We start from the raw sequence: 139,861 nt of genomic DNA, 5'->3' as shown, positions 1-139,861 counted from the left end.
AGGACAATTGTAACTTAATTAAAAGTCCACAGAAAGGGCCGGAAGTCTGTAGATCCGGCAACCTTGCTTACTGGACCCATGTTTAATCATCAGCACCCCACATGGTCCCTTAAATACCGGCAGGAATAAGCCCTAAGCACTATTGAATAGGGCCATAAAAACCCAAAACAAAACAAAAAAACACTAGGGCTGGAGAAAGCACAGCGGGAAAGGCATGCAGCTGACCATCCCCAGCACCTCCATATGGGCCCCCAGTTCTCTCCTTGAGCATAGAGCCAGTGGTAAGTAAGTCCTGAGCATTGCCTGGTGTAGCTCATTGTCACTGTCACTGTCATCCCGCTGTTCATCAATTTACTCAAGCGGGCACCAGTAACGTGTCTTTCGTCCCAGCCCTGAAATTTTAGCAGCCTCTCCTTACTCGTCTTTCCCAACGCTGCCCTTTTGGGGGCTCTTTCAGGTCAGGGGAATGAGGCCCGTTATTGTTACTGTTTTTGGCATATCGAATACGCCACGGGTAGCTTGCCAGGCTCTGCCATGCGTTGTAGCTCAAAAAAACAATTAAGGAAAAAAGGAAAAAAGATTGTTCTGGATGGGAACAGTAAAGGAGATAAGGTTCTCGCCTTGCACACAGCAGAACCTGGTACAAGCCCCAGAAGCTCCCCAGAGTCCCACTCCTGGTGGTCCCTGAATGCAGAGCCAAGAATAATCCGTAAGCACTTCCACTACAACGAATCGAATCATGACCATCCTGTTATTCGTCGATTGCCTCGAGCAGGCCCCAATAACGTCTCTTTCATCCTAGCCCTGAGATTATATTCAAGGCTCTTTAGGAGAATGAGACCCATCATTGTTATTGGTATTTGGCATATTGGGTACACCACAGGGAGTTTGCCAGACTCTGCCGTGTGGGCAGGCTACATTCGGTAGCCTGCCAGTTTGTCCAAAGTAGGAATGAGATAATAAGATATCATAATATATATAATATCATAATAAGCACTTCCAGTAGGCCCAAAACCAAGAAGGGGAATTCTGGGAGCAATGGTACAGCAGGGAGGTAGTTTGCTTTACATGTTGCCAACAGGGGTTCCATCCTCGGCACTCCATAGGATCCCCCTAACACCACGAAGAATACTTCCTGAGTGCAGAGACAGGAGTAACCCCTGAGCATCACCAGGTTTGACCCAAAAAGCAAAAAAAAAAAAAAAAAAAAAAAAAAAAAAACAAGAAAGAAAAAAGAAAAAGTTCTGGGTATACTTAGTCTTAGGCATTTTCTTTCTTTCTTTTTTTTTTCTTTTAGGGTATACCAGCTCCTACTCAGGAGTCATTGCATTGATTGGGGGTCACTCCCTGAGGTGCTCAGGGAATAATGTGCTGCCAGGGATGGATCCCAGGCCTCTGGCATGCCACCCTCTGAGCTATTTCCCCAGTCCCCAAGAGTTCTTTTTCTTTAAAAAAAATATATTTATTTTATTTTAATTTTTGCTTTTTGGGTCACATTTAGCAATGCAGAGGGGTTACTCCTAACTTTGCACTCAGAAATTACTCCTGGTGGTGCTCGGGGGACCATATGGAATGCTGGGAATCGAACCTGGGTCGGCTGCATGCAAGGCAAAAGCCCTCGCCGCTGTACTATTGCTTCAGCCCCCCAAGAGTTCTTAATAAGACTTGGAACCATAGTACTGTGGATAGGATGCTTGCTGTGCACATGCCTGATCTGGGTTCGATCTCAGGCATCCCATACAGGATGAACCCTCTCCCAACCTTCTCCAGGAATGAACCCCAAGTGGAGAGCCAGCAGTAAGCCCTGAGCACAGCCGGGTGTGGCCCCGAAACAAACCAACCAAAAAAAGCTTCTTTATAATATATGGGGGTGGGGGGGAAGGCAAGTTAAAAAGGAAGAAATGAGAAGCTGAAAACAAAACAAATATTTGCAAATCCTAGCTCTGGCACAGAGCCTGGCAGTCTCTCTTGGTAACAAATTGGAAAGAAAAGAAGAGCAGTCCGCGTGGAAATGGCCAGTGGAAATGGTAACAGAAGCAGCTTCAACACGACTAACAACGCTGTCTGACTCTTTGGCCACCCCAACTGTGCTCAGGGCTGGTTCTTGGTCCTGCACTCAGGAATCTCTCCCGGCTGGGCTCAAGAAGCCCTCAGTGGTGCCAGTGATCAAACCCCAGGGATCAAAACCCTGTTTGGTGCGTGCAAGGCAAGCACCCTCCCCACTGTACTATCTTTCTAGTCCCGGCGCCTGTTGTTTTTTGGTGTTTTTCCAGAGGTCTGCCAGCATAACGCTTAAGTGCATGCATTCATATTTTGAGCAGGGCGCACCCCTTTCCAATAGCCAAAGAGGAAGGTGTTTGCTTCGCATGCAGCCTACCTGGAGTCAGCAAACAGAACAAACTCGAGCTGGGAACATCCTAGCCATGCTGGACACAGGCACTGCAGCAGGGGCCCTGGTTGGAGGCTGCCCCTCACCCCTACCAGGGGGCTACCTGCAGATTGTAAGAAGCAAGGGTGGTTGTGGGATGGCCAGGGTGCAGGCACGGGCCTCCTTGGCTCCAGAAGCCTTTGGAGCAGCCTGGCTTCCCTTCCGATGTTCCACCCTCTCAGCCCACCTGGGCCAGACCTTCCAGCCCCCACCCCAGCTGCTCTGCCCCAGCCATCTGCAGGGCTGTCTGGTGAGACCCTCGCGCTGCAGCGCCCCCACGCGGTTGCCTTTTTCCACGTTTCATGTCTGTTAGGGCAGCAAAATGAAAGCATCCAACTGCGCAAGGTGCAGTTTGTCTGTTTAATTTTTTTTTTCCAATTGAATACTTGTGAGAGAGTCCATTACAAAGTTGCTCATGATTGGGTTTTAGTTATACAATGATCCAACACCCACCCCTCCACCTGTGTACACTTCCCACCACCAATGTCCAATGTCCCCCCTTTCCCTCCCACCATCCCCCAACACCCCCCCAAGTCTACCTCTATGGCAGGCACTTTTCTTCTCTCTCTTTCTCTCTCTCTCTCTCTCTCTCTCTCTCTCTCTCTCTCTCTCTCTCTCTCTCTCTCTCTCCCCCCTTCCTTCCTTTTATGCATTATGATTTGCAATACAGGCACTAAGAGGTCATTGTGTTTGTTCGGGACGTTCAGTATTTTTATCTGGAAAGTAAGGCTGGAGTAGCTTTTTAACTGAATGGCAACTTTGGGGTGTGGATGCTTCTGGAAGCACAGGGAGATGGGGGCAAATAGCCCATCCTGACCGAAAAAGCCTGGAGACTTCAGTTATAAGGATAGACTTTTTTCTTTTTTCTTTTCGGGTCACACCCGACGATGCTCAGGAGTTATTCCTGGCTCTGCACTCAGGAATCACTCCTGGCGGTGCTCGGGGGACCCTATGGGATGCTGGGAATGGAACCTGAGTCGGCCGCATGTAAGGCAAATGCCCTACCCGCTGTGCTATTGCTCCAGCCCCCAAGACTTCAGTCACAAAACCAGCATACCTGAATTTTCAGCAGATTATATCTCGGAGAGGTTTTCCTTAGATGATAGAGTCTGCGGGGATGGGAGCGGGGGGGGGGGGGCGGAACATGGCGGCGATTTGCAATTGTGGGAGCAAGTGACTGCCAGGGACTCTGCTTGGGCAGATGCCAGGCTGATCTGCCCGCCTCTGATTTATCCCGGTCTGTTCAGTTTTTCGCAGATCTGCGATTAACTGAAGCTCTTTGATCTCTTTCAAGATTTATTTGTGGGACTCAGAAGCAAGACAGATAAATGAGCTTGTATAGCTGAGCAGGGGGTGGGGCAGGGGTGGTTTCTGTAATGGTTCCCACATACCTAATTTTTGGCCTTATAATTTCTCGGGGAACTTGGTCCTGAGTTTTTGGGGTCCAACCAGAGGCACAATGGCAATTTGGGGGTTCAGAAAGCCTAAAGGCACCAGGAGGTTGCCAATGCACTTGCCTCACAGGTACAGGTTGATCTGCTGGCTACACTGCACCCCAGGTTTTGATTTGGATACAGTAGGGGCACCTGGGTTCCCCCACCCACCCTGGTATTCTGGGTAGCACTGCAGCACTGTCCTCCCGTTGTTCATCAATTTGCTCAAGCAGGCACCAGTAATGTCTCCATTGTGAGACTTGTTGTTACTGTTTTTGACATATAGAATATGTCATGGGGAGCTTGCCAGGCTCTGCCATGTGGGCAGGATACTCTTGGTAGCTTGCCGGGCTTTCTGAGAGGGACAGAGATCGAACGCGGGTCGAACCGTATGCAAGGCAAATGCCCTCCCTGCTGTGCTATCACTCCAGCCCGATTCTGGGTATTGTTGCTAAATCCTAAGTCACTAAGGTTCATTTCAAAGCATCTTTTTGTTGTGGTGTTTTTTGTGGAGTTTTTTTTTGGGGGGGAGGGAGAAGTGTTTGAACCACACATGAGTTACTCAATGGCTACTCCAGCTCTGTGCTGAGGAGTCATTCCTGGTGGTGCTCCTGGGACCAAGAAGTGTGAATGTGCACATGTGCATATGTGAGTGCATATACATGGATGCATATGTGTGTGCATGAATGAGCAACTATGACTATGCATGTGTGCATGTCAAAAAAGAGAGTCACTTTAAAATTCAAGTGGCTAAACAGCCCCTTTGGCTTTGGTGGTCTGAGAATGGGAAAGTGTCTGGGTGAGGCACAAGGCCCTGAGCCACCCCAGCAACTGCGGGCAACACCAGTCCAGTGAAATATAACTAGTCATCGACCATGATCCAGAGTCACATGTCCTTCTCTACTGGGAGGGAGCATAATACGATACATACCATAACCATGCCGCTGGACCCTGCACCAGGCTATTTCACTTGGGGTGCCCCAGAGCGGGGGGCGAGTGAGTCCTTTCCCACCCCAAAGGAACCAGCCCTGGCAGCCGAAAACCTCCAGAACTCAGCTGCCACCATACTCACAGTCACTCTCCACATACTCAGGCCAAGCCTCACCCACGAACAAACTTGTTCCTGGATTTCGTGGCCTCATTCGTGGCCGCACGACAACTCATACCTCATACCACCCATACTCCAAGAGTATTGCACCGCATATAATGGGGATTTAAAGCAGAAGGCAACCAATCTTGGAGAGAAATATTTTATTTATGTGTGTGTGTATATATATATATGTATATATATATATATATAAGCACACAAGGCTCAACCTTTATTATCTTTCTTTTTTTTCAGTTATTGTCTTTTTAATTTTTTTTTTTTGGGTCACACCTGGCGATGCACAGGGTTAATCCTGGATCATACACTCAGGAATTACTCCTGGCAGTGCTCAGGGGACCGTATGGGATGCAGAGAATCAAACTCGGGTTGGCTGTGTGCAAGGCAAATGCCCTACCTGCTGTGCTATAGCTCCAGCCCCGGTCCAGGAATATGTTTACTCATATATGAGGCTGGGACAACAGCGAAATCAGTCAGGCAAAACCGTCGATTGAATATGATGTGGTCTATTTCGTTGTGGAATCGTCCACCGGGAGACTCCCATGTCCATCGTTTAGATTCTGCCTTCTGGAACTGTGAGTTACCATGAATGGTCTTGGTCGACATGATGAACTCAGACAGTCTCTCACCCTGTTCGTTTCATTCTAGGCCATGGGTCCCGATGTGAAGTTCTTCATCTGATCTTCTCGGTCCTATCTTGGCATTAAAATCACCCACAATGATCTTGTAGAAGGTGTGGTCTTCTTTATAGAACTTCTCTAGCTCCATGTAGAACTTCTCGATTTCTCTTTCATCATAATGAGATGTTGGTGCGTAATTCTTCGTGCAAAATTCTACTTCACAGAGCGGGGAGAAAGGTCTGCAAAGTTCAAAAAGAGAACTCCCAGAATGACCACCAACTGGGAACTCTTTGGTACTATTGCGGCAACATGGGAAGATGCCATTGTTGACAACATTGACGAGGAATACGATCGACTGGTTCAGCACCTCCATGAATGTGCGAGGAACGCCAAGAGAGAGATAGCCACAAAAAATCGCCTATCTTCGAAAACTCTTGAGCTAATTCACCAGCGTGGTTTGGCGCATGCCTCAGGCAACCGCAAGCTAACGTCCGAGCTCGCAAAGCAGTGCAGAGATGCGATCAAGGAAGACCTCAAAGAGAGAAGAGCAGAAGTACTGGTAGATGCGGCAGAAGCCGGGAAAAGTATTCATAACGCCCGCCTGTCCTTCGCCAACTACAAGACCAAGATGACTGCCCTCCGACGTCCTGATGGATCCATCACATCCTCCAGAACGGCAATGGAGAAGATTATCCATGACTTATACTCAAATCTCTTCGATAGCCATGTCCACTTGCCGACATACCAAATTCCACAGGATGGATATGTCGTTCCCAATGTTCTCCCTTCCGAAATCTGACACGCCATTTCGTCGGTAAAAAAAACAAACAGCACCCGGCCCAGACAAGGTCAGACCTGAACACCTGAAGAACCTGCCATCAGTACTCATCAATACACTGGCTCGGCTCTTCATTCGCTACCTGTCTGAATGCAAGGTTCCGTCCCAATGGAAAACCAGCAGGACCGTACTACTGTTCAAGAAGGGAGACATCCATGACATTGGCAACTATCGCCCGATCTGCCTATTGTCTGTCATCTACAAGTTGTTCACTCGAGTCATCCTAAATAGGATTGGCAGAACACTAGATGAAGGACAACCATGCGAGCAAGCCGGGTTCCGCAAAGGATTCAGCACCATCGACCATATCCACACGATAACCAAGCTCATTGAGGTTTCTTGGGAGTTCAAGATGCCGCTCTGTTTAACGTTCATTGATTTAAAGAAGGCCTTTGATTCTGTTGAGACGGAAGCGGTCATTGAAGCCCTAGCCAATCAGGGCATTCAAGCCCAATACATCAGGATCCTCCATGAGCTGTATTGCGGATTCACTACCAGGATCTCACCATTCTACAAAGAAGTGATCGTTGATGTCAAGAGAGGGGTGCGGCAGGGTGATACCATTTCACCGAAACTCTTCAGTGCCACCCTCGAGAACATCATGCGACGACTAGAATGGGAAGGAATGGGAGTGAAGATAGATGGTCGGCAACTACACCACCTCCGCTTTGCTGATGACATTGTTTTAATAACACCAAACATCAGCCAAGCGGCACAAATGCTGGCCGACTTTGACCGTGAGTGTGGAAAGGTAGGACTACAGCTGAATCTTACTAAGACGATGTTTATGAGAAACAGCCTCGTTCCTGATGCCCCATTCACTCTCAACGGAACAACCATCTCTGAATGCAACAGCTATGTGTACCTAGGTCGAGAAGTCAACATGACAAATGACCTGGCACCTGAGCTGCGCAGGAGGAAGAGAGCGGCTTGGAACGCCTTCAAGAACGTCGAAGAAATAGCTAAGAGGATGAAGAACCTCCGGCTCCGGGCACATCTCTTTGATTCCACTGTTCTTCCTGCATTAACATATGCCTCAGAGACCTGGGCCCTACGCAAACAAGATGAGAACGCTATTCAGGTCTCCCAAAGAAGAATAGAAAGAGCTATGCTTGGAATATCACGTTTCACTCAAATGAGAGAAAGAATCCGGAGTTCTGACATCCGTCGACGATCAAGAATCAGGGACGCTGTCTCATTTGCCAAGGTGTCGAAAATCAGATGGGCTGGTCACGTAATGGGATTTAAAGACGACCGCTGGACTAGAGCTGTTACCGACTGGATTCCACGGGATGTCAAAAGACCGCGTGACCGCCCACCTACCAGATGGTCAGACTTCTTCGTCAAGATCATTGAACGATCGGTTTGAGACCCTTCATGTTCCCGGAGCAAACAGATGCCATTGGGCTACACTAGCATGCGACAGGGACAAATGGAGACGTTACTGGCGCCCGCTTGAACAACATTTAAGTGATATATGAGGCTCACCCAAGCGTGTGGGAGCGACCTTGAGCGTGGCGGTGGTTGGGTTCTGGATGTGTTTGGCTACCAGAGCTGGGCCCCTGGGCTCTCACTCGTCCCCTTCTGGGGTGCCCCGTGTGTAGCCTGGCGCGGAGTCCAGTGGCATAGCTATGGGGACCTCATGTTATGCTCCCTACCGGGAGAAGTAGCCATGTGATGAGACAGTGACTGATGATGATATTATCTCTCCCTTTGAAGATTTAAGGTCGTGCAATCTGTAGGGGGGTATGATGTAGGTAGGTAGATTAAGGAGGCCCCCGCAGAAGAACCTTCAATTTCTCCCATTTGGCCTATTGCAGGTGTGAGTGAGCCCCCTCCCCCCCCACACTGGAAGAACTTCACTCCCTTTGAAACTCCTTTTGGTCCACTACCACCTTCCAATTTAGCCTAAAAGAGGAGGTGCATGCAGAAATGTAGGATCACTCCCCTCTCCGCTCATTACAGGCCCTACAGGTATCCAGGCCCAGCTCCATGCAGGGCTTGGGGCACATCACCAGAGTGAGGGGGAGTCGCTAACCCCCCACCTGTACTCGCCAGGAGACTTGGTCTGGGGCTGGTGACATAAGACTGCCACCCTTTAACCTCCATGGAGAGGCTCTACACCGTAATCCTGACCACACCCACCACTCTGAAGATGGATGGAAGCAAAGTCTGGGTCCACACTTCACACGTGAAAATTGCCTCCCAGTGTGATAGCACAGTGGTAGGGTGTTTGCCTTGCACGCAGCCAACCCAGGTTCGATCCCTGGCATCCCATATGGTCCCCCAGCACTGCCAGGAGTAATTCCTGAGTGCAGAGCCAGGAGAAACCCCTGTGCATCGCTGGGTGTGACCCAAAAAGGAAAAAAAAAAAAGAATGAAAGAAAATTGCCTCCCTCCTTGAAGACAGGATGACACCCGACCAGTGGCGAACCCCTCAGGTAAGACTGGAAAAGTGACTTAAGGGAACCATGGGAGGGGCATGGGTTATTCTCTGCTTCTGCTTGCTCATCGTGACAGCTGTGGAGCAAGCTCCTTATGTGCCCAAGTTTTGGTGCTGGGTCCTTTCTGGTACCCAGACTCGTAGAATTATAGCCAACGCCACTCAGAAAGGGATGGAGGCTCCACAGTTTAACCTTGACCTATGGCCCACGATGGGGCTTGTGTTTGTTCAGGAACCTACTGAGCCTTTTGTAACTACAATGCAGAGTGGCCCCCCACAGGTCAGCTAGCAGAGCACTCAATACTTGGTTTGTTTGCACCTGGCCTAATCCCTTGCTTATCCCCTTTCTACTTTATTCAGTCCAGTCCTCCTGAATTGTGTTTCATGGAAAAGATTGGTCACCCTGGCTCATCGCCCTAATAGCTTCCATGACTGGTCTTGCTATGGCTCCTACTTGCTTTAATGTTGGGCATTTGTGAAAGAAGGCTTCAACACCATCCAGCTCTTGGTTCTTACCTAGTGTAAGAGCGAAACTGACGTCATGACAGGCTGCAGCTAACATTAAGTTTCAACTAGGCCTCAGATTCTTTTTCCCCAAAGAAGAACTTGCAGTTTCTGGTAGACTCCCAGCTGAGTAATTTGCCTAGATAAGAAACTGGTCAGTTGGGTTTGGCCTCCTCGAGAAAATTGCTGACCACTGTTGCAACAGGGCCAATGCTAAAAATAGACGAGTATATAAACCGCTTCTTAACTTTGAAACCTATATAAACTGCTTGTGATTTGGAGTCAGGGTCCTTGTCAAGACTCCACCGCGTTGGATGAGACTTGGACACTAGCTCGAGCTAGCAATAAAGTACCTTTGCTTTTGCCTTATTGTGTGCGGACTTGGTTTTACCGGGACTGGGGATCCAAAACTCCGGCACATTAGGAGTCAATACTCCCCCCTCAACCAGCTCTAGGGTCAAGGTTGACCCTTCTCAACCGTTGCCATATAAGAGAAGGGGGAAACGAAAGAGAGAGAGGCAAGGCCCAGGCAGCGCCATGCTTAGTAAAGAACTCGGCCCATCTAGGCCTAGGTTTCGGTCCCCCCTCCCCATGATAGGCAACAACGAAGCCAGTTCCTGTTATGTAACCTCGACCCTCAGCCAATCAGCAAGTAACAAGTAGCAGAAAGTCCCCTTAGACGATTGCCAACAGGGAAGCTCATTGCTTTGTGTAGTCTTTGGATCCCGGACCCTAATGGCCATAAATACAACCAAAGAGTTTTGCAGATTCCCTCCCTGGCTACCGGGGGTGCAGGAAAGGAGAAGGTGCTAGAGCAGCCGCTTGGGAGTCGGCAATCCCGGCACGCACGGAGGCAGGAAGGAGGGAGCTGCGGGGCAGCCCAAGGCGGGACGCCCGCGTGCATGTTTGTGCGTGACTCTGGAGTGTGGCTGAGAGACTGGAAGAGCCCGGAGTCGCCCAGAGCCCGAGGGTGAGTGCACCAGATGGACCCCCCACCCCCTGCCGGGTCCCTTCTGGGCTGGGAGGGACTGGGCACATCCTGTACCGTATTTCACCGAATGTGGGCGCACCAGGGATTCCCAAGCCCAGTTAAAAATAGAAAAAAAAAAGAAAAATCTTCACTGAAAGGGCCGCAGCCCATTTTTTTCCCTGCAAACGACGACAGGAGCAAAGCATGGGCATACAGTCAGCTACATTATTTTTGGACCACACCCAGCAGTGCTCAAGTCTTACTCTTGGGTCTGCACTTAGAGGTCACTCCTGGAGGATTTGGGGACCATGTACAGGAGGTAGAACCTGGGTTTGGCAGCGTGCAAGGGCAGTGCCCTACCTGCTGTACTATCACTTGTACCCCAAAGTTTATTTTTATAACTTCAGACACCCATCCTGATTTAGAGTATTGTTTTTACAATACTGACTTTACGGTCCGGTCCTCCCGTGTTCATCGATTTGCTCGAGTGAGCCCATTAACGTGTCCGTCATGAGACTTGTTGTTACTGTGTTTGGCATATCGAATACATCAGGGGTAGCTTGCCAGGTTCTGCCGTGCGGGCAAGATACTCTCGGTAGCTTGCCGGGCTCTCCGAGATGGGCGGAGGAATCGAACTCAGGTCGGCCATGTTGGCTGCGTGCAAGGCAAACGCCCTACCGCTGTGCTATTGCTCTAGCCCACTGACTTTACAATACTGTTACTGTTAATTTCATACATATAATAATCCAACAACACTTTTTTTTTCTTTTTGGGTCACACCCGGTGATGCACAGGGGTTACTCCTGGCTCATGCACTCAGGAATTACCCTTGGCAGTTCTCAGGGGCTCAGATGGGATGCTGGGAACCGAACCGCCCTACCCGCTGTGCTATTGCTCCAGCCCCACTTTTTTCTTTTTTTAAAGCTTGGCGGGTTTTAAATAATTTGTTTTTGCTTTTTGGGTCACATCCAGTGATACTCAGGGGTTACTCCTGGCTGTACAATCAGGAATTGCAACTGGCGGTGCTGGGGGACCATATGGGATGCCAGGGATTGAACCTGGGTCAGCCGCGTGCAAGGCAAATGCCCTCCCTGCTGTACTATCGCTCCAGCCCCACTTTTTATCTTTACTTTTTATTTTTTAGTCCTAGGAACAATCTTCAAGCTAGGAACTAGCTCCCCGTGGCATATTCGACATGCCAAAAACAGTAACAACAAGTCTCACAATGGAGACGTTACTGGTGCCTGCTTGAGCAAATCCATGAACAACAGGAGGACAGTGCTGCAGGAACAACCTTATACTGAGAAAAAAGGAAAAAAGAAATGAGGAGCGAGAGCCATGGTACAGCCGGTAGGGCATTTGCCTTGCGTGCTGTGGACCTGGGTTTGATCTCCTGCATCCTTTCTGGTCCCCTGAGCACCACCAGGGGTAATTCCTGAGAGGAGTCACGAGTAAGCTCTGGGCACTGCCAGATGTGGACCCCCAAGCCAAAACAAAACGAAAAGATTAATGTAGAAGAAACCCTCAGGTGGACCCCAAAGTCTTTTTCATCCTTCTCTCTTGGGTTGCTGGAGTGAGGGCCCTGGCAGGGGTGTGACCTGGCACAGCACCAACATATGGTCCCCCTGAGCATCTCCAGGAATGATCCCTCCTGCTGAGCCTGGAATAAACCTTGAGAACTGTTGGGTGTGGGTCAAAGATCAAAGGAGAAAAATATAGAGAATGAGGCTTCCTAATAATGTGCCTCCTGCAGCTCAGGGGGTTCGTCAGCGCTGGGTCTCTGGAGGGACATTACAGTGGAGCAACGGGCAGTGGGCGGAGCGTTTCCCAAGTCCCCGGGCCGGAGGGGGCGTGGCCACGTCATCGACACGCCCGTTAGTGGGCGTGCCCCGGGCCTTTCCCGGCCGTGTCCGCTCCTCTGTCTTCCGCGGGCCTCATCCTGGGGCGTTCTCCGGGTCCCCGGAACTGCAGTTCCTTAGCGTTCGGCTTCGCCGAGGGGAAGGATTTGACGGCTGCCCCTCCCCGCACTACCGGTTCCGGAGTCCTTGGCCGCGTGGACGGGCCCAAGAACAATAGGGAGGCAAGGTAGCGGGGTGGCCTGAAGGGGGCGCCCGGGACTGGGGGTGGGGCGCGATCGGGGGGGTTGGGCCTGGGAAACGGCGGCACGAGGGGCCGCTGGGAGTGTTGCAGGGGCAACCTGCAGTAACCGGCTCGGTGGAATCTGCCTCCAAGGCCAGCCCGAGCCGAGTCTGGGGGCCGGAACGGCAGTCCAGCGGGGAATGTTAGGGCCGACCTAGCTGAAAGAACTGCCAACCCCAGCTTGGGGGACCCGTAAGGGGAGAGGAGGAGGTGACTGACCCTGGAAAAGGAAGCCAGTCCCGAGCTGGCCCGAGGCCCGGCAACAGGAAATCGGTTGCTTGGCAGCCGGGTTTCCGGGTGTGAAAGGGACTCGGAGCCGTGGGGGAGCCCTCTGGGGAGCCTGCCCCCATCCATCAGGTGTTGGGCACGAAATAAAGCTCTGCCGAACTTTCACATTTGTGTTGCACTCGTTCCTTAGATCATGGACCCTAACAGGTAAGGCTGCAGCTGACCCGGGTTTGATCCTGGCACCCCCCCTCCCCCCATCGCCCCCCTGAGACCAGCCAGAAACTCCTGAGTAGAGCCAGGAATCGCCCCGAGCACCACCGGGTGTGGCCCTTAAACCAAACAACGCCCCACACCCCCAGCTACAACCAGCCATTACAGGTCTTCTGTATTATGACTTTAAATTCTGGCCTTTTGGATCACTTCCAGCGATGCTCAGGGGTTGCTCAGGAATGACTCCTGGCCGGTGCTCAGGGGACCACATGGGTTGCCGGGGATCGAACCTGGTTGGCTGTGTGCAAGACAAGCACCCTCCCTGCTGTGCTATCGCTCTGGCCTGTCTACTAATCGCTTTTAAAAATAATAAATAGGTATTTATGTCACAGGAGTATATGTGGGTATATCTCTGCAGGCTACGGCTACAGCAGCTGAAGAAATAGGAGCTTTTTTTTTTTTTTTTTTTTTGCTTTTTGGGTCACAGCTGGCGATGCACAAGGGTTACTCCTGGCTCATGCACTCAGGAATCACTCCTGGCCGCGCTCAGGGAACCATATGGGATGCCGGGAATTGAATTGGGGTTGGCTGCGTGGAAGGCAAATGCCCTACCCACTGTGCGATCTCCAGCCCCAGTAGGGGCTTCTATAGCTGGGCAGGACCCCAGATTGCCATCACTCTTTCCCTCCTCAACACTCTGCTGCCCTTGTCCAGTTACCGAGGCACATAGTACTCACAGCTCCCGCATCTCATTCTCACACCACCACCCACTTCACACAGACCTGGGTTTTAGATGCCCGTAGCCCTGCCCCTTTAATATTATTTCTGCTGTCTTTGGCTCCACGCCAATCAAGTCACGTGTCCGATGGCCAATCACATCACATATGTGTGTTGGATTAACTGACACTCACTTCCTCCCTAGCCCTTAGTTATAACCACCTTGAAGCCCTGGAGAGAACTACTACCCTTGCCTCTGCGTTCTGTATTCTTTTCCCTGGAACTGGATATTAAAACTTCTGATTCGCATCGTCGTTGCTCGTGGAATGAAAGTATGAGGAGTTTCTCCTTCCTTTTTATTGCAGGGGTCGGGACGGATGCTCTGCAGTGCTCAGGGATTCCTGTGGGCTCAGCCTTATCTAGTGGAATCACATTCCTCTGGCATGAATCCTAACTCTGCTGGGCAAAATGGCCATAATTTCTTTTTTTTTTTTTTGCTTTTTTGGTCAGACTCAGAGATGCTCAGGGGTTACTCCTGGCTCTGCACTCAGGAATTATTCCTGGCGATGCTTGGGGTATCATATGGGATGCAGGGGATTGAACCCGGGTTGGCCGTGTGCAAGGCAACCACCTACCCGCTGTACTATTGCTTGAGCCCCTGTTCCATAATTTCTTTTTCCACTTCCTGATGAAATAGGATTCTGGCATTTTGTGTGTTCACACATACCCAAGTATGGGGACATAGTTGGTCACTTCAAGCTAGAATGTGTTGATTTCAAGCCTGGGGATATGAGAGTTAGGACTAGCACTAGGAACGCAGGCTTTGGTTGTTTTTTGTTTGTTTTCACACGTGGCGATATTCAGGGGTTACTCCTCAAGGTGCTCAGGGGGCCATATGGGATATCGGGGATCAAACCTGGGTCAACTGTGCAAAGCAAACACCTTACCAACTGTACTATCGCTCTGGCCCATAGGCTTTGTTTTTCTTAATTTGGGGGCCACACCCTGATGTGCTCAGGCCACGCCCTGGCTCTGTGCTCAGGGATTACTCCTGGTGCTCAGGGGTGCTCAGGGGACCCTATGGGGTACTGAGGGTCCAACCCTGGTCTGCTGTGTGAGAGGCAAGCACTTGATTAGCTGTACTAAGGATTCAGTTCCTCACACCTTGTTAATTTCCCTCCAGGTGTTTTCCCTAAAGAGCCTTTGGGACTTCCTCAGGAGAACACAGAGGCAGACAGGCAGGATGGTGACCACTTGTCCTCAGGTAAGAAGGAAACGGCACCACACATGTCCCCTTATATCCCACCACCTGCCCACATCCTTCTCAGCAGCTCTGACTCCAGTTTCCTTTTTTTTCCCCTTTTTTTGGGGGGGGGGGGAGTGGGAGGTCACACCTGGCGATGCACAGGGGTTATTCCTGGCTCTGCACTCAGGAATTACTCCTGGCAGTGCTCAGGGCACCATATGGGATGCTGGGAATCGTAGCCAGGTTAGTTGCATGCAAGGCAAACACTCTACCTGCTATGCTATTGCTCCAGCCTCCAGACTCCACTTTCCAGATAGAAACAAATTCACCCTGTCCCTGTGATGTTTCTTCCCACGGGGGACCCTGAGGGGTCCCTCGCACCATCTCCATGTTTCTGTCAGTAGCTCCGCTGCTGTCTCTGCTGATGCCTCTTCCTGTTTTATTTTGCTGGCTGTATGACATCATCGAAGATGCAGATGTGCCTTTCTCAAAGAATGTTGTTTAACTTTTTTGTATGTGTATATTTTTCGACTATACCTGGCTCTGAAATTATTGATCCCTCCTGGCTGGGCTCAAGGGACCTTATGGGATGCAAGGGATTAAGCCTGGGCTGACCACGTGCAAGGCAAGCACCCTCCCTGCTGTACTATCACTCTGGTCCGAATCTTTATTTGTTTTGTTTTGGGTCCATACCTGGAGTTACTTGTGTCCATGTTAGGTTCCAGAGTCGACCACCCTGCAAGAGACAGAGAATGCACACGACAAGGCAAGTCACACAGAGAGGTTTATTTCCAGCTAGCTGGGGTCCAAGTATCTGCCCGGAACAGTGGGTTTCTACAAGGACCCCGAGCACTAGATTCATTGAGTTTTTATACTTTCATTTTAGGAAGCATACATTACTCAGCAATTTTCCTTTACCTATAGAGTACATAATTTTGGTCCACAACATCCAGCCCATATCTTGACAGTTAGTTCAGGAGACCTAATCTTAGTCCGGGGCCCTAATCTTTGACAACCATCAGTTTCGACAGCCCGTGACCTCCCCACCTTGTTTACCAGAAGTGAGTTAGTACCTGTTCCTAGAAGAGACCTAGGCTGCCCAGAGGTCACACAGCCTGTCATAGCAGTACTTCAGCTAAGCAGGCCCTAACAGCAGGGTTCAGGGGACCATATGTGGTGTCAGGGCTCAAACCCAGGTTGGCAGCATGCAATACCAGTGCCCTCCTGGCCGTGCTATGGCTCTCACCCCCCAGTCCAGGTGAACTCTGGTAGGGATGCCACTGACCTCAATCCAACATGTGTGTGATGCTTCAGGACATGGTGACCTTCACCGATGTGACTGTGAACTTCACCCAAGAGGAGTGGGCGCTGCTGGACACTTCGCAGAGAAATCTCTACAGGGACGTGATGCTGGAGACGTTCCAGCACCTGAGGACAGTCGGTGAGGACAGCCGTCACTCCTGTTGCCTTTCCTGCGACAGACTAGGGGTGTGCTCACCCTGGATTCCCAAGGGGTGATGTCTCAGAGAAACAGAGGGACTAAGACAGACGCTCTTCCCACCTAAAGTCTTTTCAGCAGGAGTGGGGTCATGGACTGAGCCCTGTGACATAGTCAGAGGTGCAGGTATGCGTTACTCAAAGAATGTTTTTTAATATTTTTGTTTTAGGGTCACACCTGGTGGTGTTCAGGGCTTACTCCTGCTCTGAGTTCAGGAACTATGCCTGGCTGGGTTCAGGGGACTATATAGGGTGCTGGGGTCAGTCTGGGTCAGCCATGTGCAATACATACACCCTCCCTGCAATACTATGGCTTGGTCCCCAGATATCACTTTTTAAATTTTGGATTCACACCCGACACACCCGGCAGTGCTCAGGGGTTACTCCTGGCACTGCACTCAGGAGCAGGAATTACTCCTGGCGGTACTCGGGGGACTATATGGGATGCTGGGGACTGAACCCAAGTTAGCCATGTGCAAGGCAAATGCCCTCCTGTTGTCCAGCCCCTCACACTTAAAAAAAAAAAATCTCATTAAACAAACATGCCCTTCATGTCTTTTCTCATATTTCTTACTCTGCTTTTCTTAGAACGGGAACTACAACTTAGAAACCAGCATTCACCGTTTCCTCAGATGAATTTTGGAAAGAAAACATTCCATAGGTTCCGGATAGAAAAATCAGTAAGTATCAACAGATATTTCTTGTTTTCCATGTTATAGAAATGTTGACATTTTCATTAGATAGAGAATGAACCCAAGAATTCCTTTTTTGATGGGGGGGGGGGGGCAGAGTTTGGGCTCAGGAATTATACCTGGTGGTGCTTGGGGAACCCACTGGGATGCCGGGGATTGAACTCGGGTCAGTTGCCTGCAAGGCCAGCGCCCTCCTCACTGCCCTATCGCTCAGGCCCCTCTTGGCCCAGTTTGAATACTTCTTTATTCTCCAGCAGGAAGGGGGCCAGGATGGGTGGAACGTCAATCGTGATGTGAAACATGAAAAAGACTTCAGGGGAGAGTCCTATACGAATACACCAATCAGCACTCAGCATGAAAGCATCCTTCCTCCGAGTTGCTCCTCCACCAAGAAACCCTCCATGCAGTCAACCAAATCTCGCTCAGGCAGCAGAACGGGGGCTGGAGGGAAGCTCCCTTATCCCAAAGAGTGCAGAAAACACTCGACCAACGGTTTGTCAGGCCTGAGGATGCCCAGGCAAACCTGGAGCAAAGAGAAACCATCTAAATGCAAGGAATGCGGCAAACACTTGAAAAGTTCCGCAGGCCTTCAGGGGAGCCCAGGCGCCCCCCACAGAGAGAAACCTAAGTGTAAGGCGTGTGGGGAGGGCTCTGCCCCCACCCAGGCTTTCACCGCAGAGAATTCTGACCCGGAGCAGCCAGCATCACCTCCACACCCCGCTAAGCCCAGAAGGGCCCGCTCCGGAGCCAAGTCCTCGTGTGACATCTGTGGGAAGTCCTATAAGTCCAGTTGCTACCTCCGCGTGCACGAGCAGACCCACACGGGGCCCAGACCCCACAAGTGCCAGAAGTGTGGCTTGTCCTTCATGACCTTGGCACACCTCAAAAGACACATGCTGACCCACGACCGCAGGAGGCTCTATAAGTGCAAGGAGTGCGGGAAGCGGTTCGGAGCCACGTACATCAAGGAGCACCGGTACACGCACAGCGGGGAGCGGCCCCACGCGTGCGAGGAGTGCGGGAAACGGTTCAGGAAAGCATCGCACCTGCGGGAGCACATCCAGAGCCACCGCGGGGAGCGGACCCACGTGTGTGAGGAGTGTGGGAAAGCCTTCCTTTCGCCTTCCATCCTGAAAAGGCACCTGCGGTCGCACAGCGGAGAAAAACCCTACGGCTGCAGGGACTGTGGCAAATTCTTCACCCGGTCCGCACACCTTTCCCGTCACCAGAAAACCAAAGGCTGTGGCCTGTGAGACGTGAGTCATGTCTCCTTTCTCAGCTGCTTGGATTGCTTTGTGGCTTGTTTGTTTTTGTTTCGGGGTACACCTGATACTCAGGGCCGGCTCCCAGATCCATGCTCAGGGACCTAAGGACACGCCGGGGACGGAGCCCAGATGGACCACGCACCAGGCAAACGTCTTCCCCGCTGGACTGTGGCTGCGGGTCCTCAGATCTTGCTGTATGTGATGGAACCCCTGCCGGAATAAAGCATGTTCTGTGTCACCCATGGTGAATCTGGGGCCTGGTCTTCATATCATGAACAGGGGGTGCATAATGACAAAAACAAATGTGTGTACGTGAGACTGTCTGCAAACTCTCCTTCAATCCCCAAGTGTTTGTAATCTCAGAAATTCATATCAGAGAGGAGATTTTAATTTTTTTAAAAATTTGCAGAGTCTGGCAAACTCCCCGTGGCGTACCCAATATGCCAAATGCCAGTAACAATGAAGGGTCTCATTCTCCTAACTCTGAAAGAGCCTTGAATATGGCACTTTTTAAAAAAAAATCTCAGGGCTAGGATGAAGGAGACGTTACTGGGGCCTGCTCGAGGCAATCGACGAATAACAGGATGGTTGTGATTGTGATTGAATTTTTTAAAATATTTTTATTTATTTATTTTGCTTTTTTGGGTCACACCCAGTTTGCTCAGGGGTTACTCCTGGCTCTGCACTCAGGAATTACTGCTGGTGGTGCCCAAGGGACCATATGGGATGCCAGGGAGCGAACCCAGGTGGGTTGTGTGCAAGGCAAGTGCCCTACCTGCTGAACTATGGCGCTGGCCTCAGAGATATTTTTTTTTAATTTTTATTAGTGAAACACCATGAGGTACAGTTGTAGACCTACAAATTTTTATGCTTGGGTTTTAGTTATACAATGGTCAAGTACCCATCCCTCCACCAGTGCCCATTTTCCACCACCACGGGCCCCAGTATCCCTACCACCCCCCATCTCACTCTGCCTCTGTGGCAGGGCATTCCCTTTTGTTCTCCAGAGAGGAGATTTTTATTGCTGTTTATTTGTTTGGTTGTGGGCCAATACCCCAAAGTGTTCAGGGGCTTAATTATTGCTCTGCACTCAGGAATCATACCTGGTGGAATTTGGGGAACCATATGGGGTGACAGGGATCACATCTGGGTCAGTGGTGTTCAAGGCAAGTGCCTTACCCACTTTGTTATCGCTCTAGTCCCTAAAGGAGGAGCCTTTTATTGATTTACTTGTTTATTTTAGGCCATACCTGGTGGTGCTCAGGGTTTATTCCTGGCTCTGTGCTCAGGGATCACTCCTTCTGGTGCTCAGGGGACTTTGTGGGATGCCAGGGATCAGAACTTGGGTTATTTAATTTATTTAATTTAATTTTTTGGGTCACACTCGGCGGTGCTCAGGGGTTACTCCTGGCTCCGCACCCAGGAATTACTCCTGGTGGTGCTTGGGGGACCATATGGGATGCCGGGGATTCAACCCAGATCGGCTGCATGCAAAGCAAACACCCTACCCACTGTACTCTCACTCCAGCCCTGGCCTAAATATTTTTGTCTTTATTTTTTGCTTGCTTGTTTGGTTAGTTTTTGTCTTGGGCTCACACCTTGTGGTTCTCAGGGCTTATATCTGGTATTAGGCTCAGGGATCACACCTGGCAGGTTCAGGAAACCCTGTAAGGTGCCAGGGATCGAACCAGGGTTGGCCATGTGCTAAGCAAGTACCTTCCTTCTGACCCCTGATTTTTAATTTTTTTCTTCTTAGACTTAGACTCCGCTCCAGGCTGTTTTCACTTGGGGCACCCCAGAGTGGGGCGGGTGAGAGCCCTCCCCACCCCAAGGGACTCAGCCCCAGTAGCCAATCTCCACTAGCCAAACACCACGATGCTCCAGGCCACTTTCCAGATGGCGTGGCCGCTTTGTAGCCACAAGACACATGATAAGACACTTCCTGTAGGGTGACATTGCTTTGTCCTTCCACAAGAAATTTAGGTTTATCTGGTTATACCCATCACAGTGCTCCTGAGGCACTTCCACTCCATTGTGTTTATCTGTAAACAGTCTTCCCTATGCTCTCCTCCCCACCCAGTTAATCAGCTTTCCCCCTATCAGACTCTGTTAATTTGTAAGGTTAGATTTCCCAGAAATCTATGATTTTATATATATGAGTGAAATATTGCCTTTCTCCTCTCCTTATGCCTTATGAACAGTTTACTTTAAAGGAATTCCCTTTTTGTATAGATACAGGAAGACGGTTAACATTATGCTTTGTAACTTAGGATTTGATTGGCTTTGAATATTATTCACTCCCGGGCATCTGCTTTCTCGACTTAAGCCTCAGTTGTCCTTAGTTCCTAACACCCCAAAGCAGGGTCTCGACAAGGGACTGAATGGACCCAGGGCAAGCGGTGAGCTACCCTGGCATCGAAATGGGCCAGGCCAAAGTGCCATGATTCTTAACTATACGTTAAGAGTTTGATCATAGACAAATGCTGTCATGATCCAAAAGTAACAACGAGACTAGGATCCTGCTAGGGGTGGGAAAGACTATCTGGCCTGAGCACTGTAGTCTTAGATCGAGATGGCCCTCGGAGAGCAATTCTATAAGCTTAAGATATTTCTTACTGTCACAATCACAAATCACAAATCATCCTGTTATTCGTCGATTGCCTTGAGCAGGCCCCAGTAACGTCTCCTTCATCCTGGCCCTGAGGTTATATTCAAGGCTCTTTAGGAGAATGAGACCCATCATTGTTACTGGTATTTGGCATATTGGGTAAAACTCCCCGTGGCGTACCCAATATGACGATTTCTTACTGTATCCATACAAAATGATTTATATTATATATTATATGCATGTCGGACAAGGAGAGGAGAAACACACCCTTGGGATTCCGCTCTAGGGTGGGTCGTCCTGCTGAGAAAGGAGGGCTAAGATTTCTACCCCTATTGATTGTGACTGCACCTATGTGTAATTGTTCCCCCAATTCCTCATGGAGAGAGATATAATGAGACTGCAAGAGTGGGCTGGGGGTTCAGAAGGGGATCAGAAGGAAGAAGCAGAGATCAGAAGGAAGAGAAGGAGGAAGAAGGGATGGAGAAGGAGAATGAAGTAGCATGGGGGAGGAAGAAGGAGAGGAGGCAGCAGAGGCAGGCAGAGAAGGGAGACTGGTGTAGATGGAGAGAGGATTAGAATAAACTGCGACTAATACCAACCAGCCTGCCCTCGTTTCCTTCCTCCGCCTGACCATCGCCATAGACCTCCTCGGGGTGGGAGAAGGGTGAGACTACCGAACGCGGGCGGCGGGAGAGATAGAGCCACCGCCGCTGTGTGCCGTGCCCCCTTTGTGTGAGTTTACACAACTTCCTACTCTTTTTTCATAATTACCACACCATGTTTATGGGGTTCAGCCAGTAGGGAATAAATCATAGAGAGAAATATATACATATATGCCTCTCGGAGAGCCCAGCAAGCTACCGAGAGTATCCCGCCCGCGTGGGCAGAACCTGGCAAGCTCCCTATGGCGTATTCAATATGCCAAAACCAGTAACAATAACAGTCTCATTCCCCTGACCCTGAAAGAGCCTCCAATCTTTGGGAAAAGACAAGTAAGAAGAGGCTGCTAAAATCTCAGGGCTGGGAGGAATAGAGACATTACTGGCACCCGCTCAAGTAAATCGATGAACAATGGGATGACAGTGACACAGTGATACAGACTTTGAAGAAGTTATTGTAGTTTTGGTTTGGGGGGGTGCCATATCCTGCTTTGCTCGGGGATCACTCCTGGTCTTGTAATGACAAATAAGCTGTGTATAATGAGAATTATGAAACTCTCGTGAAATTTAATAAAAGATGTTGAGAACTGAGAAACTAAAACTGACCTCTTAAACAAGAGAAGGGAGGGAGAAGCATTTATTTCATGACCCTAATTAACCGCATTAAGGACCTACCAGCCCACCAGATTGATGGGAGCACACTGGTCTCACCAGATTGATGGGAGCACACTGGTCCCACCAGGTTTATGGGAGTGTCCGGGAGATGGCACCGGAAGGCTGCACCATAAATGGGCAAGAGATACTGACACTGACTGTTTTTCTTTGAACACCTGAAGTCCATACCATGTGGGAACGATGCATGGATTGTTTTTCTCTTACTTATTACCTCTGTATCTCCTGTTTCACCCTAAGCATGTATTCAGAGGGGCTGGAGCAATAGCACAGTGGGTAGGGCGTTTGCCTTGCACACGGCAGACCCAGGTTTGAATCCCAGCATCCCATATGGTCCCCTGAGCACCGCCAGGAGTAATTCCTGAATGCAGAGCCAGAAGTAACCCCTGAGCATTGCCGGGTGTGACCCAAAAACGTAAAAAAAAATGTACTTAGATTGTAGCCCACCTTTAGAGGATAAAAGGGAGACCCTCTCAGCAAGCAGGGCTGCAAGTGTCTCTTCTGACTTGGAGTCCTTAGCTCTGAGCCTCTTATAAACTCACTATTCTATCCTAAACTGTCTCTTTCTCTGTTCACTTGCAGCTCATGCCAGCACAAGTCTTGCCGAGGGGACCCTCAGCGCTGCCAAGGCTGGAATGTGAGTCAGCAGAGCGCAAGTCTAGTGCTTTATTCTCAGGCTTTCTCTCTGTCTGGCCTTGAAGAGATGAGCCACACAATAAGCAATGGCAACACCATGACAGGCAGCAAAAATAAGAAAAATCAACAGCGGGTAGGGCGTTTGCCATGCACACGGCCGACCCGGATTCGATTCCCAGCATCCTATATGGTCCCCCGAGTACCGCCAGGAGTAATTCCTGAGTGCAAAGCCAGGAGTAACCCCTGTGCATCCCCGGGTGTGACCCAAAAAGCAAAAAAAAAGAAAACAGAAAAATCAGCTAGACCTCAGGTTCAGTTCCTGGAACTGAAATAGTTTCTGTTTACCCAATATGAAACAATGCGAAATAAGTCAACCAGAAAGTCCTTGGGCCCAACAAATGGGCTCAACCAATCACCATGTGCAGTTTCAGCAATTCCAGTGCCAGTCTTTTGTTAACCACAAAGAATGAGTAGCTTGTGTAACTATATGCTGTATAATGCCCTCTGAAATTAGAGTCGGGGTCCTTTCCCTGAGGCTGCTGTGTTGGTGGGAACTTGCACCCTAGCTCCAGCTAGGAATAAAATTCCTTGCTTTTGCATCACAAGTCCTCCCGTTGTTCATCGATTTGCTCGAGCGGGCCCAGTAACGTCTCCATTGGAGACTTTGTTGTTACTGTGTCTGGCATATCGAATACGTCACGGGGAGCTTGCCAGGCTCTGCCGTGCGGGCGAGATACTCTCGGTAGCTTGCCGGGCTCTCTGAGAGGGGCGGAGGAATCGAACTCGGGTCGGCTGTGTTGGCTGCGTGCAAGGCAAAAGCCCTACCGCTGTGCTATCGCTCTCACAAGAGTGCTCTCCTTATCCTGATTCCTGGCACAACAGCCTCTCCACTTTCACACAGCCCACTGAAAGGAAAATGACTGAAATGGCCCGGAGTGAAGGCTGCTTTGTGTTTGCAAGCCTAAGGTTCAACCCATTTCTTGATGCTCTGAGCACTTCGAGATATGGTGCCACGGAAAACTCGAGTCAGGAGCCTGAGAGATGGTGACAGGGTTAAGGGGGGCCTCCAAAGGGGCAGACCCGGGTTTCATACCAGACTCTGTAAAGTCACCTGATCCCTGAGCACAGAGTTGGAGTAAGCCCTGAGCACCACCCGGTTTGGCTCTAAAACAAAACACGCAATACAGGAACAGTAAAATAAATCTAGTTGGCTGGACCTTTTGCTTGGGGGTTTCTATTTATTTTCCTTTTCTGTTTTGCTCTTGGGGCTATTCCTGGCTCTGCACTGAGGGATCACTCCTGGCGGGCATGGAGCATCGTACGGGGTGCCAGGGACTGAACTTGGGTCAGCCCCATGCAAGGCAAACACACCCCCTCTTCCACTTTCTCTCCAAGCCCCCAGCTGCTCACACCAAACAAGGGGCACTGGAGTTTGGAAACTTGAGTCAGCACTGTAGCCCACAGTGGGCGGGACTCAGGCCCTGGGCCCCGCCCCGGAAGCGGAAATGACTTCCAAACCATGCGACTTTGCCTTAGTGACTTGACCTTGTGGAGCCCATGGACTGAGGAACTGGTAGGTGAGGCTCCGTGCGGGGGTTGCCCTGCGGTAGACAGGGCCTTTGGTTTTATTTATTTTGATGGTGATTGAGCCACACCCCGAGATGCCTGACACTTGGCTCTGTGCTCAGGGGTCACTCCTGGTGGGGCTTGGGAGACCCTGTGGGGTGTCGGGAATCGAACCTGCGCCGGCTGCGAGCAAGGCCAGCGCTCTCGCTGCTGTATTAGGCCGCCCTCCCCAGCCCCCACTTTTTTTTTGGGTGAGTCACACCCGGCGATGCACAGGGGTTAATCCTGGCTCTGCACTCAGGAATTACCCCTGGCGGTGCTCAGGGGACCGTATGGGATGCTGGGAATCGAACCCGGGTCGGCCGCGTGCAAGGCAAACGCCCTACCCGCAGTGCTGTTGCTCCAGCCCCCGCAGTCCCCACTTTTATGTTTTGGTGTTTTGGAGCCATTCTTGGTGCCTCTCTGGATTCTGTGCCCCCGGGTTGCCCCCCCTCCCCCAGTGGGTCCACTGGGTGTTGGGGATAGAACTGTATGCATATTGGCGGGTCCTGTGGCAGGGCTCTGGAGACCCTCTGGGATGTCGGGTATTGAACACATTTCGGTTGAGTGGAAGGCATGATCGCTGCCCACTGTACTGTCTTTCTGGCCCACCCATTCCCGATTGATTAGGCCTCCCTGCAGAGGCACCCCGGCCCCACCCTCTCCTTCCTGGGCCAGCCCGGTATCTGGCTGGAACCTGGCAGGTCTTTGCGGTTCTAATTCTAATCTTCCCACGAAACCGTGACTTTTGTTCAGGAGGAGAGTTTCTGCTTGGATTGTCATGGGGCTTGAGTGCTGTGCACCGCAGGGATCAGGGGACCTGCCCTTCCAGAGTCAAGGGGGCTGGGTGGGGCCGGGCCCCTGGGCTGTTATGCTCAGGCCTCACCCTTGCTCCTTGAATGAGACATTTCAATGGGAAGATAATCAAACTAATTGTGGAGTTTGGTACCTTCTCACTTGTACAAATGCAAGTGGGGAAATACTCAAACTAATCTTGGAGTTTGTATACAGTCTTTTTATACATAGGTTGATTTATATAAAACTAGCCTGCCAAAGAAAGGTCAAAACAGGGGCTGGAGAGACAGTACAGCAGATAGGGCTCCTGGCTTGCATGCAGCTGACCAGTGATTGATCCCCAGCATCCCATAGGTTTTGTGGAGCACCACCAGGAGTGATTCCTGAATACAGAGCCAGGAGTAACCCCTGAGCACTGCTGGGTGTGGGCTTCCCAAAAAAGGTAAAAAGAATTAACTATATCCTTCAATTGGTTTTTCTTTTTTCTTTTCTTTTTTTTTTTTTTTCCTCACACCTGACTGTGCTCAGGGCTTACGCCTGGCTCTGTGCTCAGGGATCACACTTGGTGGGGCTCTGGGGACCATATGGGGCACCAGGAATCAAACCTGGGTCTGCTGCATGCAAGGCAAGAGAGCCCTGCCCAGGCTCTGTCCGTGCAAGATTTGTCATTTTGAACATTTTTACATGTTTTATCTGTGCATAATTGTTTGTGTTTTTTGTTTGATTTTCCTTTTTGAGTCACACCCAGTTGTGCTCAGGGTTTTTTCCTGGCTCAGCCCTCAGGAATTGCTCCTGATGGTGCTCAGAGGGACCATTTTCGATGGGTGTGTTGGGGGGGGGGTTCAAACCTGGATTGAACCCCAGCCGGCTGTATGCAAGGCAAATACCCTACCTGCAGTACTATCATTCCAGCCCCTGCATAGATAATTTTATAGTACTTGATAATAAAAAAAAATTTGAGAGAAATTTCATTTTTGAACTCTTGACAATGCAGAGCTTTTTATTCTGTTTGTTTCCGGGGGCACACCCAGCAGTGCTCAGGACTTGCTCCTGGCTCTGCTCATGAATTACTCCCCCTGGTGCTTGGGTGACCATATGTGGTGCCAGGAGTGGAACGAGGGTTGTGTCTCCGCGCAGCACACAGGCTTGAAGGTCACACAGAAAAAACTGAACGTTTGGGTGTTTCTCATTCAGTTTTAGGGCGATTATGTGTTTCTGCCGTTTCCCGTGTCGGGGGTCTCACCCTTTGTGAAATGGCCGGAGTTGAGTGCTGGGTGTAGAGTCTGGAATCTGCCTCGGGCTGATCCCCTAAATTCCCAGCTTCTGGAACTTACTGATTTATTTACTTATATTTTGGCTTTTTCAGTCACATCCGGTGATGCTTAGGGGTCACTCCTGGCGGTGCTTGGGGGACCGTATGGGATGCCGGGGATCAAACCCTTGTCAGCCCGTGTGCAAAGAAGCTGCCTGCGTGCGCGCCCCTCCCCCCATAACTGGCTGTCATATAACTTAAGCCCCAGGAAGCTCCTTTTTTAATGTGCAAATGTGCATGACTTTTCCGACAAATGTTTGTCACAAGAACAGCTCCGGGGGGCTACAGAGAGGTGGGGGGGGGGCACTTGTCTTGCACACTTGCAGACCTCCTTTCAATCCCAGCATACAGGGTCCCCGGAGCACCACTGGAAGTAATTCCTGAGTGCAGAGCCAGGAGTAAGCCCTGCAGGTGTGGCCCCCAAATAAAAATAGCCCCTGGACCATAGTCCTAGTGGGTGTATACCTTGCAGGCAGGGGACTTGGATTTGATCCCCTGCACTCCATATAGTCCCTTGAGCCCTGAGCACTGTAGGGTGTGGCCCCCAAGTTAAAAAATCAGAAAGCCCCTGGGGCCTGAGAGATAGACCAGCTGCTCGGGCACTTGCCTTAGAGCTCAGCAAGAAGTCCACAGCACTGCTGAGTGTAACCTCAAAATGAAAACAGAAAAATTACTGAGAATCCTAAGGAACAATGTTAGATTGGGGGGGGCAGCGGGTGGCACACTGTGCAGTGCTCAGGGGCTACTCTTGGTCTTGTACTCAGTAATTGCTCCTGGCACCCTATCGGATGCCCGGGATCAAATCTGGGTGGAGGCATTTGACTCAATCCCACATGTGTGTGATGATGTAGGACACGGTGAAATCTTGTGGCTGTGAAATTTACCCAAGTGGAGTGGGCGTGTCTGGACGCCTCTCAGAGGGCCCTCTGCAGGGACATAATGCTGGAGACACCCCAGCACCTCAGGACACTAGGTGAGGCTGCTTTTTCACGAGAGGAAAGACAGTGATTCCGGTGGATAGCGCAGGGGGGGTCAGTCACTTTGTCACAGTGGACAAGAAGCCACTGTCTCTGAAATGATTACAGCTTCTACTGGACTGATAGTGTTTGGACCAGGGGAAGAGCAGAAAGAGCTTCAAACGCCTACAGAAGCCGCTGAGCTTCATGCTTTCCTGAGAGCCACTGGGAGTGACTCTTGAATTCCCGTGGAAGAGGCTCCAATGGTTTACAAAACAAGACTTAACTAGAAGGTTCTTTGTCTTTTAAATGCATGTTTCTACAGATTCACCTTTCCCTGTAGGCGCATGGACTCTTAGGTTGAAACCCACAGTGATCTCTTGGTTGGAACAGGAAGATTGGACAGCTGAGAGGGGAATTCTCCAAGGTGAGTCTGTGAACATCCCTAGTGAATGTGGGGGAGGTGCGGTCAGAATAATAAAGAGATCAGATACAGGTTCTTACTAGGAGCCTCCATTCACTGCTTTCTCTCCAGCCCATAAAGTCTATTTTTATTTTATTTTATTTTTTTTTTTTTGCTTTTTCGGTCACACCCGGCAATGCACAGGGGTCACTCCTGGCTCTGTGCTCAGGAAATTACCCCTGGCGGTGCTCAGGGGACCATATGGGATGCTGGAAATCGAACCCGGGTCGGCTGCATGCAAGGCAAATGCCCTACCCGCTGTGCTATCGCTCCAGCCCCTAAAGTCTATTTTTAAATCAGCACCTGAATGATGTTTATATGTATTCATGGTTCACGGTCCTCCCATTGTTCATCAATTTGCTCAAGCGGGCCCAGTAACGTCTTCATCATGAGACTTTGTTACTGTGTTTGGCATCGATTTGCTCGAGCGGGCCCAGTAACGTCTCCATTGGAGACTTTGTTGTTACTGTGTCTGGCATATCGAATACGTCACGGGGAGCTTGCCAGGCTCTGCCGTGCAGGCGAGATACTCTCGGTAGCTTGCCGGGCTCTCCGAGAGGGGCGGAGGAATCGAACTTGGGTCGGCCATGTTGGCTGCGTGCAAGGCAAACGCCCTACCACTGTGCTATCATTCCAGCCCCTTATCAAAGCTAAAGGGTTTATTTGGGGGTGGGGGCGGGGAGAGGTGTTGGGCCGCACCTGGAAGTGTTCAGTTTCTCCCTGGATTTGTGCTCAGGGATCACTCTTGGCAGAACTTGGCCCCATCTGTGTCAGGGATCAAACTTGTATTGCCATGTGTGAGGCAAGCTCCTTACCTGCTATGTAATCTCTTGGGCTCCTCAAAATGAAGGTTTTATGAAGCCAGGGCAAAAGTACAATGGGTAGGCTATTTGCATTGCACACAGATGACATGGGTTTGATTCCTGGCACCCCAAATTGTCCCCCAAGCAGACCCAGGAGTAGGCCCTGATCCTCACCAAGTGTGGTCCCAAAACAAACCAAAAAAAGCTGAAGTTATTACTTAGATAAATTCAGGTATTTTCTGCTTTTTGGATGTTCACATTCAATTTAGAAACAATATAGATGAATTTTGATGATCTGATGATAGCTGTTGTTATTTCTTTTTTCCTTTTTTTTTTCTTTTTGAGTCACATCGAGCAAAACCTTACATTTCACTTTTTTTTTCCCCCAAAAGTGGAACTGCAGTTTCAAACAGATAAATTTGGAAAAGAACATCCAAGCAGATAAAAGTAAGATGAGTAAGTTGCTTTGTGTTGCAAATAACTTAAGGTTCATGTTTGTTGGACTTGAGCATGATCAGTAACTATTCAATATAAATTTCAGTCGTCCCAGAAGTGTCTATCTCTGTCTCTGGCAAAATATTCTTTCCTTTATATATATATTTTTTCCTTTTTGATCACACCCGGCGATGTACAGGGGTTACTCCTGACTCTTCACTCGGGAATTACTCCTGGCGGTGCTTGGGGAACCATATAGGATGCTGGTAATCGAACCCAGGTTGGCCGTGTGCAAGGCAAACGCCCTACCCACTGTACTATGGCTCCAGCCCCTCTGGCAAGAAATTCTGATAATGGTGGATTTCAGAAATGTCCTAAGCAGAGCTTAAAACTTGAGCTGAGGAAATAGTTCAAAGGGTCCAGGCTCAAGCAATAGTACAGCGGGGAAGGTGTTTTCATTGCATGCAGCTGACCCAGGTTTGATCCCCAGCATTCCATATGGTTCTCCAAGCACTGCCAGGAGTAATACCTGAGTGCAGAGCCAGGAGCCATTGCTGGGTGTGACTCAAAAAATTACCCCCCCGAAAAGAAAGAAAGGGTTCCTGCACGTGCTTTTCATCTAGGGGAGCAGGGACTCTGTCCCTAGCAATATACCAGTAGTAGATACTGAGTCCTGCTGGGTATGGCCAAAAAAAAAGAAACAAAATAAATTTTGTTTGAAATTTTATTTTATTTTTTTATATAGGAGTACTGCTATTTATTCAGCCACTGATTAGCTGATTGAATTGTGCATGAACTCCACCTTACTTTTTTTTTCATTTTTTATAATTTTATTTATTGAATCACTGTGAGAGAAATTACAAAGCTTTCGGGTCTAAGTCTTGGTCATACAATGAAACACCCGTACCTTCACCAGTGCCCGTTCTCCACCACCAAAAACCCCAGTATACCCCCATCCCTCTCCCTCCCCCTACCTCTGGGGCAGATGATTTCCACATTATTCTCTCTCTACTTTGTTCACATTCAATATTTCGACACTAGACCCACCATTTGAGATTTTACCCTAACACTCAGATCTGCTGAAAAGGCAACAGTAGACAATTTGTGTTCTATTGCTGGTTATGAATAGAACATGGCTGCAGTAGGGCCATGTGATTTTGAAATTCAGAAATTTTAACACTTAAATCTGGAAGGATTTCTGCCAAAAGCCACTGGATTTTGAGATTTGCTCCCTTTCCCCCCTGGGGTGGCCCAGCAACAGTAACCTATTGCGGGGTAAGGACGCATTTCTGCCAAAAGCCGCTGGGTTTCAAGATTTGTTTCTGAGTCTCTGGGATCAAGGTCGTTTAGCAGCTTGATCAGGAGCCAGAGAGGCCGTTCGTGGGCGATGATTTGGGGTCTTGTTGGGGTGGGGAGGACAGGCCCGGCTCCACCCCCATCCCATGAGGCCCAAAATGTCTCACCACTGTGGGCCCAAGCCTGACTGTCCAATGGCCTTTGGAGGATGATGGCCACTGAGCCGCCAAGGGGGAGCAGGCAGAGTGACAACACCCTTTCCCCCCTGGGGTGGCCCGGCGACAGTAACCTACTGCGGGGTCCGGACACATTTCTGCCAAAAGCCACTGGGTTTCAAGATTTGTTTCTGAGTCTCTGGGATCATGGCCATTAAGCAGTTCAATCAGGAACCAGAGAGGCCATGCCTCCAATTATATAGCTGAGCCGGAGCTGGTTTGTGGGTGTGTTTCCCACATACCTAATTTTTGGCCATTTACTTTCTTGGTAAACTTTTCCCCAAGTTTTTGGGGTCTGGCCAAAGGCACAGCAGCAATTTTGGGGTATCTGGAAGTCTGAAGGCGTCATCAGATTGCTGATGCACTCGCCTCACAGGTATAGTTTGACCTGCTGGTGGCACCATACCTCCATTGAAATTTTATTTTAACCCCATGATTGAGAATTTTTCGTAGTAGAGTTGTTTCAGGTATTCAGTGAGCAAGCACCAATCACAGCACTGGTATGATATTCTCTCCACCAGTGACTCGGTTACCCACCCATACACCCCCAGCCTGCCACCTTAGCAGGCATCAAAGTCATTGTCAACAGAATAATATTTTGTTTATTTTTGGACGATACCTGGTGGTGCTGAGGAGTTACTCCTGACTCTGTGCTCAGGAATCACTCATAGGGTGATCAGGGGGCCATATAGGGTACTGGGAATTGAACCTGGGTCAGCTGTATGCAAGACAATTGCTCTATCTGCTGTTCTCTTGTTTTGACCTAAAAGAATAAATTTAAAAAACAAAAATAAACTTGTGCTTCAGAATGCTCAGGGGAACTCAGTCCTACGTAGAGAACCAACCATGAATTTATTCTCTTTTCTTTACGGCCAAAGTTGGCGATGCGCAGGGCTTACTCCTGCCTCTCAACCCAGGGATCACCTCTGACAGGACTTGAGGGACTCTAGGGGGTGACGGGACCTCAACCACAGGAGGGTTGCATGTAAAGCAAGCACCCTACCACTGATTGCTTCAGCCGCACAAACAACAGCTTTTACTGAATGACTGATTCCTTAAGATTAAAGATGGTCCGGGGGGCCAGAGTGATAGCACAGTGGGTAGGGCGTTTGCCTTGCACGTGGCTGACCCAAGTTCGATTTTGAGCATCCCATATGGTCCCTTGAGCACCGCCAGGAGTGATTTCTGAGTTCAAAGTCAGGAGTAACCCTTGTGCATCACCGGGTGTGACCCAAAAAGCAATAAATAAATAAAAAATAAAGATGGTCCAGGAAAAGTATACTGTCATTTGATGTGGGAGACTCGTAAGGGGAAGGATTGTGTGACTGAGGTGGTAAAAATCAGTTGTGTTCCCATCTCCCTGCCCCTATGGGACCCTGGATGCCATGCCCACCGAGCTGCCTCTGGCAACTATTTAAGCTCATTAACAGCCATGGCCCAGAGACACACAAAAGAATCTCAGAACCCAGAAGCTCGCTGCAGAGATTTATCCAGACCCTAACTATCTAAAATTTTAGATTTCTAGGAACTCGCTGTCACGTGACATCTTTTGTTATTCATAGCGGGCAATACAAATAAATTATCTAGCATCTGCCTGTTCAGCAGATTTGAGTGGTGGTGGGAAATTCAAGGTAAAGGTGGTGGGACTGGTGTTGAAATATTGCATGTAATCCATTATTGTGAAAATTTTTATTAAAAAAAAGACGAATAAAAATCAAAATGGAGCAAAAAAAAAAATCAGTTGCACTGCCTTCTTTCCAAGTTGATGCTTGCTTTATTCTTCACTAGGGACGTGTCCAGAGTGAGGGAAATATTGGTCACTACACATATCACGAGAGTGTTTTTGGGGCCCTGTCACCTGCAGTTGTCCCCAGGAGTGCTGTGAAGGGGAAGTCTTCTGGCAGGAGCCAGCAGTGGACAAACATCCCTACTGGAAAACCATAATGAAGTCCACTGAACAGGCTGCAGAGACATCTCCCTTGAATGGTGAAGGAGACGGGAGGGGTTCAGCAAGTACCTTGACTTCCCCTAGTCACAACCAATGCCACGCTTCCAAAAACCCTTCGGAATGTCAGGAGCCAGGAGCAACGCATTCCACGCACCCTGATGATGCCCTCCTGGGAAAGGATCCAGACAAAGGTGAGAAATCCTCCCTGGCAACCTCCAACCAGCCCACCCCGAATCCAAAGACCCGTCTCTGTGACCAGTGTGGGAAGTGCTTCCCAAACACTTCACGCCTCAACATGCACATGCTCTCGCACCGTGTCGAGAAGCCCTACAAGTGCCAGGCGTGTGGGAAGGGCTTCAAGCGCTCCTGCCACCTCGTGGAGCACGAGCGCATCCACCAAGGTGTGAAGCCACATAGCTGCAAGGAATGCGGGAAGGACTTTACCTGCCTCTCCAACCTCAAGCGGCACCTGCTGACTCACAGCGGCCAGCGGCCCTTCGAGTGCCCCGAGTGTGGGAAAAGCTTCATCCAGGCCTCAAATCTCAGCTACCACCTGAAGATGCACACGGACCAGAGGCCGCACTGGTGCCCCAAGTGTAGCAGCCGTTTCCGGATCACTGCCCAGCTGAAGGAGCACCTTAGGAAGCACAGCCGTGACAAACCCTACCTGTGTGCGGAGTGCGGGAGAACCTACCATCGGGCCTCCAGCCTCAGCACCCACATGAAAACGCACGATGAAGACAGACTCCAGAACTGAGTGCGGGGAGGCATGAACGGGTGGCACAGGCAGCAGACAGAGCGGGATCCACCCTGTAGAGAGACTGAATGTGGAAAATGCTTCATTCAATCTGCAAATTTTTTTTCTTCCTTTAGCGTACCAATCTTTACACACACGCACACACTTTTCGGGAGCAACTAAATTTGTTTATATGTATTAACAAAAGGGCTGGAGCAATAGCACAGCGGGTAGGGCATTTGCCTTGCATGCAGCCGACCCAGGTTTGATTCCTCCATCCCTCTCAGAGAGCCTGGCAAGCTACTGAGAGTATCCCGCCCACCTGGCAGAGCCTGGCAAACTCCCTGTGGCCTATTTGATATGCCAAAAACAGTAACAACAGGTCTCACAATTGAGACATTACTGGTGCCCGCTCGAGCAAATCTATGAACAACGGGAGGACAGTGCTACAGTATTATCAAAACGGTTTTTTGGGGGGTGGGGTGGGGGAGGGGTATATTGAGCCATACTTGGAAGTGCTGTTTCTCCCTGGCTTTGTGCTCAGGGATCACTCTTGGCAGTGCTTGAGGGCCCATCTGTGCCAGGGATCAAACCCGTATCACCATGTGAGGGAAGCTCCTTACCTGCTGTGTTACTGCTTGTGCCCATCAAAGCTATAGGTTTTATGGGATCAGGGCAATAATACAGCAGGTAGGGCATTTGTATTGCACGTAGCTGACATGATTTTGATTCCTGGCATCCCATATGGTCCCCTGAGTAGAGCCAGGAGTAAACCCTGACCCCAGGATCACCTCTCGTAGGGCTTGAGGGTGTCCCGTCTCACCCAAGTTAGTTCAGTTTCTTGGACTAAGTCCCCATTTCTCATGCCTTTGGCCAAGGAACTGTATTTCTTAATATCCTGCGTAGGAGAGAGATCATTCCAATTATGTTCCTCCTCCTGGCTGGCTTCACTTAGTATGATACTCTCTAGTCAATCCATGGAGAAGCAAATTATGCTTTTTTTTTTTAAAGCTAAGTTGGGTACAGATGCCACAATTTCTTTATCCATTCATTTTGTTTGGGGGCCACACCATCAGTGCTCACGGTTTACTCATGACTATGCACTCAGGGATTACTCCTGAAGGACTCAGGGGACCCAGTGGGGTGCTGGGGATTTAACCTGGGTTGGCTGCATGTAAGGCAAGTGCCCTACCCACTGTCCTATCTCTCTGCCCCCCTCTTCCCATTTTTTTTGATGAGGTTGGTTGAGTTTTACATGTGCTCGTATATATATTTGCTCCTCAAACTCTAGAAATTGAGTTTCTATGTTACCCAGCAATACCACTACTGGGAATATATCCCAGGGATGCAAAAAACCACAGTAAAAATAACATCTGCACTTGTATTTTTATTGCAGCACTATTCACAATAGCCACAATCTGGAAATAACCCAAGTGCCCAAGAACAAATGACTGGTTAAAGAAACTTTGGTACATCTACACAATGGAATATTATGCAGCTGTTAGGAAAGATGAAGTCACAAAATTTGCTTATAAGTGAATGGACATGGAGAGTATCATGCTAAGTGAAATAAGTCAGAAAGACAGGGACAGACATAGAATGACTGCACTCACTTGTAGAATATAAAATAACATATGATACTAAAACCCAAAGACAGAGACAAGGGCCAGGAGGATCACTCCATGTTTTGGAAGCCTGCCTCATCTGCTGGGGAGAAAGTAGTTGGGATGGAGAAGGGACCAGTAAGTCAATGATGGTTGGAGAGATCACTCAGGATGGGAGATATGTGCTGAAAGTAGACTAAGGACCAAACATGATGGCCTCTCAATATCTGTATTGCAAACCGTAGTGCCCAAAGTAGAGAGGAAGGAATGGGGTGGGGGTGGTGGGAGGGATACTGGGAACATTGTTGGTGGAAAATATGCACTGGTGGAGGGAAGGGTGTTTGCATGACTAAAACTCAATCATGAAAGCTTTGTAACTGTCTCATGCTGAGTCAATAAAAAATATTTTTTTAAAAATAAATATTTTTTGCATACTGTTAGTGAGATGAATGGTGGTCAAATATTTTCATCCCGTCTGTGAGGTTTCTTTATTCTACTCAGCAAATAGAAGCAAAAATAAATATACAGGACTATGTCAAATCAAGAAGCTTCTTCACCCCACAAGAAACAAATAGAATAAAAAGACAATCCTCAAGTCTTAATTGCTATGTAAAAAGGCATACTTGAGAGAAACAAAATATTTGCATGAAATGTAGAAAAGACTTTACACACCCTGTTTTTCTTTTCACACCTAAAGAAACAAATGCAAACCCACAATGGAGAGAAGCACTATGAAGGAAAGGAACTTGGAAAAGTTTGCACTTGTCCTCATGCTTTATCTGCCAAGTGAAAATTCACACTGGAGAGAGATACTTTCCGTGGGATAAATATGGAAAAGACTAACATCATATTTCATTGTGCATTTTAGATCTTGTACTAGAGAGAACTTTGTGTGTGACACGTGGAAAGACATTTACTCATTATTGTACATCAAAGATCACAGGGGAGAAAGACCTTGTAATTTCATGAGGGGAAGGCCACATACATACTATACAAGCTAAGAGAAACATGGGAACACTCAATTTGAACAAGGATTTCGAAAATATTCAGCTAGTCCTCAATCCTTAGGAGGAAAACTCACAAGGGGAATATCTCTTTCGTAGGGACAAATGTCAGAGAGGTCTCACATCTAGTAAATTGTGGAACCCACACAGCCTTTTAAAATTTTCTTTTCGGGGAGGTGAGGAATAGAGGGAAGTTGAGCCGCTCCTGGCAAGCTCTGGGGACCCTAAGAGGTTCTAGAGATTGAATCCGGATCTGCCAGTACAAAGCAAGTGCCCTACCCACTGTACTATCTCCAGACTGAGAAAAACCTTTTCAATGTAATGTGTGTGGAAAAACATTTGAGAAGCCTTTATCCATTGTTCATTGTATTCAGAATCAATTTTTATTCAATTTAAAAAAGTATGTGAGGGGCTGGAGCAATAGCACAGCGGGTAGGGTGTTTGCCTTGCACGCAGGCAACCCAGGTTCGATTCCCAGCATCCCATATGGTCCCGAGCACCCCAGGAGTAGTTCCTGAGTGCATGAGCCATGAGTAACCCCTGTGTATCGCCAGGTGTGACCCAAAAAGCAAAAAAAAAAAAGTATGCGAAACTGTGGGAAAGTCTTCATAAATGTATTCATAATGGATAAGATTGTGGGAAAGTCTTAATTCCTCCAGTTTTATATATATATATACATATATATATATATAGTTTTCCTAGTTATATCACTTGATCCCCCGTTATTCATTGATTTACTCGAGTGGGTGCCAGTAACGTCTCCATTCATCCCTGTTGCGTTCTAGCGTAGCCCAATGGCATCTGTTCGTTCTAGGAACATGCAGAGCCTCAAACCGATCATTCAGGGTCTTGACGAAGAAGTCTGACCATCTTGTAGGTGGGCGTCCACGTGATGTTTTGACGTCCCGTGGAATCCAGTCAGTAATGGCTCTAGTCCAGCGGTTGTCTGTAAACCTCATTACGTGTCCAGCCCATCTGATTTTCTGATGCCTTGGCAAATGAGACAGCGTCCCTGATTCTTGAGCGTTGACAGAGATCAGAACTCCGGATTCTATCTCTCATTTGAGTGAATCGTGATATTCCAAGCATAGCTCTTTCGATTCCTCTTTGAGAGACCTGAATAGCGTTCTCATCCCGTTTTCGTAGGGCCCAGGTCTCTGAGGCATATGTTAATGCAGGAAGAACAGTGGAATTGAAGAGATGTGCTCGTAGCTGGAGGTTCTTTGTCCTCTTAGTTATTTCTTCGACGCTCTTGAAGGCATTCCAAGCCGCTCTCTTCCTCCTGCGTAACTCAGGTGCCAGGTCATTCATCGTGTTGATTTCTCAACCTAGGTATATATAAGTGTTGCATTCGGAGATGGCGGTTCCATTGAGAGCGAATGGAGCATCAGGAACGAGGCTGTTTCTCATAAACATTGTCTTCATAAAATTCAGCTGTAGTCCGACTTTTCCACACTCATGGTCAAAGTTGGTCAGCATTTGTGCCACTTGGCTGATGTTTGGTGTTATTAGAACGATGTCATCAGCAAAGCGGAGGTGGTGTAGTTGCCGACCATCTATCTTCACCCCCATTCCTTCCCATTCCAGTCGTCCCATGATATTCTCGAGGGTGGCACTGAAGAGTTTTGGTGAAATGGTATCACCCTGGCGAACCCCTCTCTTGACATGGATGATTACTTCTTTGTAGAATGGTGAGATCCTGGTAGTGAATCCATCATAGAGCTCATGAAGGATCCTGATGTATTGAGTTTGTATGCCCTGATTGGCTAGAGCTTCTATGACCGCTTCCGTCTCAACAGAATCAAAGGCCTTTTTTAAATCAATGAATGTTAGACAGAGCGGCATCTTGAACTCCTGAGAAACCTCAATGAGCTTAGTAATCATGTGGATATGGTCGATGGTACTGAATCCTTTTCAGAATCCGGCTTGTTCACATGGTTGTCCTTCATCTAGTGTTCTGCTAATCCTATTCAGGATGACTCGAGTGAACAGTTTGTAGATGACAGACAATAGGCAGATTGGGCGATAGTTGCCAATGTCGTGGATGTCTCCCTTCTTGTATAGTAGTACAGTCCTGCTGGTTTTCCATTGGGATGGAACCTTGCATTCAGACAGGTAGCATGTGAAGAGCCGAGCCAGTGTATTGATGAGTACTGATGGTAAGTTCTTCAGGTGTTCAGGTCTGATCTTGTCTGGGCCAGGTGTTCTTTGTTTCTTTACCGACGAGATGGCATGTTGGATTTCAGAAGGAAGAACATTGGGAACGACATATCCATCATGCGGAATGTGGTATGTGGGCAAGTGGACGTGGCTACTAAAGAGATCTGAGTAGAAGTCATGAATAATCTTCTCCATTGCCCTTCTGGAAGATGTGATAGATCCATCAGGATGTCAGAGGGCAGTCATCTTGGTCTTATAGTTGGTGAAGGACAGGCGGGCATTACGAATGCTTTTCCTGTTATCTGCTGCATCTACCAGCACCGCTGCTCTCCTGTCTTTGAGGTCATCCTTGATGGCTTCTCTGATTGTTTTGCCAGCTCGGATGTTTGCTTGCGGTTGCCTGCGGCTTGTGCCAAGCCACATTGGCGAATAAGTTCAAGAGTGTTCGAAGAAAGTCAGTTTTTTGTGGTTATCTCTCTCTTGGCATTCCTCACACAATAATGGAGGTGCTGAATCATTTGATTGTATTCCTCATTAATGTTGTCAATGATGGCATCTTCCCATGTTGCTGCAACAGAGCCAAAGAGCTCCCAGTTGGTGGTCGTTCTGGGAGTTCTCTTCTTAAACTTTGCATTCTTTTCTCCTCGTTCTGTGAGGTAGAATTCTAGGCCATGGGTCCCGATGTGGAGTTCATCGGCTGATCTTCTTGGTCCTATCTTGGCATTAAAATCACCGAAAATGATCTTGTAGAAGGTGTGTTCTTTGTAGAACTTCTCCAGCTCCATGTAGAACTTCTCAATTTCTCTTTCACCATAATTGGATATTGGTGTATGGACAACAAAGATAGAAACTGCTGGCAGTGAGCCACATCTATTCAAGTGTAATCATCCGATTTGGGTTGTTAGGCATTCGAATGAATGGCTAAGTTTGTGTTGAGAAGGATACCGACACCACCGATGCCTCTTTTGTCACATGTTCCAAGGAACAGTTCTTCTCCAGTGTTGAAAACCGCGTGATGTGATTGATGTCTTCTCGTTTCGGTCAGACCAATGATGTCATACTTGATCTTTCACGCTTGTACCATCAGGTCCTCGATGGATGCATCAGATGCCAGCATACGTGCATTAAAAGTACAGACAGTCATTTTTGTCTTTCTTCGTTTTGGCAGCCTATTACTGCCTTGGGATTTTGTCAGCGTCTCCTTCCACATCCTTCTCGACTCTGCCGTATTCAGGGTCAGGGGAATGAGATCCATTTTTTTTACTGAATTTGGCATACATATTAGATAGATCACGGATAGCCTCCTAAGCTCTGCCATGTGAGTGGGATATTTAAGGTACCCTGAAAAATTAAATGAATGTAAATAAAAAGTCACGCTATTAAATTACTTTTAATCTTCTGAAAACAATTACTGGCTGGGATAATTTTAAAATTTTATTTAAAATTTATTCTTTTTTTTTAAATTCTTTTTGCGTCACACCTGGCAATGCTCAGGGGTTATTCCTGGCTCATGCACTGAGTAATTACTCCTGGCAGTCCTCAGGAAACCATATGGGATGCTGGGAATGGAATGCGGGTCAACCGCATGCAAGATAAACACTGTGCTATTACTCCAACCCTTAAATTTTATTTTTGAAAGTTCTGCAAGGGTGAAAAATGGCTCAAGTGGGCAGGAAGAGAACTGAGGCACATGTTTTGCACTAGAAAGTTTTGGGTTCAGCCCCAGAGCACTGCGGGGGGCAAAACAAATCGAGTCTGGCAAGTGGGTTAGTACAGTGGGTAAGGGACTTGCCTTGCAGGCAGCTGACTTGGGCACCCCACGTGCTTCATTGAGCACTGCTGGATGTGGCCCTAAAACCAAAACAACGGGGCTGGAGTGATAGCACAGCGGGTAGGGTGTTTGCCTTGCACTCGGCCAACCCAGGTTTCAATTTCCAGCATCCCATATGGTCCAGGAGTAATTCCTGAGTGCAGAGCCAGGAGTAACCCCTGAGCAACACTGGGTGTGACCCAAAAAGCAAAAAAAAAAAAAAAAAAAAAAAAAAAGGTCAACTGAGTCTTGTGTGTGTGTAGCAGAATAATATTTTGTTTCAGATCACACCCATGTGTAGGTCTCTGTTCTGGATCTGTGCTCAGTAATCATTCCTGGAAGGCTCTGTGAACCATATGTGATGCCAGGGATGGACCCAGGCAAGCCACCTGCAAGGCAAATGCCCTACGGATTGAAGTACTATTGATCTGACCCCAAAGCAAGATCACTTGATCACTTGACATCCTGTTACTTGTTGATTTGCTCACCCTGGCGCCAGTAACATCTCCATTCGTCCCTGTTGCATACTCAATGGCATCTGCTCGCTCCAGAAATATGAAGAGCCTCAAACTGATCATTCAGGGTCTTGATGAAGAAATCTGACCATCTCATAGGTGGGCAGCCCCATAATCTATTGACGTTCCATGGAATCCAGTCGGTAATGGCTTTAGTCCAAGGGTCGTCTCCAAATTGCATTACGTGTCCAGCCCATCTGATTTTCGACGCCTCGGAAAACGAGACAGCATCGCTGATTCTTGATCATTGACAGAGGTCGGAACTCCGGATTCTTTTTCTCACTTGAGTGGAGCATGATACTCCAAGCATAGCACTTTTGATTCCTCTTTGGGAGACCCAAAGCGTTCTCATCCTGTTTTTGTAGGGCCCAGGTCTCTGAGGCATATGCAGGAAGAACAGTGGAATTGAAGAGATTGTCCAGAGCCAGAGGTTCTTTGTCCTCTTAGCTATTTCTTTGATGTTCTTGAAGGCGTTCCAAGATATATTATTCCTCCTGCACAACTCAAGTGCCCAGTCATTCGTCATGTTGACTTCGCAACCTAGGTACACATAACTGTTTCATTTGGAGATGTTCGTTCCATTGAGAGCCAATGAAACATCAGGAACGAGACACGTTTCTCATAAACATTGTCTTCGTGGGGTTAGAGTGATAGCACAGCGGGTAGGGCGGTTGCCTTGCACGTGGCCTGATCCGGGTTCGATTCCCAGCATCCCATATTGTCCCCCGAGCATTGCCAGGAGTAATTCCTGAGTGCATGAACCAGGAGTAACCCCTGTGCATCGCTGGGTGTGACCCAAAAAGCAAACAAATAAACAAAATATTTAAAAAACAACAACAACATTGTCTTCGTGAGATTTAGCTGCAGTCCTACCTTTCCATACTCACTGTCAAAATCAGCCAGCATTTGTGCTGCTTGGCTAATGTTTGGTGTTATTAGAACGATGTCATCAGCGAAGCGGAGGTGGTGTAGTTGCCAACCATCTATCTTCACTCCCATTCCTTCCCATTCCAGTCGTCACATGACATTCTCGAGGGTGGCACTGAAGAGTTTTGGTGAAATGGTATCACCCTGGCGAACCCCTCTCTTGACATTGATGATCATTTCCTTGTAGAAGTGATCTTGGTAGTGAATCTGTAATATAGCTCACAGAGGATCCTGATGTATTGAGTTTGAATGCCCTCTTTGGCTAGGGCTTTGATGACCACTTCAGTGTCAACAGAATCAAAGGCCTTTTTTAAATCAATGAATGTTAGACAGAGCGGCATCTTGAACTCCTGAGAAAACTCAATGAGTTTGGTTATCGTGTGAATATGGTCGATCGTGATGAATCCTTTTTGGAACCCGGCTTGTTCGCATGGTTGTCCTTCATCTAGTGTTCTGCTAATCCTATTCAGGATGACTCAAGTGAACAGCTTGTCAACAACAGACAACAGGCAGATCGGGCGATAGCTGCCAATGTTGCGAATGTCTCCCTTCTTGTATAATAGTACAGCCCTGCTGTTTTTCATTTGGAATGGAACCTTGCATTCAGAGAGGTAGCATGTGAAGAGCCAAGCCAGTGTATTGATGAGAACTGACGGCAGGTTCATCAGGTGTTCAGGTCTGACTTTGTCTGGGCCGGGTACTGTGCTGTTCACTTCTTTACCGACGAAATGGTGTGTCGGATTTCAGAAAGGAGAATGTTGGGAACGACACATCCATCCTGCAGAATTTGGTATGTGGGCAGGTGGACGTGGCTATCAAAGAGATCCGAGTAGAAGTCATAGATAATCTTCTCCATTGCCCTTCTGGAAGATGTGACAAATCCATCAGGATAATGGAGGATAGTCATCTTGGTCTTGTAGTTGATGAAGGACAGGTGGGCATTGCGAATGCTTTTCTCAGCTTCTGCCGCATCTGCCAGTACTGCTGCTCTTCTCTCTATGAAGTCTTTCTTTATTCGCTTCTCTGCACTGCATTGCAAGCTTGGACATTCGCTTGTGGTTGTCTGAGGCTTGCACCAAGCCACGTTGGTGACTGAGCTCAAGAGTTTTCGAAGACAGGAGTCTTTTTGTGGCTATCTCTCTCTCAGTGTTCCTTGCACCATCATGGAGGTGCTGAACAGTTGATTGTATTCTTCATCAATGTTGTCAATGACGGCATCTTCCCATGTTGCCACAATAGTGCCAGAGAGCTCCCAGTTGGTGGTCGTTCTGGGAGTTCTCTTCTTAAACTTTGTAGCCCTTTCTCCCTGCTCCATGAAGTAGAATTTTGCACAAAGGAGATGGTGGTCCGATCGCGTTTGGAATTTTGGGACAACCCCGACACAGTCAGGCAAAACCGTCAATTGAATACGATGTGGTCAGTTTTGTTGTGGAACCATCCACTGGGAGACTCCCATGTCCAATGTTTAGATTCGGCCTTCTGGAACTGTGAATTACCATGGATGGTCTTGGTCAACATGATGAACTCAGTCTCTCACCCTGTTCATTCCATTGTAGGCCATGGGTCCCAATGTGGAGTTCTTCAGCTGATCTTTTCGGTCCTATCTTGGCATTAAAATCACTGATAATGATCTTGTAGAAGGTGTGGTCTTCTTTATAGAACTTCTCCAGCACCATGTAGAACTTCTCAATTTCTTCATCATAATTGGATGTTGGTGCGTAGACAACGAAGATAGAAACTGCTGGCAGTGAGCCACATCTATTCAAGTGTAATTGTCCAATTTGGGTTGTTAGGCATTTGAATGAATCAATGCTCATGGCCAAGTTTGTGTTGATAAAGACACCGACACAACCGACACCTCTTTTGTCGCATTTTCCGAGGAACAGTTCTTCTTCAGTGTCGAAAACGGTGTGATGTGGATTGATGCCTTCTCATCTCAGTCAGACCAATGATGTCATACTTGATCTTTCACGCTTGCACCATCAGGTCCTCAATGGATGCATCAGATGCCAGCGTTATGCATTGAAAGTACAGACAGTCATTTTTGTCCTTCTTCGTTTTGGCAGCCTACTTCGGCCTTGAGATTTTATCAGCCTCTCCTTCCTCATCCTTCTTAATGCTGCCGTATTGGTGGCTCTTTCAGGGTCAGGAGAATGAGACCCTTTGTATTTACTGGTTTTGGCATATCAAATATGCCGGGATAGCTTGCCAGGCTCTCTGAGAGGGATAGAGGCTTTTAGGGTGGCCTCTAATTGCCCTTGCAGGTGTTCCTATGGTTCAAACTATATTTGAACCCCATCAAATATGGTGCGGTAATCTTAGAAGATGGGTATTAAGTGTCTTATGATGTGTCCAGAAATTGGCCTGGAGTTTGGCGGCAGCTGGGTAGTGGAGGTAGTGGAGGTCTGCCAATGAGGTATTTATCTGGTACTGGTAGGGTGGTAGGGTATTTATCTGGGCGTAATCCCTGGGTCTCCAGAGATTGGTTGGAGCAGGCAGAGTACCTCTGTTCCTCCTGGGTGCCGTTGAGTCTGGAGTCCAAGGTCACCGAGTTTTACTTACTTGGTTCTGTGGGGCTTCACTCGTGCGTGAGACTTGGCCCAAGCATCCAGAAAGCAGCCTGGAGCGTGGTGTCTCCTGGGTAGTGGAGGTAGTGGAGGTAGATCATTTTTATTAAAAAAGGCGAGAGCAATATTACAGTGGTGTTTGTCTTGCATGCTGCCTACCGGGGTTCTTCCTCATCATCCCATAGTGTCCCCTGAGCACTGCCAGGAGTAATTCCTGAGTGCAGGACCAGGAGTAACCCATGAGCATTTCCGGGTGTGATCCCCCCCCAAAAAAATTATTGAAATTTGTTTAGAAAAAGAGAAGGACGAGAGGGCTTCTCCAGAGTGGAAAAAGCAAAGTGACATAGGATGAAGCAAGCCTTTGAGGATGAACACCAGCTTGAAGAGCAGGCCTGGAAAGTGCCTCCCATAGAGGGAGGCTAGGGGGTGAGGGTTGGGGGATGGTAGGAGGGAAACAGGGAACATTGGTGGTGGAGTTATGTCCCAGGAAGGGAGTTTCACTCACACATAGACCAGACCAGAAGTGAGGATGCAAATGCAAGGCACTCTTTATTGCTAGCTTGAGCAAGGGTTCGAGTCTCATCCAACACAGTAGAGTCTTGACAAGGACCCCTACTCTGAATTCTATGTAGCTTATATAGGGTTTGGTTACATTACAGCATTTTTCCAGGAACCAATAGTATGTTTCCAATTTTGGTCCCAGTCCTGTCCCATGACTCATTTCTGTTAGGACAGGACAGTCTCGGACTGGGCCAAGAACAATGAAGATAGTAAAGTTTCCACTCAGGCCTCCACTGTCTGCTTGTTCCAGGAGGAATGTATGGGCCCCTGAGCTATGACCATATAAGGGTATAATCTAACTTCACAAAAGACCTTGTGGTTGACTAATGAAACAACTGTCACGGGTCCGGGCTTAGCCCTCAGACCTGGAGATCGCATGAAGCCTGGAGCAGGCGCTTATGTAAATTGAGACGTTCAAATCTGCGGTAAGGGCCAGTATTGGCCTACAAATGTTCCCTTCTGAAGAAGCTCGGGGTTTTGCCTAACCCACTGGACCTGCATGTCGGTGGGATGGCTTGACCCTGGCTAGCCAGCTCAATAAACTGCCTGCTTGCTGACTGCATTCCTGCGTGGTCCTCGTCTGCATCAGAGATCCCAAGCCGTGCTCTAACAGTTTTCACTAGCCGCTTCTACCTGGCTGAACACCACTGCCGATATGCTCTATCCTGATAGGCTATTGCCAAGAGTCAGTTTATCTGCCCAGGATGATATCATTTTCTGAGAAGTCAGGACTTTCTGACAGAGGAAACCGAAACTTTGGTCAGCTGAGTTTCCATCTTTATTTTTTTTTCTTTTTGGGTCCCACCGAACGATGCTCAGGGGTTATTTCTGCCTCTGCATTCAGGAATCACTGCTGGCAGTGCTCGGGGGACCTTAGTTCCTGTTTTCCTATTTTCTGCAGGGCTGCTCTTGTCATTGCCTCGGGAGGGGGCCTTCCCTGTCTACCTGCCTACATCACCCTTCCTCCTCTCCTTCCTTTCTTCCCTCCTTCCCTTTCTTCCACCTGCCTGCCATCCCTCCCTCCTCTCCTTCCTCCCTCCCTTCCTTCCACCCTCCCTCCCTCCCTCTCTTCCCCCTCCTTCTTTCCTCCCACCTCCCTCCCTCCCATCCCTCCCTCAGGACAGGTGGCACCCTTTACCGGGAGTTCTAGATCTCCCAAACAAAATCAAGGGCGGGGTGGTCACTTGGAGGGCAGTGAGGACAGCTCAGGGGGCTGATCACTTGCGCATGCAGGTGGCCGCGCTGCCCCAAGTCCCCAGCACGGCGCGCCCCGCAGGCCTCATCTCGTGAGCCCCAGCCGGCGTCCCAGGGCCGTTTCCTTGCGCCCTCCGCGACGCCCGGGTCCAAACCGCTCCAGACCAACCCGCTCGCTCACAGAGCCTCGGGAGGCGCCGGGCCCTGGCGTGGGGCGATGACGTCACCGCCGCAGGCGCCCGGCGCCCGGGAGGGCGGACCCGGTGCTCTCCCGCTGTCAATCAAGCTCCGCCGGGTCGGGTCTGGGCTCCCAGCAGGGACAAGGCGCGGATCTGGCGCACTGTGTCGCGAAGCCTTCACTGCCCTTCCATTGCGTGTACTAATCGGCAGCCCTGTCAATCACCCCTTCATCTAGGCATTGTATTCCCTTCTTTTATTTCCATTTGGGTCACACCTTGAGCGATGCTCAAGGCTTAGTCCAGGCTCTGCGCTCAAGAATCAATCCTGGTGGTACTTGGGACCCTATGGGATGCCAGGGATCAAACTTGGGTAGGCCCTGTGCAAGACAAACGCCCAACCCGCTGTACAATCGCTCCGGCACCAGGCTTGAATTAGTAGCATTGTGATTGCAGTGATTTTTTTCCCCTGCTTCCTTACTAGCAACTATTTGTGTGTTTGTGGGGTATATATATTTGGGGGGGGGGGGGGTGGGATATGTACACCGACAGTTCTCTGGGGTTACTGCTGGCTCAGCACTCAGGAATCCTTCTTGGCAGTTGTCGAGGCACCATATGGCATGCCTGGGATGGAACCTGGGTGGGCTGCATGCAAGGCAAACGCCCTACCCTCTGTGCTATAGCCCCAGGCCCATCTGCTTTGCTTTCCTGCTTTTCCTCGCTCGGGTCTTACCGTATGCTCTCAGATATCTACTAAGCCCTATTCCAAGCGCTGACAGCAGAGGCTCATTGATTCAGGCGTGGGGACTGATGTTTGCTCTGATGAGCAAGTTTGTTGTGAGCGCACTAAATGGAGTTAGTAAAGGTCTTCCCACTCTTGATTTACAAATGTATCTGACCCAAACCTCTTCATGGCACCACTAAATATTTTATACACCTGATATTATGCAGCCAATATTCTGTGGTTCTTAATGCTTTTTCTACGAATGTATAAAATATTTGGCACTGGTCCCGGGAGCCAGTACAGGTATTAAGGCTCTTGCCCTGCATGTGGCTGACTCTGGTTTGACCCAGGGCAGAGTGGGAAGCAGCAATAGAGCATTGGTGGGTGCACTCCCCTCTCCCCCTGGAAAAAAAAAATTACCTGCAGTGCTTTTGGTAATAGACCACTGAACCACAGTGCCGGAGTTGCACTGTGTTGCACTGTGTGCAAGGTGGTTTCTGAGAACTGGCATATTGAAGAAAGTGATATTTAGCCCAGAACCACAACTGGACAGAAACCGCAAATGGGTTGAAAATCTTCGAAAGGGTGTTAAGTTCCCACACTATCCCAGCGTGGTGCTCACACATACATGCTCACAGTAATAGAGTTTGTGTATAGGTTGCTGTGTTCACACATACCTGGTTGTGCTCTGGGAATCATGTGGTCTCATGGTGCGTTGGGGCTGGGGGCGAGGTCTCAGACCACAGACTTGACTGCTGTTACTTCTGGTATATGTGGTGACTTTGGGGGATCAGCTGCATGGCCTCAGGCTTGCCAACAGCTATCTTTTGCCAATCAAACCACCTTTCAGGCCCCCAAATGGATTTTTTGTTTGGCTTTTTGGGTCACACCTGGCAATGTTCAGGGGTTACTTCTGGCTCTGCACTCAGGAATTACTCCTGGAGGTGCACAGAGGGATCATATGGGATGCTGGGGATCGAACCTGGGTGTGCCGTGTGCAAGGCAAATACCCTACCCGTGGTACTATCACTCCAGCCCCCACAAATGGTTTTAAACAAAGAGATTCTCTACCCAGAAAGTTCCATTTGGGAGTTGTTCGTGTGTGTGTGTGTGTGTGTGTGTGTGTGTGTGTGTGTGTGTGTATGTACTGAGACATGCAAAGAGTGGTAAAGATGACTGTCAGCTGGAGGTGACAAAATTATGTATGCATACAGGGACTGGAGCAATAGCACAGCGGGTAGGGTGTTTGCCCAACACACAGCCGACCTAGGTTCGATTCCCAGCATCCCATGTGGACCCCCGAGCACCGCCAGGAGTAATTCCTGGGTGCATAAAGCAGGAGTAACTCCTGTGCATCGCCAGGTGTGACCCAAAAAGAAAAAAAAATATGTCTGCATACACAAGATGTATTTGCTGCAGTTTAGACAAGTTGTTGGAGCCTAAGTGTTTTAGGCTTCATAAGTGAATTGCCCCTTTTCCTCCTCCCTGTGAGGCTTACAGTGCTCTTGTGAGCATCCCTAATCCCGCAAGTTTATATTTAACCTTTACTTTGTATTTTATTTCTCATTGTCACAGTTCCACAAGTGTGTTTCAGTTGCTTATAAGCCTCAACTTTCTGGTAATTCTGGATTTTGTATCTGTAGTGTATTACCTGCTTTTCTATTTCCCCTATGACATTTTCATATTTTACTATAGAAGAATGTCATTCTTTGCTTAAACACAGAAAGACCATTATTGCTGTGCTCCTAATTTTTGGGAGTTGATTGACTCTGAAATAAATCAACTCCTGGGCATCTGTCATAATTACTTTAATAAGACTTCAGTTGTAATTCCTAACACCCCAAAAGGGAGGTTCCGCCATGGGGCAGGGATGGATCCAGGGCACGTGGCAAAGCTACCCCAGCATCAAAATGGCACAATCTAGAAGGCATAAATGCATGGTCCTGATACAAGTTGTTATGACTTAAGAGACAGGACCCCCATGGGAAGGACAAGCTGAACTAGCCGAGGTCGAAGTCTGGGATTTACAGTAAAAGACTTGCTTGCTCTCAGAGCCCCGAGAACTAAGTTTGGGATCTTTATCTCTGTGTTTATCCAAATAACTGCAAGCATTAATAAGAAGTATACTTAATTGTTTGACTTGTTTTATATGTATGACCAGAAGGAAAGAGGGGCCAGAGCAATAGTATAGCAGGTAGGGTAGTTTGCCTTGCATGCAGCCAACCTGGGTTTAATCCCTGTCATCCCATATGGTTCCCCAATACTGCCAGGAGTAGTTCCTGAGTGCAGAGCCAGGAGTAACCCCTGAACATTGCTGGGTGTGACCTAAAAACAAAAAACCAAACAAACAAAAAAACTAGAAAAGCAATATAGATGTTCCTGGGAGACAGAGCATCTCATTGAGTTAATCTCTCCCAGAAAATTGCCTCTGCTGGAAAATTTTTTTTGTTTTTTTTTTTTTATAGGATGCTGTGAATGGTACCAGGTTGGCCGTGTGCAAGGCAAATGCCCTACCTGCTGTGCTAATTAATATTCCAGCCCCTCTGCTGGAATGTTTTATCTCTGTAAACCATCTATCACACGGACATGCACCTCTGACCCCTCCAGATGTTCTATAAGTATGTGAGTGACTCTGCATGAAACGGGCCATTTTCACCATCAGGCTGTGGTCCCCCGTCTGTCACTCTGTCTCTCTGCTGGGGAGGCCTGGGAGGACGGGAGGTGGCTCTTGGCCACGAACGCACATGTCACAGCCCCCACACTTTGTGAAATTACAACACATGACGCGAAAATCTCAAAAATACATCTTTTTTCCCTTTAATATATTCTCTTCAAATATTTTTAAACTCACAAGAAATCCATCAATTTAGTTATCACATATTCCTGCCCCACCACTCCAGGGATTAGAGTTTACAGACCCAGAAAAGTTCTCCAAAGCAGTACATTGCTAGTGTTACAATATTAAGTCAGGACCAGACCTTCTCTGCATTTCCAAGCCCTGCACCCATCTTTGGAGAGGGAAAACAACATGTTTCTGAGTTAAACAGATGACAAGTCAAGTCCAATGACAATTCTGTCACGTGGGCAGATCCCCGTGGCCATTCCCACAACTGAGATACAGAATTCTTTCCTCAGAGAGCCATGGTAATAGTCCAGCAGGGAAGGTGCTGGCCTTGCATGAGGCTGGCTCGGCTTTGATCCCCAGCACCTCATAGAATTCCCTGAGCCCTGGGAGTGATCCTTGAGCACAGAGCCAGGAGTCAGCCCTGAGAACTTTTGGGGGTGACCCCAAAGTAACTTAAAAGAAATGCCTTCATAGTAACTTTTTTTTTTTTTTTTTGCTTTTTTTGGGTCACACCCAGGGATGCACAGGGCTTACTCCTGGCTAATGCACTCAGGGATTATTCCTGGCGGTGCTCAGGGGACCATGCTGGGAATCAAACCTGGGTCAGCCATGTGCAAGGCAAACACCCGACCCCCATGCTTTTGCTCCAGCCCCATAGTAACTTTTTTCCTTCTCTCGTTTTTTAAGCATCGTCCTCAGGAACAATTGCGTAGCAAGAGTGGCCTTTGATAGGACAGTACGGAGAGCGCTTGCCTTGCACACAGCCCACGCGGATTCAATTCCCAGGCGCCTCATAGGATCCCCACACCCACCAGGAGTGATCCCTGAGCGCAGAGCCAAGAGTCAGCCCTGAGTACTGCTGGGTACGGCCCTTCCCCCATCCCCCCCCCCCAAATAAAGTAGGACTTTATTGGCTAAACAAACGCTACCATGGTGAAGGGCATGCAAATTGGCTGGGGTCAGAGAACCGCCTCAAAGAGAGGCACTTGAGGGGGTCTGTTTTCAACCCCAAGTAGAGCCCGAGTGACAAGACATCATGTCCACAGTCGTGTGGCTTGCCAGGAAACGCGTACATATTCGCGGGCCAAAAACAAGCATGCAAGGTTGAGGGACATAAAACGGACATGAGCCTCTGGTCAGGAGAGCGGCCGAGAAATGTCCTCAGGAAGGGATTTAGGATAGCGAGGAAGAGCAAAAAGGCTGGGCGAGGGGGTGCAACTAGGCAGCTGCTGCTGGCCTGTTTAGTGGCCCGGCATGCTGCTCAGTTGAGATTGTGCTCAGGGTCCCCCTCAAGGTACTGCGGAAGCTCCTCCCCAAAAGGTGGTCTCACACACACGCACACACACAAAACCCCCACACCCCCAAACCTCTAAGTTCCAATCCGGCCTGTTTTAGCTTTTCCTCATCCCAGAGGGTCCTCCAAAATTTGAGAGGAGAAAGAGAAGGGAGAGCACTGCACACAGCTTGAACCTGCCTGAGCAGTTTATCCCGCAAAGAATCACAGAGGCCCACACAAGGCAACCTCTGAGGCTGAACAGCCTCCCCGCACTTTATTATTTTGTTGCCAGCTTCTAATGTAGTGAGTGTGCACGTTACATGTACAGTTTTACCTATTTTTTTTCTATTCCTCGATTTTTTAAGTAGAAAAAATAAAGGAAAGAAATCGAGGCTGGAGAGGTAGGGCAATGGGAAGGACGCTGGCCTTGCTCAAGGCCAACCTGGGTTTGATCCCCGGCATCCCATAGGGTCCCTCCTCATCCCCTCCAGGAGTGATCCCTGAGCACTTCCGGGTGCGCACCCCTCCCCCCAAACACAAAATAAAAGACAAAGATGGTGTCTGTAAACCAGGGTCTCTGTACTTCTGGGTCTTTATGAAAGCACAGGAGAGAGGGGAACGCGTGTGCAACAGAATTCTCTTGCGCTATCTGATCTTTGTCTGTCCAGCCTCTAAAGAACCCAGTACGGGTGATTTCCTTGGCACTCAGAGCAGGATGGGACTGGGGAGTTAGTGCCCACCCCTTGGCAAAGTTTGACACAGGCCAAGGAGGGGTGGGGGAACTCAACACCCCCTTCTCCTGATGACCCCCCATAACAACTGGCATGCAGTCCTGACTCAAGCTGCGCTAGAAGTGCCTTAACCCAACACTCAGGCTGGGCTGAGGAGGGGACAGAGTCAGCCACTCCGCTATACCTACCTAGAAGCAATAAAATAATTTCGTGGCAGTAAAAGTTCATGATCACCCTCACCACCACCACCACCACCACCACCACCACCACCGTGAAACTACAAAGAAGAAAAATAAGTTGGTGGAGTAAGAGAGCAGATTCTGGTTTGGGGGACACACGTGGCAGTGCTGATCCTGGGGGGGGGTAACTACTCCCAGCTCTATGCTTGGGGGGGACTGCTCACGGCGCTGCCTGGTGCTGGGGGTCCAAGCCCAGCCTCCTGTGTGCCAGACCTGCGCTCCCTCTCTCGTCCCAAAGAGGAGCTGGTGAACGAGCATTTCTCTTCCTTTTTCTCTTTCCATAAAGCTGCCTAGACCTGGGCCACTTGGGGCTGCCACAGCCAAAGAAAACCCTGGAACGTGCAGGATCATGGCCAGCTGGGCCCCGGGCTTCCTTGTTCCGGATCTGCAGGCCAGGGTGGGTCAAAGGAGCCCCAGGAAAATAGCATTTGCCAAGGGCCGGGCTTTCCAGGAGTTTCCCCCGGAAGTCAGTTCGGGACTGGGCAGAGTTCTGCAACTCAGGGCCACTAAGTTAAGGGTGAAGGACCCTGCATAGGATTTTCGCTTCTGCCACTGCCCCTTGGATCGTGCTTTCCACTGTAAAAGGTTGGGGGAGAGCAAAGCAGAGCAAAGTCAGCTATCTGAGCAATTATCTCAAGAGAGCAGAGAAAGGAGAAAGGAAAGAGAGGGAGGGAAGGAAGAGCAGGTAATACGGGACCAAACCACCTCGTGCCAAGACACTGCCTCCAAGATGCCCCTCTCAGCCTTGCAGTTCCTCATTTTAATAACCCATCAAACAGGACATCCGGGCGAGAGCTTGGATTCCACATCCGGCAAGAACCAAGAATCATCGGTCCAGAAAACTACTGCCTTCCCGCGCTCTGATTTAAGTAAGAGGATACTGAGAAAAAAAAATTCATAGCAAAGGTGGAGCGGGAGGGGGTGTCATCACGTACCCTCCGAGACCTGAAAGAACCTTAAGATTTGTTAGATTTGAGAACTCTAACCCATTGGTTAGAGTTGAGAAAACACAGTCAGGGATGCCAGAGAGTTCAGGGGTCAAGGCCTTGTCACATGGCCAAACCTCAGTTGGACACCCCATCCCCACCTCCAGTAACTTAGGAACTCCCAGCAGATGCAGCTGCAGGTCTGGAATGGGGGGGATCCCTGAGAACCGCCAGGGCAGTGGGACATGGGGTGTTAGACCTCAGGCCCTTGCATTGAACCTCCAGCCCCGGGGATCAACATCCCCCCCCAAAAAAAAACCCCACAAGATTGATGGTCTGAATCCAAACCCAGAGATGCTTCTTCCCTCCACCACTGGACAGGCCCAAGAGTGGGTCAGGTCCTGTGGGGTTTCACCACACATCCTGCCACTTCCCCTCTCCTCATCCATGGCTGCATGAGCCTTACAAACATGGCCCTGGGACAGAAACAGAAAATGGGTGCCCCCCGCCAAGAAAGTCATGTCAGCCAGGCAAAAGGAAACATGGGAAGGGGGTTCTTTCTTCTAAGCACCCCCGGCTCTGTTTCTCACACTCTTGTCTGCTTTGTGGTTGCCATGGCACCCAGGGGTCTTGCTCACCATCCTCAAACACCCCCAGGGGTTGAGGAAGTCCTTAGCCAAGGACTCCAGAGAGGAGTTACTTGGGCTGAGGTCACCCTCCCCAAAGGCACCTTTTTCTCTGACATTGCCCTGGAGAGCTCCAGGTAGGTGGGTGCAGGGCACCCATTGGGGTTCTTACTGCTGGCTAAAAGTGAGACTCCCGCTCACCCTACCCCCACCCCCCTCCCCAGACACAGGAGAACTCGGAGACAGAGAATCAGCAGTTTTGTTGGCACTCAAAATTTGCCCATGTGTCTGTCGCCTTCCCGATTTCCATCTCAGAAAGAACAGTTGGCGGGGCCCACCCCATGGTTTGCTCACTGCTGCTACAACTCCATGCCGCCACCCTACAGCTCAGGTTCTGAGTGTAAGAAGAACTGTGAGAACGGATATTGAGGCAGCCACCAGAGTCTGCCTCCCCCCACCCCCAACCCGGAAGGGTCCCCGAAGATTCCAGAAAAATTCAGAGCCTACAAACTGTCAGCACTGATCCCAGGGTAACTTGGTGGGGGAAAGAAAAACTATACACACTGGGAAAAAACAAGCTAAAAGCCAGAGGACTAGCTTTCTCCCCCATGCATTCCTCAATGATCCCAGAGCCCCAGAATCCAAAGTGGGAAGGAAGCCCCATCTTGAACTCAGCACTCACCTACACAACTACTGCCCACTTACAAACTGGTTCAAGAGCCTAGTGGGGGTGCGGGGGACTGTTGTATACCCTGGAGTATGTGGATGGAGGAGGAGTCAAAGAAGGCCACTCTTACTCAGGGAACAGCACAAAGAACCCACATCTATCTCTCTCAGAACTCAGGAGCATCCCCTACAATCTTAGGAGGCTAGCGCCTCCTACAAGTCCCTTTTATTCACTGTGCTAACCCCTCCCGCGCACACTCCAGTCTTCACCTGTCATTCAAGGTCAGTGTTCATGTGGATGCTCACCACTCGGGGTCTCAATGTCCACCCGGGATTCCTGCCCGTCTTGCAGTAGGCGGGCAGGTAGCGTGTGCAGAGGGGGTGAGGGGGTGAGCCTCGGGTGATATGGGGGTCCTAGGGTCAGAAAAAAACAGAAAGAATGCAATCCAGGAAGGAGCTGCTGCCGGGGCAGACTGGGGAAGCCAACGGCTCAAACCCTAAGGCCTGGAGGCCTCTTGACCCGCTACACACAGCACAACAAACGCTCTGATGGGACCCATCGAGCTACCTGAACTCAAAGTCCTTTTTCCTTGACAATCCCCTAACAACTGGACTCTTAACCTGCACGCAGAGGGTTCCCCTGGGCCCTGGAAAACCAGTTCTACAAAAGCTATGGAGGCACAGACCGTCTGGAGTTACCTCGAGCCTTTTGAAGGGAGGTAGTTGTTGAGTCTCTACTTTTTGGGCCCCGGTTTGTTCTGGAATTGACCACACAACTCAGCTTAGAGTTCCTCACACCTGTTCTGTAAACGAAGCCATTTCCTGCTCAGTGTTCACCAGATAGTCTTTACTGTAATCTAAAGGCAAAGAACTAGACCTCAGACTGGTAGGGGTTGTTTCCCCCTACCCCAGAGGGCTTGGTGCACAGTTCGTGGACACACTGACCAGAGTCTAGTTCTTTTGAGTCGAAGAAAGACTTTGCCAGAAGCATCCATTGGATCCCCCTTTCTCCCCGCGCAACCCCAAGAAATCTGTCATCAAGCCATTTAAGGCCTCTCGTCTGAAATACCTAAGCCCTTGGTTGGAGAGCTGGCACTGAGGAGAAGGCCCTGGCCTTGCATTGTGGTCACCCCAAGCTGACTCACTGGCACCCCATAGAGTCCCCTGGGTCCAGCCTAGAGTAGGGCCTCAAGCAACCTCTGAGTGTGGTCCTAAGACAATCAAAACGACTGGATCTGATTCTCAATCCTCAGCCAAAAAATGTGCCTGAGCGGTAGCAATTTAAGAGACTGTGTACCGGTCACACTGATTTCTCCTGGGTAGAGTCTGATGATGCAGGAAAGTGGCTAGTGAGAGAACATTCTCAAGAATCACTTCACCATTCTACCTTTCTTAATCTGGGGAAATCCTCCTCTTCGAGCAAGTTTGTTGCAAGAAATCTTAGAGGGAAGGGCTGGCTGGCATGCTAGCCAGTGGCCTTGAAAGCTGTCTCTCCTTCTGGAGCAAATATTGGGATCTGTGTCACAAAGCCACAGCAACTATAACATGTGCGGAGGGACTTGAAGATAATTGACAGGAGAAGGAAGCTTTAGAAGGCCTTGCTGTGCTGTAGGGAAGTCACTGACCACCCACTTGATGTACAACATCTGTGAAACTGTGGCAAGCTAATAGTCAAGCTTCTCAAGCTCGTTCAGTTCCTGACAAAGGACTAGAATACCAAGGAAAGCTGGAGTCAATGCTTCTTCCCAAGTCTCATGTCAGAGTGGGGCATCCATTTGGGGATGCAAATTAAAAAAAAAAAAGGCATACGTAAAGAGCTATACAACAGCCCACCAGAAATTGGGCAAGGGGTGAATGTGTAGGTGAGAGCATGGAACGTGGGGTGAGTTGGGGGCTTTTTCAGCCACTAATTTAGGAGGGTAGCGTATCTTTGAAAGAACAACAAAGAAAGATCTTGGAAGAAGGCAAAATGGCAGACAATTTCCTTCAAAGATACGTCTAGATGAGGCGAGCAAAATAGGAACAGCGATGTGTGGAAGGAAGGGGTAAACTAGCCCTGTCAACTAGGGAATTGAAATACTACGTATAGTGAGCAACAAAACCTGGCTTGAGAAGTGACACATAGTCATTCATTCATTCAACAAATACTGATTCAGAACCCACCAGGGATTCCGATGTTGCTAAGTGTTCAAAGAAACCTGTTTCCAGATAGATCAACCGAGAAAAGTGCCAGAAAAGCATTGCACAAGGCGAGAACCTGACAGCTTAATGAAAGGCATGAAGAACTTTAGTTTGTGTTGCAGGCTTGAGGCTCACACCTGGAGGTGAGTAGAGAACCACACAGAGTTGGGGGTGTGAGGGGGAGCACTGAACCGGGGACTCCCTCATGCAAAGCTTGGGTTTCGACCCTGACAGTCCACTTCTTGGCCTGAGGAAATTTATTATCTGATAGAAAGTTCTACAAAAAGGGGGAAAAAGCAACTACAACAGACCCCCAATGAGAAGATAAAAAAATGAAAATGAATGTCCTCCAAAGCAGAAAGAAGACTAGTGGACCAAAGGTAACTTCTTGTCGGTCAGAATCTGGCACCAAGATCAAAAGGATTCAAAAGGAGCCAAAAGAATTTGCATTGATAAATATGGTTATCGAGACCCAACAAAAACCCAGAATCCACCGAATCCATATAAGAATAAGAGCATCACAAGTTTGTTCAAATTCCACAAGACAAGGGACGGCTTGATAAGCCCCGAAAGCTGCGTTGATTCTAAAGTAGCTGAGACCCATAAAAGAAAACCAATCTGCGATGCTCTAGGAGAAGTTTCAAGAAGAAAACCAAAGGCCCTCCAAAGGAGACAGCTAACCAAACTTTGAAAAACTAGAGCATAGGAAGACCTGGATTCACAGAAGAAAAATCCTGGAGGGAAAAAAAAATGAGGACAGCCACTCTAAATAAACACCCCCAGTGCCAACCAGATCCCCAGAAACAGGATGAGGATAACTTCACATTATGAATCCACTGCAAAAGGGGAATGCACCCCATCGAAGGATGTCGCTCACCTTTTTCTCTCCCCCAAATAAAAAACAACAGCAGCTTGCAAGACAATTGCAGGGGCAGCTATTGTGTCTCCAATTCCCGTGATAGAGACTTGAGTTTGTTTTGTCAAAAATGAACTGCACAGTGCACAGTGGAAACAACTTTAGGCTCAGCCAGAGGGAGGTAGAATTTCTACACCTTGATACTAACCTCCCCCCCCCCCAGGAAACACTGAATCACACAACCATCAACCCTTTAAGGGCCTCATTCCCGTTTCTCTCATAGGTTTCCCCTCCAAGCCCCCACAGCCTAGGCAAAAGACCAACCTCCCTCTATGGCTTTGCCTATTCCTTGAGAGAGACACATGCCTAAGGGAGAAGCAAGAAAGAGCAAAGTTTACGGTAATGCTGATGCAGGGTTTGATCAAGGTTGGTTCAACATTAAGACAGGTGTCAGAACATCATCTAGACACCACAACATTTCATTGCATTCATTACTGTCTTGATACTCCTGGATTCTCAGTGTTTTTCCACTTTGGGGTCCTATAAAACATGTCTGTGCGGGCAGGGGCTGAAGAGAGAGAACAGGGGTCAGGAGCTCACCTTGTGTAAAGCTGAACCTAGTACAACAACCTACATCCCCATCACTTCTATTTCCACAGTTCACAAGCGTTTGAGAACTCAATGGAGTCATGGCAATACTTAGTATTCTTGTTTGGGATGACAATTATAGGGGTATAAACATTTGTCAAGTCCCATCCACCTGGAGCTCTGAAATGGCATTTTCTTACTCACTCTGCAAACTGCATTCTTAAGCAAAATGACCCAGTGAATTTTTTTTCAGTGCCGGAACTGAACCCTGAGCTTTCCATTTGGCACCCAAGTGCTCTGCCACCAAGCCACACTCCCCAGTATTGTAGGAGCCCACGCTCCCGGACTATCTGTCTCCACTCTTTGGTAAACTTGTATGACTCAGAGGCCTAAAAGGGGAAGAAAACAATGGGCTGTAGGAATCTGCCTTTCAAATATGAATAAGTAACTGAATTAGTATTTGGGTTTTGTTGCGGGGGGTCACACCCTCAATTCTTAAACCTTTCTCCTGGCTCTGTGCTCAGGGATCACTCCTGGTGGGACTCAGAAGACCACATAGGGGATGCTGGGGATTGAACCTGGATCGTGCAAGGCCAATGCCTACCCACTGTATTATCTCTTTGGTCCCTAGAAGAGGTTTCTTAGAAGGATGCAGAAGTGTGTTTTGAGAAGTGCAGAGAGGATGACGTGTTTGGAACTCCATGCTATTGTCCCAACACAATCAGCCGCAATGCACCAGGCACAAATGGCAGATGGTCTGACAAAGTCAAGGGAACTTACTCACAAGGGATCAAATAGCTGAGAAACTATGGATTACTCCCAAATTAAACGATGGGGAACATTTGGGTATCAAGATCCAGGGGAAGAGAGGGATCATTGAAATCTTCACATTCACTATCCATAGGGCACAGTGAAAGTGACGTGCTGAGTTACCAAACATCTGTGGACATCAAGATGAGATTTCAGACTAAATCAAATAACCCCAAACGGAAGCGGCCTTAGATGACTGCCCCAACCCCCACCCCAGGAATGTGGTCAAAGGAGTATTTAGCAGGGGGACTGATGGCCTTGAATGCTTACATTTGAAAATGCCAACTGAAAAGTCATGAGTTCCTATGTCCAGAGCAAGAACAGCTGACTAAAAGCCACTCCTGGCTGATCACGTGGACACAGCTCCTCTCCCACATGGCCGGAAGTCTGTGGTCCAGCCAGCTGCTTCTTCCTGTGAAAGCTGTTCAGTCAGATTGGGCGCAGCTGGGTGAGTCTGGAGTGTGTTCTCCCATCTCCTAGGGGATGGGTGACTGCGAGGTTTCCCATGGTCAGGAAACGGGTGCATCTTCTCCGCCGAACGTGCCCATGTGTGAACAGCCAGATGAGAGCTCCTATAGTCTGTTCCACGGCCGTACCCTGTTGAACGTCTCCCTAGTATGGCTTTTCATGCAGAATCCAGGGAAACGTCTGGTTAAGGGTTTGGCTATTGACAGCACACGGTTTCTCTCTGATGAGGACAGATTACTACTTCTGATGAAGGCCAATCTGCTGCATACATATATTCCTGTGTATTTCCTCTGTGTGTGTGTGTGTGTGTGTGTGTGTGTGTGTGCATGTGTGCGCGCATGCACACATGCATGCATGCGGGCTCTCCTGGCTGAGAATCTTATCTCACAGTTTCTCCAATGGCTACACACCTAGTTTCTCTCCAGTGTGAGCTTTCTTGTGTCCTAAGGGATTAGTCAGGGCTGGAAGCATTGAAAACAGCAGGCATAAGATCACACACAGGCATCCTAACAACGATGTGGATTGCTCACTACCCCAAATCTTTCTTCTCTTCACAACAGTTCTGTGTAACTTGCCCTGGGCAGAGGTGGGATGGGGATGGGAATCAGGTTAAATTCCTTCTGATAGCATTTCCACTTAGTTAAGAGTCAGGGATTTTCTCTCCATCGTATCTGTTAAGAGAGATATTGTAAAGGTGTGTGGACAAGCAGCACCACACGGAGGACACTCGCCTTGCATGCAGCTGACCCAGGTTCCATTTCTGGCACCCCCCACCCAGAGTTCTCCAGGCCCTGCCAGGAGTGATTCCCTGAGTACAGAGCCAGGACTAAGCCTTGAGCGCCATGAGGTGTGGCCCAAAAACCAAAATAGAAGTAAAAAGAGATGTGTCATGAAAGGTGCTCTCTCTTTTTGTAAGGATTTTAAGTTGAGTCTCCACTAAGTTGTAAATCATTCTAATTTTCAAGCACGTAAAACTGTCAAAATCCTGTCCTGTTTTGAGATCTTTCCGAACAAAGAGGTTCCTCTGCCACGAGGCCCCTCTGTAGCAATATGCTTCGCAAGGTTCCTGGATGCATGGATTTTTTTTTTCTGAGAAATTTTCAAACAAGAATTAAGTTAGGGGGCCTTGGACGCAGATCAGTTGGTGGAACATCTACATACCTTGCAGGTCTGAGGCTATGGGTTTGATCCTCATCACAGCAGGTTAAAAAAATGAATGAGGGCTAGAACAATAGCACAGCAGGCAGGGCGTTTGCCTTGCACGCGGCTGACCCAGGTTCGATTCCCAGCATCCCATATGGTCCCCTGAGCACCACCAGGGTGATTCCTGAGTGCAGAACCAGGAGGAACCCCTGTGCATCGCCGGGTGTGACCCAAAAAGAAAAGAAAAATTAATGAGGCAAAATCAAATCAATATTTCACTGTCAAGGAATGAAACTGTGGGTGAGAGAGGGCAAACCCTGCACTGAGCTTGCATAAGCTCTCGGCTGATCGGAGAAAAAAAAGGGTGATAGGTAATTCCGTAACATCGCAGCAGGATACCTATATTGATATCCTGAACTCTCTGACAAAAGCAGCCGGTCTGTCTTTGAAGGAACAAATAATGCGACATTATCTTGAGAGGGTACATTAAGTATTGGTATTGGTTTAAGCCTTGAAATCGAGAACAGTTCCATTTGAAACTATGAAAAAAAGAGTAGGAAAAGAATTGTGTCATGAGCTTCACAGAAAGGGGACTTGATTCCTGCAGAGGAATGGGGCGTGTATGGCTTAATTACCACCGCCCTGATTCCTTTCCAATCCAACTCCGAGTTGGAAGAGGCTCCTCGGTTTGAGCCTGATCCTCTGTTCCCAGAGAGGATGGTGAGTCTGAATGCAAAATGCACCGTGCGCTTGAGGGTCGCTGAGAGGGGCATCTTGATGGCCAAGGACATGCTTTCCATGCAGGAGGTGAAGGTTTGATCCCAGGCACTGGGGGACCCCCCCAAAACATTGCGGCCAGGAGCAATCCTGGAGTGTGGTGTTGGTGGGATCCCCATAGGATGCAGACTCCAATAATAATCATCATGAAGATAGTAATAATGATGAAAAAAATGCATTTTTTAAAAAACTTAAGTTGTAGGCTGTTGTACAGCTATGAGGGCACTGGCCTTGCACGCAGCTGATCTGGGTTCAATCTCCGGCATCCCGTAGGATCCCCCGAACCCCACCAGGAGTGATTCCTGAGTGCAGAGCCGGGAGTCACCCCTGAGCATCGCCGGGTGTGGCCCAAAAAACAAAACCCAAAAAATTAAACTGTTTGGATATTCACTGTGAGTCAAATCTGTCATGTACTTCACTTGTGAGAACTCTACATGACTAAATCAGTGTCAAAACTGGTTTCAGATTGTCGCCAGATTCATCATACCCAGAGACTCTCTCCAGAGATGGGACTTCTAGTAGACAGAGGAGGTCACCGACTCCAAGGGTCCCCTGTGAATACTGTGTTATCCTGTCCCCTGGGGTCTTCGGCTCCTAGTACAAAGAACCAATAAGATGTCCTCATGAGCTCTTTCCAGCCATGAGGTGGGTTTTCCCGCCTGTTCCACTGTTTTGTAGCAGTCTCTGTCATTTTAAGACTTGGCATCTGAAACAAAGAAGGGTGGGGAAACAATTCTTCAGTTCTTTTATTTACAGGGGCCCACACCTGGAAGTGCTCAGGAAGTTCTGGTTCTGTGCTCTGGGATCACCCCTGGTGGGCTCAGGGGATCATATGGGATGCCAGAGATCAAACTTGGGTCAGCCGCGGTACTATTTCTCCAGTGCCTTATTTCAGTTTTTGGAGAGATCCTTGTCATAGAGACGGACCCCAAACAGGATAAGTCAGTCGTTGGGGTGGTGGGACAAATGATCAGCAGTTAAAAGATGGATTTCATGGGGCTAGAGTGATAGCACAGCGGGTAGGACGTTTACCTTGCACAAGGCCCGACCCGGATTCAATTTCCAGCATTCCATCCCATATGGTCCCCCCAAGCACCGCCAGGCCATGAGTAATCCCTGAGTGCAGAGCCAGGAGTAATCCCTTTGCATCGCTGAGTGTGACCCAAAAAGAAAAAAAAAAAAAGATGGATTTCATAGATTTCAGCGATGTGCAGAATTTATCAGAGAAACTAGAGATCAAAGTGGTAGGTGACTTGTTGAGAAATGATATTATCCTACATAAAAAAAAAAATAAGAATGAGACTCGGGGCTGGAGCGGTAGTACAACAGGGAGGGCATTTACCTTGCATGTAGCCACCTGGGTTCCATCCCCAGCATCCCATAGGGTCCCCTGAGCACCACCAGGACTCATTCCTGAGTGCAGAGCCAGGAGTAACTCCTGAGTATCGCCAGGTGTGACTCAAAAAGCCAAAAAAAGAAAAAAGAAGAATGAGCCTATAGGGGCTGCTGGAGTGATGGCACGGGGTGGGGGGGAGGGAGGAGGGTTCTGACGTTGCATGCAATCAACCTGGGTTCAATCTCCAGAACGACACATGGTCCCCCAAACCCTGCCAGAAGTCATCCCTGAGGGCAGAGCCAGGAGTGAGCCCTAAGCACCACCAGGTGTGACCCACAAACAAACAAAAATAGAAACAGACACTCCTGAGGGGTGAATCGTACAGCAGGGAAGGCACTTGCCTTGTATCCAACCGGGGTTCAATCCCCAGCATCCCATAGGATCCTCTGAACCCACTAGGAGTGATTCCTGGGTGCAGAGCTAGGAATAAGCCCTAGGCATGGCAAATATCTATCTATCTAGAAGAAAACGGGGGGCAAAAAATTTTAAAAATTTAAAAAATTTCATTGTCACTGTCACTGTCCTCCTGTTGTTCATCGATTTGCTCGAGCAGGCCCAGTAAAGTCTCCATTATGACAACTGATACTGTGTTTGGCATATCGAATACCTCACGGGTAGCTTGCCAGGAAAAGAAGAAAATGTGGGAATGAAGCGGAGAGGTGAGCCTTACCCCTGAGCCCAGGTCCTAGGTCATTCATTCTGTCGTCTCTCTACCCAGTTCTCTGAACCGAGTCCTGCAGACCTCACAGATGCTGCCGCGGCCGATGACCTGGGCTAACTTCAGGCTTAGCCACTCTGTCAAGAACATTCAGTGCAATGTCATGGGAGGGCGGGGCGAAGCTGAAAGCACCAAACAACAGGGGATGAGGCTCTACAGGGGCGCCCTCTTCCCGTGTCTCCCCTCCACAGGAACCCTCCATGACTCTGGTTCATCTGCTGCAATTATTGTATGTATTTTTGCTTGGGGGGGCCACACCCTCAGGTGGTGCTCAGGGCTGGCCCCTGGCTCTGGGTTCAGAGGTCACTCCTGGCAGTGCATGGGCAACTCTGTGAGGAGCCAGGAAGCCAATCAGGGTGGACTGAGTACCAGGCAAGGAAGCACCTTGCTGGCTAGCCCTCAGCCATCACTTGACCCATACCCCAAGTTCTCACACTCTATGCCTTTGGCCAGCAGCATCTTAGTTCTCAGATTCTTTCTATTATGTCTGCCCTCTCCTTCCACAGGGCAGGGATTGCTCAGTTTGCCCCAGACTTACCTTTCCTCAAATCCCTCACAGCATGTTGGATATTGCTCAGGAAAATCCAGGCGGTGAAACCTCCCTCCTAAGGGTAAGTAAATCCAATTTCCTGCTACTACTCTTAGGAATGCGAATTGGGGAGGTGTTGTGTTTTCCGCGGGAGAGATGAAATTGCCTTGTAAAGCACAGAGCTGACATTTTCTGAGTTTTTTTTTGGGGGGGGTGATTTTGGGTCACACCCGGCGATGCTCAGGTACTGCTGGCTCTGCACTCAGGAATCACGCCTGGCGGGGCTGGGGGGACCCTAGGGGATGCCAGGGCTCGAACCCTGGTCGGCCTCCTGCAAGGCTAGTGCCCTCTCCGCTGTGCTATCCGCTCCCGCGCCAGAGCTGACGTTTTCGCTTTTCCTATTTCGTTTACTTTCTGCCTTACACTCACCCTACAATCCCGATAAAGCTCTTTTCCTAAGGGAATGGCTGCGTTTTCAAAGAACCTCGTACTCACCAAGTAAAATACAGCAGGTAAAAATCAACCTGTTTAAGAACAGAAAGGGACGCCCCAGCTGTAACTTTCGCTGGCGCCTCTCACCTCGCTCAACCGACGAAATGCCCCCGGCGCGAGGAAGCGGAGCAAGCTCAACGCCTACCCGCCTCCCGAGGCCTCGAGACCACCGGCCTCCGAACTCCCCGCGCCCGACCTCCCCCACCTTAGCGGTCACGGAGGGGCCAGACACGTCCCTGACCTGGCTACGCCACGCCCCCGCTCGCGTCTCCGCCCCCGCTGAAACCACGCCCCGGCCCTGTCCCCGCCCCTCTGAGGCTCCGCCCCATGTCCCCGCCTACGCCGGGGCCCCGCCCCCTGGATCCTGTCTGTCCGCCCCTGCTGAGATTCCGCCCTGTGCCCCGCCCCCTGGGCCGGACCTCTTCACCCCCAAACTCTGTCTCCCCGCCCCCTCTGAGGCTCCGCCCCATGTTCCCGCCTACGTCGAGGCCCCGCCCCCTGAGTCCTGTCTCTCCGCCCCTAGACTCTTTTTCCCCGCCCCCTCTGAGGCTCCGCCCTGTTCTCCGCCCACGCGTGGACTCCGCCCCCGGGGCCCGCCGCCTAGCCCCTCTGAGGCTCCGCCCCCTGGGCAACCGCCCATTGTAGCCGCTGTACTATCCCTCCGGTCCCCGAAGTTCGTGCTTTGCCTGGGGCCCTGGGCCTCGCTTTATATCTTGTAATCAGTATACCTTCTAGACACAATACAATATTCAAATTGTTTTAGTCCTAGTTATTTTGAGTTATGAAAGATGAGGGACATGTTCAGATTTATCACAAACATGAAAGTGTCCCGCAGTTACAGTAGATGCCCCGCGTATTAGCGCAAATACGCGCTCCTCTCTTTCCCCTCTGTGTAGGGGTAGCCAAATGTTAGCAAGTTCGCTGAATTTCGGTTCGGAGACCGACATGATTTACGAGACAACGTCGGTGACGTGCTGTCACCTGCTGGGAAAGGAAGGTACTACATCTGCAGAAACTCGCGTTGTCTTTTTTTTTTCTTTTCTTTTCTTTTTGGGTCACACCCCGCAATGCACAGGGATTACTCCTGGCTCTGCACTCAGGAATTACTCCTGGCGGTGCTCAGGGGACCATATAGGATGCTGGGAATTGAACCCCGGTCGGCCGCGTGCAAGGCAAACGCCCTACCCGCTGTAGTATCATTCCAGCCCCTCGCGTTGTCTTTTTAACCTTCCCTGCCTTTTGAAAACGTTGGATTAAGTCCTTCGCACGGCTGGGTGCGAACCGCCAAAACAAGTATTTTTCCAGGGTTAGAGAGAGAGTGTCTCTGCCCCCGCGCCTGACTGTCCTCGCTCGCCGGGACCCCTTGGAGGGGAGCGGGTTGAGCTTTCCTCCCCGCCCCGACCAGGGCTCCGGCAGCCGAAGACCTCCAGGACCAGCCACCACCATGCTGAGACCACTCTCCGCACACATGAAGGTACTGGCAGAGGGACAAAGTCACGCGGGTTCCGGGGCCAAGATCTCCAAGCCTACCCGGATTTGGGCCGAGCATCCTCCACCCAGATCCTCCAAATTCCAGTAGGCGGGGGTCACACCCACCAACTGGCCCCCTGGCGCCGTATAACTCAGAGACTATAAAAACCAGATCTCTGAACTGCGCGGCTGCATTTGCGGCCGCGCCACATTTTATTATGACATCTTATTATCTCATTCCTACTTTGGACAAACTGGCAGGCTACCAAATGTAGCCTGCCCACACGGCAGAGTCTGGCAAACTCCCTGTGGCGTACCCAATATGCCAAATACCAGTAACAATGATGGGTCTCATTCTCCTAAAGAGCCTTGAATATAATCTCAGGGCTAGGATGAAGGAGACGTTACTGGGGCCTGCTCGAGGCAATCGACGACTAACAGGATGATTTGTGATTTGTGAGAGAGAGAGTAGAGTAAGGTTGTTGCCTTGCCTGTGGCTGACCCGAGTTCAATTTCCAGCACCCTTGTGATCTGGAGCCCTGCTAGGCCAGATCCCCCACCCTACCTCATCAAAGGAGAGAATAAGAGCATTATAGAAATCTGAACCAACTTCCCCCAGGATCCAGAGGGAATCGCTGTGGGGGGAAAAAATGTGTATGATTTTCCAGAATGCTGGTCTGCCAGTAGGACTTTGAACAAAAGTTGGCAATGGAGACGGGGGCTGCCTGGAAGAGGCAGAGGAGACAGCCCAGAGGCCATCTCTGGGTTGCAGCAAATGCTTCTTTCTGCACAGCCACAGGCACTTACAGAAAGTCCCATCATGAAGTCCTGATGCGGCTGGTCAGCCACCACCATCCTCCTTACTGCTTGGCCCTGATACACACACACACACACACACACACACACACACACACGAGTTCCCAAGCACTGATCTTAACACAAACACACACTCCACCACCCCCCAGCTGGGGCCCAGCTGACTTTCAAAGAAAAGGCATGAACTGTTCCGTTCCTTCTTCCAAATGGTTAGCCAAGAATAAAAATGATCTCACTGCTGTGACATGAACACAGGAGAGAACCTGATCTGTGGGGTTCCTCAAAGCCCAAATGGGACCCTGTCCAGCTCCCTGAAGGATTGGGCCCTGCCTTGAGTTTTGGTCTCATTTTGGTATGGGAGCCAGCCCGGCAGTGCTCAGGCTTACTCCTGGCTCTGGTCTCAGGGATCACTCTTGGCGGGCTCGGGGGATTCTTATATGCGAACGTTTATTTGTGAGTTTTCTAGTACTTGCCCTTTAACATGTGAGTTTCCTAGTGCTGCTTCCTTCCTTCTGGAAAGGCTGGGAGAAAAGCAGCAGAGCTTCTGCGAGCAGGGGGAATCAGGGGGTGCTCTGGGGGAAACCACTGATCACAGAAACCCCCACCCAACAGACCTGGGGTTGTTCCTCACTCTTCCTCCCTGCATCCTGACCTGTCCACGCCAAACAAGGCCCCTTCCCATGACTTCTCCAGGACAAATACCCCAAGCTGGACCAACCCAGCTTCCCCCCAGCCCCAGTGGCTCTGGGACAAGGTCACTGGAAGCATGACCTCCATAAGGAGCTGCGTGCTCCTGCAGACGGGGAAGGGACTCCAACCAGGTCTTCCTCCTGGAGAAGAGGTGGGGCCTCCATTCTCGGCCCCTTTCCTTTCTCGGCCCCATCTACCATGAGGTGGAGAGACCAACGGCAATGCACTGGCCAGGAATGTGGCAGTCAGGTTTGATCCCTGATATTGGGGCCCCAAGCACTGCTGGGGGTGACCTCTGAGCACAGAACCAGGACTGACCCAGGCACACTGCTGGGGTGGGGGTGTCTCCCATCCAGAAAAAAGAAAAATATAACAAAGCAACATTTCTCTGGCTGGGGAAGGAGTGTTCAGGACCCACCAGGCCCCTGGCAGCTGTGACTTTCAAGTGGTAGAGACACAGGGGACAGGAAGAGGCTTCGCTGCTCGGTGAACCCCAAATCCCGAGGCACCTGCAAGTCCCCACCCGGCCTCACCCGTCAACCTTCCGATGCCTTCGCTTCCTTTTGATCACCCAGCACGGGTCCTTCTCAGTCCTGGGAAACATCTAGTTCCTTCCCTCCCGGGAGGGGGGGGTGGAGGTGGAGGAAACAACTTGGATTTCTGTTGGTGGTCTAGTGCTTTATGCGGTGCATTTTTCAGCATCTTGCTGGTCCTGACTCTGGGGAACGCCCCCTACCACCACCACCACTAACAGCCTCTGTCCTGTGACCTGGATTAGCTTTCTGGGCTCTGAAATGAACCTGGGCCTGCTTGGGGGCCCCCAACCTAACAAAGAGGGGGTGCTGGAGGAGAACCAGTGAGTAGGGAAACGCAAGTGGCTTTTTGGCAAACAAACAACTTGTGTTTCTTTAATAGAAAAAAATCTGTATTATGAAAAAAAAAACTGGAAAACTTCAGAGTAGAAAAGCGAGAACTGAGAATCTTTAGGAACCTTCTGGTCAGCCATATCCATCCACTTGCCAGGCTGGGAGTGGGCAGGCACACGGCTGGGGTCTCTGTAAAGTCCCCCAGACCTTCTAGGCTCCTCCCCCAATACCTAACCTCACCCTTGAGGCTCCGTTGATCCCACAGGGGGTGACCCTGGCCATGCCTCTTCATGGGGGCTTTTCCAGAGGGGGCTGGAAACTAAAGAGTAAGGCTTGGTAACATAACCACGAGGTAGCCAGTGTCCCCCCTTTCCTGATGCCAGCGGGCAGGTGTCCGAGGCTGACAGTGTTGCCCAGGGTCACCAAGACGTTGGAATCCCTCTTGTCCTCTGCCCCGAGAAGCTTGGGGGGTGGGGGGGTGGGCGGTCTGACTTGGGGGTGCAGTCATATCCACCAGTCCATGGTCTCTTTGGGGCGGGCCCTCACAATGACCATACAGTGGGGCAGCCCCTTACTCAGGATCTTCTCGGCTTCTTGCCCCTCCCAGCCAAGGCCCTGGAGCTCCAGAACCTTCAGCTTGGGCATAGCGAGGCAAGAGGACAGGATCTCTGTGGCGGTGGGCATCTCAGGGGTGACCAGGGGCCCCAGCAGGCACAGGCTCTCCAGCGCTGGCATCCCCTCCAGCACGGCCAGGCCCGAGGCTGAGAGGCCCCCGACGGTCAGCCGGATCTTGCGCACTTCCTGGAGGCGGCGGCTGATGGCCCGCAGGGTGCTGTCGGCAGACAGGGTGCAGCCCAGCACCTCGAGCCACTGCAGGTAGCTCAGCTCCTGCAGGCCCGCATCCAGCCCCGTCTCGGTGATGCGGTAGGTGCCACCCAGCACCAGCGAGCGCAGCGCCCGGAAGCGGGTGAGGCCCTGCAGGTGCTCGTCGTGGAAGGCGGGCACGCGGTCCAGCACGATGCGCTCGAGGTGCGGCAGCACGCTGGGGTCCTGCTCACGCAGCAGCCAGGCCAGGGAGATCTCGCAGCTGTGCAGTTCCAGGGTGCGGAGGGTGGGGGGCAGGCTGGTGATGGGCACCAGCGTCAGGTCGGCCACGTGCAGGCACAGGCGCTGCAGATTGGGGCACTTCTGGCCCAGGGCCCGCAGGAGCGCGGGCGACAGCTGTGGGGCCTTGGAGCCCGAGAACAGGTACCCCCCCATGCGCAGGGAGTGCAGGCGCGAGGCCATGTAGCGGCGGAGGAGGTGCCACATGACCTTGGGGCGCATCTGGAAGAGGTGGAGATGGCGGGAGACCAGTCAGAGGTGAGCGCAGGCAGGCAGCCCCCCACCCAAAGGGGTTCAGTCACTCCCCTGAAAGGCTTCCCTTCCTCACGGACACACTCACCCACTCACAACCCCACTGGGGTTCCGCTGCCCCTGGGGAGTCCCACCTCCTGCTGGGTGTAACCCACAATCAGAGGCTGGCCAAGATAGGGCAGTGGTTAGGACAGGTGCCTGACATTCTCCCAACTGGGTTGATACCCACTACCCCATGGTCCCCTGGATGTGAGCTTCAATCCCCTCCCGCAGGACCGCCCTTCCCTAGTCCCTTGGGATATCCAGAACATACCAAAAAAGGGCTAGCGTGGTAGTACAGCAGGGAGGGCATTGGCCTTGCAGGCAGCCAACCTGGGTTTGATCCCCAGCAACCCATATGGTCCCTCCAGCACCACCAGGAGTAATAATTCCTGAGTGCAGAGCCAGGGGTAACCCCCATCCCACCCCCCAAAAAAGAAAAAGCCAGGGGCCAGGAAGATAGTTCATCAGGCTGGGCCTGGTTCCGCCTTCCTCCCCTGGGCATCACCAGAGTAATCCCTCAACACCACTGTGGGGTGTCCCCAGATTACACCCCCTAAATAAAAAAAAAGGTAAAGAAAAAAAGTTTCTAACAATTCACACAATTTTCTTTTGGGCCACACTGGCAATGCTCAAGGCTAACTCCTGGCACAGTGCTCAAAGCTGACTCCTGGCAGGGCTGCGGGAGCCCTATGTGGTCGCGTGGGTGGATCCCTGCAAGGCCAGCGCCCTCCCTCCATCCCTCCCTCCCCGCACGCTTCCTCCCTGCGCCATCTCTCCCTGCCCTTTATTTCTATTTGAAACAATTCATCCAGACGTGTATCTCTTTCTTTCTTTTTCTGGAAAGTGCTAAGGCCAGAGACGCCAGCGACGCGGCTGGCTGGCCCTGCTGGAGAAATTCACTCGGGAAGTTACTTTGACTCCGTGCGTGGATCTCTCCACGCAGGCGCGACTATCCGGCCCGAGAACGGGGCCCACTGCCCATCGCCCAGCCCCGCGCCCCGCCGCGACGTCCTGGCATCCGAGACGCGGAGGAGACAGCGGCCACCGGGACGGCCCGCGGGGCGATCGGGGCGCCCGGCCCGGCCCGGCCCGGCCCGCCCTACCGTGTAGAGGGTCAGGTCGACGTGTCGCCACAGCCAGCGGTCGTCCACGAGCCTCTTCCAGCGGTGACAGACCCTGCGGGGAGGGGACGCGCCGTTAGGACGAACGGCCAGCGGGCCGGGACCCCTCCCGCCGCTCCTCCCGCACGTACCGGGAGATGCGGATCCGGTCCCGCACCGGCAGGTACGAGAAGATCTCCAGCAGCACTGAGTCCGGCAGGTCGCTCAGAGTGGCCATCACCCCGCCGACACGCATTTCCTCCTGGACGCGCGGGACGTGTCCGAGGGGCGCCCGAGGGGCGGGGGAGCACGGGCCGCGGGGTCGCGGGGTCCGCTTCCGGGGAGCCGGAGAGACACGGCGGTCGTTGGGCCGCTAAAAGGTTCGGAGCGCAGAGTCCAAGAAAGTTCGTTCCGCGACCGGCCCCGGGGAGGAGCCGGCTTATATAGGGGAACCCAGCCCGGAAGGCGGGGCTGGGGCGGTGACGCAGCCGCAGGCGGACCAATCCCGGAAGGCGAGGCTGGGGCGGCCACGCGTCCAAGGGGCGTAGATCGGGGTAGAAAGCCGTTTGGGGGTGGGGCTCTGGAGGCGAACCAATCCCGGGAGGCGAGGCGAGGGCGGTGAGGCACTCAGGGGCGGAGTCAAAGGCCGGCAGGAAAGCGCTTCGGGGCGGGGCTCTGAAGGAGGACCACGCCCGGAAGGCGGGGTTAACGCGGTGACTGGCGGCGGGATTAAGGACTGGGGAGGAGGGCCGGGGTTGTACAGGGGGGCTGTCCTATTAGTCCTTAATAGGCGCGTAGGCGCGCGGCTATTCAGAGGGAGATCGAGTCTCGGGGGGACCTGATTTCAGGCCATGTCCTACTCGGAGAACTCTGTTGAAACTGAAGTGGACGGGAACGAGGATTAGTCTGGGGACGGCCTGACTGGCATAGTGACACCGCCCCTGAGGCGGGATTGAGGTGTGGGATGAGGCTCCGGAGGTGGGGCCCGAGAAAGGGGCCTGAAGCTCAGGGGTGGGGACGAGACTAAACTGAAAGGCCTGATTGGGCGGAACCTTTAGGGGGCGGGGTTATGTCGGGAGCTCAGCCCCGCAGGCCGGCCCGAGGCGTGGGGGCGTTTACTTTGGGGGCCGGGTGAAGGATCAAACTGGAAGGTATGGCTAGAGCGGTGACGCAGCTGGGATCGGATCAAGAGCCGGGAACCGTGTAATCGCTACATTTTTAGTTAATTTCTGTTCTGATTGTTTGGACACAGAAGATAGAAAGGGAACTCCTATGAGTCTGCACGCAGACCAAGAATTCCAGCCACTTGTTTATCGCCCTCGTCCCAATAATACTTTTTGATCCAAAAGCACAAAGGAAATCTTGTCGACATGAAATAGCTTGGTTAAAGGGTAGCTTTAATGTTTCATTTTGATCTGTACTGCCAAATTGTTCACTAAGTACATTGCTCGGGTTGAAAAGCAGTTTAAGGTCAGAGAGCTCAAAGGATTGAGTGGGTTGCGCGTGCAGAAGACCTGGATTCGATCCCGGGCACCCCCTAGATCCCCAAGCTACGAAAGGAGCCACCCCCAAGCACCAAACTGAGATTAGCAGCTGAGCACCTTTGGATGTGGCCCCTAAATAAAAGTAAAATAAAAACAGCACTTTGTAACTGTAGTGAGACTTTATTCAAACATTTCTGTTCTGTTACTACAGTCGGGTGCCCGGGTACGCACTATTGCAGTGAAGCCGTCTTGGAAATCCGCAAATAGAAACCGCGAGCTTCCAACAGTCCTTGCCACAGAGCAGGGGATGGGGTTTGGAGGCAAAGGAAGGTCCACGCTACCCGATACTTATTTCTGGGCTGCTGGAATGATTACTCGCCCCGCCCTAGGTTACGGACCCCCGCAACTTCACTAGCAACCCGGAAGCCAGCGACCGAATGTCGCAGCGCCCCGGCGTGGGGGCGTGTCTTCCGGACGCGCACTTCCGCTTCCGGTTGCCAGAGACGTCTTCAATCGCGTCTTTGCGCTCTGCCGTCGCAATTGTGTTTTCGGCAGGTTCCAGGCGGCTCGAGGTAAGGACGTAGCTCCCCTCCTCTCCCCAAGTCCCCGACGGTGCGACCGGGGGGTGGACTCTGGGGTCCGCGGCCCGCAGACGTGGGACCTGGCGCCCGGGTACACTCGGGCTGGGGGTGGGGGTGGGGGTGGGGAAGGCGAAGGTGAGAATTGGGATCTGGGACGACCCCCCCAAAACCCCCATCCCTGATGTTGCTGCTTCCTCCCCGCTGCGCATAGCACGGGACAGAATGATCGAGGTTGTGTGTAACGACCGTCTGGGCAAAAAAGTCCGTGTTAAGTGCAAGTATCCTCAGCTCGCTGTCCTGTTCCCCGGGAGGGGCCTGGAGTTGGCGTGGAGGTCCCCCCGATGGGTGTGATTTCGGGGGGAGGGGGCGGATGGGGTGTTCCGACCGGGCCTGGAGCCCTTGGTTGGCCTTTGCCTTAACTCCCCGGCGCCCAGCACGGATGACACCATCGGGGACCTCAAGAAGCTGATTGCGGCCCAGACGGGAACCCGTTGGAACAAGATCGTGTTGAAGAAGTGGTGAGTGCGCCCCTCCGCGGGCGGGGAGCTGGGGGGCCGGGAGGGCAGGTGGGGGTTGAGGCCGGCGCTCTGAACACCGCGTCTGCCCCACAGGTACACGATTTTCAAGGACCACGTGTCTCTGGGGGACTGTATCCTTTCTACATGGTGTCTTAAGACCGGGGTCCCCAGTCCCCAGGACAGCGACTTTGTCAGTTCAGGGCCCAGGTGTGTAGAGGTGCTCGCAGTGGCAGTGTTGGGGGCGTGAGAGAGACTGGGTAAATGGTTTTGTCCCCACTTAGGAGACAGACACCCTAGAGATACCTTAAGGTTCAGATATTAGAGTTTGGAGGCTCCCTAAATTCTATTGATGTGCCCCAAACTGCTTCCTTGAGAAGGGGATTTGGGTTAAAGGGTAGAGCACCTTGGGTGGGGCAGAGGGGCACACCTGATAGTGGTCAGGAGCTATTTTGGTTCCTTCGTTTTTGGATCACACCCAGCAATGCTCAGGGATTAGTCCTGGCTCTGCATTCAGGAATGACTCCTGGTGATACTTGGGGGACCAGATGGGGTGCGGGGAATTGAACCCTGCCCAGCTGTGTGCAAGGCATACCCCTTACTATCGCTCGGGGGGGGGGGCTTAGGAACTTTTTTGTTTTGGGCTCAGAAGTGACCCAGGGCAGCGCTCAGGGGACCATATGCAGTGTGGGAAGGCAAGCATCTTGATCGCTGTACTCTTCTTTCTCACCCTTGGGAATGCTTTGACATGGGGAGGTGAACTTGAATCCCTACCATCCCGTGTTCCCCTGGTCCCCTCCAAGGCCCATCCCTGAACGTGGAGCCGGGAGTCAACTGGGAGCCTCACCAGGTGTGGCCCACACCAAAAGCAGCTTCCTTGGATGGAGGAAATTGTGGGTCAGTGCCTGTGCACGTCCTTCCTCGGCTCAGAAGGCCTGTGCTTTGTGCAAGGAAGCTCAGGTACCCCACACCCCCCTGAGCCGGCCTCGAAACATCCAGAATGATTCCTTAACTCTCTGACCCCAGATGAAATCCATGATGGGATGAACTTGGAGCTTTATTATCAGTAGAGCCGAATCGCCCGCCCTTCCCGTCCCCCCTGCCCCCCACTTGCCTTTTCCTACCACCCTGGCCCCCCTCGCTGGTATGGCCGCCTGGCCTCCTGTTTTTAAAAAGAAAAACCCATGGTAATAAAAATGCAAAAGTTGCTCTGTTGTTCTCTTCTTTGAGGGGCACAGGGGTTGAGCGTGTGTGGGCATTGCGCTGTTGGGGCTCAGGGCCGAGTGGATTGATGGGTCTGAAGGCCAGAGGTCAGCCAAGGAGATGGTACATGGGGACCCTCAATAGAGGATGCAGGTGGGCTGACTGGCACCCCTTCCTAAGCCACCAGAGTGCCCCCAGACCAATTAACCCGCATGGTTAGATTTATCTTATTTTGGCCACACCCGAGATGCTCAGGGGTTACTCTTGGCTCTGCACTGAGGAATCACTCCTGATGGTGTGATTAAAGCCTGGGTAATCCTTTCCTTTGTGCCACTGACCCAAACACCTCCCGTTGCCTTTGGAATCTTAATTTCACTTTCCTGCCCAAGCACCCATTTCGGGGGGCCATATGAAATGCCGGGGCTGTGGGGATTGAACCCAGATTGACCATGTGCAAAGTGAGCACCCTCCTGGCTATCCTATGGCTCAGGCCCCGGCTCAGGCAGGTTTTAATTTCATTGCCTTCTCCCGGCTGGGCAAGGAGCTTGTTATTGGTGGGGTGTCATTGCCCATGGGATCAAGGCTGCTTTCAGATGAAACTTGTTTTCCCGACATCAATGAGCCCCTTCCGGCTGCTCTCCTAGTTCCTTGCAGACTTCTTGGTTCTGTGAGTTGGAGTCACAACTGGCTGTGCTCAAGGTTCACTGCTGAAACTCAGGTTCCCGTGAGACTATGCAGTACTGGAGTCAGTGGCACACGTTCGAGACAAGCACCTTAACCTCTGTACTTCCAACCTCTCTGTCCCCGCAACAGCAACCTTCTGCCTGTCTTCCCCCACAGAGCTAGGGAATGTGAGCCTTGACCTGCCCAGATATGTTCAAGACAGTGTCTTTGTTTTGTTTCGGGACCACACCCAGCGATGCTCAGGGGCCACTCCTGGTTCTGCACACAGGAATTACTCCTGGCGGTGCTCGGGAACCATCTGGGATGCTGGAGATCAAATCTGGGTCCACCGCGTGCATGGCCGGGTCACTTGCCTTGCACGCAGCCGACCCAGGCTCATCCCTGACCCTATAGGGGCCATCAGGCCCTACCCCAGAGTGATTCCTGAGCAGTCAGGAGCATGCCCTGAACTCTGCCCCCGCACAAAATAAAGAGCATCATTTATTAAAAGAGACCCAAGTTTGTGTCTGGGGAAGACCCTGCCGTGCCAATGTGTGCTGTCCTATCTCTGTCCCCAACCGAAGATTGTCCCGTTCTGTTACGCCTCCTCACCCCTCTGCTGGCTTCTGTCCTGACTCTCCAAACTGTCTCACACCAGCCAGAGTACAGGGGCGAAGGGGATTGCCTTGCATCTGACCGATCCTATTTAATCCCCAGCACCAAGGAAGGGTCTTCTGAGTACCACTGGGTGTGGCTCAAATCCCCCTCCCCAAGAAAAACTTGTGACCCCACATTTGCACAGCAGGTTCTTCCCCAGACCCAAACTTGGGTCTCTTTCTATAAATGAGGCTTTTTGGGTGGAGGCCACAGGGGGGTGGAGTTCAAGGCATACTCTCTTTTTTTTTTTTTTTCCTTTTGGGTCACACCACCAATGCACAGGGCTAACTCCTGGCTCTGAATTCAGGAATTACTCCTGGCGGTATTAGGGGGAGGGGGTGGATGGGGTGTTGAGGGACCATATGGGATGCTGGGAACTGAACCCAGGTCTGCAGCATGCAAAGCAATCACCCTACCTGATTTGCTATCACTCCAGCCCTCGGGGCATACTCATGACTCATGACTGCTCAGAAATTGCTCCGAAGTTCTCAGGTTCCTGTGAGACCCTATGCAGTATTGGAGTCAACGGCTCATGTTCAAGACAAGCGCCGTATCCCGTGTACTTCTTACCTCTCTGGTCCTCAGCAGCAACCATCTGCCTGCCTTCCCCCAAGGAGCTGGGGAGGTGTGAGTGGGGCTTGAGGGCGCCTGTCTGGGGTGCCGGGATGAGCCTGGGTCGGCTGCATGCAAGACAAGCGTCTGGCGCACTATACTATCCCATCTCCATCCACCCATTGCTTTTCTTCATCATACAAGCTCCCTGCTAGAGACAGGTCTAACAGAGCTCCATCGTGGCCCGGGGGTATCTCGGACTCCAATATCTCCTCCCCACTAGGGCCCCCAACAACTTCATTTCCCGTGAGCTCCAGTGACACCACTTAAGTGGACTGTACCTGAGCCCCTCGTTCTTTCACCCCCGCTTCTTCCCTGGGCCCCATCTGAGTGGCGGAACACAGATCAGAGGCAGGAAAGTGAAATTAGCTTCCAAAGGCAGTGGACAGTGTTTGGGCCAGTGGTACAAGGGAAAGGATTAGTCGTGCTTTAAAAAATGATAATGGAGGCCAGAGCAATAGAACAGCGGGTAGGGTGCTTGCCTTGCACGGGTTTAAACCTTGACACTCCTGAGTCTTCCAGGAGTGAATCCTGAGTGCAGAGCCGGGCATAATCCCTAATTACCACCGGATGTGACCCCCAAATAAATCATTGTTTAAATTAAATCACCGTGAAACAGAGCATTACAAAATTGTTTGTGATTGTGTTTCAGTCATACAATGTTCCAACACCCATCCCTCCACCAGTGTAATTTCCCAGCAGCAGTATCCCCAAGTTTCCCTCCCACCCCTTCAATAATAATTTTTTTTTTCTGATAATGACAAGGAGTGGGTAAGCTTCCGACAACTGCAAGAAATCGGCAGGAAGAGGGAGGATGAGAGAGCCAAATTTGGGCTTCGGGGTTCTTAGCGGCTCATCACCAGGGTAACTGCGTTGCTGCGGCAACGGCAAAGGAAGCTCCGCCTTGCCAAGGACCTCGTCGGCTACCGTTAGCGCCTCACCAGCCAGACGCTTTTGCCTGGGGAGCGTGCGGGCCTCCGAGAAGGCGGGAACTGCAACCGCCGTAGCCAATCGGCGACGGGCTGCAACGAGGGCTCCCCAAGGAGGGGCCGAGACCTCGGAGAGCCTCGCCAAAGGGCGTGGACTAGGGCGGCTCAAATCCCTTCCGCGCCACTCAGGAGCCGCGGAGAGGAAAAAGGCGGGGCCTGCTGAGGCAGAGCGGGGGCGGGGCCCATGTGAACCGAGAGAAGCTCCGCCTACTTTTCTTTTTTGCCCAATCGAAGGCCGAAGGGCTCTTCCGGACAGTTCGACTGTCCAATGAAAGTCGCCTCCAGCCCGCGGGCCGGGACGCGCCGAGCCAATGGGAAGCGGCGGCAGCCAGGCGCGGGCGGCACAGGCGGCGCGGCGGAGGCGGAGCGGGCGCTGCGGCAGGAGGGAAGATGGCGGACGAGGAGAAGCTGCCGCCCGGCTGGGAGAAGCGCATGAGCCGCAGCTCAGGTGCCGCGGGGGTCGGGGCCCGGGCGAGTCCGCGCGGGGGCCACGGGGAACCGGACTCGAGCTCGTCTCTGGGGCGCGACGCGGCGTCGCGGCGCCCGACTCCCTTGAGGGGACTCGGTTCCTCAGCGGCGTCTCCGGGTAACGGCCTCGGCCGCCCTGTGGGGATGTTAACGCCGCAGGAGCGCCGGGACTGGAGGAAACTGAGGCAGGCGGCGGGATGGGGGGCTGCGAGGGGCCCCGGACCGGCGTCTTCCCGCCCCGGGCGCCTGACGCCCCCGGGCCGCCGGGGCCGCCCTGAGGAGGGGCTCCTCGACCCTCCAGCTCGCGCCGGGGTGTCGCCAGGCCCCGGGGTCGCCGCTGATGCCGATCCCACCCCCACCCCCTCCCCCGCCTGCTCGGGGCTCTCTTCCCGGAACGCCCTGCGCGGGGACGGGCGGGAGGCGGCACCCCGTCCTGCGGGGACGGAACCGGGAGGCTCCCGGCTCCCGAGGGCGTCTCCGACCCCAGCCCCGCGTGCCCTTGGCCCCGCAGCCCCGACGCTGGCGCTCCCCGGCCCCGCCCTGCACCCCATCCTCCTGCCCACGTTGTGCCTCTGCCATCTCTGAACGGCGTCTTGATGTCCCTCTGACCTTCACCCCGTTTTGCAGAGAAGGAAGGGGAGGCTTGGGGGTGCCGGAAGCCCATTGCCCAGGTTTTTTGGGGGATGGGTGCAGCCTCCTCACCAAAGCCCTGTCCCCCACTCTCGCCCCAACGTCCTGCCCAGGGCTCGCTCTCCCCCACAGCCTCCCCGTACCGCCTGGAGTGACCCTAATGTGCATCCTCGGGGTTCCCTCCTGCTGTGGGTCCCCATGCAGCCCAGCGCGCTTGGCCGCCCGCAGTGGCACGGGATCCTTTTGGGGGTCCTGCTTCAGGCCTCCGGTCCTCACCTGCTCTGAGCTGGATGGCGTCTCTCCCCTCTGCCCCCGCTGCTCGCCCCTTAGCATTGCAGCCAGTTAAGGGGGAACCTTTAGGTCCGATTCCCAGGGGTGCACCGCATGCCTCCCCCACCTCTGCCCAGAAAGGAGACTTGACTATGGCCTCGCTGTCAGAGATGCAGGAGGTGAGGCCCCAGAAGCAAATGTCACCTGGAAAGTTGTCTCATGAGAAGGGCACTGGCTCTCAGCACCTCGAGCCCCTTCCACCCCCAGTTCCTTGTGTTTTCCAGGGGAGCAGACTGAGGCGGTGAATCAGGGCAGAGCCAGAGAGATGGAAGGTTCTGGTGTGCTCTGAACCACTCCCAGTCAGTCCCCTGGCTTCCCACCAGCCCACCGCACTCGCTTCCGCCTGAGGACCCAGAGAAAACTTGTAGCTGAAGTGCTGGGCCAGTGCCTCTCTCCCCTCACCGAGGATGGCCGACTCCCTTGGGGCTAGTGGGGCACCTGCAACAGCTTCTCTGGCCAAAGCTCTCCCAGGGCTGAGACATGCTCAGCAGGCTGAGATCTTGCTTTGCAGGCGCAAGGCCCAGATTCGATCCCCGACACCGCCTGGGCCTCTCTAAGCAGCCTTTAGCCCTAACCCCTGAGTACCAAGCTGGGAATCTCCCAGCTGCTGCCATGGCCAAGTATTCCCCCCTCCCCCCACTAAACTAAAGGTGTCTCATTGTCCCCTTTTTGGGGGGTGGTGGAGGCCACACCCTGTGGTGCTCAGGGCTGACTCCTTGGTCTGTAGTCGGGATCACTCCTCGGGGGGCCCAGAGGACCTTGGCAGTGGTGGGGATTGAACCCGGGTCGGCCACGTGCAAGGCCAGCGCCTAAACCGTGGTCACAGCTCTCGGGCTCATGCACCTGGCTTGAGCCTAGGGATGGGTCCCCACTCCATCACCTGCTTTCCCGCCTCTGCAGGCCGCGTGTACTACTTCAACCACATCACCAACGCCAGCCAGTGGGAGCGGCCCAGCGGCAGCAGCAGTGGCGGCAGCAGCAGCGGTAGAAATGGACAGGGCGAGCCGTCGCGGGTCCGCTGCTCACACCTTCTCGTCAAGCACAGCCAGTCCCGGCGCCCCTCGTCCTGGCGGCAGGAGAAGATCACCCGGAGCAAGGAGGAGGCCCTGGAGCTGATTAATGGTGAGTGGAGCCTGGGGAGAAAGGGAGACATGGGGGACAGAGGCCTCAGACCCTGTGGTTAGAGCCTCCCTGGGGCCAGATGGATAGGACAGAGGGGAGCGTGCTTACCTTGCACCCTGGGGACCCGGGTTCAATCCCTGGCACCCCACATATTTCCCCCAAGCTCTTCAGGAGTGAGCACAGAGCCAGGAGTCAGCCCTGAGTCCCTCACGGGTATAGCCCAAAGCCGCCCTCGTCCATCTGTTCAGCCCACTTTGTGGTTCCTGTGGCTTTCCACTCCTGTCTCACCTCTGCAGCAGCCATATTGAGGGCGAGCCAGGGAGACCCCCGCCTTGGGCCCTGTCAGCTTCTGGAGTTGGTTTTTCTGGGGGACGGGGGTGGGGCAGTGAGGACCATACCTGGCGATGCTCGGGGCTTCCTCCTGGCTCTGCACGCAGGGATCACTTCTGGCAGGGCGCAGGAGACCCTCTGGGGTGCTGGGGATGGAGCCTGGGTCTGCCACAGGGACGTCCAATGCCTTCCCCCTAGTATTTCTTGGGTATGCTCTATGAGTTGGGGATTGCCTCACCTCCTTTCAAAGCCACCTTCACTCACTCCAAAGGCTTTTGTCCTGGGTCAGCCTGCAGGGCACCCAGGGGACTGCATCGGGCCAGGGTTGGGCATGGGAGGCTGGCCCGGTTCGGGTGTGTTTCCCCCATGCAGAGCAGTAGTGACCCCGCTTTGTTACAGAGTCCCAGTTGGGGGTTGGGGAAGGAGTAAAGGAGAGCAGGCACGCGCGTGTGCATCGAATTCCCTTTCAAATTCCCGGCACCACATACGGTCACTGGGCACCACCAAGGATCAGCCCTGAGCACAGAGCCAGTCAGAACCCTTGAGTATTGCCAGTGTGTCCTAAAAAACAGAAAAAGTTGGAGGGGTGGGGCTCAAATGGGTCAAAACTGTCCCAATTCTGCAGTGACCATAGACCCTGGGAAAACCTACACACAGTCATGTGCCAATAAAACTTTGTAAAGCCCCCAGCTTAGGCCAGGCTCCTCGAATCTTGATTTGTGCCAGCCTGTGGCTGTTACCCTTTAGTCCCTGTCAGGTAGCCCAGCAGTAAAGCCCTGACCTTGCACACAGGAGACCCCAGGGTCTGTCCTCAGCACCACCAGTGCCAGTCAGTGGAAATAGCACCACAGGGCGCTTACACCCTGCGCAGAGCAGGCATGTCCGTCCCGAAGGACAGTGCCAGCTGGGATCTCCCCTGGAGTTTCTGTACTCTCCCCGCCTGCTCCTGTTCACCCATGTCCCCTCATCCCGGCCGGCCAGGGCCAGGCTGTGTGACCTCTTAGCCTGGCTCTTTTGTCTTGGAAAGGGAGGGACATGCTCATAGGACTCATCCTTGGGTGAGTGCGGCCAGGACTAGAGGAAAGGCAGGAGAGCGTGTGGAGGTCCCCACGGTTACAGTCTCGAGCACACGGTCCAAGTCCTTGGCTCAGTGGCACGCACAGACATGGGGCTGACTTTAGGGGTCTCACAGAGACGAGGTGTTCTGGGGTGGAGGAGGGTTTGGGGTCACAGCCAGCAGTGCTCACCAGCTGTTCCTAGCTCTGGGCACGGGACCTGCAGTGCCAGGGATGAGACCAGTATCTGTGGTGTGTAAGCCAGTGCCTGCACCCCTCCCTCTCTCGCCAGAGCCCCCCAAGCGAGTTCCTGAATGGAATCCTGCAGGCAGGGGAAGGAGCTTCTCCTCAGTTCTATTCATGAGAGCTGGAACTGACTCTGTCCCTCTCTGCTGAAGCCCCCATGCATACACGCCCCCACAGTGCATGCCTGCCTACTTCCTAGCAGCGTTTCTTGGACCAGGAGGAAGCTGAGGGTGGGAGGCCCCTCTTGGAAGGACCCGGGGACCCCCAACAGTGTGTGCAGGGGGCCAAGCAGGAGGGGGTGGGAAAAGCTTCATAAGATGACTGTTGTCCTGTCTCCCCCACCCCCCAGCTCGAGTGACCCCGTTCTGAGACTCCAGGCTCCACATGAGTGGGCAGGAGGTAACTGTGGGCACCAACAACCTGGGGCCAGGCTGCAGGACCGCAGGGACAGACCCCGTCCTGGAGGCAGGCAACTGCAAACAGAGCCCCTGGCAGGGACGTGCCTGACCAGAGGGGCTGATGAGGGACCACAGATTGAGAGTATCAGGTGCCCAAGGAGGTCATGGGATTGAACTGGGGGGAGGTGAGAGGGCTGTTGGGGTTCGAGTTAGGGGAGCAGGGGCCAGGGAGCTCCATCAGGACAGACACAGTATCCCCTGGAGTCTAGGAGGATCCTGTCTCACGCTGGGTCTTATGTCTTGAGATGGGCCAGGAGCCCCTGTGCCTCAGGGGTCCCTGGATGACCGGGGACCCATGGTGGCAGTCAGGTGCCCATGTTTGACTCTGCAGTTGCGGTGCTGTGTCCAGAGCGCCAGGGATCAGTCCTGCCCTTATCAACATCACTTTAAGGGTGAGGCCCTGACCTGTGGGCAGCCTACCTCCTCCTTTGCCTTCCTGGGCGCCTCCAGGTCGGAAGAGGTGGGCATTGGGGACCCTAAGGTCTCCTGTCTTTTTTTCCTGTTGTTGCCCAGGCCACAGGGCATCGGGGCCTCCCATGTCCCTGGGTGTGTCTGAGCCTCTTCAGGCCCTCTGGTGTCTATGGAGGTGTTCACGCCCCTTAGTCAGGCCCAGCTCAGGCCTCAGGGAACCTGGGCTCACAGTTGTTTCCTCTTGCCACCTGGTCAAACAGCGGGTGACAGACTGTCACGGCACCGCCTGTCCTGCAGTGGACGAGCTGCTGTCCAGCCCATTTCTCAGATGCCACCAGGGAGGTCCCAGAAGTCACGGTTTCGGGAGGAGCTGGGGCGGAGCTCCCGGTGGGCTTCCCGCTCCTCCGTAGGTCTCATCCCGTGAGCCTCTGACCTTTGGCCTGCAGCAGAGACATGTTCCTCTGCAGTGCATCAGAATGGGGGACTCCCAAACACCCCCAAACTCTGGCAGGCCCTGGCTCCACACGGGCCCTGTGGAAAGGCCGCGGATGCCCCTGTAGGAGATTGGCTGGGTGCCTTCTGGTGGCTGTGGACGGGATGAGGCGGTCAGCCCTTGTCTCCTCCTCCTCAGCTCATGGAACACCCAGCCGCTCCCCCACCGAGCCCTGACCATTTTGGTCACTCAGACCACAGGCAAGTCCGCTCTGTGCCTCCCCAGGACCTCTGCAGGGAAGGCCCCCACAGAAGGGCAGCAAGTAGAGCAGGTCTGAGGGTCCTGGCAGGGACGCCAAGCAGGGGATCACTTCCAGGCATGTGTAAGAGACCCTGGGTTCAAGCTCCAAGACCACAAGAAAGGAGAAGGGGGGGGAGGTGGTTCAGAAGGCTGGAGGGGCCCCAGCACCAGTCACCATCTCCTTCACACACACAAAACACCCCTACACCTGCCTGCAATAACGGTCCTGTATCACACACACACACACACACACACACACACACACACCTCTACACCTATCTGCACTCATGGCTGGCGCGCTCTCTCTCTCTCTCTCTCTCTCTCTCTCTCTCTCTCTCTCTGCCTGCCTGCCTGCCTGCCTGCAATAACGGTCCTTTATCACTTACACACATGTGCATGCGCACACCCCCCCTCCCGACACCTGTATCTCTCTCATGCACACACACACACAGACACACACTCTCCTACACCTGCCTGCACTCTTGGTTCTGTATCACACACGTATACACAGACACACACATCCCTACACCTGCCTGCACCCTTGGTTCTGTATCACACACGCATACACAGACACACACATCCTTACACCTGCCTGCACTCATGGTCCTGCATCACTCAGGCACACATACACTCACCTGCTCCGTGATTAATCCACAGGGATTTTCTCTCCCCCCACCCCATGTGTCCTGTCCGCAGGCTACATCCAGAAGATCAAGTCCGGAGAGGAGGACTTTGAATCCCTGGCCTCACAGTTCAGCGACTGCAGCTCAGCCAAGGCCAGGGGGGACCTGGGGGCTTTCAGCAGAGGTGTGGTGGGGAGGGCCAGCGGCCAGGGGCTGTCAGCAGAGGTGGGGGGGAGGGCTGGGGGCTGCCATCAGAGGCATGGAGAGGAGGGCTGGGCCTCCTGAGCCCCAGGGGGCCCCCACCCCAGCCTAAGGGAGAACCGTGCAGCTGCATGAGCCTTCAGGGCCCACCAGGTGGCAGCCCTGTTCCTGCCTGGGGCTAGCCAGGCGGGCACTTCTTCCTGCCAAGGTTGGGGGGCCATGGGAAAGGAGGACTCAGGACTGGGGGATTGGAGGAGCCAGTCTAGGTTCTGGCTACCCACCAGGCCCCCCTGGAGGCCGGGGCACAGGAGGTCGCAGCCCCAACTCCCAGCTTCCTGGGACCATGCCGCTGTGACGGAGCAGTGGAGGGGGGCTGAGCACAGCGCCCCCACTACAGCCAGCCCTGACGAGCATCCCTCGCCCCCAGGTCAGATGCAGAAACCCTTCGAGGATGCGTCCTTCGCGCTGCGGACAGGGGAGATGAGCGGGCCTGTGTTCACGGACTCGGGGATCCACATCATCCTGCGCACCGAGTGAGGGCGGCCACCCCCCCTCCTGCCCACCCAGTATTTATTGTTCCCCACGGGGCCGGGAGGGCGGCGCATCGGGGTCTCTGCTCCATGTCTGCTCCCTCATAGGGGCGACCTCCCTCGCCCCCTCCATATTTTAGGAGTTGATTTCAGCCGGGGGTGCGGGGGGCTCCAGATCCAGGGGACGCATTCCAGTCCAAGAGAGAAGGGCTGGCCACGGGGGTCCCCACCAGGCTCACACGGGGGTGGGGGGCAGGAAGACCCCAGGGGTTTCTGGTAAGGCCTTGCCCTTCTCCCCAGTTGAAAAAAAAAGCCCAACAGACGTTCAAGTGTGGGGCCTGGCTGTCCTGGGGTGCCCTGTGAATGCAGGGCCTGGGGTGCCCTCTGTGCACCCGCCATTAAACCTCAAGCCGCTGCTGCTGTCTGCGTTTCACTTCCTCCCTGCCTCACTTTTCCTACGGGGCCAGTTGCGTCTCCACCCTGAGAAATGGCCCCAGCCATCCAGGAGTGCCCCCCCCCCCCCCCGGGTCCTTCTTAAACCCCTCGCCCAGTGAACTGACATGCCCTTCAAGATAGCACAGCGGGTAGGGCGTTCGCCTTACAAGCGGCCAACATGGCCGACCCGAGTTCGATTCCTCCGCCCCTCTCGGAGAGCCCGGCAAGCTACCGAGAGTATTTGATATGCCAGACACAGTAACAACAAAGTCTCCAATGGAGACGTTACTGGGCCCGCTCGAGCAAATCGACGGTCAACGGGAGGGCCTTTACCTTTACCAGTACCAGGATCCTGGGACCTGGATGTCAAAGAAGTTTCTGGAATGCAGAGGGCCCATGGAGGGGCAGGGGGATCCTGAGAGAGCCGGGGAGGCAGGAGGTCTCAACCCTGGGTGCCCTGGGCTAGTTCCCCTCTGGCCCAGCTGGGGGGCGTTTCAGTGAGTTTCGTTGTGCCTCGGGAGTGCACTGCTTGCTGCCCTCCAGAATCTTCCTTCACCCGGGGGCCCCCAGACAGTTCTGTGGGCTGGAGGGGGCCCAAGAGATTGCCCCCTTCCTGGAGCCTGGGGAAGGGTCCGGCCCGGAAGGCTCTCATGACCTCTGCAGGGAAGCTCTGGGTACCTGGGGGTGTCCTGGGTCCTCTCCATGGGCCCACCCCCCCTCAGAAGGATCGTGGTGGACAGGTACACCCCCAAGCCCATGCAGACTCAAGGTGACATGTTCCCACTGGAAAGTGACACCCGTGTGTGTGTGTGTGTGTGTGTGTGTGTGAGAGAGAGAGAGAGATGGGAGGGGCTGGGGGAGAACACAGGCACTGCCACGGGCAGGCCACGAGGTGTCCCAGAACCAAGGGTACAAACAGCAGTGGATGCGGAGCACCGGACCTGCATCACTCCTTCACAAACCCTCGGAGATTTGCCCCCCAAATCAATACAGACTGAGGAATTGGAGACACCCCATCCCGTGTTTTGAAGCATTTGTACCCTCTGCCTGGCCAGGAACAGATTGCCTTTGACAGCCGGCTGGTTCATGGAAATGGAGATGAATTGCTCTCCCTGAGGATTTCCTGCGTGCACCAGGCACCCCATGTATTATTCATGGGCTCCGTGGGCAGGGGCCCAGCCTGCCCGGAGATGATTTCATCAGGGGAACTGTTAATTAGAGATGGGGAGGGGGGCTCTTGGCCATGGCAGGCCCCTGGGCGCAAAGTTCCTGTCTGGATTCAGTGGGGCCTTTGGGATGAGCTGGGGAGCTTTTGGGGAGATTTGTTTCCTTCCAGAGCCCATATGGGGTGGGGGGGGAGCCCTTCACTGGATTCCTGAGGCCCTCAAGGGTTGGCTCTGTTCAGGGTCTAAGTTGTCTTCCTAACCATCCTCTACACAAGTTGCCTCTTCCCTGCATGGCCCAGATTCGATCTCTGGCACCTGGTTACCTGACCCCTATGAGAAGTGATCCCCGAGCACTGCCATGTGTGGCCCAAACCCCCCACCCCTCCCAAAAACAAAACTGGGAAAAGTTACTAATGATTCAGAGACAGCGGGATAGGTGATGCCTGGATTCAGGGCTGAGAGCACCAGGGGAGCCCCCAGACTCCCAAATCAATATGTAAATGTAAGCCCTGCGGGTTCCTTTTTTTTTTTTTTGTAGTAGTATTGATATTTATTCAGCCATTGATTAAGCTGATTGAATTGGGCATGAACTCCACCTTCCTGTCCTTTCCTTTGCCCTTCCTAGGATATGAGTTCAGAGCTACTGGTCCTTTCTCAGGGCCTTGGTGGAGGGCATTGTCATCTGAGTCATTTGTCGCTGTTGTGACCAGAAGCCATGACTATTCAGATCAGGTTGCTCTTTTTCTCCACTTACTGTCCCCTATCAGTGCTCAGAGGTTCTGGGAGGGTGGGGGAACCCCTTCGATGTGTGGTTGAGCCCAGAGGTTCTTAGGGGCCACCTTTGGTGGTGGTGGTGGTATTTGTGGGAGGAGGGGGCATGCGGTGCTGGGACTGAACTTGAGTGCCTGTCCATGCAAGCGTGCCCCTGCTCAGCTAGCTCTCCTAGGTGCCCAGAGGACAGCACTTTTACTTTTTTTTTGAGGGGGGAGGGAGGTGCGACATACCTGGTGGTGCTCAAGGCTGACTCCTGGTGCTGCACTCAGTAATTTTTCCTGGTGGGGCTTGGGGTATCATATGGGGTGCCAGGAATTGAGCCTTGTCTGCTGCACTCTCTGGCCCCTCTTAGCACTTCTACAAGCTTTACAACCAGTTGGGGGGTCGGGGTGTCAGTGGTACAGTGGCTGCCTTGCATGCAGCCAAGCCTAGTCCAGGCACTGCATCTGCCGATTCCCCAGCTCAGGAAACTTACCCCCCGGGCACAGCCTGGACAGGGGACATCCACACAGCTCCCTGGGCATCAAATGTCAAAGGTCCCGTTTATTCCGGCAACCCCGGAAAGAAAGTGTAAATAGAAAAAAGAAACAACCATGCACTCAAACTGGGGGGGTGGGGGCAGGGATGGAGAGGTGGGGAGGGGAAGGCTTGAGGTGCAAAGAGGCAGGAGAGAGAGAGACAAACAGGCAGGGCCGAGAAGAGAGCTGGGAAGTGGGATCAATAAAAAAAGTGAGCCGCCCTCCGCCTCCAGGCTGGATGACACAGAGACTCCAAATGAGATCAGTCAAGGTTAAATGCAAAGGGAAGTCGGGGCGGGCGGGGGGTGGGGAAATAGGGCGGGAGGGAAGAGGCGGGAGGGTGTGAGGGAGGACAGAGGGAGGTCGGCTGGAGCAGGCACAGGCAGAGTCGAAAGGGCCTCGCCTCTAGGGGTCTCCGGCGGTGCTGATGACGTGGAAGAGGGTGACGTTGTAGAGCACCTGGTGGCCGTTGTTCCAGGTGTAGAGGGCGCGCTCGCGGGGGTTGTAATCCAGCATGGAGATGTGCGAGTACTGGTTGTGGAAGGGCACGTCCGTGTACTCGTAGCTCGACGTGTTGGTGAAGTAGGCAAAGTAGACCTTGGCGCCGGCCAGGTGCGAGTTGGTGACGTAGAGCACCCCGCAGATCATGAACGCCTCGCCGGCGCTGCGCTTGGGGTAGCCGGTGTCCCACGAGCGCATCACCTCGAGGGTGTGCGGGTCCAGGCGGCTGACGACGATGTTGCCCGCGTTCTGGTTGGTGGTGTACACGGCCCACAGCCCGCTCTCGTCCACCATGAAGTCCATGTCCGAGAAGCCACCCCACGAGTAGGGGAAGGTGTTGTTGTAGCCGGCGCCCGGCAGGCTGCGCTGCAGCAGCACCGAGCGCGAGCGGAAGTGGTACTTGACCACCACGTTGCTCTGGTACTTGTTGTAGAAGAGGGAGCCGTTGTACACCACGTGGCCCGTGCCCGCCCACGGCTGCGGCAGCAGGTGCTGGATAAAGTTCTGACCCTTGATGAAGTCGCCCAGCGTGCGGAACTCCAGGACCCGCCGGCCTTTGTAGTAGCCATCCATGTACCACACCTGGGGGAGAGCCACAGGTCAATGCGGCTGTGTGTGTCTGTGTGTCTGTGTGTAGGGGGTGGTGTACCCAGAGGCCAAGTAACCCGGGTCATTAGGGAGCCATGTCACTACCAAGTTGGCACACAGGAAGGGGCTTCTGGTGGCTGCTCACAACCAATCACAGGGCCTCGCACACGACTTCCGGTGGTCATGACCAATCAGAACTTTGGTGGCCATTCTCAACCAATCATGGGACTTCCAGCGGTTATTCATGTCCAATCACAAGCCTTCTCGTAGTTATTCTCAACCAATCATGGGCCTTCTGGGGGCTATTCTGGCTATTCATTGGTCAGCCTATTTCCCATCGTGATGCGCTCGTGGGACACCGGCTACCCCAAGGAAGCCTTAAAAAGATACCAAGTCAAGGGGGTTGACCCCTTAGAACCAAGGGACACTTCAGTCAGGGCCAGAGCGATACTACCGTGGGGAGGGCGTTTGCTTTGCACACAGCCGACCCAGGTTTTATCCTTGGTACCACTAGCACAGCGGGTAGGGCATTCGCCTTACATGCGGCCAACATGGCCGGCCCGAGTTCGATTCCTCCGCCCCTCTCGGAGAGCCCGGCAAGCTACCGAGAGTATTCGATATGCCAGACACAGTAACAACAAAGTCTCCAATGGAGACGTTACTGGGCCCGCTCGAGCAAATTGACGATCAACGGGAGGGCCTTTACATATATATATATATATATATATATATATATATATATATATATAGTGGGGCTGGAGCGATAGCACAGCGGCAGGGCGTTTGCCTTGCATGCAGCCAACATGGCCGACCCGAGTTCGATTCCTCCGCCCCTCTCGGAGCCCGGCAAGCTACCGAGAGTATCTCGCCCCCACGGCAGAGCCTGGCAAGCTCCCCGTGATGTATTCGATATGCCAAACACAGTAACAACAAAGTCTCCAATGGAGACGTTACTGGGCCCGCTCGAGCAAATCGTCGATCAACGGGAGGGCCTTTACCTTTACCTTTACCACTAGGAGTAATTCCTGAGTACAGAGCCAGGAATGAGCTGCTCCAGGTGACCCACAAAACAAACAAACAAAAATGGAGGACCCTGTAATCCCCAAGGACTCCCAGGCCCTGAGAGCTTACCCTGGTCATTGGCAATATGTGCGACAATGAGTCCCTTGGGTTTATCGCCAATGGTAAGCCCTGGAGCCACAGGGGACCAGGCTGTCAGAGTCTCCACCACCGTCATCATAGTACCTCAGGAGGTTCTTGGGACCTCCCCAGAGTGGACCCTGAGCACTGAGCAAGGAGTAAGCATTGAGCACTGGCCACACAACCCCCACCCCAAAGAAGTGAGTACCACCACTCCAGAATACTTTAGTTTTGGGGGATTTTTTTTTGGCTTTGGGGTCACACCTAGCAATGGCTCAGGGGTTACTCCTGGCTCTGCACTCAGGAATTACTCTTGGCATTGCTTGAGGGGCCCTATGGGATGCCGGGGATCGAACCCTGGGTCGGCAACATGTAAGGCAAATGCCCTACCCACTGTACTATCGCTATGGCCCCTCCAGAATATTCTGAAGACACAGAAAGGGCTGCTCAGAGAGCCTGAGGCGCCTGCCCACAGTTCTTGAGGGAGTAGGATGCAAACTTCAGCCTGACCCCTAACCCCAAGCTCTTGGCCATTGGAGGATGGCTTCCTCCTCCCATGCAAGTCATGGCGAGAGGCCAGCGGCAGGAATGGGGGGAGTGATGCGGGGGGTTCCGACTGATGCTGCCTGGGGCTCGGGATCAGCCTTCTGGGCAGTCCTGAGAGTCAAAAGTGAGGAGCAGACACTGGGAGTTCAAAGGTCATGGGGAGGGCAAGCATGCATCAGTCACAGATGGTCCTTTGGGATCAAAGGTTACTGAGAGCAGATCCAGCATCTCCCTTGAGCCCTTCTGGAATTCTCAGCGTTAGAAGTTTCCAGCCGGCTTGGTGGTCCCTAGAGAGTTGGGGGGTGCCGGGCAGGGGGACGACAGGACACACTGGGGTACAAGAGAGCCACTGGTGTGGCATTGAGCAACTCACCCGGCTGTCGGCACTGGGGGCCATCGTGTCCGTCATCCAGGAGCCGAAGCGAGACCCCATAGCCCGAACGGTGATGGGGTTACTGACCCCCGTCAGCTTCCCGCAGCCTGGGAAGTGGGAAAACGGGTCAGGGTGAGAGCGGGGATGTAGGGAGGAAGCTCAGGGGTTAGGGTCGGTCCAAGATGCAGTGAGGTGGGGGCAGGGGCTGGAGGTGAAAGGTCAGGGCGGGTTCCCTCTCTGGTGGGAAGGGGCTTGGGCAGGGCAATGAAAGGGGTCCAGGTTTAGAGAGGCCCAAACTGCAATCCAGGCGAAGTGCTCGCATGCACAGAAGTCTAGATTCAAGTCCCAGCACAGCGCAAGCAAGACTGGGCATTGAGGGGGCCGCAGCGATAGGACAGCGGGGAGGGCATTGGCCATGCACGGGGCCGACCCGGGTTCGATCCCCTCGGCACCCCATAGGGTGCCCCCCCCCCCCGAGCCCACCAGGAGTGATTCCTGAGCTCGCCGGGTGCTCCCCCTAACAAACCAAAACACATGGGCATTGAGGTGGCACTGGGGGCAAGGGGTGGAGGCGGCAGGTGAAGGCGTACCCAGCTTCTGTGCGCAGGCGTGCAGCCGCGCCTCCAGGGCCAGCACCCGCTGCTGCAGGTCCTCGTAACCGTAGGCGCCCATCTCCTCCTGGATGGCCGCCAGGCTGCCCGACAGGTTGCGGACCTCCTCGCGCAGGCGCACGACGGTGCGCGTGTCGGCCTTGTACTGCTCCAGCACCGAGCCCAGCGGCTGCAGCTCCGTCATTCGCTCCTTCAGCTCCTGGCCCCGCCCCCACACGGACCCGTAGCCTCCAGCGCGACCGCTGACCCACGTCCGCACCGTCGGGGCTTGCTCGCCTCCCCCCCCTCAAACCCCTTGAGCGCCGCCCTGGGAATGACGCCCCTCCCCCAGCAAACCCCCCCCCACGCACACACTCCCCGAGCACCTGGCCGCACCCCCCGCAGGACGCACCTGGAAGCTCTTGGCCGACAGGGAGCCGTCGGCAGCCCGCAGCCGCGCGTCCAGGCTGCGCAGGGGCGTCTCCATGCTCCGCACATACTGCAGGTCACGGTACGTGCGCAGTTCCAGCACCTCCATGGACTGCGAGACGTTCTGCACCTGGGGAGTGGGCAGGGTGACGACGCCTGGCGAGGGGTGTGTGTGTGTGTGTGTGTGTGTGTGTGTGTGTGTGTGTGTGTGTGTGTGTGTGTGTGTGTTGGGGGGGTGCCCGAGGTCTGCCTTCTCCCTGCCCCGCTCCCCGCTTCTGGCCAGCAGCCTCCAGGTGCAGGGCAGCCGGGCCCATCCGTGGCCAGCGCCTGGCGTGGCCGCGCACCCGCCGGCAGCACTGAGCGCCCACGGCCGCCAGGGGGCGCTTGTGACCAGGAACGCGGAGGCCCTCGCCCTGCAGGGAGCTGGACCCGCCGCTCCTCACCCTCTTCCTATCAGACCCACCGACCCCAGACTCTGAGCACCCCAGACTCCGAAGCCCCTCCCCAAAAAACTCCACGAGGGCCGTTGCTCCTGCCAACCCTTCTCCCTCACCGTGCCTCCTCGGTGGTGGATTGATGGGAGCACGGCCAGCACTGCTCCGTGGCTGCTGCTGGTGGTGCCCGGGATTGAACCCAGGGCCTCCTGCACGCAGAGACTGCACTGCCCCGTCCCGTTTTATTGGTTTCTTTTTGGGGCCACACCTGGCGATGCTCGGGGGTTACTCCTGGCTCTATACTCAAGAATTACTCCCGGTAGTACTCTGGGGACTCTATGGGATGTCAGCGGTGATGGGACCTGGGTCAGCCGCATGCAAGGCAAACGCCCTCTCCACTGTCCTATCGCTCCGGTCCCCTCTCCAGCCCTTTGAGCCACCTCCCCCACCCTCTGCTGGTCCCTTTCAAGCCCAGCCTCAGAGGACAGCTCAGTGCAGCAGGGCAGGGTGAAAGACCAAAGCATCTGCAGGGATGCTGTGGGCAGGAAACTCTTTGGAAGGGGAGGGATCCTTCTAGCAGCCTCTTGGGATGGAAGGGGAGAAGTGACTGTGCAAGAGGCATGTGATCCTGTGAACTGCAGGGCAGACGGACCCCAAGTTCATACACAGAAGCAATCGGCTTCCCCAGAGACTGAACTAGGGGCCAGGGGGAAATGGCTGAACGGGCTGAAACCCAGCGTTTAATCCCCAGCACCGCCGGGTAGCCCAGGCACCACTGGAAATGAGCCCCCTTTAAAAACAACAACAACAACAACCTGCTGCAAGGAACTGAAATTGACAAGGCATCAGGTTGCCAAATGTCCAGCTATTTCTGAGGATCCTGGACCACAGAACAGGCTGGGGAGCAGAAAGCAGGGTGGGGACTGGTGAGTTCGGCCCCTCCCAGTCCCCCCAGCCCCCTCCCCCAGGATCCTAGAGGGTCTCACCTTCTCCATGAGCTGGCGCAGTTCCCGGCTTCGGCCGTCCCTGGAACAGGTGCTCTGGGCTGGGATCACTGCCGTGCAGATGCATTTCCCATCAGGTGCCTGGGCTGATGTGTACAGCTGCCAGCCTTCCTCGGGGCTCTGGAAGAGGGTCTGCGGGGAGGCGGGGGTTCAGAGATCAGGCAGGCTGTGGGGAGGATTCCCCCAGCCCCCCCCCCTCGTGTGACCCAGGTGAGGGGATGTTGCCACTTGAATCAAGAGCTGAAGGCAAGGGACCAGATTAATCGGACTGCAGGGAGGGTGCTTTCTTGGCACACAGCCAGCCCAGGTTCAGCACCTGATATGGTCCTCAGAGCCCCGCCAGGAGTGATCCCTGAGCACCTCCAGGTGTGGCCCCAAAGCAGACCCGAGGAGAGATGGGCGGGGCTTCCGTGTCTAGCAGTACCTGCCTTGCAAATGTGAGACCTGGAGTTCAACCCCCACTGATACCCACATCCTCCAAGTTTCTTATCTTGGCAGCTCTGTAATCTCAACCCCGGGAACAAAGAGGTCACCATTTCCAGTTGTGCAGCCAGGAGTGTGAGAACCCCCAAACTAGAGCACACGTCCTCCCCACACGTGGTCCTCGGGTCCCTCGATGGCCACAAGAGGAAGAAACAGCAGGGAGGGGGCAAGGAGTGGGGGCATGAACTGGAGGGGCTGAGGGTAGAGGCCTGAGAGGGAGCATCGCTGGGAAAAAATGTTCTTAGCCACCTACAGCAGAGGGGACTGAGCTAATAGTCCAGCAGGTAGGGGCCGGGGTTCGATCCCCGGCATCCCATAGGGTGCCCTGCGCATGCCAGGAGTTAATTCCTGAGTGCAGAGCCAGGAGTAGTCCCTGAGCATCGCATGTGACACAAAAAGTCACACACACGCGCGCGCACACACACACACACACACAGTGGGTTTGGGGGAGGCGGTTGTTGTGTCTGGAGCGGCAGTGAGCCACAGGGGTGAGCAGGAAAGGAGAGAGGGCATGTGAGGGGTGGGATGAGTTACGGTGGGAACCGTCGCCGGGGTCCGCAGGGCGCCTGACGCGGGTGCTCGCTGGGACCCTCTGCTGGTCGCGGAGGGCACAGCCTGCGTGCGGATGGGAGCGGGACCCGGGAGGCCGGCGAATCCCCCGCAGTCGTTGCTGCTGCTGGGAGAGGGGATGCGGGCACGAGCGTCCCGAACGCCTGGCTGGCAACCGCGAGTGTGTAACGCGGCTGCCCCAGCGCCGCCCTCCAGCCCGCCCGCCGCCGCCTTCCTCGCTCCCGCCCCGTCTGGGGGCTGTTGTGCAAAACGCCTGTTGGAACGTGCGCCAGCGACATAATTGTACAGAAGCGCGCGGCTCCGCGGCTCATTTATAAGGATAATCACCCATTTATAAGCGCTATCTGAAATGATCCTAATTAGGCACGCACAGCCTGGCGGGGGTGGGGGATCCCCGGCTCCCCTGCGGGGAGGGAGTCCAGCCCTTATTCCTGCCTCGGCTGTCGCACTGCAGACCTGCCCCCAAGTCTGGGAACTTGGGGGGGGGTCAGAGCTGCGCCCACCAGCCAGAGCCCCTCCCACCCGGGACCCCCCAAAAGCCTCCTAAGACTTAGCCTTTCCCCCCCAGCCCCCTCTGCACCCCGGGACCCCTGGACGCCGGCCACCAACTTCCCTTCCTGCCTGTCCACTTCAGTTTCACCTTTCCCAGCCTCGCATCTGGGGGCGCTGGACATCCGTCTCCCATTCACGGGGGGAAAACAAACAATACTGTCACCTTTTGTGCAAATCCTGCCGTTTGTCTTGTTTTGTTTTGTTAAAGCAGGAAGGCTTGGGAGCTGGAGTGATACCACAGCGGGTAGGCCGTTTCTCTTGCGGCCGCGGGTTCAATTCTCAGCATCCCATATGGTCCCCCCGAGCACCGCCAGGAGTAATTCCTGAGTGCAGAGCCAGGAGGAACCCCTGAACAACGCCGGGTGTGATCCAAAAAAAAAAAAAAAAAAAGCAGGAAGGCTTGAGCCACACCCACAGTGCTCAAGGCTGACTCCTGGTTCTGTGCTCAAGAAGCACTCCTGGCAGTGCTTGGGGGACCTTGTGCGGTGCGGGGGATTGAAGCTGTGGCGGCTGAGACAAGACAAGTGCCTTATCCACTGTCCACTCGGGTCCCTTATTTATTTTTATTTGACTTTTTGTCTGTTTCCCTTAACTCTGCATTCAGTAATAGCTCCTGGTGGTGCTGGAGGGGAGGGTGGAATCGAATCTGGATCCAATACCCTTCCGCTATCCTATCACCCAGGCCCCTATTTATTCGATTTTGGTTTATTTATTTATAAATTTTTTGCTTTTTGGGTCACACCTGGCGATGCACAGGGGTTACTCCTGGCTCTGCACTCAGGAATCACTCCTGGCAGTGCTCAGGGAACCATATGGGATGCTGGGAATTGAACCCAGGTCGGCCGCGTGCAAAGTAAACGCCCTACCCACTGTGCTATCTCTCCAGCCCCTGATTTTGGTTTATTTTGGTACCAGCAGAGGAACAAAGCCACGCGGGTCCCGGGGCTGAGATCTCCAAGCCTACTCAGATTGGGGCTGAGCATCCTCCACCCAGATCCTCCAAATTCCAGTAGGGGGGTGGTCACACCCACCAACTGGCCCCCTGGCGCCGTGTAATCCCATCAATGGCCAAGACTCAGAGGCTATAAAACCCAGCTCCCGAAGCGCGTGACATCTTATCACCTCATTCCTACTTTGGACAAACTGGCAGGCTACCGAATGTAACCTGCCCACACGACAGAGTCTGGCAAACTCCCCGTGGTGTACCCAATATGCCAAATACCAGTAACAATGAAGGGTCTCATTCTCCTAACTCTGAAAGAGCCTTGAATGTGGCACTTTTTAAAAAAATCTCAGGGGTAGGACGAAGGAGACGTTACTGGGGCCTGCTCGAGGCAATCGATGAATAACAGGATGGTTGTGATTGTGATTGGCTTTGGAGTCACACAAATCGTGCTCGGGGGTGGGGGACTCTAACCTATATGGTGACAGGGAATCTAACCCAGGTCAGTTGAATGCATTTATTTATTTATTTATTTATTTTTAAGTACTAGCATGGCCAGAGGAATGGTACAGCAGGGAGGGCATTTGCTTGCACGCAGCTGAGCTGGGTTTCACCCCCGGGATCCCACAGGGTCCCCTGGGCGCCACCAGGAGTGACCCCTGAGTGAAGAGCCAGGGATCAGCCCTGAGCACCATCAGATGGGACCTACCAGCCCCCTCCCCTGCACCCCACCCAAAAAAAAAAAGCAGCGTACACTTGCCCCCAGTCTCCCCCCACCCCACCAAGACCCTCATGAGTACAAACCCGGAAGCAGCACCCCGGGCCCCTTCATTAACATCTTTCCTCCTTTACTCCAGCCAGCCGGAAGCCCATGGGTCCTTCTCCTCCTCCTCCTCTTCCTCCTCTGGATGATGAAGTTGCAAAAGAGAAGATGCCGAATGGCACCAAGCAGTGCTCGGCGGCTCTCAAGGAAAAATAATTGTCTGCATCCGTCAAAGCACCTCCACTCGAGGGGCACTCTGCGGGCGGGCACGGAGATTAAATGAGGGTATTGGGGGGCTGGAGGGGCGCGGTGTGAGGGGAGGGGGGTGCTCAGCTACGCTGGTCCCTTTCCATCCCCGGTTCCCGTAGGCTCTCGGGAGGAGATGTGGCTGGGTGCAGAGTCACGATGTGCAGTTGCGGCCAGCGAGTAGTCCAGCAGTTAAGGCCTTGCACGTGGCAGACCCGGCTTTGGTCCCTGGCACCCCACAGGGTCGTCCCCCCCCCACCCACCCAGGCACCACCAGGAGTGATCCCTGAGTGCAGAACCAAGGGTAAAACCTAGCCCTGATGGCCTCTAAGCAGGTTACCTGTGCCCTCAAGTTCCTTCTCCTAAAATATTCTTTTTCTGCCTTTAAAAATAAAAAAAAAAACAAATTATTTTCCGATTAAACCACCCACAGTCCCCAGAAGTAAACACTGTCTTTCTCCAGCTCTGGGGACAGAAGAAGGCAGAGAGATAGGACAACGGGGAGGGCTCTTGCTTGGCACATGCCGACCTGGATGCAGCACCCCATGCCACAGAGGGTCCCCTGATCGCCACCAGGAGACAACCCCGAGCACAGAGCCAGGAGTAAACGCTGAGCAAAACCGGATGTGCCCAAACAAAACAAAGCAGAACCTCAAGCAGCAATTGGTTCCAATAAAAGAAAAATTCCTAGGGTTCCCCCAACCCAGAGGGGAGCCGGCTCCTGTATCCCCAGAAACAGGGGTGGGGGGCGGGGGGTGGGGCAGGGACAGGCGGCCCGCCAGTCCGGGCTGTTTATCAGGGATCAGCCAACAGGAATGGAGCGAGCGACTGCCTCTTAATAAGACAAGGATGTTATTGCATTTGAGGCTGGATAATTTAATCAGGAAGCAGAAGTGACTTGGGGTTTAGATATTTATTGGTACCCAGCCTCGCTGCAGAGAAGACTCCAAGTGATTTACAAGGGTATTTAAATGCCACGATCGCACCAATTAACTAGGCGAGGCAGCAATCCGGCACCCAGGAGGGCAGCTTGCCAGCACTCTCTGGTCGGCATTTGCACAGAACATGGCCAGTCGGGGCCTGAGGACTCAGCCCAGCAGCTCAGCGGCCCGGGCAACCCCGGCTGTAAATAGGACCCCAGTGGTGTTATTTAAAAGGCCCAGAGTGTGGGCCCACCTCCCTCCACCCCCCACAGTGATAGCACAGTGGGAGGGGCATTGGCCTTTCACGTGACCAACCTGGGTTCAATCCCAGGCATCCCATAGGGTCCCCTGAGCTCCACCAGTTGTAATTCCTGAGCATCGCCAGGTGTGACCTCCCTCCCAAAAGAAAGGTCCAGAGCAATACTACAGTTGCTGGGGTGCTTGTCTTGCATGCGGCCAACCTGGGTTTGATCCCCGGCATCCCTCTGAGCGCCACTGGGTATGACCCCCAAGCAAATAAATACATAACTAAAACAGAATTTGTAAGGGTCACCCCCACAAAAATGATAGTGTTAGTCCCATCTTGGTACTCAGGAATCCATCCTGGCACTGAGAACCATGTGGTGCCAGGGGTCGAATCCAGGGGTACTTGGGGTACCCTGTGGGATGCCAGGGATCAAACCCAGGTCGGCAGGGCAAGTGCCCTCCCCACTCTTGGATCCCTATCTCTCCAGTTCCTCAGGGGGATAGTATTATTATTATTGTTACTATTGGGCTGAAGCGATAGCACAGTGGGTAGAGCATTTGCCTTGCACACGGCCGATCCAGGTTCGGTTCCTCCGCCCCTCTCAGAGAGCCCAGCAAGCTACCGAGAGTATCTCCGCTCACATGGCAAAGCCTGGCAAGCTCCCCGTGACGTATTTGATATGCCAAAAACAGTAACAACAAGTCTCACAATGGAGATGTTACTGGTGCCCGCTCGAGCAAATTGATGAACAACAGGAGGACAGTGTTACAGTGCTATTATTATTATTATTATTGTCATCTTTCAGTGGATCTCTCTAAATTGTCAGCAACAAATACATCCTTGCATGGATTTCTTTACATATATATACATATATATATACACATATATATATATTTTTTTTTGACAAGAGGGGAAAAGAAAAAAGAGGATTCAAGTCACAGTTCAGCAGAGAGAAAGCTGACCTTGCATGCACCAGCTGGGGTTTAGTCCCTGGCTCCTCATAGGATCCCCCAGCACAGAGCCAGGTGTGACCCCAAAACAAAAACAAACACAAAGGGCCAAGGGAAACTCCAGGATAAAGAAACCAGCAAGGAGGCACAGAATAAACGTGTCTTTTCCAGTCCCGGCCACCAGCATATGGTTGGACCAAAAAGGAGGTATTCAGCTCCCCGAGCAACCTGCCCAAAAAGGGAAAACTGCCCATCGACGCCACGCTCTGCGCCCCAAAACCAGGCACGCCAGCTGCTCCCAGGAAAAGTTAACTATTTTTGGTTCAGAAACAGGCCTGGCTCTCTCCCACGGTCCTCCGAAAACGGTGCCTGCGTGATGTCACGTTTACCTTCCCAGACAGCATCGCCCCCCGCAAAACAGCCCCTATTGTCTCTGGAAGCTTCTCGGCCCTCCTTGGAGGGTACAGACCAGCGGGGTTCTGGGCTGTCCCAGAACTGGCTTGGGGGGCCGGAGAGATAGTATGCGGGGAGGGCGCTTGCTTTGAGCCTGGCTGACGCAGGTTCGATCCCCAGAGGGTCCCCTGAGCCCATCAGGAGTGATCCACTGAGTGGAGAGCCAGGATTAACCCTTAGCCCCCAAAACAAATAACAACAACAGCAACAATAATGATGACTCGAGAACCAAGCTTATTGCACCTGTGTGAGAACCCCGCACCTCCCAACACACACTCAAGAAAAGTGAAAACTTTGGGGGCTGCAGTGATAGCACAGTGGGGAGGGTGTTTGCCAACCCAGGTTTGATCCCCGGCATCCCGTACAGTGCCCTGAGTGCAGGGACAGGAGGAACCCCTGAGCACAGCGGATGTGGCCCAGAAATCAAACAACAAAACAAAGCAAAACAAAAAAACCCCTTCTCTGGCCCTTTGTTCAAGAAAGCAGCCTGGACATCTGTCGCGCGTCTCCCTTCCCCTCAGATGCAGTCAGCACTTCTCCTTGGCCTCGTGTCCACTTCTGTTTATGAGGCCACTGAGAACCTTGGGGTCTGCAGTGGCAGGACCGGCCTCGAGGCCAGCCTCCACCCTGGGCGAGAGGGCACGGCCAGGCACCCAGCGATGGCGGCTGGCAGGGCACATTCCTGCACCTTTCTCTGCTTTGCGCTGCCCGCCCTGGCTCTGTTCTCTCCCGAGGAGCCTCGGAGGGCAGCTGGCAGATGTCCGCCTGGCAGGCCGGGAGGCGGCTGCGGCTGGACCTGACCGTCGGGACCTCTGAACGGCCGTGATGAATGATCCCCGACACGCCTGTCGGCCGCGGCTAAGCCCTGCCGCCGCCCACGGCCCCGCAGAGGGTTCCAGATAATCGCCGGCTGCCCCTGTCACACCAGGAGCCATCGGGCAGCTCTCCCCTGAGTGATAAACTTGACAGGCCTTAAAGAAGATGTCAGTTCGCTGGCGCCGAGAGGGAGAAGGAGGCCTCCCTCAGCCCAAGCCGCCGGGGCTTTTTCTGGGAGAGGCTGAAGTGGTGGGGAAGGAAGATTTGCTGAGCGGATTGCCCGTTCATTCTCGGACCCATCCATCATCCATCACCCGTCTTTCCATCCATCCACATCCATCCATCCCCTCCCATCCGTCCTCTCATCTATCCTCTCTCATCCATCCATCCATCCTCTAAACATCCATCCTCTCTCATCCATCCCTCATCCTCTCATCCCTCCATCCTCTTATCCATCCTCTCATCCATCTATCTTTTCTCATCCCTCCATCCGTTCTTCAATACCCATCATCAGTTCGCTCATCCTGAGGTCACATCCCTTCCCTATTTCTCACCCCACTTCAAAATGTTTTGTTCTTGGGGCCAGAGCCATAGTTTGCCTTGTATGCGGCAGACCTGGGTTCTATCCCCGGCACCCTACATGGGCCCCTGAGCATGGCAGGAGTAACCCCTGATCACACAGCCAGGAGTAACCTCTGAGCATGACCAGCTGTGACACCAAAACAAACAAATAAAAATCAGTTTTGTCGTGAGGGGGGCACGTCCCCACTGTCCTGGGGGCTTACGTGGTGCTGGGAATCGAACCGGGGACTCCCACCTGCAGACCAAGCGCCCTGATAGTTTTGAGGACTAGCAAAAGATTCTTGTAGGGTCTGGAGCAATAGGACAGCAGGGAGGGTGTTTGCCTTGCATGTGGCCGACCCGGGTTCGATGCCTGGCATCCCATAGGGTCCCCTGAGCACCACCAGGAGTAATTCCTGAGTGCAGAGCCAGGAGTAACCCCAGAGTATCGCTCAGTGTGACCCAAAACATCAAAAAAATTTTTTGTAGCCTTCTCCCCCAGGTAATTAAGTTTCCCCCCACCCCATTCCTTTTCCCCCCCACTCTACAGCCCTTACTGTGGCCCAAGGACACAGCTTCAGAGGCACTTCCTGATGGAATGATGAATGAATGAATGAATGAATGATGAATGAATGAACGATAAATGAAGGTACCAGCTGTATCCCCCGTTTCCTCCACCCCTGTGCTGGGGGCATCCTGGCCAGCAGCGGGATCCGGGAATGAAAAGCTCTCCTCTCCCTCAGACAGGCTGGGTTTTGATCCTTTGCTTTGTCTACATCAAAGATTCATTTCTTGAATATTTAGGGGCCTTTGTACCAAAGAGAAGCAGCGGCATTAGCATCCCTGTCTCCTTTTTCAAGGCGAGTGGGGAGGAGAGACACTGGCAGCTGGAGAGAACAGTGGCCCGGCTTTTTCCTGTTCTCCTCCCCCCCCCCCAGCCCCGCCCCCACCCCCAGAACTGTCACTTGGTTTCCCTATGCCCCCTTCCCAGCCTCCTCGCCTCCATCAGGGGGAGAATATCGGGCCACTGGCACGCTCTGGAAGGATCCAGGCTTTCACACCCGTTCTGCCACTGTCCAGGGAAACTTAAGGGGCCTCTCGTGGATTTGCGGAGACGCTGGTGGGCCTCAGGGGTGGGCGTTTGATCAGACAGGATGGAGGTGGCTCCGGGAGTCTATGGGTGTTGGGGATTTGAACTGGGACCGGTGGGATGCAAGGCTAGCTCCTTAACTTCTATCTTGACCTGGGGCTGGAGCAATAGCACAGCAGGTAGGGCGTTTGCCTTGCACGCGGCCGACCCGGGTTCGATTCCCAGCATCTCATAGGGTCTCCCAAGCACTGCCAGGGGTAATTCCTGAGTGCAGAGCCAGGAGAAACACCTGAACATCACCGGGTGTGACCCAAAAAGCGGGAAAAAAAAAAACCAAAAAAACCACAACAACGAAAACTTCTATCTTGTCCCCCTCAATCGCCCTTTTTTGGAGAAGCCCCCACCCAGCAGTGCTCAAGGCCCACTCCTGGCTCTGCACTCAGGGATCACTCGGGGGACCCTATGGGACACCAGGGATCGAACCTGGGTCAGCCATGTGCAAGGCAACGCCATTTTTCTCAGCCCCACAAAGCCAAGCTGAAAGCAGAGCATGTCCCCATGGGTTGCCCCACCCCCACCCCTCAGGGACCCACAGGCTCCGATTCTGCTCCCTCGGTTTGAAGTTGGTCCCGAGGAAAAATAAATCTGGAGGTGGGGCCAGAGAGGACAGCAGGGAGGGTGTCTGCCAGGCACACACTGACTTGGGGTCGATCCCCAGCACCCCTTAGGGCCCCCTGAGTGATCCCTGAGCACAGAAACAGGAGTAAGCCCTGAGCACTACGAGGTGTGACCCAGACATCAAAAAAAACCAAATAAATAAAATGGAAGAGCCTGGAGGAGCTTTTCTAGATTCTTCCCTGACTTCCCGGAATGCAATTTCTGGCCTGGGCATAAATCCTCACCCTGGGCGCCCGGGCCAGGGCGGGAAATCAATCCGGCAGAGCGCGGGGACGGGTGTCATGGGGGAAATCCATCTTCCGGCCTGGCAGAAGCATCTCGTGCAGAGAGACCAGGGTGCCCCTCCCCCAGCACACACACACACACACACACACACACACACACACACACACGCACTCAGCTATTGCAAGAGTCAAGAATCAGAGCGAGAGAGAAGCGGGAGCAATGGCACAGCTGGCAGGCTCTGGCCTTGCACATGGCTGACCCAGGTTTGATCCCGGCATCCCATAGGGTCCCCTGAGCACTGCCAGGAGTGATCCCTGAGTGCAGAGCCAGGAGGAACCCCTGAGCTCCACCAGGTGTGCCCTCCCCCCTCAGAAAGAGTGAAGAGTTAGAGAGAGGAGGACGCTGGCCTTATGCGTGGCTGACCCGGGTTCCATCCTCGGTACCCTCTACGGGTCTCCCAACCCCCACCAGGAGTGATCCCTGAGCCCAGAGCCGGGAGTCAGGCTTGAGCATCACCGGGTGTGGCCCCCAAACAAAGCGAAACGGAAAAGAAATGAAGTGAGTGCTGGAGAGAAAGTACCACTTGCCTTGCATGTGGCTGGCTTGGGCTTGATGCCTGGCATCCCAGAGGGCCTCCCCCGACCCCAGACCCACTAGGAGTGAATCCTGAGTGCAGAGCCAGGACTAAGTCCTGAACACCACCGGATGTGCTCCCCACACAAAGGAAAAAAGGATTAGAATGGTCCCTGGTAGTGCTCTGGGTCTCTGGTGACAGGAATTGACCTAGGCTGGCGGTTCTCAGTTCTCACTGCGGTGCCCTGGGCTTCCTGGATGGGGCCAGTGGGCATGGGGGGCGGTGCCAGGGATTGGACTCAGGCCTCCTGTACCCAAAGCCACATCTCAGAGCCCCCGGAACAGAAGGGGGAGAAACGGCCTCGGTGCCGATAAAGCATCCCGGGCGTGTGGTGGTGTTACCTCTGGCCCCACATGCTCTCACGTGCTCCCAGGAACATAGGGACTTCTCGGGGTCCAGGATGACAGTGTGTGAGTATGTGCAGTGCATACTTGTGTCTCTGTGTGCATGTGTATGTGTCTGTGTGTGCATTGTATGTGCAGGTGTGTGTGCAAGTGTGCATGTGTATATATGTATGCTTGTGTGTATGCAGGACTCATGCGTGTCTGTGTGCATGCGTGTGCATGTGTGTGCCTGTGTGTATAGTGAGTCCATGCATCTGTGCGTCTCTGAGTGCATGCAGGTAGTATGTTTAAGTGTGTGTGTGTGTGTGTGTGTGTGCACTTGTGTGCTTGTGTGCTGTTTTGGGGGGGGGGGTCGTGCGGCAGCAATAACAAACTCGGCCAGTCCTTGGAGTTTTTCAAGGGAATGAATGAATTTCAGACAGAAAGGGCTAGCAGGGGCGGCGGCCACCTGGGTCCCCGGGGGCCCTTTGTCATCCAGAATGGGCCACTTGAAGGGAAATCGATCAGGGGGCAGGAGAAGCAGCTGCTCCGATGGCCCAGCAGCAGGGGAGAGACCCCAGGTGCCCCCACTCCAGGCTGGGACTGGAGCCAGTCAGGGCCTGAGGATTGTTCTGCCACCTGGTGGGGCCCACGGGGCCTTTTCATCAGGGAGGATTGTGTGGGAGGCAGTAACCCCCTCAACCCGCCACAGGGGGACCCTAGTCTGATCATTCGTGCCCGCCAGGCCACCTGCACAAATCCTGACCGAGCACGGAGCATCCTGTGCCCCCTCTTGGCAGCAGGATCCCGAGCAAGTGACTTGATCCTTGCAGTGCCTCAGTTTCCCCATCTGTAAAACCAAGGCTCTGCATGTACAGGGCATCAAACTGTGTATAGAGGTAAAGAGAAAATGACAGCCCCACCCCATCCCCCCCAGAGCTGAGTGCTGAAAGGTTTTGCAAGCGTAAGGGCATGAGTTAGATTCCTGGGGTCACCACATGGGCTGTATGTCTATGTGTGTGTGTGCGTGTGCGCGCGTGTGTGTGAGCATGTGTGTTGACCCTGGTATTGTACCCTGGGCAGTGCTCAGGGGGACTCCTCCCAGCTCGGTGCTCAGGGATCACTTCCAGGGCTGTGCAGTGGACCTGGGTGCCAACCCAGGGCCCCTACAAGTCAATGCCTGCACCTGCTAATTGTGCAGTGCTGGGCGAATTATACCATAGAGTGCCTCAGTTTCCCCCTCTGCATTGTAGGGTCCTGGGAGAACTCGGGAACAGGGCGGGGGTGCTCTGCCTGGCTCAGGAGCAGTCGCATTCCCTCTGGCTCCTGTTGTGGAGGTGGGGCGCTAGGGGAACCCTCTGCCAAGCGGCCGGTTTTCATCCGAGAGGAGCCAAGAGCCGCTCCTGGCATGGACACTGCAGCCGCCCTGACCCTCTCCGGCGGCTCTGGGGGCGGAGAAGCGCTTGGGATTCGGCCGGATCTCTGTGCTGACTGGGGGCGGCCATCCCACAGCTGCTGGGGGGTGCGGAGAAGACCTGTGACCTTCCCGGCCACCTGCCCTAGGCCTGCAGAGACGTCTGGAGGCACCACGCCCCTCGCCCCGCCCCCCCATTGATTCTCTCCAAGCTTCCAAAGATAGGAGAGAGGGGACGGGATGGCACTTCCTTTGCAGGCAGCTGCTGGGGTTCAAATCGGGGCACTGCATAGGCAACTCCAGGAGTCAGCCCTGGGCAGTGCCGGGTGTGACCTCAAACCCCCCACCCCCCAAAAAAGGAAAAGAGGCCAGAGTGATAGGACAGCAGGGAGGGCGTTGTTGGCCTGGCACACGGCTGACCTGAGTCCGATCCCGGCACCCACCCTGGAGGGTCCCCCAAGCTCTGCCAGGAGTGATTCCTGAGCAGAGCCAGATGTGGCCCAAAAATCAATAAAATAATCCCTGCACTCGGTGGTCAGTCCTGGCAGGTTTGGGGGACCCTCTGGAGTGTGGGAGATCAGACCCGGATTGACTGTGTGCCAAGCAAGCCCCTTCCCTACTGTGCTATCCCCAGTCCTGAGCCTGTTCCCTGATAATATTCTATTCCAAGTTGTATTTTCCTCATGACACTAATAGCAAATATTTGGGGCCACGAATCAGGGCCGACTCCTGGTTTTGTGCTCAGGGGCTCCTATGAGGTCAGGGAAACGGAACCTGCATCAGCCTGATACAAGGCAGGGCCTTCACCTCTGTCTTATCCCTCTGGCCCCATTTCTTACTATCTTTGGTTTGGTTTGGTTTTGGGGGCCACACTGGCGATGCTCAGGGGTTACTCCTTAACTCCTAGTGATGCCTGGGAGACCCTCTGGATATGCCAGGGATCGAGCCCAGGTCAGCCGTGTGCAAGGCAAATGTCCTCCCCGCTGGACTGTTGCTCTGCCCCCTGCCAAATTCCTTAATTTTCAAACTCTGCACCACCCCCGTGATGTATTCAACATGCCAAACACAGTAACAACAAAGTCTCACGATGGAGATGTTACTGGGCCCGCTCACGATGGAGATGTTACTGGGCCCGCTCGAGCAAATCAATGAACAACGGGAGGACAGAGACAGTGACAGTATCAACCCTAAGAGGTAGGGGCCTGCTGGACCTACCCTCCCCAGGAGAAAGAAACAGGGGTTCCTCCAGAAAGATGCGGGTCAGGGTGGTGGCATCTCAGGGACAGAGCATGTCAATGTGTGTTATGCGGGCTCAGCTGAACCTGCATCGGACAGAGATGGCGGCCTGGACTAGTCTGGGTGGATTTCTGCATCGTGGGATCTTCGTGGCAAAGGAAGACAGTTGGCTGGACCCAGGCAGCAGGGGCCCAGCTGTGTGTGTGAAGGTAGCACAATGGAGTGGTGGCTGGTGGGAATTTGAGTGAGTGCGTATGTGTGTGTGTGTGTGTGTGTGTGTGTGTGTGTGTGTGTGTGTGTAGAGCACCCCAAGGTGGAGCTGAAACAGGAATGTAGTGGGTGAAAAAGAACCCACCAGGCCACAAGACTGTTATTTATAGACAATCCTGGTTCATAAATTCCCAGTGTGTGTGCGTGCGAGTGTGCGTGCGAGTGTGTGTGTGTGTGTGTGTGTGTGTGTGTGTTTTATCTCCCTCACTGCCAGGGCCCTATAAATATTCATGAATTTCTTGCCTTGGAATATTTAACTAGTTGGCAGGCAAATGGGGCAGGGCTGTTGAGAAGGAAGCGGAGGGTCCCCACGCGGCTGATGGGGTGCTGTGTGGGTGCAGAGGGGAGGGTGGAGGGTGGGAGGGTCCCTCTCGGACGTCTTCTCTCGTGGGGAGGGGAGGCCTTGCACACTGCAGCTGGCGAGGTGCGGCAGATTCTCGGCCAGTCCTGCCAGCCCCGGCTCAGGCCTATTATTATTCTTCCCCCGTGTCTGTGCAAATCTGCCGCCCACTCCGGGGGGGCAGAGAAGGTGCTGTTGGCGCTGCCTTTGGCTGCTCCATTCCGGCTTGGAAATGCGTTACCATGCCCCCCCCCCCCGGCCCCAGCCTCCACGGGGGCAGGAGATACTGTAGACGTGCCCCACCGTCCCCACAGCAGAGGAACATGGGAGGGGGTGGGGGGGACAAGTGTGACCTTCCACCTCGTCCCAGGGAGAGACCCCAAGTGGCAAAGATGGGCCATGGGTGGGAGGTATCGCGTGTCCCCGTAGGAGAAGCTCTAGTTAACGGGGCAATTGCAAACTTACTACTCTTTTTTGGGGGGGTTCATGTCCCAAGGTGCTTTTAGGGACTCATGGGGTATTCTAGGGGCAGGTGGTGATGACTCAGACTGAAGCACAGAGTTGTCTGTTTGGTTTGGTTTGGGGGCCACATCCGGCGATGCTCAGAGCTGACTCCTGGCTCTGCACTCAGGAATCACTCCTGGTGGGGGCTCGGGGGACCCTGTGGGGGTGCTGGGGATTGAAGCTGGTCAGCCACGTGCCAGGCAAATGCCCTCTTCGCTGGATTGTCGCACTGAACCGCTAAGCCAAGCGTTCACTTCCAGCAGCACTCTGGAGACAGTGCAGTGCCAGGGGTCAATCGAGGACTCCACTTGCAAGTCCAGACCCCCGAGCGTCAGTTTGGCATTGTGGGCACCCTAGGGGTTCAAGCCCAAGGACCCCCCTGGCTCACCCCAAGGAGGCCTCCGAAAAGCCAGGTTCCTCCAGAAGTGGCGGAAAGTAGACCAGACTACCACCTCAGAAAAATAAAACCACAAGAAAGAAGAATGGACCGGAAAGAAACGGCCAACAGGCTAAGTTCGTTGCTTCACATGCCACAGCTCCGGGTTCGATGCCCACCTGGTTTTTGGGGCATTGTGGGGAGAGCACACCAATGTGTTGGGGCCAGGTTCAGAGTCCAGTGGGGAGGGCGCTGGCCTTGCACGCGGTTGACCTGGGTTCGCTCACCGGCTTCCCCTAGGGTCCCCCAAACATCTCAAGAAGTGATTCCTGAGCATGGAGCCAAGAGTCAGCCCTGAGGATCCCGGGTGTGGCCCCAAACAAAACAAGTCTGTCTTATCCTAATGTAATTTAGATAAGTTAATTTGCAATTTGCAAATTAATTGCAAATTAATTTGTGAGAAAGCTAGGGCAGAGCTTATCTACCACTCCCCCCCTCCCCAAGCCCTCACGCCTAAACCTGAGGGGCCGCAGCCATAGCACAATGGGGAGGGCTCTGGCCTCGCAGGCAGCCCACTTGGGTTCGATCCCTGGCACCCCAGAGGGTCCCCTGAGCCCCACCAGGAGTGATCCCTGAGCGTAGAGCCAGGAGTCAGCCCTGAGCACCCCTGGGTATGCCCCCAAACAAAAGCAAAAGGAAAGAAAAAACCTGTAAGCGTGAATACCTGTCGCCAGGGCTCATGGGGGTGAGAGTTCATGTCCCACTGCATTGTGGGAGATTCATTACTGCGGATTTTAGGGGTCTTTTTTCAAGGATTATTATTATATATATAATATAGGAGTACTGCTATTTATTCATCCATTGATTAAGCTGATTGAATTGGGCATGAACTCCACTTTCAATAATTATTATAAGGCTTTTTTGGTGGGCTATCACAGGGGACATCAATCTTCAAGACCCGGAGCCAAGACCCGGAGCCAGAGCGATAGTAAGCTCAGAGGGCGTTGGCCTGGCACGCAGCTGAGCGGGTTCGATCCCCCGCATCCCATAGGGTCCCCCAAGCACCACCAGGAGTGATTCCTGAGTGCAGAGCCAGGAGTCAGCCCTGTGCGTCACCAGAGTGGGCCCAAAAGAAAAACAAACCCCAACCTCCTTCTCTTCCTTTCGTCTTTCCCTCTCTCCTTTCTTCCTTTCTTTCTTGGTGGTTTGCTTTGTTTTGTTTGGGGGCCACACCCGGCGCTGCTGGGGGCTGACTCCTGACTCTGTGCTCAAGGATCACTCCCTGTGCTGGGGGATCCTATGGGGTGCCGGGTATTAAACCTGGGTCTCCCTTGTGCAACATGAGTGCCCTCCCCTGGCACTATTATTCTGTATTATTCTGACCCCCTCCCTCCCTCCCTCCCTCCCTCCCTCACCCCTTTCTCTCTCTCTCTCTCTTCCTTTGCCTCCCGTCTCTTTCATTTCACTCCACCTGGCAGTGCTCAGGGGCGACTCCCAGCTTGGTGCTGCTCCCAGCTCAGTGCTCGGGGTCAGGGACCCCAGACCTCCTCATGCAAAGCCAATGCTGGGGGGGGGCTGTGCGCCCCCGGGGTCCGCTCCCTGTCTCTGCTCGTGTGTGGGTGCGCGCATTCCTCGGCCCCCTCCCCACTGCCAGGTCACCCCGCGTGGGCCACCTCCTGCTCCATCCCCACCCCCCCGCAGCACCCCTCCCCCAGGGGTGCCGGGAGGATGAGGGTTGGGGGGACGCCGCGGCCGGCCCGGGGCTCAGCTCTCGGAGCCGGGCAGTGCAACCGCCCCCCGCAGCCAGCCTCGCCTCGCAGACACTCCCTGGCAGCCAGGCCGGAAGCGCGGCTGCAGCCCGGGAAGGTGGGGGGCGAGGGGGGCCGGCGCAGGTGGGGAAGTTTAGCTGGCAAGGCGCATGCGCGGCGCCCGAGTTCGAGCCAGGGGAGTGGAGGAAGCAGATGAAACGCAGAGGCTGGAGGGAGCCCGGGGCGGGCTGGGGGGAGGGAAGCGTCTGGAAACCCAGACACAATGGCTAATTTCTCCTCCTCGCTCCTGCTTCTTTGCGGGGGGAGGGGGGACCCCTCAGGATGGGGACCCTCCCTCAGGCCGGACCCCTGTCGGGCGGCCGCTGGGAAACAGGAGTGTCTGGGGGAGACACGCTATTTCATTCATTCATTTATTTATTTTCTTTTTTTGGTCACACCCGGCGATGCTCAGGGGTTCCTCCTGGCTCTGCACTCAGGAATTACCCCTGGCGGTGCTCAGGGGATCCTATGGGATGCTGGGAACCGAACCCGGGTCTGCCGTGTGCAAGGCAAACGCCCCCCTCCCCCCCCCCCCCACTGTGCTATCGCTCCAGCCCTGAGAGGTTATTTTTGTTTGTTTTGTCGGTAGGCCACCCCCCGGCGCTGCTCAGGGCAGACTCTTGGCTCTGGGGTCACTCTTGGCCAGGCTCGGGGGACCCTATGGGATGCCGAGGATAGAACCCGGGTCAGCCATGTGCCAGGGCAGACCTCCCCGCTGCCCAAGCTCCCGAATGGGTGAGATTCTGGCCCCAGAGACAGGCCAGGCTGGCGGTGAGAAGGGGCTGGTCACCGCGTCCAGGGGACTCGGTCGTCCCTCTCTGGAAATTGTTGCGGACAGTTTCAAGGAGACTCCCCGAGTTGCAGGAGCTGATAGAGCCACATCCAGGGTCTCCTGGAAGAGCTCAGTACGTGTTCCCCAGAAGGAGGTGGTGCTCCCCCACCCCCACCACTGGCCCCTGCTTAGCCTAAAGTTCTTGGGCACCCCCAGAATGCCCACCCTGAGGGAAGCCCATCCCCACACCAAAATCAGAGTTGGGGTGGGGGGGTAGAAGCCCTGGGGCTTTCTGCTGCCCTCGGGGCATGCTCCCAGCTCTGTGCTCAGGGACCACTACTGCAGGGCGGCCAGGTGCTGGGCCAGCAGCCCTGCCCACAGGGCTGCACTGACGTCGCCTGAGACCCACTCTGGGTTCGCTCCCGCCCCTCATGGGGTCCCCCAAGCACGCACACCTCCCTGAGACAAGACACGGGGCCGCTCTGCCCAGCCGTGCTGAGGTGCTGAGGGGGCAGCGTCCCCCCCATCTCTTATTCCCCTGCCCCCAACCAACCTTGCCCTTGACCTGCCTTTGACAGGCACCCTAGGTGGGGCAGAGGGAGGTGTGCCGGGTAGCCCCTCTACTGGACGCTCTCGAGGGAGGGCGGACGCGCCCCAGCCCCCTCCCCAGCCCCCCATGTGGCCCTCTGCTCAGACCCGCTTCTTGCTCTGCCTCCCTCTAAGACACAAAGGATGGAGGGCTTTGCAGGTGCTCTTACTGCTCAGTCTGGGGCCCAGCTGGCATCCACGCCATGTCCAGTTTGCCTGGCACCCCCGGAAGGCCCTTCTCAAGGAAGGACACACTGGGCTGGGGCAGGAGTCAGAGCATAAGGCACCTGCCGTGCATGTGACCAACCTGGGTTCGATCCCGATCCCTGGCGCCCTCTAGGGTTCGCTTAGCGCGGGAGTGACCCCCCCCCCCCCCAGAGCCAGGAGTCGACTCAGTAGGACCTCAGATTTTCTTTTTTTTTTTTTGCTTTTTGGGTCACACCTGGCGATTCTCAGGGGTTACTCCTGGCTCATGCACTCAGGAATTAGTCCTGGCGGTGCTCGGGGGACCATATGGGATGCTGGGAATCGAACCTGTGTCAGCCATGTTGGCTGCGTGCAAGGCAAACACCCTACCCGCTGTGCTATCGCTCCAGCCCCAAGGACCTCAGATTTTCAAGTATGAAAATCAACAGAAATAGATCTGGGGGAGGTCTGGTCGCAGGAGGGCGCCAGCTGGCACATGACAGGCCGGTTAGATCCTGGGCATCCCAGGGGGTCCCACAAGCATCGCCAGGAGTGAGCCCGGAGTGCATCAGTGCATCGCCAGTGCGACCCTAACCAAAACAAAGCAAAGGGAAGCAGAGAGTCTGGGGGCCACCAGGCAGGGGAGAGACAGAGAGAAACAGAGACAGAGGCAGAGAGGGAGACAGGGAGAGGGAGAGAAAAAGATGGGGGGAGGGAGAGAGAGAGAGAGAGAGAGAGAGAGAGAGAGGAGGGAGAGGCAGAGATAGAGGAAGGCAGAGAGAAGAAGGAGAGAGAAGGAAAGTTATGGAGAGAGAGAGAGGGAGATACAGGGGGAGAGAGTGAGCGATGAAGAAGAAGAAGAGGGGAGGGGCTGGAGCGATAGCACAGCGGGTAGGGCGTTTGCCTTGCATGCAGCCAACATGGGGCGACCCGGGTTCGATTCCGAGCATTCTGTATGGTCCCCTGAGCACCGCCAGGAGTAATTCCTGAGTGCATGAGCCAGGAGTAACTCCTGAGCATCACTGGGTGTGACCCAAAAAGCAAAAAAAAAAAAAGAAGACGGGCAGAGAGAAGGAGGAGAAAGAGAGGGAAAGAGTGAGGGAGAGGGAGAAAGAGGGGGAGAGAGAAGGAAGGAGGGAGAGAGAGGGGGAAAGAGAGAGAGAGGGAGAGGGAGACGGGAGAGAGGTGCCTCTTCACGGGCTTGGTAAATATCCCGTGCTGCAGGATGTGGTCCCGCCCGCCCTGGGAATCTGACCTTGGTCCTCTTCGTCTTCACCCCAGGTAGCCCTGGGGGCAGAAACAGGAAGCAAAAATGAGCACGTGGGCGTCATTGGATAGACATTGGGGACCTAGGCAGCTGGGGAGAGGCAGAAGCAGAACCACAGAGAGAGAGAGAGAGAGACAGAGACAGAGACAGAGACAGAGACAGAGACAGAGAGACAGAGACAGAGAGAGAGAGAAGAAGAAGGAGAGAGAGGGAGGGAGACGGAGAAAGAGGGAAGGAGAGATGGAAAGAGAAGGAGGGAGAGAGAGAGGAGAAAGACGGAGAGAAAGAGAAAGGGAGAGAGAGGGAAAGATAAGGAGGGAGGGGAGGAGGGAAAGAGGAGGGAGAGAAAGAGAGAGAGAGAGGGGAGAGGGGAGCCAGCGCTGAAGAAACTTCACAAGGGAGGATGCGAGGGAGCAGATGGCCCCGTGACGAGACAGGCTCCCCCTCTCCCGCTGCCTTTTCCTGCCCGCCCAACCCCCCCCCAGCCCCTGCCAGCGATCAGCCCGATTCCTCTCTGGCCCCAGCCCCCCCTCCCGCAATCATGTCCCTTGTTCCAAATGAGTCTTTGCAGCTGTACCTCGGGCAGCTGCTCCCCTCGGAGCCCGCGCGGGGGCGGGGCGGGGGGGCCTCGAGCCCCCCGAGTGCCTGTGGGGACTCGCGGAGGTGGAGGGTGAAGGGCAAAGGGCCCTCCGGGCACCTGCGCCCCCCCAAAGGGCTCAGCCTCCACCCTCAGCTCGGCAGCCCCAGGGGACCAAGCTCCTTCTCTCACACACACACCTTTCTTTTTTCCTTTGTGGGTCACACCCAGCTTACTCAGGTTCCTCCTGGCTCTGGGGGACCCTATGGGATGCCGAGGATCAAACCCGAGTTGGGAGTTGGCCGTGTGCAAACACCCTCCCCACTGCACTATGCGGGGCGGGGGTGGGGGAGCGGGGGAAATGCCCCCTTTTTTCTTTCTTTTTCTTTCCTTTTTTTTTTTTTTGAGCCTGCAGCCCTCTGTTCCAGGACCCTCTAGAAGGTTGTTTGGTTCTCCTTCCTGTCCCCTGTGAGGGGGCAGGCATGAGAGGGGCTGGGGGCTGATTCCCTGGAAAGAGACAGACACAGACCCACAGAGAGATGCACGGGCTGGGCGGGAGGAGCAGAGCAGAGGGTTTGCAGCCGCAGGGGCGCCCAGAAACAACAAGGGGTGAGGATCACACAGATTCAGGGCGCAGAAGGAGGGGGAAAAAAGACTGGCAGGAGGTTAAGGGATGGCAGGGAGGGTGCTGACCTTGCACACACCCCCATAGGGCCCCCGAGCACCACCAGGAGTGATTCTGGGTGCAGAGACAGGAGGAACCTCTGAGCACTGCTGGGTGTGTTCCCCCCCCCCAAAGAAAACTCAAGGGACTGTATAGTCCAGAGGGAAAGGCACTTGTCTGGCATGCAGCCGACCAGGTTCGATTTCGGCAGCCCACAGGGTCCCCTGAGCCCCACCAGGAGTGATCCCTGAGCACAGAGCCAGGAGTCATTCCGAGCATTGCCAGGTGTGGTCCCCCAGAACAAACAAACCAAAGATCCAGAGGGAGAAGGAGAGTTAACAGAGGTCCCAGAGACAGCCCCCAATCCTGGAGGCCACGTCGATGATGGGTTTTTGGAACTTGGTGAAGACAGACAGTGAGACATAGATATTGACAAAGGTACAAGACAGAAAGGAGGAGAGACCCAGGGAGGGATGCAAAGGCAGAGTTTAAAAAGTCCAGGGGCCGGAGTGATAGCACAGCAGGTAGGGCATTCGCCTTGCACGCGGCCGACCCAGGTTCGATTCCCAGCACCCCATATGGTCCCCCGAGCACACCAGGTGTGACCCAAAAAGAAAAAAAAAGTGACAGTCCAGCCGGGTGGGCTGACCTGGGGTTCCCCCCGCCCCCAGCACCATGCAAGGTTCCTCAAGCCACCAGGAGCGATCTCTGCGCATCACTGTGTGTGAAATGAAGCAGAGATGCTGTGGCTGAGGGGGCAGGTGTGGGTGCAGGGCTACTCTCCCGATACAGTTGCTTCTCACGCCCTCCTGGGTCCTGCCCTCACCCCCACTCACCTCCACAACCCAGTTACCAAAACAACCTTCCAGAGCCTTCCAGTCCAAGGGGGACAGAGGGAAACTGAACATCTGCTCAACGCCCGGGTCTCCTTTGCCCACCATCACCCCCAGCCACTCAGGGAGCCATGCAGCAAGTAGTTATTGAGCACCGACTGTGTGCAGGGCCCAGCATGAGACAGGAAGGTTTCAATATTCAGCAAAAGTTGGGGTGCTGGGAGAGAGAGAGACAGAGAGACAGAGAGACAGAGACAGACAGAGAGAAAGTGCGCAAACCCCAGGCCCTCCTGGTTCTTATTTATTTCCTTTTCAACTTTTTGGGTCGCAGCTGGTAGGGTTGGGAGGTGGCTCCTGGCTTAGTGCTCAGGGAGTTCTATGGTGCCAGCATTGAGTCCAGGACCCCCACATGCAGAGCCTAAACTCTAATCCTTTGAGCTGTATTCCCATCCCCAAAGTAATGCTTTTTGTTTTGTTTGTTTTGGGGGGTACACCTGACAGTGTGTAGGCCTTTAGGCCTTCCTCCTAAATCTGTATTCAGGGTTCACAGAACCCCACGCCTTGGCGGTGCTGGGCAACCACATGGGGTGCCCAGCCAGTGCTTTTTAAATCCCTCACAGCACTGATATTGTAGTCGGGAGAATCCGACAAATCAAGCACAGTGAGTGTCTTACTTATTTACTTACTCAGGGAATCACTCATGTCAGGCCATCTTTTGTTTTGTAGCCACATCCCATGGAAAGATTCCTGGCTCTGCGCTCAGGGATCAGCTCCTGGCATTGTCCAGGGGGCCCTCGGGAGTGCTGGGGATTGAACCCGGGTAGGCAGTGTGCAAGGCAGACGCCCTCCCGGCAGGACTATCTCTCCTGCCCCACAAAATTATCTTGGGACTTAATGCCCCCACGGTGAGATACAACTATTTGCACATATTTTCTTCTCCGGAAATTTTTTTTTAATTATTCTGTTAGCCATTTAGGGGTGATGAGCAATAGAAAATAAATTATTGTGGGCCTGCTCCGGGGACAGGCCTGAGGGGGTTAGCTGGGGGAAAGGAGACAGTGGCCAAAGGAAGGGGACAGTAGTGGAGCTGGAATATGAGTGCCTGTAACAGAGCATCAGGATGAAATTTGTGACCCAAAGTCTAAATAAAGTGGGGGGAGGGGGGAGAGACGGTGCAGCCTTGCACACGACTGGGTTCGATCCTCGGCATCCCCCAGGGTCCCCGGAGCTAGGTGTAACCCCTGAGCATCCCTGTGTGTGGCCTCCAAACCAAAACAAATAAATACATAAATAAAAGTGCATGTGTTGGAGGGAAAATAAGAGAAGTCTACCCACAACGCACCGCACCATCAGCCCTGAGCCACGCCCACCGCTAGGCCACGCCCACGTGACGAGGCCACGCCCACTGTGGCGGCCACACCCCTGCGTGAGTGGGGTCAGGAGCAGAGCTGGGCAGTTCCGTGCGGGACCTGACAAACCCTGTGGCCAGGCCAGGCTGCCCAGCCCTGAGGCCCACTACTTTGCCACCCCAGCAAGGGCTCGGGATGCTCCTGATCCGCACCTGTGCGTGAGGCTGCGGGCATTGCCTGCAGGACCCCCCGCCGTGCCCAGCGAGGCCGCGGGGTGGCCACTCCTCGGGGCCTTTCCTGCATGTTTTGAAGCGCCACCAGCTACAGGCGGCCCTGTTTCCCGAGACCCAGGTAACCCAGCGTGGTCCTTTGCACGTGCCTGTGCATCCCGGTTTCCCGAGCGGGTGGGCGGACCCCCCCGGGGGACAGGGTTTTTTCTTTTTAAGTTTTTGTTGGTTTGGGGGGTCACACCCAGCGGGGCTCGGGGCTGACTCCGGGCTCTGCACTCAGGCATTGCTGCTGGCGGGGCCTGAGGGGTCCGGGGTGAACCCGCTCCCGCTGCCCTGGCCTACACCCCGCCCCCCCGCCGCCAGCCAGCCAGCCTCGCCCTGCACGCACGCAGATTCCTGTCACTCCTTCACACGGGGCACTCGGTAACCGGGCGCTGCCCCTGGCTGTCCCCACTCAGGGTGGAATGTTGATGTGGATGTGTGACAGGGAGCCGCTCGGTGCCTGCTTTGTGCGTGCTTGGCCGCCGTGGGGAACAGCACAGCTCGTCCCGGGGAAGACAGGATCGATGCCTCAGCCCCTTGACAGAAATTTATCACTCCTCCACAGCCGACCCCGGGACTGGAGCAGAGCAGACGTCCTCGGGGACCCTGCCGTCCACGGAGGCGCTGGAATCTCCTTCACTTAACGAGCCTATCAGGACTTTGATGAAAAGATCCCCTCCTCGCCCGTTCCGTTCCCCTGGTGGTAAACAGCAGGGCGGAATGCAAACCCAAGCGCCCCGATCCCAGCCGTCTCAGTAACCGGCCAGGCCTTGGCCACGGTGGACAGTGAGCTGGAGGCGAGCAAGAGGCAGCCCACGCGGCACGGAGGAGACGCGTTCCACGGCCGGGCCGTGTGAACAAAGGGATGAAAGGCGGAGCGGAGAGAGGGATGGAGACAGCGCGCGAAGCGGGCGCTGGCTGGACAGGGGTGACGGATGGAGGGATGGGTGGGGGTGGGGCGGGAGAAGGGAGGGGTGGAAGGAGAGAAGGAAAGGAAATGGTGGATAATGGACAGAGGGAGAAATGAATGGGAAGAAATGCAGGGGTGGGGCGGACTACTAGCACAGAGGAGAAGGTGCTTGCCCTGCAACAGGGCTGACCTGGGTTCAATGCCCAGCACCCCATAGAGCCCCCTGAACACAGCCGGGTGGGGGCCCCGAAAACTAAGAAAGAACTGGATGGGTATGTGGGGGGAGAGGATGCATAGATGGTTAGGCGGATGGGTGAGTGAATGGACGGATAATGGGCAGGTGGAGAATGAATGAATGGTGAGAAACGGATGCATGTGTGGGCGGATGGAGAGGTAGGATGGACGCATGCGCAGTGGATGGATGGGCGCTGGCTGGCGGATCAGTTTACCCACTGCATCTTGTTCTCCATTGGTACACATGGAAACTGGCTAGCTCTGACAGCAAGGCCCACGGCCAGAGTGGTGCCAGCATAGACGGAGCTATTCTGGAGCACCCCGCATGTCGCAGGCCCCCGTCCAGGTCCCACCCGGAGCCTCTGGGGCCCTCCACAGAGCCCTTTGGCGAGGGGTGATGAGGGGACAGTGAGAAGCGTGCAACAGAGATGGGCCCCAGGCAGCTGTCAGGAGAGGCAGGCAGGATGGAGACAGGCCACTTGGCTGCCAGTGCAACTGCGCGCGTACACACACACACACACACACACACACACACACACTTAGGGTGCATCTACACATACACCCCAGCAGAGCCACAGAACCCGTCAGGCCATGCACACACTGAATGTTTGCACACATGGTTTCCTACGGGCACAGACACGCACACACAGGGTCCTGCCTCCCCAGGCGCACATTCCCAGACACCATCCAGTTTTGCATGCCATCTGCTGCACGCAGCCTGTGCATCCAGCCACAGCCTGGCAGGCCTGGGGTGCGGCGGGCAGGAAACGGGTCCGTGTGTGTGTGTGTGTCTGTGTTGGATACACCAATACAGACACACACACACATGCCCTGCCCAGAAGGCTACGTAAAAACTCAAGTTTTCGAAAGCTGGGTGGACACACACAAACGGGCAGACACCCATCACACCCACACACCATGCTCTGCCCACCAGGCCCAAGGGACACGCCCACTCGTTCTGGCCACACTCCATGGGTTCTCCAGTGCCAGAGCCCAGGTGCCCATCACCTGGCCACGGGCACGGGAGACACACCAGGCCAGCCACAGAAAGACACTTCCCAACACTGTTGTCACGTCTGAAAGAGGTTCTCAAATGTCCAGCCCTGGCACCTGTCACCGCAGACACACACAGACACACACAGACACACACAGACACACACACACATGCAGACACTGATCACCTTTGAAAGCAAAGACCTCTCCCCTTTGGGGGTGCCTTGGGAGCTAAGCAGAGCGAGCTGGGGAAGTTGGGGGGCAAGGTGCAGGCGAGGCAGCCTAGTGCACCCCAGATCCAGTGTTGGGGATCCTAGGAAGGAGGGGGGACCCCAGGAGTCCCGCAGCCCAAACTTCGGAGGCCAGGGCGGGAAGCTGGAGTGGGGAGGCCAGGATGTGCGAGGTTGGGGGCAGCTCAGCCTTTGCCAAAGCCCCGACCCTCTTGCCTTCAACCAAGGGGATTTTTTTTTTTGGTCGGGGGGGCTACACATTCTGCACTGGTGTGGTGCAGGGCAGAGAGAAAGTGGTGCTGGGAATGGATCCCAAGTCAGAGACGCGGACAGACCGGGAGAGCCCCAGAGCCCCGGGGGGGAGAGCGACTGGAGGGGGGAAGTCGGGGTGCGCGTTGATCCAGACTCAGCGCGCCAGAAGGTGGGGACCCCAGACGCCCCCTGTCGGCGCCGGTTCCCGCCACTGGTGGCCCCAGTCCAGCCTTCCGCCCCACCGGCTCCGCAGCCCTGGGAACCCCGCTCGCTCCCCCGGCAGTGCGAACCGGCCCGGGGCGACCCCTGCTGCAGCGGCGCCCGGTCCCGGCCCGGCGGGGCGCGGAGTGCAGGGCGGGCGCCCCTCGGGGCTGCGGCGGCGGCGCCGGCGCGCGGGGAGACCCCACCACGCCCCCCGCCCGCGGCCCCCCGGCGCCCCCGGCGCGGGGGCCACTCACGATCTTCTCGGAGGCGCCGGCGCGGGACACGGTGCCGTTGAGCCCAACGAGCGAGGGCAGCGTCTGCGACATCCAGTTGGTGACCATGGCCATGGTGCTGAGCACCGCGCCGATCTTGAGCAGCGGCACCGACATCGCGGCCCCGCATGCCCCGCGCCCCGCGCTGCTCCGCCGAGCCCCGCCGACCCCCGGGACGGGCGCGCGCTGGGGCCGGCCGGGGGCGCTCGGGACGCGGCTGCGGCTCCGGCTCGGGCTCCGCTCAGAGCGCGCCGCGCGGCCCCGCACCGCGCCCGCACCGCCCCCCGCGCGGCACTTCCAGCCGTGACGTCACGCCCCGGCCCCGCGGGGCGCGGGGGCCGCGCGGGCCGATCCCCCCGCGGCCGGGAACCCCACCTGCCCCGCCGCCGCCGCGGCATCCCCAGCCCCGCCCCCAGCGCGGTCCCCGCTCCCCCGCTGCACCCCAAAGGTGTCTCCGGGACCCCTGCTGCACCCCAAGGGTGTTTTAGGGGCCTCTCCCTGCGCCCTGGTGCTCCAGGACCCCCACTGCACCCCAAAGGTGTCTCCGCTCTCCCACTGCATCCCAAAGGTATTCCCGGGCCCCCACTGCGCCCCCAAAGGTGTTTCCAGGACCCCTACTGCACCCCAAAGGTGTTTTAGGGGCCTCTCCCTGCGCCCTGGTGCTCCAGGACCCCCACTGCACCCCAAAGGTGTTTCCGTGACCCCTACTGCACCCCAAAGGTATCTCCACTCTCCACTGCACCCCAAAGGTGTTTCCGGGACCCACACTGCACCCCAAAGGTGTTTCCGTGACCCCTACTGCACCCCGAAGGTATCTCCGCTCTCCATTGCACCCCAAAGGTGTTTCCAGGACCCCTACTGCACCCCAAAGGTGTTTTAGGGGCCTCTCCCTGCGCCCTGGTGCTCCAGGACCCCCACTGCACCCCCAAAGTTGTCTTCACTCTCCCACTGCACCCCAAAGGTATTCCTGGCCCCGCACTGCAACCCCCAGAGATATGTTCAGGACCCCCACTGCGCTCCAGTGTTCCAGGGTCCCCCACTGTGTCCCAAAGGTGTCCCTGCTCTCCCATTGCAGCCCAAAGGCATTCCCCGAGGCTCCCCCAACTGCACCCCAACAGTGCTCCGGCGGGGGGACTTCGGTGCGCAGCCCCTCCTGCAGCGCCCCACCCACTGGGACTCCCGACTCCCCAAAGCGGGCGGACGGGACGGTCGAGGGGAAGGGGGGGGACCCTGGTTCTGTGAAAGCCAGGGGTGTTCCCAGGACCCTGGCAGCCCGGGGTCTCCTGTGGCTTGGAGAAGGGGGGTCCCGTCAGCAGGACAGCGACGGGGACTGTCCCCCTTCCCCAGGCGCGGAGTGGCCAACCCGGCGCCGCACGGGGCGCAGGGCGGGGGGCTCCCCTGGCACACGGAGGGGCCTTTGCCCGTGCTCCGCGGTGAACTCGAACTTGGGGTTGCAGGGGAGGCGGGGCCGGAGCCCTGGCGACACGCCGGGAGCCCCCCCCCCCCCCCCCCCCCCCGCTGCGCCTGCAGCCGGGTCCGCGGCGGGTTTTAATTTCCTCCCGATTCCCGGCGCTCGCGCTCACGCCCCCTCCCGGCGTCCCCGCGTCACCTCGGCCGCCGCCGCCCGCCGGGGCCGCCGCCGCCGCCGCCGTCTGGAGGAGTCGATGACTCAGGCCTTTCCCGGCCTGGCCTGCGCCCGGCGCCCACCGCGGGGCCAGGGTCCCCGACTCTCCGTCACTCCTGAGCCCGGCACCCCGGTCCGGCCCCGCGTGCCCCGCAGCCCAGCGCTCTCGCCGCCTCCTTTTCCTCTGCCAAGTGGGGTGGTTGTGGATAGCCTGGGGGTCCTGGGGGCCCACGGGAGAGATGATCGAGTAGCCCCCCAAGACCAGTGGTGGGGGCGGGGCAGGCAGCAGGGAGACTAGGGAGGGCAGCTCAGGCTTTGCGTGCTTGAGCCCGGGTTCTACCCCTGATACTGCATGGCCCCCCAGCATTACAGGAAGCGTCCCCCAAATAAAATGGAAGGTCAGAAACCAGGACAGTGCAGGCAGGTGGCAGTGGAGTGGGCACCCCAGGGAGTAGGGGCTGAGGGGCTAGGCAATGGGCAGAACCAGTGCAAAGGTCCTGGGGTGGGAGGCGGGAGGAGGGGTTGGTGTGCCGGGTGCAGAGGGAGCTATGGGGAGAGCAGGGAAGGGGCCAGTGATAGGACAGGGGGAGGGCGCTGGCCTTGCACACGGCCAAGCCTGGTTCAATACCTGGCATCCCATAGGGTCCCCCTGAGCACCGCCAGGACTGATCCCTGAGCACAAAGCCAAGAGTAAGCAGGTGATGTGTCTCCCCCTGCCAAAACGAAAATGTGTGAGTGTGTGGTGTGTGTGGTGTGGTGTGTGTGTGTGTGTGTGTGTGTGTGTGTGTGTGTGTGTGTGGAGTCTGGGGAAGGGGAAGATACGGTGCTTGTCCATCCCAAGCTGGGATGGAAAACGTTCCATTCCTCAGAGCTGCACTGGCGGAACTTCACTGCAGCTTGTGTTTCCGAGGTTTGAGCTCTTTGCTGAGAAACCCCCAGAGAAAAGAGGGAACCCGCCCCAGGGCAATGTGGGGGCAGGATTTGAACCAGAGACTCGAGATTCTGCCCGCCCCACCATTGGCAGCTCTCCCCCCACCCCCCAAACCCTGTCCCAGAGCTTCTCCACACTCACTCTAGGACTCACCCTCTCACCCCCACCCCCGACCTTCCCTCCAACCAGCCCTGTCTCTCCCATACCCCCCTTTCCTCCTTGGGCGTCACTGGCCTCCTGCTTTTGGAAAGACCCTGTCATTTTCCAGTCCTGCCCTGCTTGCTTTCTCCTGCCTGGGCACACAGTCACTCGCACCCCCTGCCTTCTTTGAGGGTCCCAAGCCCCCCAAATGCTGCACATGGTACCCGGTCTGTCATCCCCACTTGCATCCAGTTCACACCACCCCAGGACCTTTGCACCTGCTGCCTCTCCTTTCCAGCACTCTGACCTCAGGAACGTTGACTTCCTTGACTCCTCTCCCCCCACACCCCGCTCTTCTCCCCCTCTCCCTCTGAACCTTTCCACTCTATTTTTATTTTGGGTGCTCAGGGCTCCCCTAGATGCTTCCATCAACTTGGCTTCTCAGCTGCCCCATGGTGCATCTGAGCAAGCCCCTGCCCAAGTGTCCCGGCTCCGGGCACCCCGCCCATGTTTCTTCCCGGAAGGGACTCTGAGATTGACAGCTGGGCTCCGAATCTGCAGAACCGGCTTCCCCGGCCCCCACGCGGTCCCGGCAGCCGTCCCCTCCCTCGCTGCCCTTTATTCCCTCTATTCGGTGGCTGGAGGTCTGGGGGCCACGCCAGGGTCCTGGTCCTTGCTCTGAGCTCACGAGTGCCGCTTAGCGGCGGGATGGACTCGGCGTGGCTCCTCCCCTCCTGAGTTCGCTCTCCCGTCCCTGGCGGTGCTGGGGAACCTGGGGGGTGCTCGGGAATCAAACCTGGATCTGCCGCGTGCACCGCGAGTGCCATCCCGCTGTACTCTTGCTCTGCTCCCCCATTTTTTTAAACAACCTTTATCGTGTGACATCCTGTTGTGTTTCATTTGTTCCCACTAGGCTTTTTGGGTCTCCCCCCCACCCCACCCCCGCAATGCTCAGGGGTTACTCCTGGCTCTGCATTCAGGAATCACTCCTGGAGGTGCTCAAGGGGGACCATGTGGGATGCCAGGGATGGAACCCGGGTTGGTCGCGGGCAAGGCAAAGGCCCTACCTACTGTACTATCTTTCCAGCCCCTAGGACTGTCACTGTCACTGTTGTGCCATTGGTCACTGATTTGCTCGAGCGGGCCCAGTAACATTGTGAGACTTGTTACTGTGTTTGGCAAATCGAATACATCATGAGGAGCTTGCCAGGCCTTGCTGTGCGGGCGTGATATTCTCGGTAGCTTGCTGGGCTCTCCGAGAGGGGCGGAGGAATCGAACTCGGGTAGGCCTAGTCGGCTGCGTGCAAGGCAAATGCACTACCTGCTGTGCTATCGCTCCAGCCCTGCCCCTAGGACATTTTTTTAAAATAACAACAAAGTCTCCAATGGAGACGTTACTGGGCCCGCTCGAGCAAATCGACGATCAACGGGAGGGCCTTTACCTTTACCTAATAATTTATTAATTTAGGAGAGGGGATGTTTGGGCCACACCGAGCAGTGCTCAAGGCTGACTCCTGGCTCTGCGCTCAAGGATCACTCTTGGAGGGGATCAGGGAGACCCTGCAGGACGCGGGGAATCGAATCCCATTTGGCCATGTGCAAGGCATCTCTCTCCTGCTGTCCTATCACTCTGGGCCTTGTCAGAGGCCGCGTGAGACTGTGCCCCCTCCCCTTCAGAAGGTCTTTTCCCTCTGAGACTAGTTTCCTGGGCTATGTGAAAATTCTTAGGCTCGGTGGGGTGCCCACCTGTTTACTGTGCTTGTTTCTGTCCTGTTGGGGTCCAATCCCCAGAGACCCTGAGAGCTAGTACCCAGGAGTGCTGACCGAGGTCTCCTTGGGGGGTATTAGCCATGGCAGCTCCCCACATCTGAGGTTTTCCTGGTGTGTGTGCTGGCAGGGAGGGGTGCGGCTGGCGGTTTCATTGGTCGAAGGAGACTCACTTGCCTGCCTTTTTCTGTTTGTTTGTTTTTGGGGGGGTCACACGCTGCGATGCTCAGGGGTTCCTCCTGGCTCTGCACTCAGGAATTACTCCTGGCGGTGCTCGGGGGACCCTGTGGGATTGAACCCGGGTCGGCCATGTGCAAGGCAAACGCCCTCCCCGCTGTGCTATCGCTCCGGCCCCTTGCTTGTCTGCCTTTTGTCCTCCTCCTGCACCCACTACCCATAGTTCCGAGGCCCCTTCAGACGCCCAGCTCCAGTCTTAGGGATTTAGCTGTTTGCATTGTGTGTCTACACAGATTTTTAATGGTGGGAGTTCTAACTCCTTAAGGAATGCTATAGTTCGAAGAGGTTTGTTGGTTTGGTTTTGGGGTCACACTCAGCAGTGCTCAGGGCTGACTCCTGGCTCTGTGCCAGGGAATTCTGGGGGGTGCCGGGGATCGAACCTGATCCAGCCCCATTCAAGGCACGTGCCCTGCCCGCTGTGCCATTTCTTTCTGCCTCCAGTGACGGCGGTTTCCACATACACGTCTCTGTCTCCCCTGCTGAACTTATTTCTGGTTACTTCTCGTTTAAAATCAGGAATGGGAGAGTAGAACCACAGTAGAGTGGGGAGGGTGCTTGCCTGGCACGCAGCCGGCCCGGGTTCGATCCCTGGCATCCCCTACGGGTGCCCTGAGTACGGCCAGAAGTGACCTCTGAGCACAGAGTCAGGAGTCAGCCCTGAGCACCACCGAGGGTGGCCCAGATATAAATTTTAAAATAACTTAGTTAATTCAAATTTCAATTGGGGTGGCGGGTCCCCCCCCCACTGGTGATCAAGGAGTCTGGGGGGGGGGGACCTTGTGGGGATTCTCAGCCATCAACTAAGTATGCTGTGGATTCGCTCTGTGCACTGAGAGTGTGGTGGCCGTGTGGGTCAGGGGTGACCCTGGCAGTATGTGGGGGCTTTCCAGGGCGGCATCCAAATCTTAAGGGACCATGTGGCACCGGGGGTCAAACCTGGATTCACCCCTGCACTGTCTTTGGTCCCCTGATTCTTCTTATGTCCATAGGGGCCCACGCTGAGCAGTGCTTGGGAGTCGTGAACTGAGTGCTCTGAGGCCACACCCGGAGACCTCACTCAGTGCCAGGGATCAAACCCAGGACCTCACAGGTGCCTGGCCCACGCTGCAGCACTGACGCCGTCCCCTGGCCCAGTGCCCCGCTCCCCGCTGTGATGTCAAATGTGGCTGTTGTCTTCATTTCTTTCCTCGTTAATTGCTGGCGAACAGAAATACAGCCGTTGGTTCATGTCTCTCTTTGGACCCCCCACCCAGCGGTGCTCAGGGCTGACTCCTGGCTCCGTGCTCAGGGATAGCGCCTGGTCAGGCTCAGGGGTCCCTGCGCATGTGCGGGGCAGCGGTCACGTGCAAGGCAAAAAGCCGAAGCCGCCCCCGCCCCCGCCCGACGGTGCCCCCAGCCCCACGACATCTTTCAGTCCGTTGATTTGGCAACCAGCCACCTGCTGTGCTTACTGGTGCCACTGGTTCTCCACGAATTTCCCCCCGTGGATTAGCAAGTGGGAAGGTAAATCTGTGTAGTCTCGGGGGAACCAGTGTGAAGCTGTCTCGGAGAATTAAAAATAGAACCACCAGATGATCTTGCCAGCTCCACTCCCTGGCATCCATCTGAAGAGCCCCAAACCGCATCGGAGAGGCCAGGTGCGAGCCTGCCTTCCGGCCGCACCGCCTACCGCAGCCAAGGTTTGGAACCCGGAGGGCTGGAGCGATCGCCCAGCGGGGAGGGCTTCTGCCTTGCACGTGGCCGACCCAGGTTCTACCCCTGGCATCCTGTAGGTGTCAACCCCTGAGAAGCCAGGGGTGATCCCAGAGCTCAGAGCCGGGAGTAGCCCCTGAGTAGCCAGGTATCCCCCTGCAGAAAAATAAATAAATAAATAAAAAGATTTGGAGTCCTTCCAAGTTCCCACTGATGTCTGAGGGGGCAAAGGAGCTAAGGGGTGTGTCCAGGACATAATGAGATTCGGCTGTGGGGAAAGAGGAACTCTGGCCTTTTGCACCGCACACATGGAGCCAGGGTTCGTTTGCGTGAAGTAAGTCAGAAGGGGTTGGCTGGAGTGATAGCACAGTAGGGAGGGCATATGGCCTTGCATGCAGACGACCTGGGTTCAATCTCCGGCATCCCATAGAATCCCCCGAGCATCTGCCAGGAGTCATTTCTGAGTGCAGGACTAGGGGTGGTTCCTGAGCATCACCAGGTGTGGCCCCCAAACAAAAATAAGTCAGAAGAGGGCTGGAGCAATGGAACAGTTGGTAAGGACCTGGGTTCAATCCCCAGTACCTCCTCTGGTTCCCTTAGCCCCGTCAAGAGTGATCCCTGAGCGGGGCTGGAGCAATAGCACAGTGGGTGGGGTGGTTGCCTTGCATGCGGCAGACCCGGGTTAGATTCCCGGCATCCCATATGGTCTCCTGAGCACCACCAGGATTAACTCCTAAGTGCAGAGCCAGGAGTAATCCCTGAACACCGCTGGGTGTGACCCCCCCCAAAAAAGCCAAAAAATAAGAAATAGTCATCCCTGAGCATCACCGGGGTGTGACCCCAAACCAAGCAAAAGATAAATAAAAGATAATCTCACTTGGCTGTGGGAGACAGAAAAGCGGAGGGTGGGGGTAGGGAGACAGCGCAGGGGTTCAGGCAGCCCCCACCCCCAGGCATACGGCAGAAACCAGTTCAATCACCGGCATCCTCATATCCTCATATGTGCCCCGAGCCACACCAGGAGTGGCCCCAGAACACAGAGCCAGAGCCAGGAGTGCTCCCTGAGTGCTGGTGATTGTGGCGAAATAAAAATGTAATAAAAATGAAAATAAGGGCTGAAGAGATAGTATAGCAGGTAAACTTGTGTCGTTTATGAGGGCAATCAGAGTTCAGCTTCCAGCACTCCCTAGCGTTCCCCCAAGCAATGCTAAGTGATCCCTGAGCACAGGGCCAGGAGTCAGCCCTGAGCACCGTCGGGGGTGCAGAAAATCACTGAGCCAGAGAGATAGGACAGAGGCACTTGCCTTGCACACAGCTGGCCTGGGTTTGATCCTTGGCACCCAGAGGACCTCCTCCCTAAGCCCCACCAGGAGTGATCCCTGAGCATCGAGTCTGGAATTAAGTCCTGAGCACCGCCAGATGTGGCGCAAAACCAAACCAAGCCAAACAAAGACACAGACACACACACTCACACTCACACACACACACAAAATCAGGGACACTCAAAGGCTCTGCAATAATCTCCTTTCACCACTAGGTGTCGCCGCAGCTCCACTTGGGCTCAGCCCCCACCCCCCCCCCACCCCACCCTGGGGCTCTTAAAAAATAGCCAATTCCTGTGCTCTGAAAATCCTCGAGATTTCCTTCTACTTCTCGCCCTTTGAGACATTCCAAAAGCGCCAGGAGGACACTGTTTTACTCCATCAGCAGTGCCCTGGAAGGATAGAATTTTAGTCACGGAGTAAAGCAAGGTGTGCACTTGCCTTGCACACAGTGGACCCACGTTCCATATCTAGCACCTCATGGGGTCCCCTGAGCACCGCCAGCAATGATCCCTGAGCACAGATCCAGGAGTCATCGCTGAAAACCGCTGGGTGTCACCCCAATACAAAAAAAATATATAATAATATCTATTATTGGGACTGGAGCGATAGCACAGCAGGTAGAGCGTTTGCCTCACATGCGGCCGACCCGGGTTCGATTCCCAGCATCCCGTAGGGTTCCCTGAGCACTGCCAGGAGTGATTCCTGAGTGCAGAGTCATAAGTAACCCCTGTCGTCGCCGGGTGTGACCCAAAAAGAAAAATTTATTATGATTATTTCAGGCATGGAAGAAGGTGTTTTTTTTTCCTGATATGCTGGGTCCAGGAGCTATCGCTGATGTGAGGTGGGGATGTTATGGGTTGGGTGGGGAGACAGTTCTCCCTTGGCAGGGTTGCCCACGGTGTGAGACATCCATCCGTGCTCCCATCCATCCGTTCCTGCAGCTGGCCTTGCTGCACGCCCGCCGTGTCCCAGGCTCTGCTAGGGACGATGGGGACCCAAGGAACCCCTGCCAGTGGCAGGGGAGTGTGTGGGAGGGAGGGCATATGACAGCCAAGGAGAAGAAAACCTGGAGCTCTTGGAGGAGTTCAGTGTGGTAGGTGGGGAGTTTATTTGAGATAGCTAATCAGGGAGGGCTTCTTGTAGGAGGTAGCCTTTTGGGGCATTGGCTATTTTTGTTTTGTGCGGGTTTTTTGGTTTTATTTTTGCATGTGTGCTTGTGGTGTCTACCGTCTGCAACCCAGGACTTTATACATGTAGGGCATGTGCTCTGCTACTAGGTCACGTCTGCAGAGGAGGTGACATTTAAACTGATGAAAGAGTCAGGCAGTTGGGTTGGGGAGGGGCCGTGGCTCCACAGAAGGGGGGAGTGATGCTGATTTGGGGTGATGCCAAAGATATGGCTAGATCTTAGGGGGATTCCCCAAGGTTATGGAGCAGCACATCTCCCCAAGCTGGCTGGGTCCCCACTATCCCCCACTTCTCCAGCCTCACTGTCCCCTGCGATACCCTTGTGCCCACCCTGGTGGGCCTCCTCCTCTGGGTCGTGGCCCTGGCTGTCCCCCTGCATGCGCCCTGCTGGACACCCCCCATCCCATTGGCACCCATCGCCTGCTCCAGCTCCCAGCCCCTGTCATTCTTCATTCAGTCACCGATTCCCATTTATTTACATGCTGACAGTGACACACATCACCAGCCTTCAGCTTCGGTCGGCGTCCCAGGTGGGCACCGGGGCGGGGGCAGGGGCAAGGGGTGGGGGAGCGGGAACTGCCTGGCTGGGTTCAGCAGCGGATCTCCGTGCCTAGTCGTGGCAGAATGAATGCGGAGGATGAGAAAGAGGAGCTAGGAGGGAGGGTGGAGGGAGGAGCGGAGAGGCGACGGAGCGTCCATTCTCCAGATACCGCCTTGATGTACACCCTGTTGCTGGGCTGGGTGGGCATCAGCACCTGCAGTACCAGCAGTGGCCATCAGGAGGCACTGCAGCCCGCGGCAGGGCCCAGCAGCCACGCCCTCCAGGGAATGACCCGGATTGGCCCCGCCCCTGCCCCGCCCTCCAGGGAAATGACCTGGATTGGCCCGGCCACGCCCTCCATGGGCGGGGCGGACCATGTCTCACAAGCTCCTCCCCTCCGGGGCTGATGTCAATCTCAGCTCTTAGATGCCAGCCAGGACCCGAGCACCCCAGGGAGGGGGTCTCCCAAGGCCCTTCTTAGAAGCCAAGCCCCACTCCCAACCCCCACCCCAGCCCTACGTGCCCCGTTCCCTTCTCCCTGCAGCCTCTCAGATTTCATCTCTTTCTTTCCAGGCTCCGGGGGCTCGTGCGTGCATTAAGCACCTACTGCATGCAGCCTGGTGCTGTCCGGTGCGCACAGCTCCCATGCCGCCCCTGTGGAGCGGGAGAGGGGACTAAAATGCTTCCATCTGCAGGCAGGGCTCGATCGCTCCCCCTGTGTCTCCCAGGAGAGAGATACAAGGGTGTCTTTGTTCTCAATACCACCACCATCAACCCCCCCCACCATCCCCAGTCACCGGGGCACCCAGTGAGTGGATTCCTTGTGCGTGCGTGTGTGTGTGTGTGTTGTGCGCACGCACAGGCGCGTGCAAGGAGGGGTGGGGGGCACACCCGGCAGTGTTCAGGGCTTACTCCTTGACTTTCCCCAGGGATCACTCCTGGCAGGAATGGGGGACTCTGTAGGGTGCTGAGGATGGGATTTGGGTCAGCCGCGATTGCTGGGCAAGCGCCTTAAAGCCTCGAGTATCTCTCCAGACCCCCAGGGGTCTGGACAAGAGGGTGAAGCTGTGGGCTGAGGATACCCCCTCCCCCTGCGACCAGAGCGGGCCTCCCACTGCCGCCCAACTTCTTGCCAGTGGAAAAGGGGGAGCAGAGCGCCCCCTGGCCAGGCGCCAGCCCCCTTGCGCGACAGCTGCGGGGCGCGCAGGCTCGAACCCTGCCCCAGTAACAAGCAGCCTTTCCAAGGTCCCAGTTTTCTTCAATCCCAGTGTCCCCGTTAGGGGAGTCAAGGGGGCTCCCACACACCCACACACAAGATGGAGGAAGAAAGAGGTTTTACCCAGAGCTGAAGAGGGCTGGTGCCCCCACCCCCAAAAGGAAAAAACACCTAAGGCATGGGGAGCCCTGGAGAGCAAGGTGTTTCTGGAAAAGCCTGAGTGGGGTGTGCAAGACACACACGCGTGCACGAGGCATACGTGTCTGCATACACACATACACACACACTTTTTTTTTAAGGGTTGATCCTGTGGCACAGAATGGCATGCGATCACCCGAAGCTTACACGCCAGGTCACGCACGGGGTGAACCCCCATTCCCCAGGGGCAGATGGATGATGGCCTGCACACACAGCGGGAATTAATTCTCATGGTCCTCACACACACGGCCCAGGCTCACACGCCCTGCGCGGTCACACACAGTCTCTCCCCCTGTCACCCCAACTCCTGCACAGTAGGGGACCCCCTCATGGCCACACGCACACAATGTCACGCCCAGCGTGACACAAAGACGTTTACCCAGAGCCCCCCTCCACACACACTCACACTTGAGTCCCGCCCCCTCCGCAGGATGGGGGTGCGGGCACCGGGCAGGGGGCCCCCTTCGGAGCTAGACACCCCCTGGCAGGAGGACGGGGAGCAAAGGGTCAGAGAACCCCGAGGAGCTTTAGAGTCGCCCTCCCCACCCCACTCAGCTCCGGCGAGACGGAGGGTCACCCAGGGGCTGAGCACCCCAAGGCTGAGGTCAGATTGTCCCCCGAAGCCACGCGTGTCGGAGGCCGGGTTCGAAGCCATACACACCTTCTCCCGCTAGCCGGGGTGGTCGCCGCCGCCCGGGAGCCCCTCCCCACACACGCCCTGTTTGTAGGGGAGCCCGCGAGTCCCCCCATCCCCCCGCGTCCGCACCTGCCCGCCGGGCCCCTACCTGTCCGGCGAGGCCTGAGCACAGCAGCGGCAGCAGCAGCAGCAGCGGAGGCACCGTGAGCGGCCACATGACGCGCCCCCAGCCCGCGATCGCGGCGCCTGGAGGGGGGACCGCCCCCCTGGCCGGCGCGATCCCGCCCGGCCCGGCGACCCTCGGCCGCCGCCGCCCGCCTCGCCCGCCGCCGCCGCCGCCGCCGCCGCCGCCGTCGCCGCCGCCGCCGGGATCCCACCCCGCCCCCTCGCGGCCCGGGTCTTTGTTGCGGGCCCCGCCCACAGCCGCTATGGCTCCGCCCCTAGGCGCTGTGGCTCCGCCCACTCACCGCGGCCCTGGTCTTTTGTTGGTCTTTGGCGTGGGCCCCGCCCACAGACGTTGCCCCGCCCACAGCTAGAGCTCCGCCCACCCTCTCGGTCCCTTACAGGCTCCGCCCGCCGACCCGCCCATAACTGGTGTTGCCTGGGGCTGGGGGCGGCCTTGGCCCAGGGGGCTGGGCCCTAAACTTTTATGTGCACCCCACAAGCCAGATGGGGGCAGTTGACGGGCTGTGGGGAGGGGTCGAGCCTTCGCGTGTTTGCAAGTTTCACCCCCAATGGTTTCCACGCTGGAGCTGGCGCTGCAAGAGAAATGGGGGCCCCCTCCTCACCCCTTAAGAGGTGCTGGAGCTCCAAGAAAGGGAAAATTCAGCGGAGCCGGCTATCGCTTTGCACACAGCAGATCCAGGCTCAATTCCCGGCACCACATCTGGTCCCCTGGGCACAGAGCCAGGTGTGCCTCCCTCCCACCCCCCTAAAGAAAAACCAGAAGCGGAGTCTTAGTACAGGGGGAGGGCATTTGCCTTGCACGCAGCTGACCCGGGTTCAGACTCCCGCGTCCCATGCGGTCCCCTAAGCTGGCCAGGAACAATTCCTGAGCACAGAGCCGGTAGCCAGCCAGTAGCGAGCACTGCGGGGTGTGGCAGTCACCACTAAGAATCCACCAGAAAAGGAGGCAGCGGGGACCTGGGTGGATGAGAGGTGGAATGGGGGGGCGGAGGGGGGAGGCTTGGGTCCAAGATGGAGCTGGGAAAGGAGGGAAACAGCACTCCCTGCCCTGACTCCTGTGTCCTCTCCCCCAATCTCTCTCTCCCTCCCTCTCCCTCTCCCCCACCTTCTCTCTCCCGGGAACTCCTCTTGCTTCTGATTCCAGATGAGAGAGCTGGAGCAGGTGGATGCAGGGAGAATCCTAAAGTGTGTCTCCAGCAGAGCCAGTTGCCTGGAAAAGAACTTGGGGGTCCCCAGTGCCTTCCCAAAGCCCCCAATCTTTGTTTGGGGGCTACTCCCAGCACTGTTCAGGGCTTCCTCCTGACTCTGCTCAGGGGTCACTCCTGGTGGGGCTCGGACACCATCTGGGGTGCTGGGGACCAAATCCAGGTCAGCTGCAGCATACAAGGCAAGCACCCTATGCGCTGTCCTCCATCCAGCCCACCCCAAGCCTGCTTTGCCTCTCCCCTCCATGGGGACCCCATCACTCCTCCATAGCTTTTAGGAAGAAATGTACTGGGTGATGGGGAAGGCGGATTGACCATCAAGCTTGGGGGTTGGAGAAAGAGCTCAGACCCCACGGTGATCCCTGACACCCCATAGGCTCTCCCTGAGCCCCGCCATGAGTGATCCCTGAGCATCGCTGGGTGTGGCCCCCCAGACAAGCCAAAAACCAGCTTTGGAGCTGGAGAATCCTGCCTAGCCCTGTGCCTGCAGGGAAGCACGGGTCTGGGCTGGTTTTGCTAGAGGAAGGGGGAAGGGGGGTGTCCGGGAAGTGGGGGGGTGGGGGGGCGCTGGTTCTGTCCCTTCCTGCCCATGTGACCCGCGGCAGTGACCTGGTTCCTTCTGCCACAGTGGCTGGGAGGCCTCAGAGGCACCTAGCGGGAGCCTTTGTCCTCCAGGGCGTCACAGAGACAGGACGGCCGGCAGGACTGCTGACCCAGATGGGGCCGGGCGGGCGCCACGCGGCGGCTCAGAAGCTGCAGAGCTTCACAGGACCAAGCGCTTTTTCTGTTTGCTTTTGGGGGGGAGGTTTTGGTTGGGGGGGCCACGCCCAGCAGTGCTCAGGGCAGGCTCTGCACTCAGAAAATCATTCCTTTTATTTTTAAAATTTTTTTTTCTTTTTGGGTCACACCCAGCGATGCTCAAGGGTTACTCTTGGCTCTGCACTCAGGAATTGTTCCTGGCAGTGCTCAGGACTCTGGGAATTGAACCCGGGTCGGCCTCGTGCAAGGCAAACACCCTACCCGCTGTGCTAGCACTCCAGCCCCAGGAAATCATTCCTGGCAGGGTTTGGAGAACCTGAAGGGGCGCCAGGGATGAAACTGGGATGATGCGGCAAGACAAGCACCTACCCCTTGTACTAGCCCCAACCCCCAGCCCCCAGGACTGATGGTCAGTCTGACTTTCCCCATCACCCCATGCAAAAAATAAAATAAAGCTACAGGAGGCTGGAGTGGTAGTACAGCAGGGAGGGCGTTTGCCTTGCACGCTTGCCACTTGAGTTCAATCCCCGAGCACCTCCAGGTGTGATTCCTGAGTGCAGACCCAGGAGTCAGCTCTGAGCATCGCTGGGTGTGGCAAAAAAAAAATAGAAAAAAAATCTAGGGATGGCCTGGGGTAGGGAGGGTCCATCCCAAGGGGTTGAGCCCAGGGAAAATCCTAACGTGTCTCTTACAGAGGAATGTGGGGTCCACCACGAGCTTTTTCCTTAAGCTCCCAAGCTTACTTTTTTTGTTTGTTTGTTTTGCTTTTTGGGTCACACCCGGCGATGCACAGGGGTTACTCCTGGTTCATGCACTCAGGAATTACTCCTGGCCATGCTCAGGGGACCATATGGGATGCTGGGACTTGAACCCAGGTCGGGCCGTGTGCAAGGCAAATGCCCTACCTGCTGTGCTATCACTCCTGCCCCTTACTTTGGTTTTGTTTTCAAGGCAGGAATCGAACCCAACCAGCCTTGTGCAAGGCAAGGCCGTGACCGCTGCTTCCTGAGTCTCCAGCCCTCACGCCGTGTCTCTCCTGCCCCGGCAGCCCTGTGTCACTGGGCTCAGCGTAGTGGCCAGTCATGCTGTCCATCCACGGCGAGTGTCTCAGCTGCGCTGTGCCCCAGTCACGGTTCCCTTCAACGGGGGAGCACTCCTCACCCCTATCTCGCTCTGACAGCAGGCTGGCTCACAGTGTGTGTCCTTTCCCAGAGGGTCTCGGGGCAAGTCAGCCGCCGTCACCCCCAGAAACAGCTCCTGCCATGAAGCGGCTCCAACACACACAGACACCCGGCACGCACGGCTCAGTCAGGCTCATCCGAACCCCGGCACAGGGCTGCAGGCCAAGCACACACGCACACACTTGTGCACACACACACACGGTTACTCATACACAGTCACACACACTCATAGTCACACACACAGTCACATAGAGTTATACACAGTCACTCATACACACAGTCACACACATTCATAGTCACAGTCACACACAGTCACACACAGTTACTACACACACACTCATATGCACAGCCACACACAATTACACACAGTCACACATTCACACACAGTCACATACAGTTATACACAGTCACTCATACACCCAGTCACACACATTCATAGTCACAGTCACACACAGTCACACAATTACTACACACACTCATATGCACAGTCACACAATATCACTCCGTCACACACATTCACACACTGTCACAGTCATTCACACACAGTCACACACACTCAGTCACATATGCAGTCACTCATACGCACAGTCACACGCTCATAGTCACACACAGTCACACACATAGTCTCACACACAGTCGCTTACACTTACACACACTCACACAGCCATAGACACAATCAACAGTCACACACATACACACTATCTCTCACACAATCACACAGTGACACACACTCATACTCAGTCACACACACTCATGTACACACTCACAGTCACATAGTTACTCTCACATAGGCACACACACTCACAGAAACAGTCACAGTCACAGCCACACACAGTCCCACACACACACCATCAGGCAGTCACACCACACAGTAACACACAGTGTCTGGTTTGGGAACTTTAATCATGAGCCAGCACACCTGTCACCTGCACACGACAGTCCCACAAAGACATACAACTCCGGGCCTCAGGCCACACTCAGATCCCTGAAACTCACAGGCTGAGCATATACCTACACACGGCTGAACGCACATACACATGTACATGGAGTGAGCATACATGCACTTGGGATAAAATGCACACACAACCGAGCCGAACACGCATGCACATACGGGCAAAACACACATGGGCCCCTGGACGCGCCCAGGAGGCTTCCCACACCCTTGCACCAAGCTGCCCATTGGGAGCACGGACGGGCTCACATGGGAGCACCTGTGAGGAGTCAGACCTGGGCGCATGCGGAAATGAGGCTGGCGGGGTGGCAGGGTGGTGGGTGACTCGGACCCTCCCTGGAGACGTTGGGCAGGTGGGCTCCAACAACTGGGAACTGGGGGCCAAGGCGGCAGGAGGGGAGGCCCCGCTGTCTCCCCGGCTGGCCACGCCAGGAAGGAGCAGACTAGGTGATGGGGTGGGGACTGGACTCAGCGTGTCCGCAGGATGCCCGGGGCCCGCCTGAGCCAGGCCTGGCCTTGGTGCCTCTCCCGCCCGGCAGGACATGGCCCTGGCACACGGCCAGCCCGGGTTCGATCCCCGGCACCCCATAGGATCCCCTGAGCCCTGCCAGGAGTGACTCCCGAGTGCAGAGCCAGAATTCAGCATCAAGCACGGCCAGGCGTGGCCCCAAACCAAAATGAAATCAAGTGAAAATAGAGCATCACATGGGCCAGCCGGTCGTGCCTCTCCATCCGGAGTCAGGGAATTTTTCCGAGAAGCAGTCCTGGACTCCTGAGGCCTGTGAGGCGATAATCACAGCACCGGGGCAGGAAGGGGGGACCCCGCAAGGGTCCCTGTCCATGGCGGGGGGGACTTGGGCAGGGCTGTGGGGTGGGGTCCCTCCATGGAGTGTTCTGGATCCTGAATGAAAAAGATGATCCCGCTGTTTCTGACCGCAGCCCTGAATAAGGGGGAGATAAGGACCGCTGGGCAAGCTCAAGGGCTGAGCATGGGTGCCCGAGCCTTCGTTCTTTGGAGAAGGCGCTTGCCTGGCACACAGCAGACCCAGGTTTGATCCCCAGCATCCTCTGTGGTTCCCCAAGCACTACCAGGAATGATTCCTGAGCACAGAGCCAGGAGTTCACCTTGAGCACCACTGGGCGTGGCCCAAAATAAAACAAAAGGTCTGAGCACAGGCTTTGCACCCAGGATACTGGGACGGTTGTTATGGTTTTTGTTTTATTTTTTGGGGCCACACCCAGGCGATGCTCAGGCATTAGTCCTGGCTCAGCACTTAATGTTCACCCCTGGCCATGCTCATGGGCTGCAGTGCCCAGGATGGGACCCGGGCTGGCCACATGTAAGGCAAGTGCCCTGCCCACTGTACTGTCTCTCCGGTCCCAATCACCCAGGATGGTTACCAGCCAAGTTGTGGCTGACACTTTAAAAATTGTGCTTGGTTGGGGCTGGAGCAATAGCACAGCGGGTAGGGCGTTTGCCTTGCACACGGCCGACCCGGGTTCGATTCCCAGCATCCCATATGGTCCCCTGAGCACCGCCGGGAGTGTTTCCTGAGTGCAGAGTGAGGAGTAACCCCTGTGCATCGCCAGGTGTGACCCCCCCCCCCAAAGACTGTGCTTGGTTGGTTGGTTTTCATTTGGGGATCGAATCAGCTGGTGCTCAGGGACCCTATGGGATGCCGGAGATCAAAGCTGGCTTGGCCAGTGCCCTCCCCACTGGACTATTGCTCCAGCCCCTAAAAATCTTACCAGTGAGAGTGAGAGGCTGGAGAATCAGTACAGGGTTAAGAGTTTAAGGCATCTTAATCAATGGCTGAATAAATAGCAGTGCTCCTACATTATAAAAAAAAAATTTTAAAAAAGGAGGTTAAGGCATTTACTCTGCACGCGGCTGACTGTGGTTCGATCCCTGGCATCCCATAGGGTCTCCCAAGCACTGCCAGGAGTGATTCCTGAGTGTAGAGTGTGGAGTAACCCTTAAGCATCACCGGGTGTGACTCCCCCCAAAAAAGCTTTCAAGGGTTTGGAGCTGGAGGGAGAGCACAGCGGGAGAGTGTCTGTCCTGCACACAGCCAGCTCGGGTTCGACCCCCGGCATCCCGTATTATCCCCCGAACACTGCCAGGAGTAACCCTGAAATATTGCCAGGTGTGTGACCCCAAAACAAACAAAAGAATCCCCATACTCTTGGGACTGGAGCAACAATACAACGGGGACAGTATTTGCTTCACAGGTGACTGACCAGGTTCAATCTTTGGCATCCCATAGGGTCCCCGAGCACCCGCCAGGAGTGATCCCTGAGGTGTATGGCGTGGAGTAACCCCTGAGCGTCACCAGGCATGTGAGATACAGTTACAGACTTACAAACTTTCGTGATTACATTTCAGTCATACGATGATCAAAAAACAAAAACAAAACAAACCAGAGAATTCCCACATTTGGACAGACTTAGAATGACTGCACTCATTTGTGGAGTATAAAATAACATGATAGGAGACTAACACCTAAGGATAGTAGAGATAAGGACCAGGAGGATTGCTCCACGGCTTGAAAGCCGATCTCACGTGCTGGGGGAAAAGGCAGCTGGGATACAGAAGGGACCACTAGTTAAATGATGGTTGGAGGGCTCACTCAGGATGGGAGATGTGTGCTGAAAGTAGACTATGGACCAAACACGATGATCGCTTAGTACCTGTATTGCAAACTGTAACACCGAAAGGGAAAGAGAGGGTAAGAAGGAATGTCCCTGCCACAGGGGTGGGGGGGTGGGAAGGGATGGGGATGGCGGGCGGGATACTGGGAACATTGGTGGAGAGTGGGCACTGGTGGAGGGATGGGTACTTGATCATTGTATGGCTGAAATGTAATCACGAAAGTTTGTAAGTCTGTAACTATCTCACGGTGATTCATAAGTAAATAAATAAATAAAAAGAATTTCTACTTTTTTTGGCTTTTGGGGTCACACCCAGCAATGCTCAGGGGTTACTCTTGGCTTTGCATTCAGGAATCACTCCTGGCGGTGCTTGGGGGACCATATGGGATGCCAGGGATCGAACCCTGGTCAGCTGCATGCAAGGCAAACGCCCTCCCCACTGTACTATTGCTCTGACCCCAAATTCCCACATTTGAGTGTCTCTGGCGTGAGGCCTTGGGTGTGACCCTCGGGGCTCTTGCAATGCTGAGCGCGATGCTGGTGGTGCGGCTGCAGAGAGGAACAGACCTGGAGTCTTAGCACAGCAGGGAAGGTGTTTTGCACATAGCCTGTGTGGGTTCCATCCCTGCACCCTGTAGGCTCCCCTAAGTCCCTCCAGGCGTGATCCCTGAGCACAGAACCAGGAGTCAGTCCTGAGCACCTTTGGATGTGACCTCTAGAAAATCAATCTTTAAAAATTCTTCCGTGGGACTGGAGCGATAGCACAGAGGGTAGGGTGTTTGCCTTGCACATGGCCAACCCGGGTTCAATCCCCAGCATCCCATATGGTCCCCCGAGCACTGCCAGGAGTAATTCCTGAGTGCAGAGCCAGGAGTAACCCCTGAGCATAGCCGGGTGTGACCCAAAAAGTTAAAAAATAATTGTCCTGTGTCCTCCTGGTGACTGGGCGGTGTTTCTCAGCAGTTTCCTGGCTGTGGTCCCTTTTGACTTAGTTTCCTTCCCGTGACACAGAACAAGACCTTGCCTTGCAAGCTGGAGGGCATGAGTTTGATCCCCAGAACTGCAGCATGCGGCTAGCCAGGTCCAGACAGCTCAGGTATACGGACCCTGCCCCCACCTAACAGGGTGTGTGATCCCCGGAACCACTGCACCAAGAGACCCACTCTATCTCGGCTGCAAGGAGCCCTCCTCCAGGAAGCCCTCTGTGATTTCCACAACTGAAAAGAGCTTCTTGCCCTCCTCCCTACCTTCTTTTCCTCGGTGGCACCCGCTCTGGATTTGCTTACACACCTGCTCGTCCCACTGGAGTCAAAAGTCCACGAGGGCCCTGATAGTTGTAGTCTATGGGTGAGTTTGTGGTTGTGTGTCTCTGTGCACGTGTGTTCATGTGCATGTGTGCATCGTGTGTGCATTTTGTGTGCATGTGCATGTGTGCATGTGGGTCATCACGTGTGAGTCCGGCTGAGCCTACAGACAGACGCATTTGGGGGTTCCTGAGAGAGGGGGGTAGAATGAGAATTTGACGGGGCCAGGGGTTTGATCCGGTTGTGTCTGTCACCCTTCCGTCAGCTGGCTCTGATCACCCTGGAAGGCTCACCCTGGCCTCCCCAGTCCGCAGCTGGGCGTCAGGGGCTGAAATCACTCCCAAGAACAAGATGCCATTCATTAGGAGCGGTGGGAACCCGTTCATCGGCGTATGCAAATAAGGGGGCGTGCCCAGGCGCTTCCGGCGCGGCCCGCTGCGGGTCCTCATTCTTGAATACGCTGTGAGCTCCTTCCAGAGAAGCCTGGACACTATTAATTGCGCCTCCTTCCAAATCCCTGCCCGGGGCTGGAGCGATAGCACAGCGGGTAGGGCGTTTGCCTTGCACGCGGCCGACCCGGGTTTGATTCCTAGCATCCCACATGGTTTCCCGAGCACCGCCAGGAGTAATTCTTGAGTGCACAGCCAAGAATAACACCTGTGCATTGCTGGGTGTGACCAAAAAAACAAAAATACCTGTCTGTTTGCTTCGTTTTTTTGTTTTGGGCCACACGCCCGGCGATGCTCAGGGCTTACTCCCAGCTCTGTACTCAGGAATCACACCAAGGATGTGACGCCAAGGATGGAACTCTGGTCAGCAGCGTGCACGGCCAGCGCCCTACTTACTGTACTATCACGCCCACCCTTGACCGCGTGCATTTAACCCCGAGTCTCTGTGTGTGCTGTTGCGTGTGTGTATGTGCTTGCTTTTTTTTTTTCTTTTTGGGTCACATCTACACTTGATCTTAGCCAAAAGGCCGAGAAGCCCGGCAAGCTACCGAGAGTATTCGATATGCCAGACACAGTAACAACAAAGTCTCCAATGGAGACGTTACTGGGCCCGCTCGAGCAAATCGACGATCAACGGGAGGGCCTTTACCTTACCTTACCTTGGGTCACATCTGGCGATGCACAGGGGTTATTCCTCTGCGCTCAGGAATTACTCCTGGCAGTGTTCAGGGGACCATATGAGATGCTGGGAATTGAACCTGGGTCGGCCGCGTGCAAGGCAAACACCCTCCCCACTGTGCTATTGCTCCAGCCCTGTATGTGCTTGCTTTTTCATTCATTCATTCATCATCCTGTTATTCGTCGATTGCCTCGAGCAGGCCCCAGTAACATCTCTTTCATCCTAGCCCTGAGATTATATTCAAGGCTCTTTAGGAAAATGAGACCTACCATTGTTACTGGTATTTGGCATATTTGGTACGCCACGGGGAGTTTGCCAGACTCTGCC

At 54.3% G+C, this 139,861-nt stretch overlaps 6 protein-coding genes across 7 annotated transcripts; 4 read left to right on the top strand and 2 right to left on the bottom strand.

Moving 5' to 3' along the window:
- Positions 1 to 10,230: 10,230 nt before the first annotated feature.
- On the top strand, positions 10,231 to 18,323 carry LOC130028858 (zinc finger protein 433-like). Its single transcript, XM_056119701.1, has 6 exons — positions 10,231 to 10,341; positions 14,819 to 14,899; positions 16,196 to 16,322; positions 16,967 to 17,058; positions 17,325 to 17,562; positions 17,749 to 18,323. Exons 2-6 carry the CDS (start codon positions 14,879 to 14,881, stop codon positions 18,321 to 18,323), a joined length of 1,053 nt encoding a protein of 350 aa, XP_055975676.1. The 5' UTR covers positions 10,231 to 10,341; positions 14,819 to 14,878.
- Positions 18,324 to 33,033: 14,710 nt separating this feature from the next.
- Positions 33,034 to 33,495, top strand: LOC130028857 (zinc finger protein 722-like). Its single transcript, XM_056119699.1, has one exon. It carries the CDS (start codon positions 33,034 to 33,036, stop codon positions 33,493 to 33,495), a length of 462 nt encoding a protein of 153 aa, XP_055975674.1.
- Positions 33,496 to 67,847: 34,352 nt separating this feature from the next.
- Positions 67,848 to 70,722, bottom strand: FBXL12 (F-box and leucine rich repeat protein 12). Its single transcript, XM_056119902.1, has 3 exons — positions 70,476 to 70,722; positions 70,327 to 70,399; positions 67,848 to 69,151 (listed from the first exon to the last, which is right to left on the bottom strand). The coding sequence occupies exons 1-3, from the start codon at positions 70,577 to 70,579 to the stop codon at positions 68,330 to 68,332; spliced, it is 999 nt and encodes a 332-aa protein (XP_055975877.1). The 5' UTR covers positions 70,580 to 70,722; the 3' UTR covers positions 67,848 to 68,329.
- Positions 70,723 to 72,235: 1,513 nt separating this feature from the next.
- UBL5 (ubiquitin like 5) lies at positions 72,236 to 74,110 on the top strand. The gene is made up of 5 exons (XM_056119917.1): positions 72,236 to 72,379; positions 72,600 to 72,666; positions 72,823 to 72,906; positions 73,000 to 73,037; positions 73,930 to 74,110. Exons 2-5 carry the CDS (start codon positions 72,611 to 72,613, stop codon positions 73,971 to 73,973), a joined length of 222 nt encoding a protein of 73 aa, XP_055975892.1. The 5' UTR covers positions 72,236 to 72,379; positions 72,600 to 72,610; the 3' UTR covers positions 73,974 to 74,110.
- A 3,214-nt stretch (positions 74,111 to 77,324) lies between these two features.
- On the top strand, positions 77,325 to 84,452 carry PIN1 (peptidylprolyl cis/trans isomerase, NIMA-interacting 1). The gene is made up of 4 exons (XM_056119915.1): positions 77,325 to 77,475; positions 79,356 to 79,577; positions 83,507 to 83,617; positions 84,062 to 84,452. Exons 1-4 carry the CDS (start codon positions 77,418 to 77,420, stop codon positions 84,169 to 84,171), a joined length of 501 nt encoding a protein of 166 aa, XP_055975890.1. The 5' UTR covers positions 77,325 to 77,417; the 3' UTR covers positions 84,172 to 84,452.
- Positions 84,453 to 87,374: 2,922 nt separating this feature from the next.
- Positions 87,375 to 130,506, bottom strand: OLFM2 (olfactomedin 2). 2 transcript variants are annotated; one of them, XM_056119891.1, is made up of 6 exons: positions 130,316 to 130,506; positions 92,645 to 92,794; positions 91,208 to 91,354; positions 90,796 to 91,015; positions 90,206 to 90,312; positions 87,375 to 88,140 (listed from the first exon to the last, which is right to left on the bottom strand). In XM_056119891.1, exons 1-6 carry the CDS (start codon positions 130,382 to 130,384, stop codon positions 87,463 to 87,465), a joined length of 1,371 nt encoding a protein of 456 aa, XP_055975866.1. In that variant the 5' UTR covers positions 130,385 to 130,506; the 3' UTR covers positions 87,375 to 87,462. The 2 variants fall into 2 exon arrangements, with proteins under 2 accessions (XP_055975866.1, XP_055975865.1); XM_056119890.1 differs by lacking the exon at positions 130,316 to 130,506 and adding an exon at positions 118,653 to 118,928.
- Between the last annotated feature and the right edge of the window lie 9,355 nt (positions 130,507 to 139,861).

The sequence above is a fragment of the Sorex fumeus genome, unplaced genomic scaffold (assembly GCF_029834395.1).
Source record: "Sorex fumeus unplaced genomic scaffold, SorFum_2.1 ptg000041l, whole genome shotgun sequence".
In the NCBI taxonomy this organism is placed as follows: Eukaryota; Metazoa; Chordata; class Mammalia; order Eulipotyphla; family Soricidae; genus Sorex; species Sorex fumeus.
This window is presented reverse-complemented; position numbering and strand designations above follow the sequence as displayed.

Coding starts and splice junctions, on each gene's coding strand:
- LOC130028858 (XM_056119701.1), top strand. CDS start 14,879: ATGGTGACCACTTGTCCTCAG. Junction 16,323..16,966: donor CCAGCACCTGAGGACAGTCG/GTGAGGACAGCC, acceptor TGCTTTTCTTAG/AACGGGAACTACAACTTAGA. Junction 17,059..17,324: donor GGTTCCGGATAGAAAAATCA/GTAAGTATCAAC, acceptor TTTATTCTCCAG/CAGGAAGGGGGCCAGGATGG.
- LOC130028857 (XM_056119699.1), top strand. CDS start 33,034: ATGCACATGCTCTCGCACCGTGTCGAGAAGCCCTACAAGTGCCAGGCG.
- FBXL12 (XM_056119902.1), bottom strand. CDS start 70,579: ATGCGTGTCGGCGGGGTGATGGCCACTCTGAGCGACCTGCCGGACTCA. Junction 70,400..70,475: donor GACCGGATCCGCATCTCCCG/GTACGTGCGGGA, acceptor CCCTCCCCGCAG/GGTCTGTCACCGCTGGAAGA. Junction 69,152..70,326: donor TCGACCTGACCCTCTACACG/GTAGGGCGGGCC, acceptor CACCTCTTCCAG/ATGCGCCCCAAGGTCATGTG.
- UBL5 (XM_056119917.1), top strand. CDS start 72,611: ATGATCGAGGTTGTGTGTAACGACCGTCTGGGCAAAAAAGTCCGTGTT. Junction 72,667..72,822: donor AAAGTCCGTGTTAAGTGCAA/GTATCCTCAGCT, acceptor CCCGGCGCCCAG/CACGGATGACACCATCGGGG. Junction 72,907..72,999: donor AAGATCGTGTTGAAGAAGTG/GTGAGTGCGCCC, acceptor TCTGCCCCACAG/GTACACGATTTTCAAGGACC.
- PIN1 (XM_056119915.1), top strand. CDS start 77,418: ATGGCGGACGAGGAGAAGCTGCCGCCCGGCTGGGAGAAGCGCATGAGC. Junction 77,476..79,355: donor GCGCATGAGCCGCAGCTCAG/GTGCCGCGGGGG, acceptor CCGCCTCTGCAG/GCCGCGTGTACTACTTCAAC. Junction 83,618..84,061: donor CCTGGGGGCTTTCAGCAGAG/GTGTGGTGGGGA, acceptor CCTCGCCCCCAG/GTCAGATGCAGAAACCCTTC.
- OLFM2 (XM_056119890.1), bottom strand. CDS start 118,787: ATGTCGGTGCCGCTGCTCAAGATCGGCGCGGTGCTCAGCACCATGGCC. Junction 91,355..92,644: donor TGCGCCAGCTCATGGAGAAG/GTGAGACCCTCT, acceptor CCCACTCCCCAG/GTGCAGAACGTCTCGCAGTC. Junction 90,313..90,795: donor CGCCTGCGCACAGAAGCTGG/GTACGCCTTCAC, acceptor CCCACTTCCCAG/GCTGCGGGAAGCTGACGGGG.